General features: G+C 33.0%; 1 protein-coding gene across 3 annotated transcripts; it reads right to left on the reverse strand.

Moving 5' to 3' along the window:
- Positions 1-47,992: 47,992 nt before the first annotated feature.
- On the reverse strand, positions 47,993-111,145 carry LOC118186854 (pancreatic triacylglycerol lipase-like). Of its 3 annotated transcripts, none has more exons than XM_035357018.2 (10): positions 110,783-111,145; positions 80,728-81,014; positions 77,508-77,648; positions 63,787-63,895; positions 63,054-63,170; positions 62,708-62,824; positions 59,074-59,316; positions 57,582-57,708; positions 53,471-53,656; positions 47,993-51,178 (listed from the first exon to the last, which is right to left on the reverse strand). In XM_035357018.2, exons 2-10 carry the CDS (start codon positions 80,857-80,859, stop codon positions 50,998-51,000), a joined length of 1,353 nt encoding a protein of 450 aa, XP_035212909.1. In that variant the 5' UTR covers positions 80,860-81,014; positions 110,783-111,145; the 3' UTR covers positions 47,993-50,997. The 3 variants fall into 3 exon arrangements, with proteins under 3 accessions (XP_035212909.1, XP_035212908.1, XP_035212906.2); XM_035357017.2 differs by having other exon boundaries at positions 108,764-111,145; XM_035357015.2 differs by lacking the exon at positions 110,783-111,145 and adding an exon at positions 104,279-104,517.
- Positions 111,146-144,179: the final 33,034 nt, after the last annotated feature.

Here is a 144,179-nt window from a genome sequence, read left to right on the forward strand (position 1 = left end):
ACCACAGTGACACTCTGGCGCTAATTCCCTTAATAGGGTTACATTTCGTTCATATTATAAATCAGAATGCATATTAATTTATATTATTTGAAGAATTATCTAATCGTTGCCACATGTTCTCTTCAAATACTATAATAAAGGTAGAATGATGTATAAAAGAAATTAAGCAAACAAAATAAAAAAGAAACAGTTTTGCACAGACGATTGAAAATTTCTCATTCAATTAATTCAGTTCTCACTTCACGAGAAGGCAAAAATACATAAAAACTCAAAATATCTGTATTAAAAATTACGAAGTAAATCTTAAACACATTTCTTCGAAAAAATTCCAGAAAGGATTAAGCATGATTTAATTGGCAATAATAAATGAAGGCGTTATCTTTGTTGTTGCGAAGCTAAGTTTCTCTACATTAGCAACAAATCCACTAGACTGCTGTTTCAAATGTAAACAATCAATGGCTGCCATCAGAAAAAGGCTTAGTGGCACTTAAACAACTTTAAAATTGTTGATAATTCTAAAAATATTGCATACAGATTTACTAAAGGTATAAAAACCTTAACATAAAAACAACATAATTCAGTCATTTTTAAAGCAAAAAATGTACAATTTACAAACATATAAGAGTAAAGAGACTGAGATCACTGAGCCGGATAACAGAGTGGATATTATATAAATATATTTATATATGTTTGGTGCGGCCGGTTGTAACCAAAATACGAGGTGCACGTCTAGATGTTATAGCAGTCCTATATACAAAATTTCAACGTTCTGAGGCTACTCGTTTTTGAGTTATGCGAGATACGTACGTACGTACGTACATACGTTCGTATAGACACCCCGAAAAATTCTCTTCAGAATTCATTTTAAAGCAGTTTTATTATTTTTTTGGAGGAAAAGAGTATTTTATTCTGTCCTTACGTAGAAATATCACGCAAAAACATCGTTAAATTGCATTTGATAGCGGTCAAAATAGATATTTTCGTTGAAATATGCTGCCTGAATCTTTTCGCGATTACAATACTTTTACTTCGTACAAGGAAGTAAAAAGAGATACCCGAATTACACTTGAGTCGTGAGTGCACTTTCTGTCCTACGGTTTTTTAAGCATCAAGTTAACAAGCAGTTTCCAGATTCAACTCTAGCTGGTGAAGTCAGTATTTTTAATTTTTATTTTATTTACTTATTCTTGGGGACGGGCAGGAAGAGAAGAATATACGGACTATACACCATATTATACAGGTGACTGATAATGTTTTGCTGTTTAACTATAACTCTTAACAAAGTTAAACATTTTAAATAATTTTGTGGGACAGAAAGTTTAAATTTGAAATTTAGAAAAGAAGATTAACCGTTCATAATTTGTTGTTTCATTTTAATATAAAAATACTTGGCATATTATCATCTTAAATAGTTTTTACTTTAAAATTCTTTAGAATATAATACTGAATGAATAGCTTGAAATACTATGAAAACAAGTTGATACTTTCTATTTGGATGCCCTAAACGTCACGTTTTTTGACATGAAAGTTATATTGGTCAACTAATTTAAATAGAATAATTTATTTAATTAATTTTAAATGATATAAACAGACACATTCTTCAGAGTAGTTAACGTAACATTAAATATGTAACTTATATCAAAAAAAAATTTTAAATACTGGTAAAACACTCAATGAAGTAATTATCTCAGAGGCAGTTTGATCCACACTGGTTGTTTGGACTAAAAAGGCAACGCTTATTCCTGGTTATTAATTTTCATGGACTTGACAAATCAATCTATGTTAACCATGCACATAAATATAATATTTGTCTTTTGCGTATGTGTGAGCGTAAAGTATAACATAAAGGGAGCACTCAAAGTTCATAGCAAGCCAAACGTCCTCTCAAAAGAGGATGGTGAGAGGAAGAGTGGCTGGGGAGCGTTAGAACGCCCCCGTGAGCATAATGGCAAACCGCACATTGAGTTGATCAGTGTTAACGAATTTCGCTTACTGCGCATGCTCAGTGGTGTACCTTTGGCGTGGGAGGAAATACTAGCGACTGAGCATAAGCAACCCTATACAAGCCTGTTAGTTATGTTGGTTTTACTGTTTTAAAAAATTGCAAATCTACCGAAATTTGTTGCGTGCTTATTGCATGTGCTTGTGTTTCATTTCATTTTGGTTTATTTTCTTCATAAGCATTACATTTAATATCAGTTACTTAAATTCAGTAATTCAAACTGGATTTATTCCTTAATTTGTGAAAGTATATACGAATGGCATATTTTGTATCATTTAGCTAATATATCTTGTAAAGCTTCCTGTTTTGTAATCCTTATTAAAGGAAAATTTGCGTAGTTTACAATCGACATTTGCACTCTAAGTAATGAAGCAACTTACAACCTAACAAGTTTTAAAACCCCTAACTGTATACGCCCAGATAACACAATGTCAACCATATACCGTATTTCTCTTCATTTAAAACTGCGCCAACGTTGTAATTGCCCAAAATTCTATTCTGGGCATGCGCAGTAAGCGAAATTCGTTTAACTCAATGTGCGGTTTGCCATTACGCCGCCCGTGACGTTCTTTCTCAAAACTGGAAAGAACTGTACAGTGTATTGCTGCACTGGTGTTATGCCCACTTTCAACAGAGACTAAAACTACTGAAATATTCAAAATAAAACTCGATTGTTTTAATTTTTATTTTTCTTTGTATTAGGTTAATGGTGTTATCTGTATCCAATCTGTATTTTGAAATGCCTGAAGTTCTAAGGTGGAGGTACACTGCGGGAAAAAAAAAAGAAAAAAGGGCAGTTCTGTATCTCCCGTTCTACTGGGCCGATTGACAAAATTCAACTTGCATTTTTCACGTCTCGAAAGCGCAACTTAGGATATGCATTACATTTATATAGCATTGTTCTAATATAGGTATTTAGACACAAAATAGGCCATTTTCTGAAATGACATCCCCATTTTTTTCCATATTTCGATTCTACGACTCAAATTATGCAAAAATGCCAAGTTTTGTAAAATCAGACAATATAAAACTACTAAGTTTTGTAGTTTTTTAAAAAATAAGCTCTGAAAATTTTAGCTCCTCAATGTTAATCTAGTTTGATACATATTTATTAATCTCTCTTTTTTTATTAAGCTTATTTAATTCTTCCTTCCACATTTTGAAATTCAGGTTCTTTCCAAATAAAATTCACCCATTTTTAATGATTTGTTTTTAAAATTTGTATTTTTAAATAATATTTATAAATTTTTCAAAAACAATTTTGAATTATAATTTGTAAACTTTTTACCATAATCTTAAAGTAGACGTATTTCTAAGCATAGTCACAAAAAATTATAATTTTTTATTCGGCAGTTCCATTCAGGTAAAAGTGGGCCTCGTCTCCCCATAAGATCATCCATCACGGCCAAGCATCACCCACCTCCATTCTGGCAAGAAAGGTGAGAGCAAAAGTCAATTGCTTATCATGGTCGCTGTACAGTAACTCCTGTAAACGGCTGATCTTGTACGAATAGAAGTTGATAATCTTTCGTAAGATTTTCCATACCGTACTGTAAGGCATATCCATATTCCATAAGTCATATCTATAATAAAAGGTAATTTTATTCCGTATTAATTTGAACTTGTTAACACTCTATTTTCTATTACACAGCGCCAAATATTCCCCTAGTGGTGAATTTTGGAACTAATTTTTTTTTTTTTTTTTTTTTTTTTTTTTTTTTTTTCGTGGAATCCTTTATCCCCCGTCTTGTTTAATCTTCCTACAAAATGTGGCGTCATTCTCGCAAATAGATCGCGCTACAGAACACTGTGAGCACTGCCAGTTTAATTATGGCCACCCGGTATTTAGTAATTCACTTGATACAGTAATGATTTCATTTTTCATTTATCTTTCAAGTTACACGTTAATGCAGTGATTTAATATTTGAAGAACAGATATGTAATATTATGTTATTGAAATTCTCCACTTCAATTACAGTATTTCAGATGACAAAATGATTTCATTTACGTTTGAATTAAAGCTATGAATAGGCAACCATTATCCAGTTTGAACTGGCAGTAATGATATACATATTTCGATGAGTGTAAATATTTCATCATGTTTATTTTTAAAGTCACATTCAGGATGATTGCGTGCAATTGTTTAATTAATATTAGAAAGAGCAAATGGCTGAACTTCAAGCCGTTTATTGATTATTGGAACGTCTAGCAGTTTAAAGGCTACGTACTATTATTGTGGCTACTACTATCACTAAATAAGTTTTGCATTCATTAATAGCATTCTTAATATTAATCCCATCAATATTTCCAAATTAATGACTTCAGAGACTAAGACAAAGAAATAAAGTTACTAATAAAGCATTTTAACAACGTGGCCTGTATGCTGTCGGAATCTCCTGTGCTTTTGAAGAAAATTTATTCCGCCCCCTCTGTGTTTCAAGTGTCCTTTTACAAATATCCATTATTCAGATACCGTGAAAGGTTTTCCAAAGAACTTCCAATATATTTCCTAAGCTTCTCACATTTCAAAAAAGTTTGCTTCCAAGAGTGGGATAATATTATCAGATAAAAAGATTTTTTTTCTTCAGTTATCATTTTGCGCATACAATTTTAATAAAATCTGGAAATTTTTAAATATGTATTTTTAATATCTGCTGTTTAATTTTTATCTTCTCGCTTTATAACTTTATTTAATCTGATGGTTTTGAGTGTTAGATTAGATTCTGGGAGTCATGTGTCGCTGTTGTTTACAAATTCGCCAGCTCTGCTTAAAGTTGTATTCCGAATTTGGGGCCTTGCAAGCCTATGCTTTAAAATATGCACGATAATTTGAGGCATTTTAATCAAATCGGTTTTATGTATAGTTGGTTTCGTCTTTAGCACACGTTTTGGCTGTTCTGTTTTGACTGTTCAATTCAAAACTAAGTAAAAGATTATAACCATCTTAAGTATTTTGTGACTTGTTTCAGACTTTGTGATAACTCGCTATCAGTCTAGTAGGATCTGCTGGATTTATAAGCGCTTTCGGTTACGATAAATCCCTGCAAAGTGTTTAAAAATTAAGAATATTGGTAGAGTTTCATCCTGCAGGTTTTAAAGATCATTTAGGCTTGAAGAGCATTGTTTCTCGAAGTGGTCAGAAATTGTTGAATTTTTCTTTCCAAAAACAGAAATATGCTCAAATGGCTTAGAAAATACTTTTCAAGAAAATTCCTTTTGGAACAGCATTAGTATGCCGATGAAATATTGACTATGCTACAAAAATAGAGTTTGCTACAAAAATAGATTCACTACCAAATGAATGGTGCTTGGGCAGCGAAGCAAGATCGTATATACTGCCTAAAGTCTTTCATATATCAAAGTAATGTTGCCTGTTTTCTTTAACCACTGTAGTGTCGTGGGTCAGGAAATTTTACCATCTCGCCATTTATAAGGGAAAGTGTTGAGATTTTTACGGTATTTCTGTGAAACAATTCATAACCGGTGAACTGAATTGCGGAATTGGTCGTGAAATTTCATACATTTAGTTGCTTCTTCTCCCAATGTTCTTGCTATTTGTCAAAATATAGCTATGCAAAATTCGTATTAACATGATGTAGCGTAGTGAGACGTTTTCTTATTTCTACAGTTACAATTTCACATTCTTAGTCTGCTGATACAATAAAAAAATCTGATGTTTACTCCCCATGACTTCGTTGTACGGAATATTAAATTATACGCATTTTTTCTTGCATTTCATTTAAACTTATTGGATTTAATTAAATTTATTTCGTCAATACCGCATAAACCACAGTAGAAAAAAAAGCACTCTTTAAAATTCTCTATATTTGTTTCCCATACCGACACTTCACTTAACAGTTTTACATTTCATTCATTTTTACTTCCTTGTACGAAGTAACATGGAAGCATTGTAATCGCGAAAACTTTCTGCCATAATATTTCAACGAAAATAACCATTTGACCGGTACCGAATGCTATTTAACGATTTATTTAACGATGTAACGTTTGACGAATATATAACGTTATCGATGTAACGTTTGACGATGATGTAACGTTAACGATTTACGTACGTACGAATCTCGCATAACTCAAAAACAAGTAGCCTCAGAACATTGAAATTTTGTATAAAGGACTGCTATAAAATGTCGATGTGCACCTCGACTTGTAAGGATCTTAAGTTTTACTAACGTTTATTTTATTTTAAATCTTTACTATCACTTCTTATTTTCTACTTCCGGCCAGAATTATAAGCGTTAATGTATTTATGCAAAGTTTGTCTGGCGAACGCCAAGTATTTAAGTTGTGGCTTTTTGCCAAGCGAGAGAGAGGAAGCAGTGAGTCGAAGCAGGCCGCTTACCTTAGAAGTTTTACTCAGTTGCTGGTTGCCTTCCAGGCTAGAGGTTTTAATCCTCTTGATAATTTTTAAACGTATTGTAGTGTTCACAGTTCTCTGTACTACATACGGCTTCCTGTTAATATAAGGCCAATCTTCCACGTTTATTATTTTAAAGTTAAATTAGAGTTTAGTTTTATTTTTATATTTTTACGTTTAGACCACAAGTAGTGGGTCTGTGTATTCTGAAGTACGGAAGTTATTGTAAATAGAGAAAAATAAAGGGTTTTGTATACCCTTCTTGTGTATCCTGTCTACTTCCCACAGTGATTGAACATAGCTTTAGTAAGCTCTCTGTTCCGAGTCAGGTCCTTGCATGTTCCCGAAGAAAGTAAGACGGAACATTGAACCTGATAGTGGCGCTCAACGAAGAAGAATAACCATGGCCGAGTTTCAAGAAGAACCTGTGCTGCCTGCAGAAGCGGCTCAGAATCCAGAAATGCCAGTTGCCGCTTTGGAAGGATTTGGTTACATCGTCCAGACCATGCGTGCTTCGATGAAACCAGAAGCAACATTTAATGGAAACTCACCGGTAACCAGTTTTTTGGAAAAATTGGATGACCACTTCATGCTCTACCCCGTGCATGAATTTCAAAAAGTTACCTTAGCTACCAGCGCTTTGAGGGGCCAAGCGCTTAATTGGTTCAAATGCATAGGCAGAAGTCTCTTGGGTCAAGCAGGAAGTCCCACCTATACTTACGAGAATTTCAAGACTGCCCTACTAAAAGCCTTCCCTGTCGTAAGGGATCGTGCGAAATTAGAAACGGAATTTTTAGTATATATCAACAAAGAATCGAAAACCTCTCAAGCTTTATATTAAGAAAAATTCACGTCTTCAAACTCTTGTATGGAAACCGTCCGGATCCTGAGATAATTCAAGTGATTTTGCCGAGGTTACTGCCCCAAGTGCAAGACATTATTGAATTAAGAAATCCGACTACACTGGAAAAGTTATTTGAGCTAGCAATTCAGTTTGAAAGTAGAAGAACGGCGGACGTTGAAAGAAGACGCCAATATCAACAGCGAAACCAATTTGGTGCGCCAAGACTACAGCAAGTCAAGCACACAGCTACGGAAGCAAAGCGAATCAGTGGACAAGGAAACCCGAGCATTCAAAAACAGCCGGCGAACGTCGACAGTTCAATAGCAATCCAGGAAAAAAGTCTCAAGGCCAGTGGAAAAAGAAGGAAAGCACGGAAATAAGTTAAACTAAAACGAATTTCTGCTGACAGGAGGGTGCGAAAATCCGAAGGCCAAGAAAACCCCTCTTCCTTTAAGTTAAATACAGTAATGGTGAAAAATTTCACTCTTCCGAAGATTGAAGTGTTGGTGAATAATATCCCAGCCACCGCACTCCTGGATACAGGCGCGCAGTGTTCCTGTGTGGCAGAAGATTTTTTTAGGAAATATTTTCGGAAATACCGCATATATAATTCGGATAATACGACAGTGTTAGCGGCGCAAGGAGAAAAATGTAAGTGTATAGGTAAATTACCGCTGTATGTCCGTATCAAGGACGAACAAGTAAAGGTGATGTTTTTCATAGTAAAGAATCTGCAAGCACATATTATTTTAGGAATAGATTTTCTTTCAGAGGCACAAGCAACGCTGGATTTTAATGAAGCGTCCCTTAAGCTGACGATGAAACCAGTTCGTGCAGAAAAGGCTGAACCGCCGACGTTAAATCTTGACCACCTGCCTAATGACGAGCAAGGAAGAATCCGACAAGTGGTAAGTGAATTTGCTTCGTTATTTAGTGATATTCCAGGATTTACTCAGGTTACTAACCATAGTACTGACACCGGAGATTCAATGCCAGTTCGCCACAAAGCATACTGGTATGATAAGAATAAGGAAAAAATATAGAATGGCATATCACCGATATGCTACGTAAAAAGATCATAACGCCCATCTCAAGTAGTTATGTTAGCCCGGTGATTTTATGTAAGAAAAATAATGACTATCCTTTGACACATCCAAAAAGGTGGAGATTCGCAATTGACTACAGTAAATTAAACTCCATAACTAAATATCCGGTATATCCGTTACCTATTATTGAAGAAATTCTAAGGAACATAACATCCACCAAATATATGACGACTTTAGACTTAACGACTGGTTATTTTCAAATACGGGTTAGGCCTGAGGACGTGCCTAAGACTGCTTTTATAACCAAGTCTGGCACTTATGCATTTTTGCGTATGCCGTTTGGCCTTTCAGGGGCGCCGGCAACATTTCAGCGATGTATGGGCATTGTGTTAAGACCTGTTCTTGGAAAGTCCACATTTATCTATTTAGACGATATCATTATTACTAGTGATAATCTCGACCAACATGTACAGGATTTAAGACAGGTGTTTTCTTTATTAAATGAGGCCAGTCTAAAAGTTAATGTCGAAAAGTGCAAATTTGCAGCCCCTGAATTAAAATATTTAAGTTACAAGATATCTCAGAAAGGAATAGAGACAGACGAATCAAAAATAATCGCTGTACAAAAGTATCCGACTCCAAACACGGCGAAAAAGCTCTCTTCTTTTCTAGGACTTTGTTCATATTATAGGTCCTTTATAAAAGATTTTGCAGCTATTGCTGAACCATTGTTAAAATTAAAAAGGAAAAAGGCAAGATTCTCGTGGACGGCCGAAGCCAATAGTGCTTTCGAAAAATTAAAACAAGCATTAACGCAAGCCTCTGTGTTGAAATTTCCTGAAAAGGATGAGAATTTAGAAATTTCAGCGGATGCTTCGGATTATGCGGTAGGAGCGGTACTTTCGCAAAATCAGCAGCCCGTGGCATTTTTTAGCCGAACTTTAAATCAAACACAAAGAAACTATTCCGCGACCGATAGAGAGGCACTTGCAGTTCTGTTAGCAGTGCAAAAGTTCCGAGTCTATTTTGGAAAGGAGCCAATAACAGTGTACTCTGATCATGCGGCGGTAACTAGATTGTACTCTGGGAAAAACTTATCCCCAAGGTTAATAAGATGGGCACTCAAGCTACAAGAATATAATCTGGTAATCAAGCATACCCCCGGAAAGGAAAATATCGTAGCAGATGCCCTATCCAGAATTAAAATAGATGAAGAAGGTAATACCGTAAAGGTGGCAATGCTCACAGCATGTACAATAAATTCCCGAGAAACTGTAATAACCGAACTGGGTAAGGATCCTGAGTTTGGAAGCATTTATGAGTATTTAAAGGATCCTGAAAATTTTAGCCACCAAGATATTGTGGCGATAAGAAATAGGGCGGCCCATTACGAACTAATAGATGGTCTATTATTCTATACAAAAACTACGAATTCCAACAACGAATTTCGACCTGTTATCCCAGCTAGCCTTAGATTAAATATCCTGCAGGAGCTCCATGACAGCCCTTTAGCTTCTCATGCTGGTATTCGAAAAACTATCCAACGCGTACGCGAGGCAGTCTATTTTCCTGAACTGCAAAAGTTAACAAGGGCGTATGTCCAGTCCTTCCCAACATGTCAGGCAGTTAATTATATTAATTTCCGCCCGGCCGGGTTTCTAAATAGTATTAAATCCGAATTTCCAAATGAAATAATTGGCATCGATTTATTGGGCCCTTTCCCAAAAAGTCAGTTAAATAAAAGTCGCTATCTCCTTGTTATGGTTGATCATTTTAGTAAGTGGACCGAAATTGTTCCCTTAAAACGAGCCTCCACGAAATTAGTTACTGATTCTATTTTAAATAAATATATTTTAAAATACAGGGCGCCCCTAAAAGTTATATCGGATAATGGTCCTCAATTTGTAAGTAATATATTTGAAGACATGTGCCAAAAACTGGGCATACGTCATTTAAAAATGGTCCCGTATCGGCCGCAATCAAATATAGCGGAACGGGTCAATAGAAATATAGTGAAAATTATCCGTAGTTATGTTAAAAATTTTCATAAAAGCTGGGATAACTATGTCAATGAATTTGCTTTCGCCCTTAGGACCGCAAAACATGATACAACGGGCAAAACTCCTGCTGAGTTATTTTTAGGCAGAAAGATTATAACGCCGTTAGATAAATTATTTTATGTGCAACAAAGAGCCCAAGAATTTAAAATGGGTGATATAGGAAAACTAATTAAAGAAGCAAAAAAGAATAATGAAGTAGCACAGAGAAAACAAAAACTATATTATGACTTGAAACGACGGGGAGTAACTTATAAAGTAGGGGATGAAGTTTTAAAAGTTAAGCATTCACTTTCTTCAGCACCAGAAGATAAAACTGCCAAATTTTTTCCACGATTTGAAGGACCATATGTCATAGAAAAAATAACTCACGCTGTAGTAGTGTTAAAAGCTAGAAATGGTGAAACCTGCTCCGCAAACATTGATCAAATCAAACCCTACTATGATCGTAATAAAATGAAAATTTTCAAAGACCTTCTGCAGGACCCGGCACGGCAGACACCTCAGGCACAAGCTCCAGAGGTGGAAAAACGACAAGTACAAGGGCAAGCCATTAAGAGGCAGGAGCAAGTGAAAAGAAAGTTTCCCCGCGGAAAAATTGAAGGTAGCAAGAAAAAGAAGCCGTTCCACCGTCCAGAAAAGAGAGCTCACGAACGCCCCCAGAATGAAGAAGGGAGAAGGATGACGTATGCAAAGAGAACCAGGAGAAATAACGGCAACTATAACCCGGCTCTAAAACGGAAGATCTACTCATCCGACAGGACTCTCCGCAGCAAATGTCGCCGAACTGCGGAAGGGCCACCAGCGACAGAGAAAAAGATACAAGGAAAATTTGAACGGCCAGCAACGAGGTCCAAGCAGGAACGAGAGAGAAGTGTCCCGGTTCCGCCAAGACCAGCTGCCATCAAACGACCAGGACCACAGGCAGAGACGAAAAAGAAGGTATTCAAGGGTGACCGAACTGGAGGGAAACGAAAGCTCCTAGAGGAAGGCTCTGAAGGGCGAGCCCGCACAAGAAGGAGGATAAATCAAACACGAATCTGCGCTACCTTCCAGGACTGGGCAGAGAAAAGAATGTCCGAATATCACAAAGATAAGTAAAACTTTATGTTACTTTGCAAACTTAAGTTAATCTTTCATTCTTACTGCAAGTGGCAGATTTCAAGACGTTTTACCTCATGTGAGGTCTACCTTTATCGTCAAAAGGGCGAGAAATGAGTTGTTACCGATTTTGGTATTATGTTTTTCAATTACTCGCGAGTAAAACTAAAGTTGATGTATAATAGGAATGTGTAAAGACTTAAATATTGTAAAAAGTTATTGTATAAATTTTATTTAAAACATTCTGGCAAGAAAGAAGTTTTAGTCTGCAAGACTTTTGAAATGTAGTATTTCAATGTAGAAGAATTGGCACTTGCTTGGAAAAGAATAGAATTTAACAATGTACTACTAATGTATGTTTTAAAATGCGTAAAATTAACGGCATGTTAATATGTTCTTATATACAATGTGAACTGTTATTTTAAATGTTAAGAAATACTGTGATATGGTAAAAGTGAAAGTAATGCCAAAAATTTTAAACTTATTCGTGTGACTAAAAAAAAAAAGAGAAAAGTATTGTGAATATGTGTTAAAGGTTGAATGAATGTAGTTAGGCTTTCTGACGCTACACTTCAGAGTTAGCCACTTTCAGAATAGTACCTCAGGGTTTAGAGTTGAAGATAGGGTGTGTTACGAGGTCTTGTTATGTTGAATTTTAACACGTTAGTGTTTTGATTGTAGGCGGCAGTGTTGAACACGTATACATAAACACATTCGTGTTTGGTGTTTTCTTTTACAACACATGTCAGAGAGCACGGGGAGAGATAATTTAAATAAAGTCATGAATGAAATAAGAATGTTAAGAGAAATATAAATATTCATGTTACTTGCCATTTCATTGTGTAACATTTCATTAAACTAGTTTTCCTTCCAGATCTCTGGAAGGAACCAGATTTGAATAAAAGCTCCTGTTTAGATGCAGTACAGATGAAACAAAATTGTGTGTCCTGGGAGCTGCTATTGTAAAAACAAATTTCTTTCTTTTAAATTTCTAGTTTCTAGCGAAAAATGTTTGTAAAAGATTGGCCTCGCGTTAGATTCTAGAGCTAAAAGTTTTCAACAAGGTCGTTTTAGACCTCAGTTTCAAACTAATTAACTCTGGCGGGAAGTATGTAAGGATCTTAAGTTTTACTAACGTTTATTTTATTTTAAATCTTTACTATCACTTCTTATTTTCTACTTCCGGCCAGAATTATAAGCGTTAATGTATTTATGCAAAGTTTGTCTGCCGAACGCCAAGTATTTAAGTTGTGGCTTTTTGCCAAGCGAGAGAGAGGAAGCAGTGAGTGGAAGCAGGCCGCTTACCTTAGAAGTTTTACTCAGTTGCTGGTTGCCTTCCAGGCTAGAGGTTTTAATCCTCTTGATAATTTTTAAACGTATTGTAGTGTTCACAGTTCTCTGTACTACATACGGCTTCCTGTTAATATAAGGCCAATCTTCCACGTTTATTATTTTAAAGTTAAATTAGAGTTTAGTTTTATTTTTATATTTTTACGTTTAGACCACAAGTAGTGGGTCTGTGTATTCCGAAGTACGGAAGTTATTGTAAATAGAGAAAAATAAAGGGTTTTGTATACCCTTCTTGTGTATCCTGTCTACTTCTCACAGTGATTGAACATAGCTTTAGTAAGCTCTCTGTTCCGAGTCAGGTCCTTGCATGTTCCCGAAGAAAGTAAGACGGAACATTGAACCTGATAGACTTTTGCTTGAAATCGGGCCCACCAAACATATATACGTAAATATATGTATATAACCACTTTGTTAATCGGCTCAGTGATCTCAGTTTCTTTAGTCTTATATGTTTGTAAATTGTGCATTCTTTGTTGTAAAAGTGATTCAATTATGTTGTTCTTATCTTCTGGTTAAGGCTGCATTCAATATTTGTGGAGTTAATCAACAGTTTAAAAGTTGTTTAAGTGCAGCTAGCCTAATGTATTTTGCGATGGTGAACATGTTTGTTTACATTTAAATGTTTGTTAAATGTTTGTTTACCTCGTATTTTGGTTTGAAATCGGCCGCACCAAATATATATAAATATATGTATATATCCACTTAGTTAACCGGGTCAGTAATCTCAGTTTTTTTAGACTTATATGTTTGTAAGTTGTGCATTTTTTGCTGTAAAAAAGTGATTGAATTATGTTGTTCTTATCTTCTGGTTAAGGCTGCATTCAATATTTGTAGAGTTAATCAACAGTTTAAAAATTGTTTAAGTGCAGCTAGGCCTAATGTATTTTGCGTTGGCGACATGTTTGCTTACATTTCAAACTTGGCAAAATAGCGGATTTGTTGCCAATCTAGAGAAACTAAGCTTCACAACAACAAAAATAACGCCTTCTTTTATTATTGCGAATTATATCATGTTTAATCCATTCTGGAATTTAATCGATGAAATAAGTGTTTAAGATTTACTTCGTAAATTTTAATATAGATATTTTGAGATTTTATGTATTTTTGCCTTGTAAGTGAGAACTGAATTAGTTGAATGAGAAATACTGAATAGTCTGTAAAAAACTGTTTCTTTTTTTGTTTTGTTTCCTTAATTTCTTTTATACATCGTTTTTTATTTATTATAGTATTTGAATAAAACATGTGGCAAAGATTAGATAATTCTTCAAATATTATAAATTTATATGCATTCTGATTTATAATATGAACGAAATGTAACGCTATTAAGGGAAGCTAGCGCCAGAGTATCGCTGGGGTATACAAATATAGTGAACATTAAAGAGTGCATTTATTCTATTGGTGGTTTATGCGCTATCGACAAAGTAGATTTCATTCCATCCAATACGTTTAAATGAAATGCAAGAAAAAGTGCATATAATTTAATATTCCATGCAATGAAGTCATGTGGTGTACACATCAAATTTTTAACTCAGAATGCAAAAAATTTATATGATCTTAAGAATTATGTAATCGTAGCCACATGTTCTATTAAAATTCTATAACAAATCTAAAACGGTGTATAAAATAAATTAAACAAACAACAACAACAAAAATCTGATGTCTACACCACATGACTTCCTTGTACGGAATATTAAATTATACGCGTTTTTTCTTGCATTTCATTTAAACTTATTGGATTGAATTAAATCTACTTTGCCGACAGCGCATAAACCACAATAGAATAAATGCATTCTTTAAAATTCCCTCTAGTATTTTTTTAATCTAGCGACATTCTGGCGCTAGATTTACTTAACAGTATTATATTTCGTTCATATTATAACTCATAATACACAAAATTTATATCATTAAAGAATAGAATTATCTATCGTTCCCACATGTTCTATTCAAATACTATAATAAAGCTATAATGATGTATAAAAAAAATTAAACAAAACAAAAAAGAAACAGTTTTTCACAGACGATTGAGTATTTCTCATTCAATTAATTCAGTTCTCACTTCGCAAGGCAAAAATACATAAAACCTCAAAATATCTATATTAAAAATTACGAAGTAAATCTTAAACACTTATTTAATCGAAAAAATCCTAGAAAGGATTAAGCATGATTTAATTGGCAATAATAAAAAAAGGCGTTAGCTTTGTTGTTCCGAAGCTATGTTTCTCTAGATTGGAAACAAATCCACTAGTCTGCTGTTTCAAATGTAAACAATCAATGGCCGCCATAAAAAAGGCTTAGTGGCACTTTAAAATTGTTGCTAATTCTCTAAATATTACATACAGATTTACTAAAGGCATAAAAACCTTAACCGGAAGATAAAAACAACATAATTTAATCAATTTTAAAGCCAAAAACAGTACAGATTACAAATATATAAGAGTAATGAAACTGAGATCATTGAGCCGGGTAACAGAGTGGATATATATATATAAATATATTTATATACGTTTGGTGCGGCCAATTGCAACCAAAATACGAGTTGCACATTTACATGTTATAGCAGTCATATATACAAAATTTCAACGTTCTGAGGCTACACCTTTTTGAGTTATGCGAGATACGTACGCACGTATGTACATACGCTCGTGCAGACGCCACGAAAAATTCTCTTCAGAATTCATTTTAAAGCAGTTTTATATTTTTTTGGAGGAAAAGAGTATTTTATTCTGTCCTTACGTAGAAATATCACGCAAAAACATCGTTAAATTGCATTCGATAGCGGTCAAAATGGATATTTTCGTTGAAATATGCTGCCTGAAACTTTTCGCGATTACAATACTTCCTTTTTACTTGATACAAGGAAGTAAAAAGAAACAATTTTTCACAGATGATTCAGTATTTCTCATTCAATTAACTCAATTTTCACTTCGCGACAAGGCAAAAATACAAAAAGACTCAAAATTATTGAAAATTACGAAGTAAATCATAAACACTTATTTCCTGGAACAAATTCTAGAATGGATTAAGCATGATCTAATTCTCAATAATAAATGAAGGCGTTATCTTTGTTATTGCGAAACTTATTCTCTCTAGATTGGCAGCAAATCCGTTATTTTGCCAAGTTTGAAATGTAAACAAACATGTGCACCATCGCAATATTCATTAGGCTTAGCTGCACTTAAATAACTTTTAAATTGTTGTTAACTCCACAAACATTGCATGCAGATTTACTAAAGGCATAAAAACCTTAATCGGAAGATAAGAACAATATAATTTAATCAATTTTAAAGCAAAAAATGCACAATTAAAAAACATACAAGAATAAAGAAAGTGAGATGACTGAGCTGAGTAACAGAGTGGATATATATATATATATATATATATATATATATATATATTTATATACTTTTGGTGTAGCCGATTGCAACCAAAATAGGAGGTGCTCTAAATCAGTTTTATAATTTTTTTGGGAGAAAAGAATCCTTTATTCTGTCTTTACATACAGATGTCACACAAAAACATTGTTAAATTGCATTCGATAGCGGTCAAAATGGATATTTTAGTTGAAATATGATACCTGAAACTTTTCGCGATTACAATACTTCCTTTTTACTTCGTACAAGTAAGTAAAATGTATACTGCAAGTAATGAAAGGATTTCACTGAAAGGGCTTCGAGAATTTAAAGAGATCTATAGCATGAGATTATTGCAGCCAGAGGAATATACTTTTAGAATAATATTCATGACAATTTATGAATAACTTGAAATCTTCTGTTACGTTGAACCATTCCTTGTATTTCTTATGACAGCAATTATTGATATAAACTTTAAATTAATCAAAGATCAGTTACTCATTTACATTATATGAATTTCGAATGAGACTGACATATTTCATATTCTTCAAGCAGCACATATATTCTGTTCCACTTAACCACAGATCCTGAGTAAAATGTAATATAATTTATAAAATAGAACCGAATGTCTATTCTTCTCCAAGAAACAAGACAGTATCTCACTGCTAAAATTATCAGCGATTTTCTCTAATATCAACGCGAGGTTAAAGTTGAATTTTATTAAGTTTTATATTATTACCAATGATTAATATAATTTATTTGTGTGCTAAAAATCTTTCAGAACACCCTTTCTGAAATAAAAAAGGAAACAAGAAGGCAAGTTTAAAATACTCTGTTGGATAATATAAAAATATTTAGGATAACTCCGATTCATTCCTAGCGCATTACAAATTTTACAAAAATAAAAACAATTACTCTTCATGAAACAACTCCTTAAAACTTTTTCGTACATTAGAATGAGGTAAAATATGCTCCATTCTGACGAAGAATATACTTTTCTACATATATTAATGTGTCATATATATAATTTTTAAATGTTAATGAGGCGAATGAATACTCTTCAGCGAAGTGAAATCTAAAGTAAAAAGTCAACTTCAGTCTTTTTCTTTTGTCTCAATTTTTCATCTCTTTAAAATTATTTTCGTTATTATTTTCTTCCATATTCGTTTCACTTTCTCACAGCTTTCTATTGCAAAAAAAAGTTTCCTGCGTGGAAGGTAAATTTGAAATTCTACTTTAGTCCTCAATTTTACTGGGTTTACTAGGAAATACTTTTGTATGATTTTACTTACGCACAGGAAGCATTCAAAGAGGATCCTAAAGCGCTTACGAAGAGATCCAAACTTTTATACCTCTCTTTCTTTCGACGTGAATAGAATTTATGGGAAGAAAAGTAGTTTTTCTACGAAGAACTTAGCTTCAGGTAGAAATCTAAACACACTATTTTCTGAGTGATCGTTTTACTAGTTTCCTCAACTGAGGGTGCAAGAGCAGAAGTACAGAGGATTATCCATGCCATAAAGTTGCAGAAAATAATAATTTTCTGACAGTTACTTTAACACATAAATGTACTAAGGATATTTCACAAGCAATTTGGCTTTCACGAACAATTTGGCTTTCACAATCACATATATTTTAAATATAACTGTTTTGGATCCCAAACTAAAAAAATACCAAAACTACTGTAATATATTGGTACAAAACTTTATATATTACGTATGTGCTCTTAAAAAGTGCTGCAAATAGTAGCTTGCTCTTCTTTCAGTATTCTTGAATCATATATAGGAAACAGTACACTAAATCGCTTTCAAACTTACATTCGACAATAATAAACTGAAAATGAAGCATTAGGCAAAAAACAAAGAAACCCCAAATCAGTAATAAGAATTAAATTTACTTTTCTTAATCATTAATCATACAGATGGTTAAAAAAGTCCTCTTACATCAAAAGTATTAGCTTTTTCTCTTAACTTACATACAAACACTTTAAATTAAAGATTTTCAAATAATTGAGCTGAATCAAATTGGAAATGTGTAGCTAAGGAATGAAAGGGTATTAAGTAAATTAAATAACGTAGAAAATTGTATATGAAAGCTATTTAAGATAAGAGTTATCCTTTTCTGTAGTGTTCAAATTAATCAACTCATATTCGCAGGCAGTTGAAATTCAATATAACTTAAAGGATAATAAATTACCTAAAAATTCTTGATATTTGCTGTTTTATAAACTGGTCTCAACACGTATGTTGGTACAGCTAATAAACATAGACTTAAAAATACAATAAACAACATGAAATATTTCTTAATTTACAAATACTTGTAAAGTTGCGCGCCTCCAACCTGCACGCAACAAAGTGGTGACTGCTGAAACTGGAAATTAGACAGAGTCTTGAGAAGGGTTTAATTCCCTTTTTATTCAACTTTAGAAATTACAAATGCGTGCTTTTGACGCTCACAAACTACGCCGACCCGGCGGTAAAATAAAGATAAGAAACTAAAAAGAGATACTAACAAGTAACTAACTACGAGGCTCTCTAAACGTAACTAACCTCACCGCGTTCTAAAATACCGCTGATAATTCAGCAAACTCTGAATATTACGTTGAAAGATTAAGAATTTGCCAAGGCAAGCACGCAGGCCGAAACGCGCGGTTCTTCAATTTCTAACTAGCCACTTCCACACTCTTAAAGCAAGAAAGCGCACCTTCGAACTCGTTTCCTTTCTATTTAACTCAGAATACTTCCGCTGATAATTTGAATCCTTGCGCGTTCTACTAAAATTTACATACTCTGGCATTGGCAATTCCAGGAGAAAGTAAGGCTTGACAGGAAAGATAGTTTAAACTTAAAATAAATGTTAGTTAAAATAAATATAAACCCTACATACTCAAGATACAAAATAATTATACAATGCTTCATCATATTCTAAAACATTTAAGCAGTTATTTGCCCTTATTTCAAACAAACTGATTTTGTCTAGTTATTAAGCTTTAGCATTTAATAAAATAATTTGTAAAGTCTTACATTATTACGTATTTGCATTGCTACGCTATCAACAAAATACCAATAAGAAATGTAGAGAAACTTTGTGCGTAAAATATTCATGCTTGAAGATGCATGCGCTTAAAAATGTTTTTCAGTTATTCTTAAGTTTGACTAATAAAAGTTGGTTGTTTGATTAAAAATGGCGAGATTTCTTTGAAACTTCATTACTGACGTATAAAAATATATATATTTGGTGGCAGTTACTGGGATCGAAAAGTGAAACCCGTGTTTATTTAATAACCAAAGGGGAAAAATTCCGTTAGAGCGGCGTCAGTTAAAAAGGCGCCGCTTTAGCGGAACAGTTCAAACGCTTAGCGTGTTATGCAGACGACACTGCATTAGCAGTAAAATCCGCTAATGTGAATCATGCCGTCCGTAAACTTCAAGAAATCCGCTCATCGAAGAATGGTGTAAGAACTGGAAAGTGCAAATTAATGCCTCTAAATCCCAGCTTCTTATCATCCACAGAAGGAAAAAAAAAATAAATATCAACTGGTACTATTCGGTTTCGAGGGCCGTAAAAAATCGCCAAGCTATTGTTGATGCCAGTGCTACCAAAAATAATTGCGGCAACCTTAATGCAAGAAAGGAAGTATAATAGTAATAACTAACATCAATCTTAAGATTGATGTTTTAATTTAGATGAAAGGTTAATTTCATATAATACTTTTATTATTATAATTTATATAAAAAAGACAAAACATGGCTGGATGGAAGCATAAGAGTAAATAACTATTTCAGATTATTATTATAATTTATATAAAAATTCCTAAATATAACTGAATGGATGCCTACATCGCTATTTGGCTACCGAGTTATCGCTAAAGCATAATTTCATCTCGCTGGTTTTCAAACATAATTTTCTATAATGAATGATGTTTTTTCTTTGAAAAAATTCTCGGTAAAGTGCAGAATCGCCCACTTATTTATTTGCCGCTTTTTACAAGGGTAAAAACAATTGGATTTTTGTCAATTTTCTTTCACTTTTTAAGTGAAAATAGGTCGATGTGTACATAAATAAAGTCAAGGGTAATAATAATTTATAATAAATAAAATAAGTGCTTTTTTTGTGCTATTCTGGGATTTTTTGTAAAGTGAAAATAGGTCGATGTGTACATGGATACCGAGTATGTGCAATTCTTAAAAACGCGTCAAGCAGCGGGTGATTCTGGACTTTATCCAAAATTCTATTGCAGACTTTTCGTCATGGGCAATTTCCAAATTGTTAAATACATAGGATATCAAAAAAGGATTTAAAATAACAAACGGATTAAAAAATTCGACTAGTATTTCAATGGCGTCTGAAGAAATATAGAACTATATAAACTTACGCAATCTGAAATCAGCGCGTACGCTAGATTTGGCGCGTTGTTAAATGGGGGAGTTTGCTAGATTTGGCGCTTTTGCGCATACATTTTCGCTGCAATTTTTTTACGTTCCTCAAAACTGAATAGTACCAATCAACTCAATCTTTTCAACAAATCTATCCCTGTTGTGACTCATGCAAAATACCTTGGTGTGATTTTAAATAGTAAAATGAGTTGGACAAATCATATCAATCATGTAAGACAAAAAAATGATCTATTACGTCATGAAAAGTTTATATCTCATGTTAGGCCGTTTCTCCAAACTTAGTTTAGAGAAAAAGAGACTTATCTACCTCTCGATCTTACGACCAATAATGACCTATGCTTCACCAGCCTGGGCCACTGCGTCTGCGTCTGATTTAAAGAAGCTTCAAGTAATTCAAAATCGCTTCTTAAGACTCATAACCAAAGCACATTACTTTGTACGCAATGAAGTTTTACGTAAGGACCTCCAAATTTAGACTATGGACAATTTCCTTCGTAAAACTAATAAGAATTTCTTCAGGAAAGCTAAAGACTGTGAGATCTAGACAAATTTAATTTGTTTCAGTATGAAATACTGGATGAAGATAGACATCTCCGTGCCTTCGCTGCTTTCATGCTAGACAGCAACCAGAACTTTCCTAAATAATTGCTTATTATTTTCAAAGTCTGACTGCACAAATTCTAACTTAAAAAATGAAGCAGCATTCACCAGAGCCAGGACTTGGGAGGGTGGTCTCCCACGTGACCTGTGCCTTATGACTTGCTACTAATTTCTCCAGCTTATAATGCTTTCCTGAGACTTGTACATATGTAAATAGCGATTATCTAATCAAGAACTTTATGTTTTATTATTTTGCATTTAATCTTACATTCTCTCATGTATTTTGTATTTTATCGTATTTACAACATAATGAACTGCACCATTCAGATGTCGTCTCGTGCTCACGTGACGTTGGTCACACACCCTTCTGCACTTTAGCTATGCACCTCCCAGCTCATACATTTATTTACTTTCAGCGCTCCTCGTAGCAACTAAATAATGACTGCTAGAACATAGCACGTAATTCTACGTGCTAATCGCGGCATAAAGTGGAACAGGGAACATGGAACAGTTAAAAAGGCACCAACAACCACCCCAATACCTTGACTCGAGAATTTAGCGTTTGAAATATCGCGGCTCGAGAGTTCTAGTCTTCGTTTGAAATACCGTCGCTCGGTATTTTAAATATTTTTTATTTACGTTTAAAATATCGTGGCTCGAGATTTCTAGTTTTCGTTTGAAATATCGTCACTGGTTATTTTTTTACCATATTTCGCCATTTTATTCTAGCCACGATATTTCTAGTTTTCATTTGAAATATCGTCACTGGTTATTTTTTTACCATATTTCGCCATTTTTAGTACAATGAATTACAGAATTTAGCAGTTACCTAATGACGGAGATAAGGATAATTAAGATTAGGATAACCATAAGATTCTTTCAGGATAAAGGAATAATTCCTAGCAACAGACTGTGTTCTCAAAATCATCCGATGAAGTTAATTTTCGAGTCAAAAAAAGCTGCTATATGTCGTTGTCATGTACGTTCTTTCTGTGAAAAAAAAAAGAGGCTTGAGAACAAATAGACGAAATTCTTTTTACAAGAAGAAAAAATTACGTTGGACGTATTCGTCTGAAAAAAATGGGTATTCGGGGATTTATGCCTGGAAAGCAAAGAATGTTTCCTGGTCGCCATCCCTGATCGTTGTGCTACGACATTGTTGCCTTCCATTCAAGAAAACATCGCGGATGGCAGTATTATATTTTCAGAATGCTGGAAAGGATATTATGCAAGAAGATCTAAGAAATTCTGGGAATGATCATTTCACTGTGAATCACAGCTATAATTCTGTAGACCCCGAAACTGGATGCCATATCCAAACTGTAGGGCTATTGTGGTGCTGTGCTTTTTTTTTAAATGGAGAAATAAACGTGAGCGAGGCACTGCTCGCCACCATTTAGAATCGTATTTAATAGAATTTATGTGGTGTCGACTATATTCAAAAACTCAAAATTTTCCCCCAATATTGAATGGTATTCGTAATTTTATGCCACTTATTTAGATTGTATTTCGTTTTGTTTTGATATTTTTTATTTATGTGTAGAATAATCTAAGTTACAAAATTAAAAGGAAATATTTACTTTCTTTAAGAATTAAGACATTTAAAAACAAATTTACCTTTTACAAAATTAATTATTTTTATTCTTTTGAACTTTTTTATTATTTTATAATTTAATACTTTGAATTGGCGGAAAAAAAAAAGTGGCGCAGTTTTTTAACTGTCAACCGCTCTGGCAGAACAGACCACAAGGCGGATACAGGACACGTGCGTATCAGTTTTTATGAATACAGTGCCATTTTATATGAAAATGTTTCGTCTTATTATTGAATTAAACTAATAAAACGATATACTAAGCTTAGGCTTTTGGATTAAAGCATTAAATAATTAGCCTGATTAGGATGTGCTTTCAAAATGTGAGCTCTTGTATTAGAGTGTCAAATTTATTACGTTAATATTAGAATTTCTATTTTAAAATTTAAGCTCTTGTATTAGACAGGCAAATTTACTACGTTAATTTTAGAATATCTGCATTATAAAATTTGAGCTCTTGTATTAGAGTCCCAAATTACAAAAGTATTTTGTTGTGTGGATAAATTTGAGCTCTTGTACGTATTAGAGTGGCAGATTTATTGCATAGTATTAGAAGATTTTTGTTTGAAAATTGAGCTCTTGTATTAGAGTCCCAAATCAAGAATTTTGCTATGTGAATCAAGTTAAAGGCTTGATTTTTTGTTATTTACTTCAGCATAAATTTATTAAGAGCAAGTTTAAAGCACATATTTTTATTTGTATTGAATATATTTTTTTTAAAAATGTACTTTGTGTCATATTTGAATTTCTAATTAAAAAAAGGCTAGATTAAGCATTTGATTGGAATTTTTCAATATTGGCTAAAACGCCTTTCAAAATTAATTTGTCCTAGAGTTTTCTGTTTAAAATATCTATTTTATTGCAGAAGAGTAGAAAACAAGATTTAATAGAAGTAGCCGAAGAATTAGGTGAGGAAGTTCCGCTTACTTGTAAGGTCCCAGAAATTAAAAAAGTAATCACTAAAAGTCAATTTAAACCAAGTAATTGCTGATCGAGAAAGTCTATCTCAAAAAGCAAGAGGAGAACGCCTGCCTCAGGAAGCGAGAAAACGCCTGATTCTCAGTAAGCGAGAGAAGAACGCCTGTCTAAGGAAACGAAAGAAAAACCCCTGGCTCGGGAAGCAAGCGCATATGAATCAGAAATAAAGTGGCTTGAATTAGAAAATCAAGTAATACGAACTAGGCAATCAACAGCGAATACAGTAGAATCGAGCAATAAAATCCAGTTTCACAAATTACTCCAAAGTTTGATAATAAAAAGGATGAAATGGGAACATATTTGATAACTTTTGAGAGAAAGGTTGAAATGGCTCAGGTCGCTAAAGATGATTGAGTGGCTTATCTTTTGGGTGTTTTACCTACAGAGTTCTCCAATATGTTAGCCAGAAAACCATCCAGATGCCAGATGCAACTAAGTACGGATATGTGAAAAATCTAATCTTAAAAAGATATAAACTTAATAGTGAAAAGCTGAAACGGTGTTTTTATCGACATCAAAAGATTCCTGAAAAGTATATTCCTCATTAATTTTATAGTTATATTTCGTACTGTATTGCGGATTTGGAAATTAAGACATTTAAAAATCTGAAATATTTAACAGTTACCGGGCAAATTAAATGTTGGTTTCCAAAGGAAGCAAAGGGTCATTTCCTTCACCAGTGGATGAAATTAAAAACTCCATATGAGATAGCAGAAATTTAGACAAGTATGAATGTATTAAACAAAATTTTAAGAAGGAAAATCCTAGAAACCCGGGTTTAAAACTTCAAGAAAGTCATCAAAATGGGAACAGAATCCAAGGTAATTATCACCATAGACATAATCCTAAATAAATCTCGAAATATTTTAACATTAATGCTATAATTAAGACAGAAAGTACTAATGCAATTCTGGAAAGGGAATTCAAGAAACGGAGACAACCTCGTTGTTATGAATGCGGATCTACTCGCATACTCGACCTTAAATTTATGAATTCGAGATGGATTTGGAAACTGTAGCATCAAATGTAACTGAATCCTCAAATTAATTTTCCGAAAATAGTTTTAAGGATATCATAGCTCCGTATATCAACCTAAGTAAAGTAAATAGCTATAAAATGCCAGTGCTTACAGATACTGGGGCAACTTTGGATTTAATTTGCCAAAAGTATGCACAGCGTTCCATGTACATGGGGTGAAACCGTGGAGATACGAACAGCCCTGAAAGGACATACAGTGTGCTTATCTTTGGCTGAGGTAGAGCTTGAATGTGATCTTGGTCATATAATAACAAAGGCTGCAATCTTAAAAAATTCGTTAGATCAAGAAAGGTATCTTCTGTAACAAAACCTCTGCATTATTTGAAGAAGCAAAACGCGATGAAGAAGTTCAAATTCATATTATTGTGTGCTTACGTGTTTGTTATGGGTTGAATGCACAAGTCGATAAAAAGTTAATAAAATTTATTCTTATTCCAAGAAATAAAACAAATTTCTGAAATTTCCTCAGAGATATTAGTACAATATCGCAATATCTCACAGTAGTTATATTTTGAACTACTAAAACGTTGAATAAAGCTCAAATCAAAACGCAGTGAAAGCTAATCCGATCTCACCGCGAATTCACTACATCAATAACAAGAACTAAGTAAACAACTAATGAACAACTGGACTGAGATGTTTTGATCCGGCTTTTATAAGCTTTTCAGTCATGCTCGAGAACATTCTGGTATTTTCTCGAAATTTCTTGATAATAAAAGAGTAACAAATTAATTCGTATTCAAAAATCAAGAAAGTTATTCCTCGAGCGATTTAAAACAGAAAGTTTTGCTTGACATCTCTAATGAAATATATGGATTGTTATTCAAAGGCAAAGGCTACAAGCTTTATTGCCTTAAACACGGCTGCAAAATAAATGAATTTTTTGAATGAAGAGAAAATATGAAAGAAGTGTGGTGTAAATATACGCCGTTTTTCTTTAAAAGTTTCGAAAACTAGGGGAAAATATGTCAATAAACGTGTACGCAACTGACAGAAGCACATATTCTTAGAACTGCCTAAAAATGTAAAACGTCAAAGCAATAGTAATTATAAAATTCTCTGGTTTTCATTTCTCATTGTTTTGTTTATAGTTTTCAAATAAGTCGATGACGTTGTTTATCAGTTTTTATTCGATACTGGTTTGAGAATAATACCGAAGAAGAATTGATCAGTTTACACCGCTATCAACAGCAGCAAAATAATTCGATATTTTAACGCAAATGTAAATGCTGTCGTTGGAAGAGGCGTTTTCCACCTCAAAACGGCATCAATAACTACGGGTGGCATAAATAGCAAGGTAAAATAGTTTAATCAATGTATTTACATTATATATTGGAAATTCGATTTTAGATTTACATTGAATCATTCATAAGAAGTTTTTATGATCAAGGAGTGATTTCTGAGTCAGTGAATAATAGGACTCTTGTAATAAAAACGGCAAATTTTAAATCGAAATAAGATTTAAGAAAGAGAAAGCTTCTGGCATTCTTTGTGGAAGTAAATTCCATTATCAGTGGTTTACTTATATAAAAATGTCAGTGGTTAAACAAGTTAATATACATCAACAATTCATACGCTATCTTAGGTGCAGATTGAAGAGGATGCAGAATAAAGAAAACTATGTTTAATTGTGAGAATGTACATCAACGATAGATCCAACTCTAGCTTAGATGCAGCTACTTTTCGCGTACCGGGAAACCTTAGAAATCATAACCAACTAATGTACATTGAATGTTCCAAATTAATAGTTTTAATTAAGTTGTGATCATATTTAAATTACTTACGAGTTAGGTTGCATGGTGTTAACAAAACGTGTTCTGTTCTATTTGATTTATCCAAGCATTCGTAATTATATTAAAAACTTTGACTCTCAAAAATATTTTTAGCAATGTTACTGATTTCACAAATAAGGAAACAAATACTTCGTATATCGGGATTTCAAGAAATATGTGATCATATTCAAATGATTTAAGAATTTTAAATAGTTAGTCAGTCGATAATAGCCACTTTCCTTTCCATTTGTACATGTTAGCAGACTTTTATGGATGCAAATATTTATTTTACTTCCATCGGTAAGCAAGTGTTATTTGGAGGTGTTCTCAGTTGTTTGAAATTGGAATGCAGAGTAATGTGGTTAATGTTTTATACGTTTAATATATAGAAACAGAATTTTTTTTAAAGAAAATTGGGAATACATTATTCAGCTGAAACAAATATAGACTTGTCTTAATAATCTCGTTAAATCTGGGTGAAACTCATTAAACATCCCCAGCATGCTGTAAAAATCATGGTTGAAAACTCATAGGAGAGCGCATGGAAAACGTGCTTTAAAGAAAAAAAATCAAAACTCGATCGCAAAGGCAATTGAGACAGCTTCTTGAGTCTCTGTGGACAAGGTTTGTTTACTTTTTGATCTAAATGCATATTAACTGATGATCAAAGTCTATAGTGGCTGTCTCATTAGTCTGAGGCAACTTGGAAAACTTGGTCTAATGTCCAGCACGTGAGTCAGAATAGTGTGTAATCAAAGAATAGACTGCCAGACTTACTAGTCTGTAAACTTACAGACTTACTAGTCTGTAAATTTCCATCGCAGAATGTTTCTGAAATCTCTTATGGACTCTTAGGGATAATTTTGTGACAGTAATTTTGTTTGAATAGAAGTTAAACCCTCTCCTGTATTCTATTTCATTCAAATTTTATATATTTCATCAGATCAGAAAGTTATGAAAATGTATAGCATACGCTAGAGAGCTTTAGCTAGTTAATACTGGGTGAAACTCTTACCTTCTAGCTCGAAAAGCATTTTGGTGCTGCTAACTGCTACCGCCAACCATCTCTTCCCACTGGAAATAAAGCGGCACTAAGCCGCCGGCCGCATCAGACCCCGTTGTTTTCCTAGATTTTCCTAGATCTCCTAGATCTCTTCTATATATCATTAGTTAAGAATGAATGTCAAGAAGTTTGTTTTAAGAATTTGATTTTGATATTTTTATATTTACAAGAATCACCTGATAAGCTCTAATGTTGAAAGTATCGATCCATTAATTTTTCTATTTTTTAGTTTGTAAGACTACAAATGACGGCGAAATAAAAGTATGTTGAAATTAATCTGTATGATTCTTACTCAGAGCGATAATTAGCTGATTTGTTGACGTCACGTTAGATTAATAGAACTTAAGTCCTAAAGTTACAACTTTGCTTTTCATCACCTGTACATATAAATGTCGTCTACATACACAAATGTCATCATCTAAACTATTATGAGAACATCTAAATTATACCAAACACTATATTCTACGGTGCTATTTTCTCGTCCATCAACAACCAATGAGTGTCATCGCTGCTCTTTGCATTGATGTCTCTCTCCTATAGCTTTTCTGCTTAACGCCTTGCTAAAAATGTGACCCTCAGAGTCATTTCGCATAGGACATCAATGATCCACAGACATTTAGTTGAACCCAAAAGCTGTGTGAAATTGTATTTGTTTTGGAATGGCATGAGTGCCATGCTCCTTGAATAACTCTCTGAGAACAATATACATAATTTCCGTTATTGCGATAGTATAATATATCGATTACGTTTCGACACCAATAGCTCTTAACTGATTGAGAACTAGCAATGAACTGATTTCTTTCGTTTTGCGAAACTGTTTCAGTTTTACTGAACAGCTGTTCATACGTGTAATAACATACGAGTTTTCATCATATGTTCATACGTTATTTATATCAGTTTGATGCAAACCTAAAAATATCTTTCACTCTTTCGTTGTCTCCGAAATCGAATGGCTGATTAACTTTATGGGGTTTAACTTGATCTGGAACAGGTAATTAATCCAATAACTCCAACAGATGCAAATATAATTATCGCTATGTCTGGAAAAGCTACAACAATTTTATTTAAACAGAATTCAGAACATAAATCCACCTTGTTGTGCTAACAATATAAACCACAACTCGTTGTGATGTAACTAAACAGAAAGGCCAAATTCAAGTTAAAACGGGGACTAGTAGTCAAAGACTGCACAATTTGAATATACTAGAGTTTGGCTCAGTAATCGTAGTAGGAACGGAATGTTAAAATCAAGATTTCGGCAACGATATAACGCAAAGCTGAATAATTGCAACTATTAGAGCTGGTAGGAAGTAACACATGGTGTGCGCGCACAAGACCAGAAACATTGCCTTAAAATCCAAAAACCTTAGTTTAAATACCAGTTATCTCATTTACAGTCTGGTGGGAAAAACGGAAAGGAGAAATTATAGTAAAGATCCAAATCGCAATAAATAGTTAATTTATATAATAACCTTACAACCTAATTCGATATCTTTAGAACCAAAAGTAGCGAAATATAAATCTGATCTAAAATATTTCGCTTCATGGCTGGTGAGAAACACTTGCATTAATAAGTAAATGGAGTAACTTTGAAAAACTTTCTCTTTCATCTCTGAAAAATTGTATATTAATTTTCTAACTCATGTGAATAAAGTTTTGAAATCATTAAATTTGTTGTTATTTTTCCCGATTGCAAATCAGCGAGTCATTAAAAATACTTCTGCTTGTGGAAACTGTAATACCATGGCGGAATCATGAGATTAAATTGAAACATGGAAATGCAAAACTGGTTATTAAATACAACTGAATGCAAAATGCAAAAAATGTAATAAAAGTTAAACCCTCACCTATATTCTATTTTATTTAAATTTTATATATTTTCTCAGATTAGAAATTTATGAAAATGTATAGCATACGCAAGAGAGCTTTAGCTAGTTGATACTGAGTGCAACTCTTACCTTCTAACTCGAAAAGCTACTTCGGTACTGCTAACTACTACCGCCAACCATCTTCACACTGGAAAGAAAGCGACACTAAGCCGACGGCCGCATCAGATCCCGCTGTTCTCGTAGATTAGTATCTTATCTCTTCTATATATCATTAGTTAAGAGTGAAAACCAAGAAATTTGTTTTAAAGAATTTGATTTCGATATTTGTATATTTGCAAGAATCACCTGGTTGTTAAGTTCTAATGTTGAAAGTATCGATCCTTTCATTTTTCTATTGTTCTTTTTAGTTTGTAAGACTACAAAGGATGGCGAAATAAAAGTAGGTTGAAATTAATCTAATTAATTAAATTAAATACAATGCTCTAAATAATTAAATGCAAGAATTTCAGAATGATATCGAATGTGCGTGCTGAGCTATTTCCTCTGGAATATTGTGTTAGCCGCATAGAGTCACAGTGGAATGTTAAAAATAGTTTTTAATTATCTGCCAGAGATAAACGATTCATGAGAAATCACTACTCTTTGTCGACGACAAAGGTCGAATAAAAGCCCTTTGAACAGTTGCACCCTTTGAACAAAAGTGAATGATGTGATCGGCTTCCTGGTGAGTGATGTGGAATTTTCTTTAGTCAAATCGTAGCTCGTATGGAACATAATGTCTTAACGGTGACACGTGTATAGAAATAGAGAGCTCAAGGGTACTGGATAACTCACAAATCTCGCAATGGACCACAAAATGTTACATTAGCAGGCGAGGAATGACACCTCATCTGCATGACAGTGAAACTTCATCTCGAGAACTTTCATAACATATTTGCAACACTGCTACAGTTATTCATATTGTCAACATTAACAGTTCTCTGGCATCTGCTGCGTCGCGTACTGCATTTCCTTGCATAGGATTCTCCAGTTTGAAATTCACCGATACTTCCAGTTACAATGGGCTGATCAACATAACCACTACCATGTTGAATGGCAACAAATCGTCTTTTCTGATGAATTGTGCTTAAGTCTCAACTACAATGATGATCGAGTGTATATCAGATGCTGCAAAGTGAATATGATCTTCCAGAGGCTATTATCGAGCGTCATACTTGGATGATCGCCAAGTGTGGTCTGGAGCAGAGTTTCATAAACTGTGGGTCGCGACCCCCATGGTCGCGGACCTGCAGCAGGGGGTCGCCAAAAAGTTTAGCAGTTTTGATATTTCTTTAACTTATTACAATAATTTTACAATTACCAAATATTTTTACACAATGCATCTGAAAACAGATAAAGATAAGACAATGCATAGAAAGAAAAAACGAAAACGTTTCGACGCATTCTTTTTATAATATAAACGTTTAGTTTACTTGTTTTGTATGTGATGTTGTCATTTCATCTGTTACTTATTTAAAATTTTCACTTTGTTCTATGTCTTAAAATTAGAAATTAATGTCCTAAAACTGCAACTGTACATTACATTATAAGTGAAAAAATTGACAGTTTCGGGTTGGTTTTGGTTTATTAGATTACGGCAAAGCACTCGAGGGCTATCTGCCTTAAGGGAGGAATGCCTTCGTGGAGGACCTTTTAAGGGAAACTGGCTCGTATACACGTTACACATGGGGAAAACCACGAAAACACCCATGCAGCCAGCCCGTTCGCAAATTGACAGTTTCACTCACGCGTGTGTCGGATTCGCGCAATGCTTACGGGTGGATCTGCGCAATTCTCCACAAAATTTTCATAAATATTATGGGGTCCTGAGGTCACGAAAAAAATCTAAGTGATGAAAAGGGGTCGCGACTGAAAAACGCGTGCCCTGGTCTAAAGTATCGTTTACTATGATCTAGTTTGCTGTTGCGAAAGTTGTTTCAGACTTCTTCACGATAGGTCAGATATTCTTACTTCCTTAGTCTACGAATTCACCAGACATGTCGTCTACTGTATACGTCTAAAATTTCGTGCATGGGCAACTCACTAGTGACTCTTCTTCCGCAGCCAACATAAATCATTTGCATAGATAAAATACGAACCGACTTAATATATGTAGGTGCTTTTGTTTTATCGTATGCTGTCTTCATTAAATACTAAAAGTATGCATATAATATTCTAACTATGTAAATTTAGTCATTTCTTTCCATTACTACAAGTAGACTGTGAAATAAAATTTTAATCATTTCTGAGGATTCTTTCACACATTTAAACATAATATACTCATATTTGCTTGGAAATTTTCACAAATATGAGTATATTATGTTTAAATTTTTAGCAGGGGCACATTAGAAGATACAATACCACTACTGTAGATTTACTAAATTTAATGGAATACTAAAAAGGGATTTATTTCAGCAAGTCCAAAAATAACTTCTGGAAAGCCAAACTGCTACTTGTTAAATTAATATCGTGAAGAGCTAGAAGTATGCCATCTGATTTTTCATGTTTCTATGTCAACAATTCTGCATTACAATGAGCGTTCAAAATCCTTCAATTTTTTTGCTACTATTTTTTACAGACATTTTTTAATGCAGGTTTGCAAAATATTTTAAAATATATTCTTTAATCTGTTTTCAAGTTACTTAATATTCCACAAGATAACAAAGAAAGATTTTCTGTAAACAAGTAAACAGATAATTAAGCATAAGAATAAGAAATTGAGAAACTAAAAAAAAAAAAAAAAAAAAAAAACATAATTATAAGTTTAATTCTAAAAAAGAATATTAAGCCATCCTTTTATTATGCTTTAGTATTTTTCATATGAATTGTCCATTGCTCTAATTTTAGTTTAATTTTCCCTCAGTCCAAAATCAATGAGCAGATTTATAAGACTCCAACAATACTTGATAGATTTTTGCTGGAGAAATTATTTATGCCAGTTCAGCACGTCATATGTATATTATATGATAAGGTTTGTTCTTATTTGTCACTGTTCTGGAATATTTTCATTCTGATCATAATGCAGCGGAAGAAAAATAAACGTCATGAATAGGAATAGAAGGTTAACTTTTGCAATCATTTGCTCCTATTTTTCTAAAGAGACATAAATATTTCGCCCTTTTCATCACTTTTGCTGCGAAAGGAAATAATGATGAGAAAGAAGCATATTTCTCACACGAGGGTTGCATGACAAGTCTTTTATAGTTCAGAATACATTCAAGATTTTATTCGTCATTATTTATGAGCTTTAATTTTATATGTGTATCGTATTTTAGTAGATCCTAGGTTGATCATAAAAGGAATTTAAAAGAGAAAACGTTAATAAATAAAAATTAAAAACTTAATTAAACCTTATCATTACCTTTGTCAAATTATCTCTCTTCTGCATTCATTCCTAGCGGTTGTAAGGCATTTGAGTTTAAATAAACAACGTTTATGATTTAAATCTGTACTATAATTTCTTTTTTTCTTTAGTCCCCACCAGGATGCAAGGGAATTAGGACTACTTTAGGCAAGGAATTTTAAAGTTTCAGAGAGAGAGAGCTTTTGGCAACGACGTTCGCAGTTTTAATTCCTCTCGTCCGGTCTAATAAGTTAGTGTTCCGGCATTAGCCGTTTTGCTAGCCGAAGTAAAATCGCGTCATTTAAAGTTCCGAGCGAATGTTTATTAGACAAATTTGTATAGTTTCAAAGCCTGTTCGATTCAGTGTCGCTTTGGGTAGGAGCTTTTGTTTCATCAAATACTGATAGTATTTAATCAGAAACGTCGTTCCTTCTGTTAACTCCAGCTTTCATAAAAACGTTAATTAAAAGCTTAAGAGCGACAACATGCTTGGCTGTTCAGTAGGGTCTGAAAACCTTTTAAGTCAGTGTTACGCAAATTAGGACCCTATATATGGCTTAACGTTGACTAGAATGTTCCCTACAAAACTTTCAATCAAAGTGTGTTAAGCACCCTTTTTGATTCAGGCTCATGCACAAAATAGAATGAACTTGAAAATAGAATGAACTAAAATGAAAGGGAAGTAATACTTTATTACTATTAGTATTTTGTACCTGAGAATCGAACATTATATTATCTGAACTTGCAACATACCTAACAGCTAAGGGAATATAACTGATACTAATATCTAATGAAAGTAGCAGTCGTACTTACCCTTCTAGAAATAGTTATTTGCATTTTCATATTTAATGAATTTATTTATAAGAATTAAATTGAGAATCTCTGTGAGTACTGGAAAATATAGACCATAACATTATTTAAGAAGTTTCGCAAATTTTCTTAACATAACATAATTTATATTTATTTCTTAAATCTAGCATTAGTTCTTGAATATACCAAATTCTTCATAATAGCTTACGGTATTTACTATTTAATGTGAAAGACATCTATTTCCATGCATATATGGTACAATTTCGGATAGAAGCGATTTTAGTTCTGCATAAATATCTAACACGTCGTACCCAAACTCTAAACGTAGACTGCTACAGCACTTCACCAGGAGGCCAGCTGGGAATTTGTAAAGTATATCTTTCCAGTTTATTTCCGAATTCTTCTGCCTGCCTCGATTTAAAATTTTCATTAAAGATATCAGCAATTCTAAAATAGTTATGAAGTAGAGATTGAGTGATGTATAAAAGGTAGAACAGTTATTCTCATTCTGCCTAACAAATCTTTCAGTTTATTTACCATGTTTCATCATATGAAACAACTCATTTAATATTATCGTGTTGTATTTAAACCTTAATAGATTTAAGTTGCTTTTGTTATTTACAATAGTTGTTTATTATAAGTGACGAAAGTTATTATAGTGTGGTTGACTATTTAAAGAGGTAGATTTAATGGCAGGTTTGAGAATCCTAAAAAATAGTACAATTTTTGAAACTCAGACATTTCAGGATAAACTATTAAGCGGCAGATCTGATTGTCTCAGCCTTCTCATCAAAAGGTAGTCATTATGCAATCTGCGCGTATCCATGGTTTGCCCATTGTTCAAAATTTGGCTTTAACCACCGTAAACCATTAGGACAGTAAACAGTATAGTAGACTTACCTTTACACGTCCTCCTAATAACGCACGCTGGGATTTTATGTTGGAATGTAATGGAATATAATATGGCTGCTACATTGCTACTTAAAACTTTATCGGAAATTCTAAGGATACTAGTACGTTCTAGATTCTTAACGAATCAAAAGCATGGAACTCGTTACGATGCGCTAATACCGTCATAACTATTTTTCAGACTATAAGTCATAACTATTTTTATAAGTTATTTTTAGTTTTACATTTCTGTCCGAGATGAAAATAATCTGCAAATTTTCTCTTACTTCTATTTTCAAGCTTTTATTCTATGACATTGTCATGAACACCTTGAACATTCACAAATGTCCTTGCAGTTGTGTTGAATTAATACAGATAATTGGGAACATGTACAAATGTCAAATGAAGAACACTTTATGCTTTATATGAACGTAGTGCTGGAAAAAAGTGGCTCCAGACTTTATACCTGTAAATATTGATAATGAACAAGTTCTCAAAATTAAAATATTTTTCAAAAATAAGTTATAGGTTTTTATGTAAACTATTTCAGCGAAATATAAACGAGAATTTGGTAAATATAAAATGTACCTCTTTATGTAATTTCCGTAGAGCGGATTATCCAATTTTTTCTGCTTTAATAAAGAAGATATAAATTCAGGATCGTTTGGGAAAAATTAAGGAAAGACTACAAAGCAAATATACTAGTTTTAGCAATTAATATTCAAATATTGTGTATAAATGGAACAATTATTAAATATGTAGTTGACTTCAGAAAAACGTATATTATGTATTTATCTGCCAATCAAGAAAACAGAGAAATATGCCAAAGTAAAACATCCAATTGAGCAAAGCAACAATCCCGTGTTAAGCGTGCAGTCTAACAAAGACTCGGTTTTTATTGAAGTCTTAAAAGTTACAGATCCCTGTTCATCAGGAACAGAATTTCCTTGAGATATTTCCTTGAGATAAAGAGAGATTTGTACTTGTTCACCCTCGAAATCGACAGAGTCTTGGTTAAACTGAATGGCCGCACGGAATTGCTGCTTTGTCTGAATGGATGTTATCTGTGAATGCTTATAGATGCCTGAAATCTCGTGCATATGACGTCTTGATCATAATTATTACTTTAACTATTAGTATTCTAGATTTAAAGGGATTATATATGTTACACTTTATTTTCATAAAATTGTTCACACATTGTTGAAATTCTTTTCATAAAATTTTTACTTTATTTTGAGAATTTTCGTAACTGCATTTATCAGGTTTTAATAAATGATTTTACATGAACTAATTTCAAATCCTTCAAAACATTTTATAGGACTGAAAATTTTCTTTTTAACAAAAAATTACACAGCAACTTAAATGCGGTACCTTAAATATCAAATTCTAAAATTAGTATTACGTAAGAACATGCCTACTTAAATATTTAACTTAAATTTAAACTACATTTAAAATTCCCACTTCGACTTACAATCATGCATTACAACTCAACGTTATTTTTATCGTTATTCTGTTGTCATTATTTGTTGTTATTTCTGTTGCATTTAAACAGTAGCTAAAATTTATATCAAAACGTTCACTGAATAATTTACAATGCAAAATACAAAGCCGATCTTCGAAGCATATGATACATTCAATCAATGCGATTAAAATATTTAACTTTTTGATATAGGTACGATAACACAATAAACGAAACATACATCTCAAATTTTCTTATTTTATGAATAAAAATCGATACACTATTTATCAAAAGTTTCATTTACCACTTTTAGATGCTCCAAATAAACTCTCTACGCATGGTATTTATTTCCTAAGCCACTCTGTACTCAGAAGGGCTCATCAAAGGCTGAGCGGTAAGGTTGCTAATCACTGGCAGTTCGACCTGGGTTCTATTATATGCGGACGGGATGACTATACGAATATTTTCACGGTTTCTCTCATATGTAAAGTGGCTACTAGCCAGTTCCCCTTCGAAACTCCGCCACGAAGGCTTCCTTTTCTTTAGGAAGATAGCCCTAACGTTCTTTGCCATAATCAAATAAATTAAACCTGCGCTCAGACGCGAATTGATTGGTAACTTAGTTAATGAAAACCAATGAGGTTCATTTGCAAATATACACGGAAAGGGAGTTTCTTTCTATTTACTTATTTCCTTATAAATGGCAAGCAGTTAGAATCACTTTTAAACACCCACGCAAAGGACGTTTATATTTATTTGTTTATTTGTTTATTTCTTCATAAATTTGTTTATTTCATTACATTTTTTTCCTTCTGACCTGAAAATATTTCGTAAAACGTAATAAGAATTTCCGGTTTGTATAATATTAACAACTTTACAGAGTTTTATCAGACAGTATAACTATAAATAGGATAAGGAATTGAAGAATTTCCACATACTTATTTTATACTTGAATAATGCTATGAAATTCGATAATAAACTTCAACATAGGAAGCAGTTTGAAATAAATTTTGCAAAACTACCACGTAGCTTTCCTGATGTGAATCTCGTCTTTCTGTAAACAACATGAAAGCCTTTCGCTGTCAATTTATTTGGAGAAAAGTGGTTCGCGTACCACCTCGGAGGTTAAGGCTTCCGGAGCGTGTGAGAAATTGCAGCTATAAAGAGGCATCTTATATCATTGAGGATGAAGGTCCAACGATAATGGAATGATCTCTTTGCACCGAACGAAGCAAGGAAAGGAAAATTCTATTTTTGGATCAAATCGTTTAATGTGAACTTATGGTGATTTATAACTAGGTGATGAGAAACAAGTTATATATTATTTATTCCATTTTAAGTGACTGTATTAAATTTACTGAGCAACAATACAAAATAACTTACAGATTTTCAAAACAAATTTTGGTATGTAAATGTGGAATTTAAAAAGGAAATTTTTCCTTGTTGATTTAATGATACCTTAAAAATTTTACTCAAGAATTCTACATTTTCTTAAAGAACTTTACTTTTTTAATTCTTTTTAGCCCTCAAAAGCGTTAGCCCGACGATTTTGCGTTATCCGCTAGAAACGGCAAATCACTTTTCAAATTATTGCCAAAGAATATTATCGCTCTGCATTACATTAAAAAAAATAAATAATAAAGAATCTGCATTAATGTATGTATACTCCTCACACTATGAGTTTAACCATCAAACATCAAATTCACTATAAGCAATAAAACATTTTTATCCCCAGCAAGTGAGATTCTGTATCGGAAATTCTAAAGATGTGCTATTTTTAAATATTTTGTGATTTCGCTGTTGAATTGAATTTAATGTGGCATTAATTATTAGTGAGAAGAACGTGGATATTTCATTTAATAAATTTAACACACAAAACGTTATTAATAAAAAGAAATGTTTTGCCAGCCATCTTACTGCGAAAACTGAATATTGATGTGATGAACTGAGAAAAGACTGGAAAAAAATAGAAAAATTTATGGGAGCATTTAACACAGCATCGGGAATTCTCAACTGTGCTTCTGTGTTGCTTTTAAAATCTGTGCAATTTTGCTGTTGAATTTTTAAAGCTAAAAAGACAAAAAGAAATGGGTTAACAGGAGTGAGTTTATCAGCAGCCTAGTAGACTGGGAGCTTCATGAGAGCGTAAAAAGCCTTAACAAAACTCTTTTAAGTCACCCTTCTTTTCCTTTTATTTATTATTTATTTTACTTACTGATATTTAAAGACTGCATATTTGAAAAGAGCAAATTAGGTAAACTGATATTTTTTTCACTAATTTTCTCAAAAAAAAACTGATGTATATGTAGTTGAACAAAATAATATAATTTATTTACTTATCAGCATTAGCTACCGGTTGGTATCCGTTTTTAAAATTTTATAATCACTTCAAAGGAAATGATTCCCAACTGAAGCTGAAGTAGCTCTTTGATGCTAGGCAAAAGCTTTATACACAAACTTTCACTTCAGGGTCTAATTTTCCTTTATTTGCTTTGAGCGAATTTACTCAAGGCTGTGCAGTTTATTTTCAAATATTTGCAAGGAAAAAAATAAAAGATCAAACAAATTCCGTATTAGATTAATTTTATTTATTTAATTTTATTGAATTTTTTGTATTTATTTCCTGCAGTACAGCTAATCAGCAGGGTTTTAGAAGTAAATTTACTATTCAAATAACTCTTCTCCTCGTCTTTTGAATAGTGAAATACACATTTTGATACTATTATGCTTATTAGAGAAAAAATACGGTCTAAATAAGAAATTTTAATTTTGATTACCTTATGCTTGGAATATTTATGAAGGCTTCAGCTGTTAACAAAAATTTAAATATCACCAAATTCAAAAAGTTCTGACATAAAATTTTCTCCCATAACAAGAAGGAAAAGTAACAGAAGGTGGAGACCTGTTATTGGGGTAAAAGAGGAATAGGTAATAACACGATATACATACTGATATAATATAGTATTTATATACTGTTTTATAATCTCTAGAGAACATTTTGATTATTTCGAATCCCTTTTCTCTCTGGGCTTTTCTAACAATGTAGTTTAAGCAAATGAGCTCAAGATAATTGAGGAAGTAAAATTACAAGCTCTTAATATGAATTTTCGGTTTTATACGCCATTATGTAGCACTTTTTTTATGAAAAAAAGACTAGATTAAAACAATGAGATAATGGAAAAGCATTTTAAGCTGATGCCTTAATTCCATTATGTTGCTTTACCTTTAGTAGCTTTTTATCTGACTGTTTGGACCTAAATACGCTTTTCGCAAACGTTTCAAAGAAGTGAATAAATTACAGTGAACATGAAATAGTTTTTTTTTTCCCAGCCTTACCTCTCAAAGCACTGGTAAAGTCGCGTTGAGAACAAGAAAAGTTTGGATTCGATCAGATTACCGTGCAATTAATGAAATATAATATGCATCGTAACAATTCATTATTTTCCACATGCATCAAACTATATAAAGTTCCGTTTCAAAATCAAATCGAGATAATGTATATCCATAAAACTTCCTCAATTGAAAATTTTCAGCATTATTTTGAAATACAACTGTGATTTTTCAATGCCCTTTTATTAACTGAGTATATTCACAACATAAAGATAAAAGAATTACGCTATAAAATTAATTTTATTATAACATCTAGAACATTCGGAGGCATAAAAAATATATTAATAGACTCCGAACATATGATTAACCTGCTCTAAAAGTGAAAGAATCTGTGTTAGTTTTGAAATAAAACATAATATTTTATCAACAGACAGACATAACAACACCTCGCAAAATCAGTGGTCAGGTGGTTAAGACCGCTGAATGAAGTTTGACCTGGGTTCAATCCCAGGAGAATGGACTGGCTGCATGTTTGGTTTTCGCTATGTGTAACGTGAATTCAAGCTTCCTCTTACAAAATCTTACAAATCCCCTTGCAAAATCTTCTGTAAAGATTTCCCTTCCGTTAGAGGGATAGCTCTCATATGCTTCATCATATTCAAATTACCTAACCAAATGTAAGCTTATATAACACCTGACCTTAGAATACTTATTCATAAAACTCCATCCTTACATTTTTTTAGATTACACTTTAGTAAATTACTTTGTAAGAGAAAATTAACAACAAAATAGACTTCCGCATTACGTAAATGATCCTTTATTATGCTATACAAGATCAAGTTTTTGAAATTAGTTTGTTTACCTTTGGTTTAAACTGTAAATTTGACTGATATTCTGAAACTACCTACCACCCCTTGGTCCAGTGGTGAATTGTGATTTAAGAGGAATTAATAAATTAGCATTCAATATTTTAAATATATACAGCAGCATTACAATCAACCAAAGAAAATTTTTTATTATACAAATTTACAAATTTAACTGCTCCAATTCACTGTCTCGCAGTATATTGGTTATTCAGCTAGACTAGCACCTGGGAATACATGCAGTTACTATAGGCTAAACAGTAAATAACTGCAGTCCGCCACAGTTCAAGAAACAGTTTCACAGACACAATATTAATTTGCTTACAATCAGTAAATTCTGTTCGCGTCTTAATTTTCCTTATTTTTAGTTTCATGAATACATGCTACTCATGATTATAGGATATCTAGTTCCTACCCCTCTCAACCACTCTCACCAAACTCTCAACTCTCTCTGACGAAAACTTTTAATTAGCTACACATTCGATTTCAATTAGCTACACATACTACATTTAATTAGCAGGGCCCTCTATCTCTTTTTTCTACAACTCATGCAAATCGCGAGTTGCAAGACGAAGAATGGACATGCAAAATATCAAATGGCTAATTGTTTTATTAGAAACAAAATGAGTGATTGTATTACTGATTATTTGAAATCCATCGCAGTTAGCCAGGGCTCCTTGGCTAAGGTAAGAGTGCCTTTAAAGAAGCCTTTTATAGGTAATGTGACTCGTAATCACAATGCATATGAGGGAGACCCCCAAACATCCTGTTCTGCCGAACCAGTTGGCAAAGATCTGAGCTCGGTTCTAAACGACCTTAACGTTCGCCACTAGTAGGCCCATTAAATGACAAAAATTGATTTTCTAATTCCCATGTGGTTATATATATGCATCGCAAAGGAAGATATTCTTCCTCTCATTGCCATACCGCACTTTTCTGACTGTACTCAATGCAAATTAACACGTTTAATAAATACAGCATAATGTAATAAAAAATTAAGAATATAACCAAGAAGAAGAATAAAATAATATCAAATTATTTTTCAAACTACGAAGTCATTTTGTAAAGTATTTGTAATATTAACTTTTCGGTTAATCTTTTATTATATGCTAAAAATATTTATTTATGCTGTCATGTGCAGCCAAATATATATCATGATCCCGCATTAGAAAGCTGAAACCTAAAAGCAGCTTTGTTAACATTGGTTTTAACATAAGGAGTTGTACAGAGTATGAATGGAATACATTTCCCTTATTACACTGTTTGGTGTGTTACATTTTGTGATAAAATTTCCTAAGGCACTTACTGTTCTTTTTTGTTTCTGTAAATTTCTCAGTACTTTATATTGGCAGACGTATTAATTTTTCTTTTCGCGTTAAAAAACGGTCGACAGTTTTCAACGCCTATACCACATTTTCCAAGTAATCGAAATTGTAGTTTTCAGGTTCGAATAAAACCCATAGATTCATTGTTAAGAAATAGGGTGAGTCAAAAACTAAAACTTCTATATACGGGCAATCCATCATTCAGTTTGGCATCGTGTTACACTTCAAAAACCACTCTTTTACGTGAAGCCGAGCCCTAGGATATGAAGCCTTTAAATGGCAACGCAGGATGGTTTGTCAGTGGCATCGTGATGAATGACTTTGTGCCGTCAGCTAATAGATCGGAGTAAATGCTTTCCTATATATTTTCATTTTCTTGCATGAAACATGAAGTACTTTTTAATGGTCTGGTCTGCTAGATTATTACTTGGACAGCCATCATCTTCCGTAACTAATTTATTCCTGCATATTTTGATATTATAGAAAAAATTATATACGTGTTCGTCTTACGTAGTGTCTTGTGAATTTAGATATTACAGAAGAGGAAGATTAAATTACAATTATTCACTTTTATGCGAAAAGAAAGTTAGCTTACATAATTTATTTCTTAAGTTTCGTTTTAAGAACGTTAACAAATATTATAAATTTGTGTAAACATTTACATTGTGATGAACACGAATAAATATTTATTTATATTTATTCCGAAAGCCTGGGAATTTTTTATTATTCTGTGTATTAAATATATAGAATAGAATACATATATTTATTATATAATTTTGAATGTTGTATATTTTGTAATATTGAAAAATGTAGCTTGTATTTATTTTCCATTAGTGTACATAAATACAGCATTTTATTTCCGTTTTGAAATTTATATATAGAACCGTGCATATTTATATAAAACCGTTTGTAGCTCGTATAAAAATTTGAGAGATTTGAAGATAATTAGAATTTGTCAAACTTCGTGATAAACATGGCTGTCGATTTTTGAACGACTTTCTTAATTTCGATTTTGAGACCCTACAGTGATTAATAAAAAAGAGGCAGAAAATTCTGATAAGCATTTTTTCCCTGATTGTCCCTGATTTCCCTGATTAATAAATGTTTTTTGCTGTTGGTGAAAAATTAAAAATCTGCTCATTTTATCTATAGTTCAGTAAAAGAACATCTTAATTTAATATTTTATCATCCACAAATGATTAATTTCGATGCCAACTGTATACTATTTTTACCTCTTAAGCCACTCACTTTAAAAAAAAATTATGAATTTTCGTCCCTAAAACGGCTTATAATTTGTAAATAGTTATGCTAAAACTCGGGTAGTTTTATTGGATAATTAGGGTATTGATAAAAACTTTCTTAACAGGAGGATCTGCTGTATTGTATTTGATCATAGAAACAAAGTTTCTGGGAAATTCTTTGAGTCCTTTCTTTAAAAAATGTTCTGTAAATATGAGTTTCTGCGTGTTCAACAAGACATCATCGAATTGAAATATTTGATCCTTAGCTCATTGAAAAGAAGTGAAATCTTAGTGAGACGTTTATCGCCCGACTTGGAATATTTTCAATTCTAGCATTTCAAGATGTTTGCTGTTTGTGCTCTTAACCGTATTTTAAATACAATTCATAAAATGTGTTCCTGCTTCGCGTAGAAAACTCCTGTGTTGTCTTCAACGACCATGTGAGTTCTCATATTTCTTTCTGATGACTGCATAACATATAATCTTTAAGTTTTTCCTGCTATCGAATGGTATTTTCTGCCAACGAATAAATTCAGATTGCTCATCCGAACGAATTAGTTTATATAATAAAAATTTGAGCATATTTCACATGAACGTTATCACTCTTCCCAAAAATATGCATTCTATCTACCATTATGAAATATTTATTATTATATAATAGTTATAATATATTAAATATAATATAATATAATTATTATATAATAGTTATATTATATTAAATATAATATCAGTATTATATAATAGTTATATTATATTAAATATAATATAATTATTATATAATAATAAATCTTTGCTAATCGCATAAGAGATAATAACTATATCATTGAATAAATTACTCAAAATGTAAACATCAGTGGAAACTGTACATTCACCAGTCAATATTTCACAGGCAAATAAAAGAGCTGGAAAAGAAATCTTTATCCATCAGTACCCACTTTACATTATTAAAATTTAGTAAAAAAGATTCCATTTCAGTGCACAATTTACAACCTATCATAAAGTGTATCACTTTTAGTATTTAATACTGCATTTATTCGTTTTCATATTTCAATATTCTTAAAAATTTCTGTGGATACTTTGGTGAGCTTTGGATAAAATATTCTATTTACTTTTCAGAACGTGTATATTCGCTTCATGACCAAAACATTTGCATTTCAACCAAACGCGAGTACAAGGTCTGGACCCTGGAAGATTACCATAGCGGCAGACGATCGCTTGCTGTTGCTATGTGCAAGAGGCTATAGATCACTGACAACACGCCAGCTAGCGTCGCATCTCTACTACTGCAGGACGGCCCATATTCTGCAAACTTTGTCTCGTCGACTGTGTGAAGGTGGATTGTATGCCGTAAGACCTATGGTTTATATTCCTTTGCCCCATCGCATATTAGAGCGCGGTTGAATTGGATCCGTGAACATCGCAGTTGGACGCCAGAGCAGTGGAACCGCATACTGTTTGAGGATGAGTCTCAATTTAACATCCAGAACGATTCCCGAATTGCAATGATATGGCGTGGGCTAGGGACACGCTAGCGGATGCCGCACATCATCGAAAGAGACCATTACAGAGGAGGCGGCGGCTTACTTATATGGGCTGGGATAGAAATGGACGGCCGCACTGACTTATGCGTGATTCCTGGTGGTTCCGTCACAGCCGTACGATATGCGATGAAATTCTACACCCTCTTGTACTCCTTTTATCGCTGCAATAGGTACCAACGCGATATTTATGAAAGATAACATCGGCCCTAATAGAGCTCGAGTAGTGCAGAGTTACCTGGATTGTGAGACATTCCACATCTCTTGTGCCCTGCTAGATCACCGGACCTGAATCCCATAGAGCATGTGGGGGACTTGTTGCATTGCCAGGCACCCTCCACGAGCTGGACATGCATTACTACAAGAAAGGGTGGTACTGTCACAACAAGCGATCAACGACACTATTGCCAGCTTCCCTCCGTCGTTGTCAAGCATGCACTGTAGCTTGACAGTACCGTACCCGTTATTAGCGAGATGTTTCCATTGCAGATTTATCTGATCCATTTGATTTTTCCAGTTGTGACGGTCGTAATACACGTGTTTTTGTATGGCTTTGTTTTATTGTTTGCTATGTAATCTACTAATGCTCTATCAACCTCTTGGATCGGTTTTACGCATATCCATTAAATAGTTTTTGTTTTATTCCATGCTTTGCTTTTGATTTAGCAGAAGTGTATTTATACTTGCACCTTTACTATACCGTATATCCTCGCGTATTTTTCACCATTTGTTTACTAAATTTATGGTCAGAAAATGGGAAGGGGAATAATTTAATTTCCTATGGTCGCGGTTACAGTAAAAACAAAACAATTAAAAAAATCATGGATAATCTACAAATAATAATATGACAATATTATTTCTTTAAAAGGAACTTGTATTGTAATAAAAATTCATAGTAATATTAGCATCAGGATATCTTATAAGACATCTTCATTTGCTCTTCTTTTTAACTTAAATCTCGCCCATTCCTATTGTTGTCTCTGCTATTCCTCAGGCCTCAAAATCTATGCAGGTGACTTAGCGAAATCGTAGAGTATATATTGGTTCGTGTTTGCTTCGCTGTGATGGGTCGATTCTTGTATCAGGCTGCCATAAAGTTCGATATTCAGAAAGGAAAGGTCCGAACTTCAAATTCATAGGTAATTTTTAAGGGTTTGTTAACAAGAGGAAAAGAATCACTAGTTAGGCGAATTTATTAGGGAAGCTCATTCTATGAATTTGGAATAATAAAGAGTAAAAGAACATTATACTGTAAGATTTATGTTAATTTTCTGACAGTTAATCTTTAGTTAAAAGTTATTTTCCTATCTTCCTGAATTTCAGCTTACAACTTCCGGCCAGAATGCATTTTCAGAATTGCGTTTGAATACAAATCAGGAGAAGTATTTAACTGTGAAGTTCTACTGACTTCGTTAGAGAGTCAGAGATTCTGACTAGCGCGCGTTCGCCTTTTTAGGTCACTCTCTTTCTTAAACTATTATTACGCTTAGCTGTACTTTAGGCCCTTGATAACTTCGACGTTAGTTAGGATTAAGGGGCCAACTCTGTTAGAATCTTGATAGCTTCGGCTATATCTTTTTAGTTAGATTAGTTGAGTTTAAATTCTTAGTTCCCTGAGTTCAAGCCCGAGTGGAGGCTTGTAAATCCAAGAAAGAGTATTCTGTGAATTTATAATAAAGGGTATTTAACCCTTCTCCCGTTTTGTTCTCTGTCTCACGAACTCAAGCGATTATTCGCTTATCAGTTCTTAAGGTTCCTCAACTTTAAGTGCAACTTAAAGGTACATAGGTTGGAATCTTACAATACAAATATTTTAAATCTTTCAGAAACCGGTTTTAAAAGGCTAAGAGAAAACTAAGGGAGAAAATATGGTATTACCAATTTTTATTCATAGTATAATGATATATAATGTAAATATAATTATTTTACTGTAACTATAAGCCTAATTAATATGGATTGAAAATTTGTAATACAGTTTTTCATTACAAAACATAAACTGCACTATATTACTTTAATGAAAAAAAATTATGATTGAGTCTCCTTATCATTAGGACGACTAGTAAAGCTAGTAGAATCAAAGAAAAGTATGAACAAAACTTCATTTGAGGAATGATTCAAGCAAAATGTGCTTTCGGTAATAGCACTGAAATCCCTATTTTACAAAATAGGCTCTGCTTCAGTTGATTTCTAACGAATGTTTTGCAGATTTCTTTTCTTAATTCAGGAAATCAAAGGAGGCATTGAATATATTTATAAATGATTCAATTAATTTCTAACGCCAAATTTATTGATTCATTTCATTTATTCTACGTAGCATAATGTTAAGCTGTCATTTCGTACCATTTGCTAGCTTTTATTTATGAGGAACCTCTGTGCTGAAGGAAGTCTTCTTGGCAAAATTCTTCTTTAGTATAGAACATAATGAAGTGTCAAAATAATATTCGTTTTAATACATAACCCAACATATTTTGTTGTGAAGATTTGAATTTTCTGTTCAAAATTTTATATGGAATTCCAGATACAAAATTTCTATAATACTAAATCATGATATTTGTAATGCAGACATGAGTTAAGAAGCACATGTAGGTTATGTAGGAAGACTGCATATAGAAATTGTATGATGATAGGTTTGGTAGGAATGATAGATTTTCCGCTTCCTTAAAGAGAATAAAATGAGATGAAAAAAGCAGAAATCTAATAAATATTAATAAGTTAAGCAATACTTTTTAATGTTGCTTTTGAAGTAAAATAATACTTTTTAATGAAGTAGATAGAGCTATTTTCTTCTAAAATAATATTTTAATGCTTTTAAATGGCAAAAAGTGTTTTAATGACCATATAGATACTATAACAGCGATTATTTACTATCTAAAAATGCTGGTATTTTAGTTACATTTTACAAATATATCAGCGTAAAATAAATTAAGAAATGAAATCATATAACTGATCGTGACTAAGTTTTTATAAATGTACGTTTACGTAACTGATGAGGGAAATAAAAAGCCACTAAAAATGTGAAAACTGGCTAAACATCTTGGAATGCAAATACTGCAGTTTAATTTGTTTTTAATATTAAACTGTCTTCAGTGCTCAGTCATTAAAATGTTTTCCGATTGTCTAAGTCCATTTAAAGTTCCTAGTTGTCACTGATCATCAAAATTAAAGCATAATGAGAAAAAATATGCTCCTTAAGTTAATGTTGCAACCACTGCCCAATGTTGTAATTATTTATATTAATTAAATATAAAACACAAAATTGTACTTTCGTGCATACATTAGCTCTAGAAATATTCTAATTCGGTGATTGACAATGTGCTCAATTGAACGCATTTGGAAATCCGGTCTATAGTGTTTAAAGTGAATGTGGTTTCTGAAAGTGATCAGTATTCAGTAGTTATCGCTCAAAGGTAATGAAGGTCAAAAGTTGCGAATAATTAGTAGAATTGAACGAGATCAGACACAAATGGAGGTCTCCAAAATGTGAATATCCCTCAGTGTCATATGAAGAGTTTGGAGCCACTTTTTAAGCACTGGATTAGTTGATAGACAGCCTGGCCAAGAGCAACAACTGCATCAGGATACCGTTTCCTGCCGTTGTCGACTCAAAGAAACCGCGAAGCTACTATAAGATATTTGATCTTAACACTAGAACAGCCGAATTTCAGACTAACCGAAAACCGCCATTGGGGGTCAATTTGACCGTCATAAGAAATGTAAGTAGAAACACAGTAAATGATTGAAATGATGCTGAAATGACCACATAAAAGAGTTTTTAGAGGTTTTTATTTATTTTTTATACTTTAGAATTTTTTTTTCGTGCAATTAGCGCAAATTAGCACATATCAATGAAAGATTACAAAAACAAAAACAAAATCTTTAAAAAACAAACAAAAGATACAAATGCAAAAAGAGGAAAATAGAACATATGCAAAAAATTACAAAAAACATAAATTGGGAATAAACACGCAATGTTTTCCAAAGTTTGTTATACATTACCGCTGGTGATACAATATGAACGCTTGATAGTGACAGCAACACATTTACCACAAATTGGTTTCTGGCATCCCTCACAGCTGACAGTCTTGTTTTGTCCCTTGCAACTTTAAAATGCACATTTCTTTCCTTTAAGTGTCTGTTATTTGAGCAATTGGGGGCATCTGTTGCGTAGTGCACCAACTCGTAGTTCTTCCATGAGTGCAAGAATAAATTCTCGACGGGAAATAGAGGTGCCCAAGGATTCTTTGAATATAATCCAAGCATTGAGTTCAGCAATGTCAAGGACGTTGTAAAAAACATGTACAGGCCACCTGCGACTTCCACTTGTACTCTATTTCCTCAGCATCTGATCTGCGACATCAATGCCACATTTTGTACTGTTGTAGTAAGTCACAGTGTTCGGTTTTTTCTTTATGCTTTCGTCAACAAACACATTACTGTGCATCGTGCTCAGAATCACGACATTCTTTCTGCTCTTGCACCTATATATTGTGAGTGTTTTGTCTCCATTTTTCAGTGCCAAAGATGAATATCGTGCCAAAGAAGTGTCACGAGCAATGGGGGTAATTCTCGCTTATTCAGAAGCATCGTGCCCACAATTGTGGTTTATTTCGCAGAAAGTTCATCTGCAAGTTTAACAGAAGTAAAAAAATTGTCAGTTGTGACATTGAGTCCAGAGTTTAGATGTGGTTGCAGTAATTTGAGAACTACACTTTCCCCAAGTTGTAAATTAGTTGGTCGTTCTTCATCCTTGCCCAGATAAGGATAACCATTCAAAACATATTTGGATTTTACATCAGTTGCTAGCCAGAATTTGATGCCAAACTTGTCCGGTTTATTCGCCATATACTGAATAAATCTACATCTTGATTTACAAGGCAACAATTGTTCATCAACGGTTATTTCTGGTCCAGGATTATAGCATAAATAACAGTTTTCCATTAGCTTGTACCAGGTTACAGAAGCGAGAGCAAATTTGTTAGTGGCGAGACGATCAGCTCTGGTGCTTCGGACATCGAATCTGAGATACAGGCATTATTTCACGGAACTGATTACGTGACATTGTTTCTTTGAACACAGGTGGTTCTCAATTCTTGTTCCCCAAATCATCTGCACAAAGTTTTGAATGGCCTAGTGCTCCTAGTGTCGTTTTTATTATGAGGGTCAAAATGACCCCAGTTGGCTGTTTTAGGTATATCTGCGATTACTTGTTTAAATAATTAACGTAGAAATATGAAAAATTGGCATAGTATACTTGGAAACATTTTAGAAAAAGTAAAAAAATATCAGCTTCGAAGCTCAGCTGTATGTTAAAAAAAAAAACGCGTAAAATTGGAAAAAAAGGTCAAAATGACCCCAACGGCGCTTCTAGTGTTAAACCTTCAGGCTGCCACAGGAACATGAATTAGCCCTTCTAGTGCTGCACGAAAGCTTAGCAAGGTTAGACAGTGTGCGAGAAATTCAACGGTTTTAATCCCACTCACTCCAACTTACAGAAGAGTCCGTTTAAACTGGTGCGTTATCATGTTCAGTGGAGCCATGACGATTGGGCCCGAGTATTGTTTATTGACAAAGCCAGATATAGTTTGATCATTCTAGAATCTAGTGTTTTGATCTAGAGAGCGGAATGAACATGCAGCTTGCCTTTTCTTGCACTTGAAATATCCTGTTTCCACGATCGCTGTTTAATGGTTTGGGGAGGAATCATGACAAATGGCCGCACCAAGCTGCATATATTTCAAGGAAGTTCCATAACCGCTCGAAGATATGTGGACGAGGTATTGGAACCCCAATTTAGAATGTTTAGGGGTTCTGTTGGCCTGCATTTTTTGCTAATGAATAGCAATGTTCGATTTCATCGAGCATATGTGGTATGAGAATAGTTGCAAACAGGAGATATCACTCGAATAATTGGCCACCTTACCCACCCGACTTGAATCCGATTGATCATGTGTGGGATGCCTTACGATGTCGAATTAAAGCTTGCCAAATTCCTCCCTGAACCCTTCAGGAGCTGAAAAGTGCACTTTTAGAAGAGTGGCATACAATTCCACAAGACCTGAACAACAGTTTGGTAAAGTCTAAGAAATCAAGATATGAGGTATGCATATCCGTTTGAGGTGATCTTAACCGATGTTAATTTTTTTCTCTCAAGAGGTGACTTAATTTTCCAATTTCTATAATTTAATTTTAGTTTCAATATTTTGCGAATAATCAGCCGCCAACATTGTAATTTATGTTGCCTAATGTTTTTGTACAAATTTCTATTAATATTTTTTATTAATTATCAGTTACGTTTTATTTCTTGCATTATCTTTTAATTTTGATACTTAGTGTGTTCGCGACTGGTTCATAATTACCTGTTTCTCAAGTTGACTCCCACAAAAATTACAAAGAACAGTAAAATTGAAGTGTGAAATAAAAATGTCTGACATTCTGTACTTCTAAATTGTTTTCAATTAAACATTCCTTTTCATCTACTAACAATGGCATTTCTTTGAATAATCTGTCAAATTTGTGCAGATAACTTTGAGTAATCTGTCAAATTTATTCAGATAACTCAGATACGCTTACAAGCATTTCAAGATTAAAAGTAGCATTCCATTTAATATCCGTACTTTCCGTTATATTTCAAATTTTATTTAATATATACGCAAAAGTAATGGATTTTTTCCAGTTCCATTTGCGTGTATCAAATATTATATAATAAAAATCTACAAAATAGGGTTCAAAAATAACTTTATAATATCTTGGAATGCTTCATGTGATCAAATATCATTTAACTGCTATCTTCTGTGTACCTGCAGCTTTCCATGTAGCAAAATTTAAAGTACTATTCTTCCATTCTTGTTTAAAATGATAATTGCATGCATCAGCAGAAAACGTCGTCAATTTTTTCTCAGTTTGAGGTAAATCTTCCTTCTTACACAGAAGTGTCGATATATGTTTCTTTGGCCTGTTGAGTAAAAAAAGACATTTATGTTACAGTTCTAGTAAAGAAATTAAATTATTTATTAACAGTATTTCAATATGCATATTTTACTCAATTTTATCATTAGTTAAACCTGTGAAATTGAGCCATTGTTTTTTATTCATACGCTATTTGGCGTATTCACTCACTTCTGCATTAAATTCCATGTTTATATATATTAAATTAATATGTAATGTCTAAGGAAATCATACTAAAAAATATACAGTGGTGCCTCGGTATACGTCCGCTTTGAAATAAGTGCAACTTGGAACCAACATACGTTCTAGTATTTAGAATAGGAAACTTCCATTCGGTGTACGGCATTTGTTTGAAATACAACTCGAGTTCAATACATCACAGTTAGGAGCACTGAATTTGTTTACCTCTTTCAAGGGAAAGCAATCTGTTGCTGCTTCAGTAAACGACCAAGCCAACAAACAACGAAAACTGATTTATCACATGAATTTTTAGCTTATTTATTTATTTTTTTAAATACTTCAACAGGGAATTTTAAGAACGTTAATGAGGAGAGTAGTGAAGAAACTCAAAAAATGGCTGGAATCATCATGGTAGTAGAAAATAAATTAATTAATTAAAATAATAAAGATTTTTGAAGCGTATGAAAATAACATGCGTATCCGGGAGCTCGACTCATGCATACTATATGCCGAGAACGGCGATATCTGCAGTTGTGAAAAACGAGGACGCTATTACATCGGTAAATGTTGCGAAAGGGAGAAATCGATTACTAAACAAAGATCAGATACCCTCTAGTATGTCGAAACATTTTTAAATTATTTTCGAGCTGAATAACAGACAGACATTTATCTACAGTATTTTCTAAACGTACAGTATTTCGTTTATGTGCCGTATATATTCTAACCATTGCATTTATGTTTTCTATGAAACATTTTTATAATAGTAACAGTAGAATTTTTATAAGAACGAATTAATTATTTTCCCTTTATTTCTTATTGGAAAATTTTTTATCACGCATACCGAAGTACAAATATATTTAAATAATTTTTTAATTCCATTGTTTTGGTTATTTTCGTCTTTGTAACATTTTTTACATAGATAATCAGATATATTAGACTAATTTCCCTAATTAGAAAGCATCAAAATAAGATAAATTCTTTCTTAAACCAGTGTTGAATTAAGCCGAAGATATATATTATATTGATGTCACGAAAGACAAAGTTTCAAATAATTAAATGCAAAATTATAATTGCTCATTTTATTCAATTTCAAATATCTTCAGAATTCAATTTTTGCATCACAGTTTTCGAATAAAATAAATCTGAAAGCGAAACCACCTACATATTTTGTAAACAAATTTTATTCTTTATTCCAAAAGTAAATACCATTCTTTTAAAATAATTTCTTTGTTCAAGTAAAACTATTAGCCATAAAGATGAAAAAATAGATTTCCTTATTATATTTTCGAAACAAATAACCTACCTGTCTGAATTATGACAACCTGTTTCTAATCAATAGGATACGTATCTCAATCTTAATATTTTAGGCTGTTATATTAATTTTCATTGAAATCTATATATGCCAGTATAAAAAATATAAGATCACACGTTTTCTTAGATAAAAAATGCACTACTTATGTTACTAATGCACCACTTACTAATGCGTAATTAACCATATTTTTTCTTAGATAAAAATATGGTTAATTGCACATTAAAGTAGCACAATTGATACGTAGCTGCAATTTAGCACGACACATAATCATTCACTTGCTCTTGGGAGGTAGAGGGAGGTAGTAAATAATGTAATAAGTCTAAAATAGTAAGTATGCATATGCTTACTAAAATTTAGATAAGGAAAAAAGTACATAAAGCAAATAAATCATGATGCAACACAATGAAATTAAAAATATTAGGCGACCTGTCAAAATTTCGCTTCAAGACTAGGAACCACTATAACTGAAGGAAAGGCTCCCTTTTGAACAAAGTAGAAGAACTGCATTATTTGCAATTCGATTTCTTCTGCTTTAGGAAGGCCTCATTGTTTGTTACAGAAACTTTCCAATGACACTATTGCTTCAGCCGTGTTACTTTAAGAAACAAAGACTCGCTCTTTAGACAGAAACAGGCTCTTATGATGGTGTTCCATTGCAGGAATGAAAATATTTTTCTTTTTTTGTTGTTCGGTCCTGTGCGACATACAAAAGAGGTATGAAGCGACATGCATCTGGTATTTAACAGTACAAGGCTATTTCCTGCTTTGCTAGTTTCGACAATTTAATAATATTTTATTCATACTTACAAAGGATACAAATAGTTAATCTCTATAGCTCTTATAACAGCTCCGAAGTCAGCACCTGGACTCTGCTTATTGACTGCCTGATTGACAGAGCGATAAAATGCAGCAAAGCCGCTTTTTGGTTTTCCAAGGGGTACTTTAGATGTGATAAGAATGCTCTGGAATTGCCTCGTTTTGATTAGATTGACACTGAAAATTTGAACAAATGCATTATATATACTTTTCAACACAACGAAAGAACGACACAAAAAGTGCAATTTCATATGAACTATTATAAATGCAGTGCAACTTAAACTGGATTGACATTAACCGATACACAAGTTTTTTCATGTTTACATGATAAATCTCAATATATATACATAGAATAAAAAATAATTCGCAAGGCAATGAAAATTAAGAACGGTAATTTATGTAACATGTAAAATTTTGCAATCAATTCGAGCTATTAATTTTCCTTCTCTTTCGATTTTAAATTCATTCACTTCCTTCATTTTTTACATAAAAACGAATACATTCATGCTCTGAAAGCTCAAGTGAATTTTGGTACTGGAGAACGAAAAATGTAAATAAGATTAAAAAAATAAAAGATTTGAATACAATGAAGTTTGAAGAGGAAATGTAATTAATTCTCTGTTTAGATTTCGGTTTTTCTTAAAAGAAAATACTCTTTTTCTTTTTAGTGGAAATTGATAACATGGTGATTTGCAACACAAATGAATTCAATTTATTACTGCTGTTGTTGTCATCAATATTATCTCTCTACCGAATGCAAGACATGCTTTTCTATCCTCTTGTTGCTGTTATTATTATTATTATTATCATTATTATTATTATTATTATTATCACGACTAATAACTCTCACATGTTTAATTTATCATAACAGTTCGCCGCTGTGAGAGATTAGGTTAAAGTTATGAAAAAAAAAATTCGAAAAAACGTAAGATGTGAAATTGATAGATAATTTACTGTAATCACTTAGAAACAGCAAATTTAATTCATCAGAAAACCATTAAAAATATTGTAAAGATGTTATTTGGCCTTATTTTATTTATGATTAATAAGTAGAAATTAAAATTAGTCGTAGAAGTACTACTGAAGATACTTTTTCTATCAAAGTGGAAATTTAAAATCCAAACAAAATGGTTTCAAGTAAACATTAACCGGAAATTTAAAAAGAAAGTAAAAAAAGAAAAAATAATTAAAATTAACAGAAATTTTACTTTTAACCATAGATATTCGATTTTAATTTGTAATTAATTTTCTCCTTTCTTACCATGTATCTTCATCCAGCTGGCAATCGGAAGGCTTGTAATTTAAATCCCAGTGAGACCACTGCTGTTTTACTATTATCAGGTTGATTCTTTTCAAATCTACAGAGGTTTTCCTAAATAAAATGTTGTGGACGATAATATACTCCCACCTGAATTTGGAAATTATGTCTCCTGCTTTCTACTCGCTCTAGGAAGAAGAATTTGAGTATTTTTTTTCTTCCTTACTATAGGAGTTTTTGGTGTAACTGGACACACATCCGACTTACAATCAGAAAGCTTCAGGTTGGAAATCCGGTGAGACCTTTGATGATTCTCTATGTTTCCCTGCTTCAAAAATTTCCAGTTGACTTTACAGTTGGCTGCTGACCTAAAATATGGATGACAATATGAAGACGATAATTCGTCACCCCCTGGATTATGCGACTGGGTCCAGCAGTCACTTTAACATGGGAGTATATAAGATATCTTCACCCTCCTTTCCGCGTACCTTACTGATATATACTCCCTGACACTAAAAATACAACACCAAGGAGGAATGGCCAGAAAGTGATGAAACACGGCAAACAGAGAGCGACTCTTGTTCTGCCTGATTGTTCTAATTGTTCTGCCTGGTTTACGTTTGGAAAAAAGACGCCCGATTTTTTCCTTCCTCTCGAAAAAAATTGCAAGTTGTTAGTTCTCAACCAATCCGCTATCACTTTCGAATGGTATCAGTTTGTTTGTAATGGAGAACCAGTATACTCTTCGCATGTTAACCCCAAAGTGATCTGTGTGATTGGATGTTGTGACAAAGCAGAAAAATTGCTCCAAACAGTTGTTCTTGCGAAACAAACGGATGTGTAGCAGCCTAAGAGATCTTTATTCCGAATGATATGCATAATACAGAGCGAGAACAGCGTCGGCTCAATAGATTGTAGGACCACATTCGACGGCGATACACGAAGCAATTCGTCTAGATACAGTGTCAGTGAGGCTATGGATGGTGTCCTGAGGAATGGCTCTCCATTTCCTGTAAACCATTTGCCACAGTTCTTCTTCTGAACGCGGTAATGGCAGGGTCTGCAAATGGCGTCCAATCACATCCCAAATTTGTTCGATTGGCGAGAGATGAGAGAACGGTGGCTAGGAAAGCATCTGTACATCTTCCAGAACACATAGGCTGATGACAGCAGTATGTGGTCGGGCGTTATCTTATTGATAAGGAGCATTGAGGACTGCTTGATGTAGGAAAGTGTCATCGGCCGCATACACGGGAGAGTGCCTCATCTGAGAACACAACCCTGTGCCATTGCGTCGTCCACATAGCAATAATCTGGCACTATTGCAGACTTTGGCGTCTATGATATTGGGTCAATGGCAATCTTCTTAACAGACGTCCCGACTGCAAATCACTAGCCATCAATCGACGGCAAATGGTTCTGATCCATAGGGGAACATCCAGGGTATCTTAAACATGCTGCAAAATTGAGGTAGAAGTGGTTTGCTGGTAAGCCACCGCTTTGTCGGCGGATGTGTCGATCCATGCCTGCTGACGCCACTCTGGCTGCTGCCATATTCCGTTCTTCCAGCCATCGTCGCCACAGCCGGTGTACTGTGGACGCGTCCAGGTGTGTGTCAGCTGAGATTTGCCGTATGGACTGACCTGCCCTTCTCAGTCCGATCACCATGTTGCTAGTAAAAATGTCTGTCTGCTGGAACTGCCTCCGTTGAGGACGGCCTAGCATTCCGCGTTATTACACTCGTCCTCTGAGACAAAAATACATTTTCTACAAAGATATCCCTAGCAGAAATAGCGGCAAGAAAACTGAACATTCTGCAAGTTCTTTCCCTTATATCTTCTTAAACATGCGCTAGAAAGCTGCGCATTTCACATTGTTCCCATCTTCATCATTTTAAGCTGACGTACGTCTACCTTAAAATTTGCATAATTGGTACAATCGGGTTTTAATTGGTTATAAATAAGTTTTAATTTATAATAAGTTTTTATTTCATCTTCATCATTTTAAGCTGACGTACGTCTACCTTAAAATTAACATAATTGGTACAATCGGCTTAAAATTTGCATAATTGGTACAATTTGTTTTTTGGCGAATCTTTTTTGATGCCAAGATCGGCTACAGGAAGGCACAATTTCAAGATGGCCACTACACAAAAAAAAAAAAAAAAAAATAAGAGATCAAAGAATTGTACAAAATCTCTATCCATGTACACATCGATCTGTTTTCACTTAAAAAAATCCTAGAATTGCACAAACCAGGCATTGCCACTGCCTTAAATTTTTCCATGTACACATCAATCTATTATCATTTAAATAAAATCAGGAAGCTAAAACAAAGTTAAAACTATCATGGCAACCGGAAGCGAGGTTTCATCGCCAAAATTTAAAACAAAATTGTCGCTAATCGAAGGGGTGCCCAATTCTACACTGGAGCCGCATAATTTTCGAACCACTCGATCTTGGTATTGCATTTTCAGTGCCGGGCAGTAAAATTGGAAACACATTGTAGTAGCAATTAGGAGCTCCAGAATTCGATTCCAAATGAGGGCACTGCTGAATTTATATATTTCATTTTCCGAAATAAACCTAATGTCTTTTTACAATTAAAAGTTCCTGTTCGCGGAATGAAAGTTATTGGAATAGTTCTCAGTAGTGAAATGCAGAAAATGCAATGGAAATTAAGAAAAAAGTTAGGAACGAAATAAAAGCTTCCATCAAAAGGTTACCAAGTATTAGGAAGGGAGATTAATTAGAAAATTATTTCAGTAACTCCTAATAATAATAGTACAACTCATCTTTTCAACTGTGAGCTAATTTTCTACATTAATATTGGTAATGAACTTACTAGAACTTTCTGCTCTCTTGAATGTTGATGTCTCCTTTCAGTGTTAAGTCCAGATTTACTTCTGCTGATTCGTAAGTTATCTGTCCAGGAACCAGCTCAAAATATACAATGACTTGGTACTGAAACACTGAAGAAAGAAACTTTCATGTGTAGAGAAATAAATTGTTGCAGAAAACTTTTAATTATTTTTCAAAAATGTTAGATTTCTGTACTAAAATTTCAGTTCTTGTATAATATAGGAAATACAAACTTAGGATAACATAAAAATTGTAAGAACAGCATATGCTAAAAAAACTAAACGTTAAATGTAACTAACAAAAATTTTCAGAGTCATGTATCTAAGGTTAAATATAACCTTTTTTCTCAGCTACGGAGTTAAAATAGAGGGAAAATACGGAGTTAAAATAGATGGATAAAGAACGCTTCCTAGCATTCTAATTCGCTAATGGGAGAAGTTTCTTGAATTTTGGTCTGTAGAGAATTTTTTTTTTTTATTTATTTATTATTATTATTAGCAGTAAATCGTAATAGAGGATTCACGAGTTTGTTAAAGTAGCTAAACATTTGTTTCTTAGCTGGTTCCCTTTCACAATTTGTTAGAGATTCTTTTTGGTTAACTCATTCTCACACTTATATCTATTGTTCTCATGTAACGCATGTTTCATTTTCATTCTTCGCTTCCGCGGTGCTGAAGAAAAAGGCTTTATTTAACCTTCAAAACTATGCCCTTGTAAATTTATTCACCTTATTCCGATTTCTATTTCTCACCATATGCTGCTTTTAGCATAAAAATAGTTTTCGTATTTTTTGGTCAAAAATATTAAAAGAAAATATGAATGCAGCATTCATGTTTATAGAGAAAGGAAGCCATCTTAGCATACTGAATACAAAATAATTTTGAATGATTATGCAAAAGTTAAATGTATTAAAATTTAAAACTTTTTGTAGAAGAGATGTATTTCACATAAAATACTCATCACATAAAATACTCATAAATAATATACTTTAATATGTAAGTAAAAATTTTCTTTTGAAATTTAATAAAGTATCTGAAGTCACTCGCGCCACAGTCAAGGTTAAAGGAACTTCTGCTCTTAGTCCCGTGTGTTGAAGGAACGCATTTTAGTAGCCCAGTCTACTTAGAGATGTTGAAAATTTCCAGCCCGATAGTGAAATTGAAATTTCTGTCAAAGTTGGCTTTGATTTGAAAACGTCTGCATAGTGTTGAATGAACGCATTTTAGTTGCGCCATCTATTAGAGATACTGATAACTTCCAGGCCGATAGTGAAAGTGAAGATTCAATCACAGTTGGCTTTAATTTGGAAACGTTTGCATAGTGGCGAAAGAAAAAGTAATTTCAAAAGGTCATCCTTTTCAGAAAATTGTAAATTATGGATATATTTGTGTTTTCCCTACACTTCGAGTAAAAGTCTAATATGGTAAAGTGAAAAAATGCTCAATGCTTATTTGAAACTCATGAAATTAACTTACAACAATAATAAGGTCTTTCATATCCAATCTGCAGATAGTATCTTGATTTTTGTGGAGCTGGAGTACTGAACTGGCCCATGAAACGACATCTCTCACCATTCTTTCCACAATTACATTCTCCTTTCAGAAATGCTTCATAACTGAGACATTCCACTCCGACCATCAGACATCCATTCTGGCCAAATGAAAACAGCATGAGCTCTATAGACCTTCTATGTTGGCAACCGAATAGGTCATGTACAACTGTAAAAGACATATAATAAAAGTATTAAGGGAAAATGCACTTATAGTAGTTCAGGATTTTATCTCCTATACTGCAGGTTACTGTATTTCAAAGTTGAAGATTTGTAGCAATATTGCAACAAGCTAGTCAACCGCATCATACTGTCAGACGGATATGCTCATTTCATATGCTTATATTACATTCTAAAAATTTTCTTAGCGTTTCAGATATATTTCTTGCTGTTTTGCTAAGCTTACACAAATAAATAATCGCAGTATTCCCTGCATTAAGGAAACAGTCACTAATACTTCATTTGCTATGTAAGTCTCTGAAATACGGCAATTAATTTTTTTCTATGTTTCAATATTTCTTCGTCCGAATTTCCTTTTTTTTTTTTTTTTTTTTTTTTTTTTCTTTTTATTAATGTGCTTTTTACTAACTTTGTGCATTGAATGGATATTATTTTAGCTCTCGTAATATTTAAAATATTTTTAAATTGTTATAGTACTCAACTAAGAATGATCTTTCCCTTTATATTAAAAATGGAATTTACTATCTCAGCTAGATATATCAAACATCGACGGAAGCAGAAAACTACGACGTTTATGTCCACCGCTTGGTCTTGCTAACAAAGTGAAGGATACTGAGATATGTTACTCCATGTAACACAAAACGAATAGGAAAATGAAGAAGCCTTTTTGTTTTCTAGAATGCGTCATGCATAATATAGGCTTAATCTTTATATTTAATTTTTAATTATAAGCATAAATATAAATTTTAATTGAGAGCTAGAGAAAAGATTTTATGTCACATCGGATGGAATCCCCGCTAAGAACACGCAATTCTGTAGCGTACCTTGGTGATAAATTGCATCTTCAAAATTAAGCAAATTTTCACATTTGGTCAGGAAGGCTATTTGGAATATAGTCCGTTTTATCAATTCTATAGATCTAACAACATGACTTCGTTTTTGAAATAAATCAGTTTCTCTTTCTAGATCCTGGAAGGCTGTGCGAGGGGTAAAGCAAGTTTCATGTGCTCTCCCAAGAAAACCCCGTGCGTGTTCTCTTATATTTAGAAATCTGGTTATCAAATCGACCTGGTTAATAAACTTGGTTTCCGAAAAACCATCTTTAAGATTAGCTGTATGTGTATGAGCGTTGTTATTCATAAATATTGTTACGCGTGTGCGGGTTCGTAATGTTTTGAACGGGCAAAGAAGTCATAAATGATTTATGAACGTTATTTTCCAAAAAACACTTCCCAGATCTAGAAATTTTCACACAAAATTATTTGTACAAGGTCTTCTCAGCTATACTACTCCTACGGCTCAGCAGTTATCGCTTCAGACTCTAAGAATGTTGAACAAAAGGCAATATAAAGATCTTATAAAAGCGAACCTCGCTCTAAGTGATCGCCCAGGGCCGGATCCACTTAGTGTTACTTAGGAATCGGACCAACTATCCACGGCGTTTAGCGATCTCTAGCTGAATTAGGCTACAAAAATAGTCACTGAAACCAGACCAAGACCAAGAAGACCTGCTCTTTACGTCCGCTTAGTTTTATGAAAAAAGAACCCGTTTAATACCGCATACAGAATATCGACCTTGACAATATGACAGCGAATATTTGATAGACCTAATTTTGGTCAGACGCATAAATCTTAAACAAAGGCTGTGTAATACTACGAGGTGTAGAAAAGAGATCTTACGGACCTATGGTCAGATTTTCAGGGTTGCAGTTCGCTATCAATTTATTTTTATAGACGGAAACGCTCTTTCATACAGTATTGATCTGGAGGATATTTCTCCGGGAGGTAAAGCTATTGTTACTAGGAAAATTGTTTGTCCAGTAAGATCTCTAAACCTAAACCATGTAGAATATATCTGGAACTTTCTTGGAATGGTAATTACAACTCTCCTTCCCCCTTTTAATGTTCCTGCGGTAATGGAATTGACTTCCGCAGGGACATAATAACTGCCTTATTTCAAGTGTGAAGTGTGAGTTTTGACGCTACTAGAGTTTAATGACTTTAGGGTCATATTCTCTGTTACCTTTCATTCGATCTTCTCTTTAAATTCGATCTTGCAATCTCAGTTTTGATAAGTCTTGGAACACGATTATGCGTGTGTTCCATAACTACTGTGTGACACATGCTTTTGTATTATATTGATCTACAGCTATACCAAATTTCATTAAAGTCTGCCCTTCAGTTCTGGAATAAATCAATCTATAAAAATTCTCTATTTGCATATGAGAGATGGAATTTGCCAAAATTGTGTAGTAGATTAATATCTCAGTAATCTGCTTAGTTTCTTAAGCTCAAAGTTTGAAGAAAGAAGTCAACCCTGAATCTGACTTTGAAGAATTGCAGAAGGAATTAATGGTTAAATGTTCCTCGATTTCGCCATTATCTTTAAAAAATAAGTCTTAAAATGCTAGATTTAGCACTTAATGATAGAAGCATTATATCCGTTAAATATGTATGGGTTTAGTCCATAGTACATCGAAAAATATCTTCGAATTCATTAAACTGTAAAAGCTCATGATAGTGGAATAAACAAAAAACTGTAGCGAGAGAGAACGAGATAGTGACATGCATGTCAACTCCGGCTCCCACGCTCTTACCTAAGTCACACTTCTCGATACAGTACTTATTAGTGGGATTAAAAAGAGCTCGGTGAATTAATGTATAGCATCGGAATGAGAGACTTGTCCTCACAATATTTAAAGACTAAACTTAATCTTACAGCTATATTCTGTACCCCTACTAGACATAAACCTTTCTGAACGTTTCTTTTTAAAACAAATTATATAAAAATACATACGAAGCGATTATTAGCCTGAGAAGTGAGATGCATTAGTGGAGAAGTTCCTGAGGAAAACTAGCTTGTTGCAAAAGTGTACACAAGGCAATAAGTTCAAAAAAGCCAAAGCAACGAGCTCATTTGTCTGACGAACGAATCTCAGACTAGCATAATTAGTGGTTTCATCCTCTCGGCCATTGATATTACAGGACAGTCTAATATTTCATACGTTTCGTCTCTGCTGCATCCGTAGTCCGAAACAAAATCTTGTTGTCATAATACCAGCTTGCCTGCAAATATAAACTTCAAAAAAATCACAATAACATATATCCTACATTTCGCTTTGATAACATAAACTATTCGAATGCCACACTTAAAGGCTGCAAACTACTGATATATTAGTTATAACAATATATTTACTTATGCAGAATATGCATTTTATAAGAATTTATTGAAATTACAAACTTCTGACAATTATATTTCCTTGTTACCAATTTTAACTACAGCTTTGAAAATTCAGAAACAGAATGAAATACTAGTAGTCAAATATTTAATAGATATATGTGTATTTCATTACTGATTGTGTCAGAAAAGACACACTTACAGTCTGAGATACGAGAACCAGTGACAATATGTCTTAGCAAAGTGAGGGCGCAGCCCCTTGGTCTACCTCCGCCTGGCCAGAAATTGACATGCCCTACGTCTTTTGGATTTCCCAAACCTGCAAAAAAGGAATCCAAGTATTTCATAAAATTATAATTAACATTCATCTGAAAATTTCGTTCTAAGTGAAAAAAAAAATTAGAAAACTGCTACAAACTAAAATTTGTATATATAGAAACTTAAACAAGAGAATTATAACTCCCATCCCAGCAAAAATGAAAATCATAAACCTACTGTCATGAATTCATCAATACAAATACGTTTAATATTAATAAATGCAAATATACCATCGATAATTATTCTTCCCGGATTTGAATGAATTACATCAACAAGGAGTGCGTCTGAAGGGTCAAGGGCAGCAACACTGGGAAGATCAAGAAAACCGGGACCAGCAGGATCAAGAGCTTACAATATAAAATGAATAAATAAAAATTAATTAAAATACATTACAAATAACATAAATTTTACATTTCCCTTATTCCCTTATGCTATACAGGTTTTGATACAAAAAACACTAATATTAATTATTTAACTATCGGAAAATATAACATATGTACTAAAACATAAAAACGTTCAAAGCCAATCAAATTTAGAGATTAAACAAGTAAAATCTCACACTGTTTTTTGTAGAATAAATTATACTTACAAATTACGTAAAGGGTTATTATAATTTTCATTCATATATAAAACCCTGTATTCAATATATACAGGTACACAGATAAATAAACAAATATTAGGATACGCTAAGAAGAAACTGAATTTAAATTAGTTATTAAAATCTCTTTTCGAAGTTAAAGTGTTTTTTTTTTCGGAGCTCTTTGCATAACATTTGCATAACAATTGTTGCACTATGTTACCTTTCCATCTCTTGAAAATCAAATCATAGTTGATTTTCATCTCACGTTATCCATTCAGACAGCCTGTTATTTCTTCTATTATTTTTGTCTGCTTTCAGCTTCATGCATAAATTTTAAAATTACTCTACATATGATCATATAGTGCTTACAACAGGAGGTTTACCTGTGATTCGTCCAAGTCTAGGTATCCTTTGGCCAATATAACCAGCTATTTGGGCTCCTAAACTGTGTCCAACAATATGAAACTTTTCCGCAGGGTATTTGTAAGATTTCTATGAAAGAAATTTCAAGTCATGAAAATATGGTAGCATATCAATCAGCTGTAAAAAATACGAACTTAACTATTTTAATATTTATACGAATATATATGACTGCCTTACTAAACACAAAAATGTTGAAATTAAAATTGATAATTCAATTTTATTGCCCAAAAATGCATTTTGAGACTTTTTATTCGAGAGTACTCTCCGAATATTCTTCTCCCAAAATCTATCCACCAATGTCAGATTTATCAATCATGGATCCTCATCCATACGTACTGTCAAGAATTTTATTTTGAATAAATAATATAATTTAGAACCAAAAAGAGATTTAAAAAAGTATTTAACAATTTTTCTATACTGTATTATGTAATTAATGCTAAAGGAAAACAATGAGATGAAATAAGGAAGGGAATGCCGATGATTAAAATAACCGGGAGTTCATAACCGGCATTCCAGGATCGCGGAGGTCAATAACCCCTATAACAAAGTAATGGCTACTAAGAGTCTTTGCGAGAACAAATTAGTTCTAGATTTGAGGTATTCAGGTGTGGAACATTATCAGAATTTTAATCTATGATGTAAGAATTCAAGCTTAGGGCAGAACAATGATATTAAAACAGCTTTGGCCAGTGTAGCACAAGAACCTCCCACGAATACTATTAAGGACAAAAGACATGAAAAATAGATTCGCTGGGAAGGCTCCGCAACCGGCACTGAACAGCATCGAACAGTGTCCTCAAAGACAAATGATTCATCAATTCTATTGTCGCAGCCGTTACAAACAGTTGTCAAAACAGAAGATTATTTAGTAATATAAGGATCAAAAAACATGAAAAAACTATATGCATTAAGAGACAAAAGTAATTGCTGTTTTCTCTGCAAGCTTATTTACAAGAGTTCTGAAAATCTGCGAGGATTTACGCCGCTAATCGTAAGTGTATTCGAGTTTCTGATGAGCTGTTTTCTTATTCTCATTAAAATTATTTGGAAGAGATAACTGATGTCTCACGAATACTAGAAATCTTTCCGGTAAAACATACAGCAAGCTCTAAAATCAACATTAAATAACAGTTCACCATATCAAATACCAGCGTAAGTATATAACCAATAAATGAGTATGGAAATAAAATTTAAAAAGAACGACGGCGTTGATTTCAATATAAGGGGAAACAACAGTGGATAAAGAAGTTACTGAATGCAAGTTATGAAGGTAAAGCAGGCAATCGTTTAATATCTTGCCAATACTGTTTCGACTTAAACACCGCTAAAGTTATTTGAAGAAGATTATAAAGCTTTTCTTCATTTTATTCCACTTACCTGAAGAATTTGAGCCTCGGGAAGCACATCCCGCAAGCACATAACAAATAAAACAGGCTCATTATTTAGGAAAGACTGTTAGTTAAAATTAAATTTTTATTTTAATGGGAGCAAACATTAAAGATCGTATCATATGTGTAGTAGCTATGGGAAAAACTTATTTGATCTCTTGAACTGAACGACAAACGTGAGTTATAAGGAACACATGACTACAATGTGTTGAAACAAGCGGAAACACTTTCAAATTTGTAAACGCCTTATGGGCTTTCTGGAAGTCAAACATTATGTTGGAAGTGGATATCAGTTTCGCAGATTTAGAACTCAATGATGATGTTAAATTATCTGTTCGCATAATATGTATATATTTTTAATAATATCCGGCTGGCTCTTTATTTAATAGTCATTAACTTTTACTTAATAGTTTCTTTATTTAATAGTCATTAACCTTGCGCCACTACAAGAGCCAAAAATGGTGGCCATTTCATTATGGAAGCACCTAATAGGTGGGACGGACAGTTACAACCATGCTTTCTCCGGTATTCGAACCCGAGTTCATAGCTGCGACAGTCAGGTTCATTAGCCACTATAATGGCTAGGTGACTTAATCGCATAATATTAAATCATATATTCGGAGTCGTAAAAGGTATCTGTAGTGTTTTCTCTTGACCAGTAAACAGAAGGGAAAATCCTTTTCTGTGGTTTAAATTATTAATGCTAGGCCGTTCTCCATCACAAGATGGAAAACTAGATTTGAATCTGGGAACATACCTAGATTACAGTTAGACGCTGCTCTAGAAACTCTATTTAAGCTTTCAGAACATAATTTTAAACATGATGTAACGAAAAGGAGCTATTAACCTTATAAGGTATTTCTCCTACCTTCTTCACATGCCTTTGAGCTGTGTTGGTCTGCACGCTGGGCGCATATTCCAGAGGTCAAAAGTCTACGGAGCTTAGCTACTTAAATGACAGACTTTTGAGTTTACGGAGCTACCGTGACTAGCACTTGGGAGCTAGTAGATACGTTAGCTGTTGAACTCGTATTCAAAACCGTTAGAATTCAACATAAGAAAATAATATCGAATAATGTACATTCTGGCGAAGCTCCCACAAATAGAAAAAAGTCTGATGTGGACACCACATGACTTGTTTTGCCTTTTAAATTATACACATTTTTTTCTACATTTCATTTAAACTTATTTCCTCGAATTTCATATATTTCTCATTCACCTAATTCAGTTCTCACTTTGTGGCAAAGCAAAAGTCTGTAAAACCTCTTAGCATCTTTATTAAAAATTGTAAAATACAGAAAATCGTAAAACATCAAATACATTTCAAGCAGTTTAAAAAAATTTGCAATTAAAATTAGAGTTTCTACGCAAAAACAAACAATTCGGCCAACGCGCGAGAAAGCAGAATGTTTCGGTACACAAAACTAAAAATTTACTTTTGTAGATGAGGATTCCAGGAGAATTTCTTCTCGATTGCTAACCCAAGTTACTTGATTCTAGTCACAGACTTGATCTTTTGAATATTAATTTTAGAGCTAATGCTTAGTTATATTTTGTCCTGAATTATGGATTACTAGGACTTGAGATTTACTATGTGAGATTTGCAGTTTTTGAATTAAGCAAAATTGGCTAAATATCTGAAGTGTTTTATTACAGTTATCCTGTAAAATGTCTCTGGTACGACCGGTTGCAATAAAAACAATATCGCCTGGAAAAGCAACAGCTTTTGAGTGGTTTTGACACTGATAGGCAGTAATATTGTTGAAACTGATCTTCCAGAGATCTGCACTCACGCAAGATCCCTAGGGACATCTGCTGACTTGATTACGCACAGCTTCAGTGCTATTGTAAAGAATCATACGTTTCCTGTTTCTGAAATAATATGAATAATTAGAAATAAGTTTTAAGGACGCTTAAAGGAACGCAGAGATTTTAAAACTATTCGCCACCATAAACAATCGAAAATTAATTTTAAGTCAAGGCATATTATTGCAGAATGAAATTAGTTGATTTTATTGTTTCTGTCTTGTTGAAGAGCTCAATAAATTTCATTATTTGTTGAAAATAAGCTTCGAAATCCAAACTGCTTATTACTCATTAAGTGTTTGCTGTAAATATGAAATTTTAGGCAGGAGGTTTCAAACGTCAGCTCAAGGATCAGACATCCGAAATAAGACAACTGCAGGCTACCGACGGACTGACCGAATACCGAGTTAACGGCTTACATCCCTATCTCAAAATCTGTATAATCTCTGAAGGGAACAAGTTCGTGACTAAGTTTGAAGTGATAGAACCATATGAAAATAGTCACATACACTTCATGGCTATCAGGTGGTTTTAGCGATACTCCCCTTTGAGATGGTAAAGAAAATTAAACATTTAGGTATTTTACTGAACAGCAAATTTAATTGGGAAACGAATATTACCTACATTTCTAATTAATATCAGAGACTTAATTGAATCGAACTGTATGTAATAATTTTCGCGTTAAATTGATTATTACTGCAGTTAACAAGGTATTGTTTCGTTCATTTCATATGGCTGTAGAGTTTGGTGATTATCTCTGAAAAAGAGGATTAACTCCAATACTTTATTTCGAGTTCGGAGGCGAAATCTGCTGAGGGGGTTACCGAACTATTAGTCAGAATACTGCCTTCTCTCTTGCCGGATTTCCACCGCTGGGTATATTTATTCTGCAATATATAGGTTACAAGGACTGCCTTTTCAATTACTCCAGTTCTCATTTTTGATAGTTTATTGCCCTTGTCTGCTATTCTTTATGCAGCTCTAAAACGACCAGTAAAAATTTAGTAAAATAGTCAATCAGTAAAACAGTATGGATACTGATGAAATATCATTCTCAAGTGTGTGCTATACGAACAGTAGTAAAATTGTATTAAACAATAGTAGTTTCGCTTCTTTAGATGAAGATGGTGTTCAGATTGAGTACCACCAGTTTGTATTAGAAATAAATGAACTTTTTTATAATTCTGAACTTCTCTGTATTAGTTTTACGGTTAAGTGGATATTAGCCAGGATAGACATTTACCTTTCTAGGTTCTTAATTTGCACGGATTCTCTCTCTTCCCTGGAGTCCCTAAAAATTATCTGATCATGTAATGATATTTTTATTAATATACAGCAGTCTCTCGGGGACTCACTGGAGGTGGGTATTTCAGTGATTTTAACATTTCTTAGTGGACACTCTGGGATACATGGAAACGAGACAGCTGATCAGCTGATTGTCTTACTAATCAGGCAACTAGAAAAAACATTATAATGATGCAAATATTACAAAACCGTTCTTTAAAAAAGGATTCAAAGTTAAAATCATTTAACAATGGAATTATGATTATATCATTTATGATAATGGGCATACTGCAAAAACGATCTTTCCGACTATCTTTGAAAGACTCTAAAATATGGACTTATTGCTCAACTTTACGCAATTTTTGTCACGGCATGAAAAGTTTATTGTTTAACTTGAACGGTTTAAGCTGCATTCTTCAATTTGTGTTATTGTGATCTCTCAAAGTGTGTTCAGCAAAGTCCACTTAATTTGTGATTGCCCTTTGCTTAATCATGCAAGAAATTCATTAAAATGTATACTGAATTCCATTGGAGTTAATTGGCCACCGAAATATCATCTTGCTTTAAATGACTTTGCTGACTTTTATTTTAAATACTGTAACAGATTTTCTTTTTGTTTGCTTTTTGGCATTCATTCTAGCTTTTTTTCTAAATCATATAAATTGTTTGCATTATTTAAAATTAATGTCTTGTACTTTCCTTACATTTCGTAAGCCATGTGAGATATTTTGCGGTGCACAAAGACAATTATTTTAAATAAATATATATTAAAAATTGGTAATATATATTTGAAATCAAATATATGAAATCCCTATTCAATATCATGTTTAAGTGAAGCAAATTTGCCTTTTCATTAATAAAAAGTGATACTGCTTTTAATAGATGGCTTTGCCGACAATAGAGCGTTTACTAATAATACGATGACATCATTGACGACTTTGTCTTGTAAAGCTTCGTATAGTTTATTATTGATATGCTGCAAATATTTAAAATGCTATCTTCTTAATTAATTAAAGTAGTGTGTGATTTGATTAGATACGTTAGTATGTTTAATGTTGGTTGTACAAATAAGTTTTGAGCGTTTTTTTTTTTGGTAGCTTTGAAGCTTTATTCAAAGAAATTGGATTTACTCAAATCATTTTCCATCGTTAGCTGCTACTTTACCCCATCTTTCAGGTAGCATATGAATTTCGCCTTTAAAAATTTCCTTTCCTCGTGTTTTGAGGCGATCCAAGAACCGACCCAATTTTTCGCTTCTTCGTATGAAGTGAAGTGCTGCTAGGCCAAGATGTCATGAGTCATCGATCCGAACAAGTGGAATTTGGAAGGAGCAATGTCTGATGAATACGGCGGGTAGGGTAGGTCATCTCACTGAAGCGCCTTCAAAGTTTTTCTTGACGACTTTTGCAGCATGTGGGCAAGCGTTGTCTTGCTGAAAGATCACTTTGTCATGTCTTTTGACTTATTGTGGACGTTTCAGCTTCAATGCTCAGCTCAGTTGCATCAGTTGTTTTTTGTAGCGTTCCCCAACGATGGTTTCGTAAGGTTAGAGAGCTCATAATAGATCACACCGAGCTGACCCCACCCAAATGCACAGCATTAGCTTTTTGCCATGAATATTAGGTTTGGCTACTCAAGTTGATGCATGCACGGGCTTATCCCACAATTTTCTGCTCTATAGCTTGTCGTAGTAGATTCATATTTCGTCCCCCGTTACGATTCGATGCACCACCCCTTCCGATTTTGCCTTTGGAGCAGCTGTTCACATGAAAGAATAGCGTTCGACGTCTCTTGGCTTGACTTCATACGGAACCCAGTTTCCTCGTTTTTGCAGCATACCCATAGCCTTGAGACGCTTTAATATTGCTTGTTGATTCACTCTCAAGGTTTTGAAGAACTCTTGGGTTTGGCATGAATCTGAGTTCAATAACCCCTCCAACTCAGCCTTTTCGGCCACATGTTTTTATTTGATGGAGCATGTTCCCCATATGCTTCACACAGCAATCGATGTCCATCAGCTGCACTTTTCTTCAAATCAAAACAAAAATTGCGCTTCCCTCAAATTTTGTTTTGTTGCTATAAAGGTTTCTTTGTGTTCATTAGGCACAAAGAAAGTTTGTTTCTTACACTTCATCGAAATGAAACAGATTGATTTTTAGAGGGAAATGCTGGAGCTTTAACACGAATACAGTTACAAAATTGTTCGAAAGGTTTATACTAGTAACGCCATCTTATGTAAATCTCCAAAAACTTATTTTTACACCTAATAATACAGAGTGCCAAGTGCTTTTTTTGATTAGGCTCCCGAAAATGCTAGAGCCGGCCATGCCCCTCTCATGTAATATTTTATTCTTGCTTCTTATAATTCGCGGGGTTTTGGAAGACAAAACTGAGTGCGGTATGATAATTTCAATCTTCGAGGAGTTATTATAGATTTTTTATGACAGAAACCAGACAAATAAGAAAATGTTTGATTATTCGGTGTACTAAAAGAACTTTCTTTAAATTCAGTATAAGTACAACATTTACTACAGCATCAGAATTAGCAGTTTAAAGATAAATATTTCTAAATAATATTTATTTTGATACTTTTCATTAGAAAGCATATTAATAACAGCGACTGACTGATAGGTTCAGTATGATTAAAATGTTGAATGTTCCAACATTTTAAATTAAGCTTTCTTTAATTTCTTAGCTTAATATCCCAAATAATATAACTATTACCTCAGTATAAAAGATATTTCTAATCCTACTGAGCAACTTGGCTGTAAAATCCTCTACACTGGTACTGACAGATGTGTGTTAAATATTAAATATAGTAATACTGATTATAATAGTAGGGACAAAAATAATAAAATTAGATTAAAAAGATACAGTGCGGGGATGTATATATATCATTTAATACCTAAATTATGCATTAAAATTAGTCTGCGTCAGATGACAAAATCTGTATTATAATTTTAAAAACGGTAAACAAAGTTTCTGTAAGACTTCTCACTTGTTTTCATTTCAAGAAATTTTAATTCTTAGAGTTAAAAATTGTCTTATTAAAATATCATATTAAGACGAGAATAAATGTTGCATTGAACAGATTTAACTCATAGGATTTTATCACATAATGACTTTGATTACAATGAACAACTCGAAAGGCCAACCTTCTATCAAATGTTTGTTTCAGTCAATAATGGTCTAAAGTTGACCGAAAAGTCATTTCAACATGTTAATCCATTAACATTTTGAAATACTAAAGGAACTAATTTTTTGTTGTTATGTAACAGAAGTATTTGGATGTAACCGAGCTATATTATCGAACGCCATCTAGTGGCGACTAGAACAACTTACAGTTGCCGACATCCAGCTGCGATGAGGATAGACTCTCTAATATTATGTCTTCGCGACTCGAAAGTTAATTCTAAATGTTAGGTGTTCCGTTTTACTGTATGTTTCGTTCTGGTATGTATTTTCTTTGTAACTGATCCTGTTAATAAATATTTTTAGAGCTAGCCGACGTTTCAGTTTATTGAAGAAAGGCTACATTATTTATTTGTCCATAATTGTAATAATTTGCAATAAATTATCAAATAATTTAAAATTTTATTAATTATTAAGTAAAATCCTTCTTAAATTTTTCTTGACTACAGAACGTAAGAATGAATTAAATATTTACTTAAGAAGAAATCTTTTTTTTAATAAAATAATTCCTGCGAAATTAAAACTGGAATACTCTGGAATATTCAAATATTTACACTTTTTCTAAAACCTTTTCGTATTTCTCATCTGTGTCTGGAGAAATATTTTGTGATGTTTCACAAATGTTAGGAAAATAGTCCGTAACGAATTACGTTAGGAGCCGCAATTTTATAAAGGTGTTCTTCCTGGCTTTCCAATAAAATATAAAGTTTCCTATGATTCTGTAGCAGAAGATGTCAAGTCTGCTGTTATTATTCGTAACCAGAATTTTTTTCCTTTCCTTGACTTAAATCATGCAGCTTATAATACTGGTGTTTTAGATATAAAATTAATGCATCTGACCTGACTATTTATTCCGCTTATTTTGAGCCCCAAACTAATACTGATACAGAGTTATTAAAAACTTCCCATATTTTCACGGTTAAGAAACCATGCAATTTTTTATGTGCTATGGATTCGAATAGCAAATCAGAGATTTGGCATAATCCTATTATTGATGCTAGAGGAACGAAATTTGGCGATTTTATTAATGCGAATCATTTGTTTCTCATTAATGAAAATCGCTGACCTAATTTCTGTTCCACGCATGCCTCGAGTTATATTGACCTTACGCTTTGTAGCTTGGGATCGCTACCATACGTTCAATGCTGGAATATCTCTGAGGAAGTATCTTTTTCTGACAATAAAATGATTATCTTTGAACTCCTTTTATGTCGTCCTATTATTTCTTCTAATTTCTGTACTTTTAATTTAAAAAGAGCAAACTGGTATTTATTTAGAGAACTTTATAAGAGAGAACTGTGTGACTTGAATATCACTTTTAATAGTTACTCTGATTGTATTGCATAAGAAAATGTTGTAAATACACTTTCTACCGTAATTTTTAATTGTGCTTCATTTTCAATTCCGATGAAGAAAAGCATGAAGAACGGTGTTCCTTGGTAGTGTAAAGAAATTGATAGTTATAGAATGCATGTAAATGCTGTAAATTTCAGAGAGAAAGAAACAGTACTCTTAAAGATATATATATATAATTAAGTATTTTGAGTTGTGACATAATTATAAGGCTAAATTAACTAATGTCAAGTTTGAATCGCGAAACAAATTTCTCTCAGCAAATGTTCACAATGTCTGGAAATATATATATATATATATATGAGGTCAAGACCAATTTTGCGAAAAGGATTGAGATTTACGGAATTAAACTCCCGGATGGCAAGATTACTTCGAGTTTAAGTGATACAATTGTGGCTATAATGACTAAATATTTCCTAAACATAATTCGAATGATGATAGAAATTCTCATAATACTATGCGTACTCAGTCTGAGAGACTATATATTTCATTTATGGACTATCAGTTCTCTACTTCAGAAGTTAACAGTGTTATTGAAATCAAGAAGAACAAATCGCATGGGCTAGACTCTTTTTCCAATGAAATTGTACATGAGTGACGTGCCAGGGCAATCGAAGACAAAAAAAAAAAAAAAAAACTCTACCACTTGAACAACAAATGGAAGTACGAACTATTATTTCCAAACGATGGTGAAAAAAAATCAGTTTGCTTATTACGCAATACTTCAGTAGCGGTACCAAAGCGATCGAATGTTGAACGCCATTATAAATTGGGTTTTAAAGATTTAAACGGTAAATATTCACTCAGGTCTGCTTTACCTAGATATAAAGTTAAGTCTTTGAAATCTTTTCTAAACACTTATCAAATCGTTCTATTTATCCTCAAAAATGATGCAAAGAATCACACAAAAACATCCTTCAAGTAAGTTTATTCCTTCATCACATTAAAAGCCATATTCAGACAGGGGCCATTGTAAAGGAAGCTGGGCTCTCAATGTCAAACTCTTTATTTCATAAATTTAAAAACAAAAATCAAATAATCTCAGCAACGAAAGATGTGCTTCTTTCAAGAAATACGGTGGAACCACAAGTGGAAGATATGGCAAGTGTCATCTCTAAGTACAAATGATATCTTCTTTTGCAAAATATGCGTATTTTTCTCTGCAGTTTGATAAATCCACTGATGTTACTGACTCACTGCAGCTTCTGATGTTTACGAGAATGGTGTTTCCTAACCTTTCTGCGAAGGAAGCATTGTTGAGCACGTTGACGTTGGCAAAACACAAGCGAGAGCAAGACATATATGACGCAATTAAAAACTATATTACTAAAGAGAACGTACCAGTAAAAATGCTGGTAGCAATCCCAACCGACGGTGCGCCGGCTATAATTTTGATTAACACTAAATTTATTGGGCTCTGTAAGCAGGATGACGCATTTTCCAAATCCATACCACTAATTTATAATTAATTAATTAATATTTATAATTAATTAATTCATCTATAAAATCTACACAAAAACATACGTTACAGACAGCACATAATGAATCGTCAAAATTGAGCTGCTAAAGTCTCAGCACAACTTCACAACAGTACTTAAATGTAAGCTTTGTAAACAATATTTCAGCTTTTACTTAATTCTGATAGTAAACACTGACGTAAACAGATCATGTTTACAAAAATGATTTGTAAGAGCGTGGGAACATCATACCTGTTTCTACTGCAATAGATATAACGTCCTGAAACAAGTTGTCTCAACCCACTACAATAGATAACATCTTGAAAATATGCAAATGCACAACAATGTATATCGCAATGTATATCATGTAATTTAATCCATTTTACTTGAGCTAATAAATTAGCTGAAAGGTAGGAGTGCCGTTGATGCCGCCGGCAGTGGCAGTACTTGTAGTGGTCACTGGAGTCACAATTTCCATCGCGACTTGAGGAATGATGCCAGAATGTTGTTAGTTTTCTAGTTAGTGTGAGGGGCTAATACCTACTTACCTAGGGTAAATATGAGGCGGCCCCCTCACTTCTACATAACATAACACCTATAAAATCTAACTGCTAAAAACATTATCCTCAATCACATAATGACTATTGTACGCATTGTAAATTTTATCTGAGGAAGGGCCTTTGTCATCATCGCCCTTTTTTAGAGCTCCGCTTGATGGGCTAAATAGCAAGTACGGTGATATGATTCGCCATACAGAAGAATGGTGAGTGAATCGAGAAACGTTTTAACAAGATTTTTTGGAATACTATCGTAGATTAAATTTTTCTCATATTCAAGGACAATTTTGACCAAAAATTTGGGGGCATGGAATGGCCTGCTGACTTGGCCTTTTTAACCGTTATCATTGCAACACTCAGCAACATAGATACTATGTTGCAAAGAAAAGGAAACAAACATCGGAAATTATGTGCTCATTATCTGCTTTTATGACTAGAGTCTATTTGTCGAAGAGCAATTTACTGGAGAAAGACTACCAACATTTATCGTCATTTACCCTCATTCTGTTCCTAGAATTAATTATGGATAAGGATCTGAACATGTTCAAAACCTTTTGTTATTTAGTTCAGACTTTAAAACAAGACCCCAAGATATATTTTCTATGGAGCCCATTTTATTTTTCACAAAAAATCCTTTCTTGTAATTAAACATAACAGAAGTGACAGTCAGAGGGCAAAATTTTTTATAACAAATCGTACAACACTAACGAATTAGAGATCGTTACTCTTCGTACTGCTATAACAATTACATTTTCTTGTATTAACAATTAGTTTATTGGTTTGTGACTTTTATTTATTTTCTAATTTGAAATAAACGCACAGAAAATAAACGTAATGATGTTTATAAACTAGTGAACACTATTAAATATTAAAAAATACTTAGGTTTGCACTACTAGTGCAATAACTTTTGTGGTCAGAAAATAAACGTAATGATGTTTATAAACTAGTGAACACTATTAAATGTTAAAAAATACTTAGGTTTGCACTTCTAGTGCAATAACTTTTGTGGTCAACATTGTAAAGTGAGAGGATGGGAGAGTTTTTGTGGTCAGCATTGTAAAGTGAGAGGCTGTGAGAGGTGAGCTGTTAGATGTTCCATAGCAAATTAAAATAACAAAAAGCAAGTACAAAAATATGTAGACTCCGCAGCATGTGAAAACCAACACAAGGTCAGGCCAGAGGATATTTATAATTAAATATTTCATTTATATCAAGCTAATGACTTAATACACGACTGACTGATCGAGATATTTGACAATTTAATAATTTAACAGCTACATTTTCTGGTATTAGTAATTAATTAATTAGTGCGTGCTTTTTTGTTATTTTCTAATTTGAAATTATGTAGTTTGAGCCTACTCTACATTTGTGTTTAGTAGTGGATTTCAATTTTTGTAAATTGTTTTAACTTGTCTTATTATTTGGAAACATAAAATCGTCCAGTAAAATCACATAGTATCGTGAGACTATTATTTTCCAATTTTTCAAGCATCCACCGGGTGCCAGTGAGGCACTGCAGAAATTTAAAAGTAGTTCTTCAGGCAAACCCGGTTGAGCTCCACTGCTCTAGAATATCATTTAAACCTTTAGGCTTTTCTGTATCTTTCAGGCTGTAAAATCGAGGAAATATTTGGCGAAAGAAATCCGATTCCTATAAACTTAAAATTATCTCCAATATTTCTGTAATGTCAAGTGTTGTTGTTAAAGAGTTACTGAAGGTCTATTCCCTTAGTATCATTTTTGTTCCAAACTTACGCTGATTCTTGGAAGATATCACCTTTTCTAGGACTTTGTTTGCTTTATAGACAAAGAAAAAGATTAAAGGCCTTTAAAACAGTATGGTTTATGAGATTTGATTTTCCTAATACGAGAGGAATTTTTTTTCTCTTTCGTTCTATTGAAAAACGGTTGAGTGTAACTGCATTTAAATTTGCTGGATGATACAAACAGAGGAGTTTCCTTATCTGTCTGCTAGAAAAAACTCTAAACATCTAGCATTAAGTAAGGTCTTTGTAACGTGATTTTTGCCGATTGGTGTGCTGTTGTAATGATAGAAAATTTACATTAGGCTCAAAGAAGATCGGTTGAAACTTTCTAAATAGATGATTTTATCGAACATCGTACTAAGATTTGTCTACTGCGTAAATACGCAAAGTTTCGACACCTTAATATAATATAATAAAGGAAAATTCTGAGCATCATAATATACAATCCCTTACTGCGAATGCATAGGAAATGTGCGTGAATGAAGAATTGGTCTTTTTTCAAAGCCACTGAGAAAGAGAAATCAAGGTTGTCTGAAAGGTTACTGTTACTGTTCTTGTTATGCATTAAAATAATGAACTAAGAATGCATGACATACATACTCTTCATATAATTAATAAATCGCCATGAGGTTAATAAATATTGGCATCACAGCATTTCATCCTTAAACCAGGGTATTTTTATAATATAGAATTTCAAATGGAGTAGTTCTTATATTCAAAAATCTCAAGCACCCGAATTTTAGGACTTGATGTGTTTATTTATTATTTAAGGCTAATTTATAGAATACACTCGTTCAATAAATTTGAAAATTTATGTAACTATTTTGTTTGATTGTATGCTTATCTAAATTAAATTTACAACTCGAAATATACTCACTTGTATAAACCTTAAAAGTAAAGAGACTTGTGCTCCTTCTCCTCGTGTATTCACAGAGGCCTGGCTGTAAGGAATAGTTGGACCGAAATCTGCTATGATAACATTATTATCCATCCAAGAAAGGTACGCATCTTTGAGTTCCTAAAAAAGATGAAAGTGCTTAATTATAAGAAGAAAAATTTTCAAACGATATGAATGCGTATCTTTCGAAAATGATACTTTTAGGGTTAGAAACAAAATTTACTTTTAGCAGCTTAACGTAACGCCAAAAAATAAGAAAATAACATTTCAATGTTTCTAATAACATGCTTCCTTTATAGTATTCTTCACTTAGTATTTCAAGAATATAATTCAAGGCAAGTGCAATCATTTCAAGAATATCAAGGATTTAATCTGTTATATAGGATCTTTCAGAAAACTTGCACCATTAAACCCTTGAATGGTTGTCGAACACCCAATGATTCCAATATGGAAAATGAATCAAAAGATTATATTCGAGACTACACGATTTTCAACTAATTAAAATTCTTGTAGTTTTGAATCTACTTTTCAATTTAAAAATATCAAAAATTTTTCCCCAAACACTTTCGAATTAGTACATTGATTCTTATCCTATTAAGCCCCTTAAAGAGAGAGGCAGCTCCATAATATGCAAAATGCCTGTGAACAAACTGTGAAAATTAAAAAAATTTTCTTACCTGATGAAAAGAAAAGTTAGACCATTTTGGACAATGAAAATAAATAATTAAATACTAAATTTAGTAGTTTCATACAGTTTAATCTCGAGAAGTAAAACGTTTTGAACTTAACAGGGAAAAACAATTCGAACTTCTACTAACTTTTTTAGACGTAAAGGATATCTTTCAGAATCTTAAGCTCAAATAATTAACATACTTAAATGCTCATATCTGGTCGCAAGTATTTTAGTTAAGGATTTGAAATACAATGTTCAGCAATAATGGTTTTCTGTTTGAATATGGATAATACAATATTTTTTTCCAAGAACCTATTTTCTTGCTGAAATTTATAAGATACTGTATAAACATTTTAATTTAATGTTTTTTTTATATATTAAAAGCGTCATGTAGGTGTCAAAGCTCAAAATCTACATTATTGGCTACAAACTTGTAAGAGTGGAGGTTGTATCGAGACAATTTGAAAACACATAGCATACATTCCCGATCACAGGGTCAGGAATGACAAATGTAAGCAGAAAAAAAAGGAAATGAAATGACATTTCTAAGTAAGCAAGCATTCTGATAATAAAATGTCACTAAAAAATGCAATGGAGGTCTCGAAAAAGTGGCTGAAGTGTCCTCTATGAAATTCCATGGAAATTCGAATATTGTGGAAGATTTTCAGCGTGTCTCAGAATCCCTAGCTGCTACGGGGATGTTTGCAACCAGCTCCTTGGCGTTATTAACCAGCTTTTTTGTATGTCTTCAAAAATAGTAATCAGAGTCTGGCAGATCCTGCAGCTGAACAAGCTAATGCGTCGGACCATCACGCTTTATACACTATTGGCCAAATGTAATGTGCAAGTGGCCCGTTTACCAAATACATATCGGCTAACTCCAGATCCGTTACTGGTTATAGTTGTTAACCGATAATGTTTATCAAATGCCAATATTCTATTTCTAATTATTTACACTTGGTAAAAGACAATTTCATTCATTCAAAATCTATAAAACTCCAGGCATAATATTCGCATAATATTAAGTAAGTGTCAATACCAATCATTCGCATAATATTTTATGGTGCTCCTGGATAATTATCGACCTTCAGGTAGCATCATAATGCTCCTGGATAATTATCGACCTTCAGGTAGCAACATATACCTTTATAGACCTTTACATATCATGCCAATCTATACACTACATAGGTAAGAAATGTAAAGTTTTCTACTTGAAAATTCGATAGTGAGTTTTCACAAAAAAGCAGGATTTCGAGTCCCCACAACACGCTTTTAGAATTTTTCTAATGGCGTTTGTCTGTATATGTGTTACCACCTAAACAAAAGCATGAAACCCGACGCAACCAATCTATTTACTCGACCGAAATCAAGCACTGGTTAGCGTTCAAATCTACAATAGTTCAGCATTTGGTTTTTAACTTGATTTCCGGGTGATTAAGTTTCACCAGTTGATTAGTAGAACGTGCTAGATAGGGTCTTTGTTAAAGTGAGATGATGTAATCCGGAAGGGCGTTCTAAATGAAACTGATTCACAGTCAACTTCCACATTGAGAAATCTATGAAAATACTCATATTTTCAGCCCCTTAATCCTCTTTCTCTTCTTTCCGCAAGATAAATTTATTTAAGATCAGGACTGATATTTCATAACTCTTGAAAATGTATGCATCCTCGTCTCCCTGTACATTTCAGAAATAAATTACAAGCTTTATTAATACGTAAACTGCCAAGGAAAGATCACCAACGACTGTATTGCGCGTAAAAAATAAGTGAGGTTGGATGCCAAGTGAAATAAAGTAACGGCAGGACATTAGGGCATAACAACAAAGATAATTTATTGCGTTCTGAAATTAAAAAGGCTTCAAAAAGCGTTCGAGGGACAAAATGGTCATTTGTGCTGAATACGTAAAAATGAAAAAAAGTGCAATGATTGTCCGAAGGCGTTTTGGGCGTAAGTTGTCAATACGGGATATGGCCACCATGGAGGGAGGTGCAAGATTCCACACGTCTTGTCATGCTTACAATGTGAGGCCGCATGTGGCTCAGGAGGCCAGGGACACCATCCAGCGACTGGGCTGGGACGCACTCCTCATCCACCATACTTTCCAGACCTCGCGTCAAAAGACTACCACCTTCTCCATTCCCTGGACAACTATCTTCGTGGGAAATCCTTCAACTACCGTCTAGACCTCGAAACAGAGCTCACCTACTTCTTTGTATCCAAGACTTCTGAGTTTTACCGCGATGGCATCGCACAATAAGCCACTTGTTGGCAAAAGGCACTGGATGCCGATAGTGGTTACTTTGATGATTAGTGGTCATTATTATTTGTTTTATGACTTTTCTTTCTGATAGTCCAAAATGTTTAGAACGTTTTGGTTACCTTGTATAAATGCTCAGTAGTTTTGATGCACGTAACCATTGATGGACACGAAACATTAAAGAATTCAAGTACAAAGAAAAATAAAAATTATTTTCACGTACTAAAATTAGGGCATTTTATAGCAAAATAGATACAAATTACTTACTTGCAGCCAATTAATCGAATAGTCGCCTTCTAAAAATCCAGCTATTAGGATTCTAGTCTGCAAACTGCTGTTGAAAGGTGAACTAAGAAGTGCTTCTGAATTATAAGGTGTGAACAGAAAAGGCTCATTCATGTTCCGTCTGCTGTAGAAATAGTACCTGGTGAGATACAACACTGGTGGAAGGGGAAGTAATTTTAGAGGAAGTATATTACTTCTAGGATTGTAAAATGGTGGTCCGTTGTGGAAGCAGCCCAGTTTACCGTAACAGGCAGTTTTAAAGTGTGGTACTAAATAAAGAGAAAAACATGTTATTACAACATTAATGCAAATATTTCCAAATTATGCATAATTCACGCTTTTATTGTCAAAGTTCATGCTACTTTGCGAATTTGTTTACTCCATTTTTAACAATTTCGAGAATTATATCATGAATTCTACATTGTAATTAGTTAACGTGCTCTAGAATTAAGTACTTTGTAAAATTTCCATTTCAAGCATATGTTGATGAAAGTTTTTGTTAAGTTGTTTTACAAGTTGGAAACGTTTAAATTTTTTTTTTAATTTATAAATGAATTAAATAAAAAAAATATCACGTGAGGATTTTTCAAAAAGAAAATACCGAATTTTTTTAATTGAGCACCAACGCTGCAGACGGAGTGCTGTGGAAACCGAGCGCACCTGGCGGAATATTTTGACAATTTATCTCCGTTCACTGTTACTAAATTACGCATTTGTTGTAGAATTTACCAGATGTGTGAAGTAGTGCATAAGTTTCACATTGAATTAGAGAAAATGCAAAATTGGAGAATTTGAAAGAAAAACGCAGCTGTGTGAAACTTAGCGTAAAAGAGGGGAAACATTTCGTGGAGTCATTCCAAATGCTTAACCAAATAATATACAAAGATGACTGCGTGAGCTAAACACAGTCCTTTGTCTGGTTTCAAGGTTTTAAGGAGGGTGAAAGATCGGTTGCCAAAGATCCAAAGACTGGACGATCTTCCACTTCAGTAGATGATCAACATGTTCAGACTGCTCCATGGATTTATACCACGTGGTAAGGAAGTCTACCAGAGAATTTTAAGACGACTGAGATGTATTGTGAGTAGGAAGAGACCTGAACTGTTGGGTGGGGGAATCAGCCGTGTACGTTGCATGATATTAACTCTCCATCTCACGCATCTCTCCTTTTTGCAAATTATCTGACAAAAAATTTAGCTTTTTTTATGCCCCACTCATTCTATTCTTCAGAGTTGGTTCGGGAAGACTTTGTTTTCTCTTTCGCTAAACTTAAAATCATTTGGAATGGAGATTGTTTCAATTCAAAGAGAAAAATACAAAAAAATGCGTTTTAGAAAAATGCGACGAGAGCACTGTACGCTCTCAAAAATAGTGATTTTCAACAGATATTCCAAAAGCAGAAGAAAAGATGGGAAAGGTGTATTGAAACTACAGGGAAGCATTTTGAAGAAACTATTAGACAGGACACGCATACATGTCGAAGCGAGTTTTCAAAACTTGGTTTACATTTTTTTATTATTTTATGTTGAAACGAATTTTTTAACATTTTACACGGATACTTTAGCTTAAATAAGGCCCGGTGACGCAGTGGCTAGCACACTGCGCAGCAGCACCACAGGTCCGGGGTTCGATTCCCGGGCTGGGCAAAATCCATTCAGCCTTTCATTCCTTGATTTCCATCACTTGGGTCGATAAGATGAGCACCAAGTTCGCTTGGGGACTAAACACTGGGGGTTCTGCGACAAGCTGACCACTTGTTCAGGGCATATGCTTACGCAACCCGGAGCCCACGATCAAGAAAGCAGATTTCGGGCACTGCAGGCCTTGGCGCATTAGGGCTGTTACGCCACTGAGTTTTGCTTGCTTAAATACCAAATTAATAATCTCAGAATTTCCTGTTTGAACAAGGTGTAAATTAATCCTGATATTTATGCCGAATCTGAGGGCTCACTTCTGGAGATTTTTGACCCGACTATTTTATGTCTATTATTTTTTAATTTCGATATCCCAATCTGCATTGTTCGTAAAATTTTGAAATTTTTACAGATTTTCAAATCCTTCGCCTTCTTTTAAGAGACGAAAAGTAAAAATTATTCATTCTTAGAGTTCGGCGATTCGTTTAAAGGACTTATTTAATTAGAAACAAAGAACCTATTACAAAGCAAAGGAAAAGTGATTCAACAATATGATATAGTAGTTCTTTCACAGTTAACTGGGAGCTCTTGTTGGAAACGTGCTAGGAATAGAGATGTACTATTCGTTAACGGACTGATTCACTCTCTTGAGCGAGCGAACGCCTAATTCGCGAAAAAAAAAAGGACTGCTCTTAGAGTTCACCTATCGAGAGTTCTTATCGGAAGCTTGCGAGGAAATTTTGATCTGCATTTAAGGGTAGAAAGCACATTTATCCTGGCATTTTAAACATTAGTATAATTTCTATCATTTCCCAACATTCTGAAAGCGTTCTTATTCTAGAATTTTACTATTAGTTCTATGAAGAAAGGAGGTTTTAGAGGATCCTAAATTTACATTTGAAAGAAATCAGTTCTGGAAAATAGCGTTTGATTCAGTCGAATCTTCCCATCCCACTGCTCATTTGATTCTTTTAGCATTTCGCTTCATCGTCCTTAACTGCTTTTGATTCACTCTTTATTCCCAATCTTTTCCATCAGGTCATTGTTCCCTCAATGTTGAATCGTAATAGAAAGCCCCTTATTTCAGTAAGCGAATGGTTCTGATCCGATCGCATAAAAGAGGAGTTTTTGCAGTTTGTATTCTTTAAGCGATTTTGTCCGATCCCCTTCTTCAATAGGAAGGGGGTTATAAACAGAGGAAATTTAATTTTTCATAATCAAACTTTTAACTTAGAAACCAAGCTATTAATGATTTTAAACTCTTTCTAAGCGTGAGCACGTGACGAAGACATTGTCTTAAGTGACAAGTCACATCGTCATGCCGGACAATGATTGGTGTCTCAATGCAAAAGTTATTACGAATCTCCTACGACGGCAGCAATGGTAGCAAGAGGAAGCACTTCATATTCATTAGATATGAATGCATGTGAATATGATCTCTTCACCAAAATAAAGAAACAGCTATTAAAAGGAAGAACTATACAGTAGTCGAGTAGAGGATATATGTGGTCTAGGGTGATAGCTGAGAAGATATCAGCTAAAGTAGACATGCTGATCACAGACGGCATCTTCAGTAGCTTGGCTGAATGTAATAAATTTAGAAGTTAATTGTGAGATAATAAATGTTTTTATCTATGGTAATAGAGTCTTTTGAAACTATCAATGTCTTGTCTCATTAATTGTCATCTTCTGCATTATTGCGCCAGTTGCGTCAGTGTTTCATTTTTTTAATGTATAAGTGTTTATTGTTTGCCTATCTCATTAACCACTTAGACCAATATACATATGTATCCAATGTACCTGTGTATGAAACTTTTTATTAATTGTATACTGAAGCAAATATATGCACACGCCCTTGTTTGGCCACGTCAATACCACATATTCGCCCTTAATATATTCCCGATGCAGCCCTCTCAGGAAGTCGCCAGGGTTGTGTTGTTCTAAATAGGTGCGGGTACCGGACGACACCCGATTTGTCATATTAAGCCGTCCGGGTGACGTAATGGCAAACCGCACATTGAGTTGAACAGTGTTAAACGAATGTCGCTACTGCGTATGCCCAGAAACAAATTTGGCGTAATTATTATGTTGGCGCGATTTGAAAAGAGGATAAATACGGTATGTGGTAGATGTACCGCCATCTGATTGGAAACAAATCCGGCGTTTAAGTCTTCGTAGAGTATATGTGCAATGTCAAGTAATTACTGTGTAAAATTAGATTTTTTTCCTGTACTGCTCCAACAACTGGAAAGTTGAACGATACGATGAAGTTTAAATTCGATTGAAGAGTGCAAAAAATGGGTAAAGGAACTCAGCGTAAATGCAGATGCTCCAGTGGATAGCGCGAGCTTCAAACCAAATGCTATTGCAAGATTGCTTTTAGGTATGTATATATTTTCCCATTTCAGTAAATTTGATATGTTATATGTGCAATATGTGATATATTGTATTTTAACACATATACAGTTCATTAACATTTTTTAACATTTCCTAAATTTCTATATAATGTAGCATTAAGAAAGATGTTTTAAGAAATTTGTTTCCTTACTGTTTTAATTTTTTCGAAAAGAAACATCATTTTCGAGAAACTTCAAGAAGAAAGTTATTAGCGTAATTTTATTACAGCTAAAACTAATGCAAGGTACTTGAGTCTTTTATCTCAAAATGTGCTGAAATGTTTTGGTTGAAGTTAATATAAAATAATGTAATGAATTGTGGTATAACTAAAGAATCGGTAAAAATAAAATATAATTAGCTCAAATTTACTTAACTCCTTATATTATCAAATATCTATTGAATAGAAAAACCTGTTGAAATATTAAATGTAACAAGTTCTATTTTTAAAAGGCAGATGATTGTACAGCATGTAGGAATTGATGATGATTTTTAATAATTAAAGTAATAGTAAAGTCAACAATAAAGAATATTTTGATGTATGTAATTTTCATCAATGATTACATAAAATTGCACTTTAATATAAAGTATGCTTGGATTGTTTTCATGTATGCTATATATTATTGCAAATTAGTTCTTCATAAAATTGTATATTTCTGCTGTGAAAAAGTATGTATGCAATCATGCAAGTTGTAGGAAAACATGTACATGTACCAGGACGACAAGATAACAATTATGACTGTCAATCATCATTTGCTGACTGTATCTGTCAAGCTGACTACACAGACTATAGTAGCCAAAGATAAGTTGTAGAAAGTGTGTTTCAGAGTTGAATATATGAATTAAAGTTAGTAGGATAATTATTCTTAACTAAATAATAAAATTTAAATGAAAGCCCTTATTTCATTTTTTATAAATTTTCTTATTATTATGATGTGATTTCACAACCATTGACCCTCTCCTATTGTTAAATAATTCATTCAGCACTGAACAACATATTATTTTATTGGTATAAAAAATAATATATTTTGTGTGTATGACCAAGTTATGATCTAAGATTTTTCAATACTTGAATCATCCTTTTAAAGATTTTTATAAAATGATTTTTTTAATTTCAGGCATTGGCACAGTGAATGGCAGCTGAAAAATTTTGACCCTTGTTTCTGGAAGTGAAATGTTAGATGTAAGTAATGTCTGAGACCCTTATCACACGGCGTTTGTTTCACATGAACAACTTGTTTCGGACAATTTTTCTGCCTGGTTTACTATTGAAAGAAAGACATGCAATGTTTTCCTTCCTTTCTAAAAAAATTGCAAATTGCTCGTTTTCAATCAATCAACTATCAGCTTGTTTGTAATGGGGAACCAGTTTCCCATGTTAACCCCAAAGTGATCTATGATAATTGGCTGTTGTGACAAAGCAGAAAAATTGTGCCAAACAGTTATTCTTCCGAAACAAACTGACGTGTGATAGCATCCTTACTGTCAATAATATTGTGAAGCACTTAATTGTATGCTTTGCTAATGAATATGTACTAGGCAATTGTGGCTATTATGAAAGAGGTGAAATTTCAAATACAATTGTTTCAGTTACAATTATTACAGATATTATTTAATTTTGTAATAATGCTAATTAAAAATATGAATTAAGAAAATGCAAAAATTAGTGTATAAGCATACTAAATAGTTCAGAGTAAGACTTGTACTTAATTTATAGTACGCACTCATTCACACATATGATGACTCGTACACTGATATAAATTTGATATGCTTTTATACTGTTTACATGTCTTCTATATTCAGATTTGAATCATCATCTGCCAACAAATTCAGTTAATCAGGCATTGTTGACCTTATTAGTTTCTTGCAGATGTGTGAACTTTGGAAACATTTTTAGATTTAGTGTAGTTTTTGTTTGCTTTTCAGGTTTTCACATAATATCAACTAGAAACATTACCTCTTCATTTTAAAGGTCAAAGAGATAAAATAAAAAAAAACAATTAATTAGTTAATATCAAACCTAAAATGTTCTTTTATTACACAACTATTATTTAAGCCATCCAAATGGGCGCAATATTTTTATAATACTTTTATTTAATTTTCCAGTATATGTTATTGAAGCCATTCAAATCCCACTTGGGCATTTTCAAGCATATTAGTTGTTGAATATTATGTCTGACTCTAAACACACAGGCAAAGTATGTATAATTATTATGTAATTTAACCTATCTTTCCTTCAAATATCTTAAATATTTCAATCTTCTTTAAAATTACACGAGACAGGCATACATTTGAGCTTTGATTAACAGACTTAGTGTAGTCGCCATGATGGATAAGAAAACAGATGAATAATAGACCATCCATAATCACCAACATATAATGCAAGGATTTGAGAATAAAGATTGCTTATTAGCATAATAGTGCACTGAATATTAGATATAAAAATTATAGAACTGAAAGATTTGTCACGTATCATCTTTGCTTATTATTATATATATTGAAAATAAACAGTTTGCTTCTGCAACAGAATAAATATCGAGTGTCTTGAAATGTTTTGTATACCTGGAGCTTTACACTTCAGTACATTATACAAAGAGCAGTATATATAATGATTATCAGGTCTGTACAGAAATTTTTAATGGAAAATTCTTGTGTATAGATTTCGTTGATATTTCTTATCTTGTGTACAGATTTAGTTGATATTTTGCAAGACATGGGAATATTTCAGACTTTTATTGTAATTACTGTGACAAAACAATCATTAGAAAATTATACACGTATGAAAATTATTAATATTACATTATGTAGCTTATATTAATAATTTTCATACGTGTATATGTAATATTTTGGCAGGCACAGGAATGACCAAAGCTTGACAATCATTAGAAAATTATACACGTATGAAAATTATTAATATTACATTATGTAGCTTATATTAATAATTTTCATACGTGTATATGTAATATTTTGGCAGGCACAGGAATGACCAAAGCTTGACAATATAACTACATCATTGTATGGCCAGGCATTGTTATGGCTGGATAGAAGGTTGCAAAATGACGACAAAGAAGGATTTCGCTTTTTAGATCACACATCTTTATTCAATTCTCTCAGCAGATCATTTTGCCTTTATATGAAATTCTCAAAATTATATATTCAATATTGATTTAAACTAAGTAAGATTAAATTTAGACTTTACGTCATATCTGCTTTAACAAAGGAAAGAACAAGATGGGAGGAGCAGCTGCAAGGTCTTGTAGCAGCGGTAGAAGAAAGCAGTCTGACGAAAAATGGTCATGTGTACTAGCAGTTATATAACATGCCAGAATGTTCTCGAAAACACTGGTCTAGGGTAAGATCCTGAAACTGCAGTAAGTTAATTATAGGTTGCATGCTCGCGCAGAGCAAAACCACTGTATTTTCTATATTTTACATGTATATAATACATATTCTTTGTGTCTTGGTGAATACATTCTACCTCGCTGGCAGGTAACAGAAACTGACGATCAAAAGATTGATGAATATTTAATAATTTTGATGAGATTATCTAGGAAAGTAAAATAGTTTAAAATGTATTAAATGTGGTTTTCCAGAATGTTTCCTAGCATAGTTTTTAATCTCAGATTAAATGATACACATTATCTGGAAGTTCATAATCTTGTGTCATAAAGTATGCTTTATTGTAATTAGTCTTAGATTGTAAAGTTAAATTTATGAAAATATGATGAGTTAAAATTGTATTGCAGATATTAAACTAGATTTTTATATGCAATTTTGAAATTTTAGAGATCTTGCTTCATGTAATTATTTTTAATGTTTTTATTAAATTCTTAATTAATGCTATTATGCATGCATTAGAAAGTGAAATGAAATAATACTTAGGGATATCATTTGGCTGCGTTCTGTTGTTTCTCAGTTAAACTATTCTGCATTCAAAAAATTACTCAAGGATTCTCACGAATACCAGCTCAAACAGTTCCAAAGTATTTCTGCAAAATATACATAATTACTTAAGAATTGTATCTTTTTGATAATATTATTTAGCCTTTACAAGTTACTGCCAAAATTATTTTGTAAATCAGAAATCTTCGAGGGGATTAGTGTGTCTCGCATAGTTACCCTGGTGCCACACTATAACACTGAAATTGATAGATGTATAATTGAATGTTTAATCAAAAATGTGTAATTCCTCTTTTATGATATTTCAATAATTGATACTACTGAAACAAGAAATATTGGTACATTAACATTTTCTTAATATTCATTGTGTATTTGTTATGATGCATGTATTAATGTCATTACAAGTTAGCATTTGATAATGTTTGTTTCAACAATTTAGGGTTTGATGAAGTGCCACAGAGATTATCGCTTAAAGAATGCGTGCAGGCCAACCACCAACGCAAGATATTAAAGGAGCAATGAAAATGAAAATTTAACTACAGTCAAAAGACGTTAATCCGGACTCGTCGGGACTTCGGCGATTCCGGATTATCGATTTTTCCGGATTATAGATCATCAGTTTAAATCTGGTAAGATGGCATGCAGAAATTACAAAATTAAAAATATGAAACCGTAATTTATGAAATAAAGAGCAATTGTGATCTAAAGGGTATCAAAATTTACAAAAAGAAAAAGCTTAATATTTATTTGTTTACTTTATTAAACATTTCTTTCAATGTAAGTTGCTTCGTTTTATGTGATAATACTTTCTCTTTAATTCTATTAAACAGACATAATTTCTTGTTTAGTTACAAAGTTCCGCTGTTCAAGTCCGATAATTGCTGTGTTGAGAATACCGACTAATTTGTCAATCGAAATGTTTTCGTTTTCAATAACCTCTGGGTCACTTTCTTCACTCTCGGAAGCGAATTATAATGACGAGGAACTTGATTTAAATCATTTCAAAGACGGAGTACATCGAAATGAAATACTACACTTAGTACGGAATTATAAACTATATAAAATAAAAACATCTGCCCTGAAGATAAGGATAGTGCTGACAGATCAACTTCCAATCCGCCGCGTGAAATTGATAAACAGATTTCGGATTTCAAAACATACTTTCGCTTTGTAGATACAAATTACATATTAGTAAATATATATCGTAAATTCTATTTGACATAATCTTTCTAATCTATCATAATCTAATAATGACGTTTCTGCCCCCCCCCTCTGCCGCAGAGCAGCGTGAAATTGATAAACAGATTTCGGATTTCAAAACATACTTTCGCTTTGTAGTAAATATATATCGGAAATTCTATTTGACATAATCGAAAGTTCAAGCTTACTTTTATAAAATTGCTCTAACAGTCTGCAAAAAATAATAAGCCGGATCCATTTCGAAGATTAAGGAACAACGCAATCTGCAACATTAACTGAATTAGATAACTTTAGCTTAGCGTATAACTCCGTTACACATTAAACGCGCATGCGCACAAACATATTCGCAGCCGTAAGGGTCTTACGCGCTCTCGTAAACGCCTGTGCGAATGCGTGAACGCGAAGCATGCGCAGAAAGTTTGTAGCTTTGAGGTCCGGATTATAGATCATTCCGGATTATGGGTGTCCGAATTAATGACTTTTGACTGTATAAAGAAAAATCTGACTAATATTATTACTCATAACACTTAATTGATTCGTATTATTGTAAATTTATGCGAGTTTTCCTGTATTCTGTTTATTTTGCAACTTATGTTATTGTAAATTCATGTATGTTTTCATTCTTGCTCTGTCATGCATTTCATACTAATTGTTTGTTGTGCATATTAATTATATGTGTATATTACTTCATTGAATTACTGTATTTGAATTTTAATAAACCTTTTTACCATTCAGTAGTACTTTTCCATAAAACCCTGAACATTCTAAACATCCCATATCACTAATCCTCAATTCTAAATAATACTTGAGTTTACTTAATTCATGTATTAATAGCGAATTTGAAAAATAATACAAGAGTGACATATGTTGAGGTAAAATAAATACTGCTCAATTAGACATTTTAAAATGTTTTTCCTTTTAATAGAGGAACATTTTTTAAGGATTTAATTATTAGTATTTGAATATTGTTTTAATATATGATTAATTAGTATATGAATATACTGTGTGTAATGAATAAGTAAGGCAGTGAATAAATTTTGAACAATAATTTCATATGAAGAAATATGATCTGCCTGGGTTAAAAAATTAATCTTTAAATCCTATTTATGAGATTGTATGGCTGGAATCTGTAGCTCAAAAGCAGTTAAAGCAACCCACCTCCAAAAAAGAAGACATTTTAAATAGTTTCTTCCAAAACTTGAAATATTTAAACATTACACGACCCTAAATTTCTAGTGAATTTAAAATACTCATTTCATTCAGTTCAGCTACTAGCCATTATATGAAATTTTCCTATATTATTAAAATGTTCCTCGTGATTTTGCAAGGTGAAGACCACAAATGTTCTGCCCTCATAACTAATGATGATATAATCAGCATGAAGTAGACTTCAGCGTAAGGAATATGGAACTATATATTTTGCTCTTTGTTTATTAATTAGCTCACTTTTAAAAAATTCATATCATATAGTAAGTAGTATTCATAATTTTTCTCATTTTCTTAATATTTCATTGAAGTATTTAAATGTTAATTTAATTAGCAATACCTAATAATGTCAAATGCATATATTATCATACAGAATGGGATTCTGACCATAACATTCAGGCAAAGTGATATACATGTTAATTTTTCAACAAGTTTCTGCGTTATGCTTTTTACTCTCTACACAATGTTTAATTTTTAATTATTATTTTTTATTATTTGTAGGACCTTAGGTCCTACAAATAATAAAAAATAATAGTAATACCAGAAAGTGTGACTTTCTTATATTATCCAACAGGAGACCTATGTTCACATCTTATATTTTGAATTTACAGTTTTCTTTTGTAGATGACAGACACCATATATTCAATAGAAATTAACATGCTGCTGGATATATGCATGTGTTTTTCATATTTACAGCTGTTGCATGTGATGCTTTGTAATCGGATAAAAAATGAAAGAATTAAGTTTATTGACACCAAAACAAATGCATACTTCGATGTAAAGGCTGCATAAAAATGAAAATGGCTAAATTAAAATAGTGAATTGAGGTTGTAGAGTTCTCATTTATTTTTATTAACCAGCTATTTTATGATAATTAGCTTTTCTTTCTTCCTTTCCATTTTCCTGCCAGGATGCTAATTTTGAGTGTATTCAAATGAGGTGAATTCATTTCGTTACTTTTTATTTACGCCATAAATGCTAGCTGATTCTGTATGAACAAGCTGTGCACTTTGTTAATTTGTCCGAGTCTATAAAAGGTTTTTTTACACCTATTCCAAACCTCTGTTGTAATTTCCAAAACATAACGAGAAGTCGCTTAAGTTTTCCAGAGTTCTCACACAGTATATATTACCAAAGTGGGTGAAACTCGTATAAGGTGTAAGAAAGACCAAAAGGAGATTTATTAAATCAAGAAAAGTAATCGATGGAAAAGGCATTTAATCTTAATAATGAAAAATCGAATTTTACACCAAATATTCAGACTTTTGTAACTGTTTTATATTTAATTAGCGAGAGTTTAAAATAAAAATTACCTTTATATTCATAACATAGGTTACATTCTGTTAATTTCCCATAAATAAACATAAAGAATACATTGACAAAATCATTGTACTAAGCTATTTTCATTGTACTTCAAATTTAGTACTTCATGTATCTTCAAATTTTCAATTATGTTTCATGAAATTCTTTTATTAAACATTAACTTATACTTGATAATCAATCTTCAAGTTCGAAAATAAGTTAACTGTAATTGCATTTGTTTTATGATCAAATATTTTAATTTGGCATTTGAGCATTTCTAATGGCATTTTTTTTTTTTTTTTTTTTTTTTTTCTGTTTGACATCTCTGCTCTGTTAAGGTTATAACCAGTTAAATTGTTACTGTGTCTCTGAAAAATCAACAGCATTCTTAAACACCATTTTAAAAATATTTCTGTGTGTAGTATTTTATCAGTAGAATTTTTCCTAAATAAATACAGAAGTTGTTATGAAAACATTTGAGAGCACATGTCTTGAAAGAGAAACAGTATTCGTAGTGTTTAGTCAATTATGATATACTAACAGCTATCATAATTGCATGTATTTTGTATGCATTATACATATATATATGCATAAAGACCCAATTTTGGCTATAAGTAGAGCTGTTACAAAATAATCATGAAGTCTAATGGAACGTACTCGTCACACATACTAGGGAGGAATCAAATTTATGTACGTATTTGCCACTCTTAAAGAATTTTTGGGGGGAATTACAAATGTACCAATTTCTTATTAATATATAATTTGTTAATATTAAAGGAAAAATTTATTTCTTAACTTAACTAAGCCAGCTAAGTCATAGACCGAAATATGTGTTTCTGCAGATATTCAGAACTTCCGGAACTACGAATACATTCACAGTTACAAAATATGAAAAATATATTTCTTTTAAATGCTTGGAATATTCGGAAAAATATCTAAATTCAAAGAAATGGTAAAATACGTTTCACTTGCAGATTCTTTGTTATTTATTTGATTATATCACCATTAATAACAATGTTCACCCCCCAGAATAAAAAATATAGTGTTTATGTACTGAAGTCTTGGTTTGTTTCCCTTGACAAGTCAATTAATCTATCATCAATGATAATAGCTACCTTTTAAATACTTTTAATTTTGGCACTTAAAATGTTTGCATTTTAAAATAATATTTCTATGCAGCTTTTAAATAATTTTTAATGCAACAGAAATCTAAATAACTTCAAATGCTGGCTAAAATTCATTCCAATAATTCATTGCTTTAAATTTCTGTTCCTTGCAGATGATACAGGAAAAACCTTTTCTAATAATATATTCCTAATTCTACCAGGAATTATTGATAAATAACCCGATGAAAAAATTGATACAGGCATAGATGGAGAAGATGTAAATAATTATTACGAAATAATGTGAAGCAGTGTTTGCATTCAAAATGTAAGATGTTATACTTATGAAATTCTGCACTTCACTTTGGAACTGTACGAATTTTCGCTCAGAAAAAGACTGAAATTCAGGATATATTAGTTACACTTTTAAGGAATAAAAACAATTCAGAATTTACCATACGTTACATTCGTACATACGCAAAGAAACACGGACAAACGTAAAAAATATAGCAAGTGTTTGCAAATAACATTGAAGAAATTTTACAATTCCTTAATGCTGTTTATTTAATTCTTTTAAATAAGAAATAAAAGCGCGAATATACGTTAACAAACTAAGCGGGAAAATTCAGTTTACATTACTGAGAATTACAACATGTAAACAAATTACATCTAAATAACGAATTATTAAGCACAATATATGGTAACAATTATTAAATGCACTGTTAGACAAATTAAAATGAAACATATATTAGAAAAATAAGCAAGTGCAATCGGTATGAACGATAAAATAACTAATAAACAAAGTTCCACAACATTGCAGTTGTACACATCACTCGACAGCCATGGAGATCACGAATGAACTAGCGTAGGGTTGCTTTTAGTCGTCAATATTTCTTCCCGCGCCAAAGGTACACCATCAAGCATGCGCAGTAAGCGAAATTCGCTTAACACTGTTCAACTCAATGTGCGGTCTGCCATTACGCGTCCGGGTGTCCTGGCCCTGCATTCACCTGTCACCTGAGTAGCGGATGGTAAATAGTTTCCATCAACAGAGCACAAAAGCTGAAAGTCGTAATGATGGTGCAGCTGCTCTCTTGATGGCCTCCTGTCTCCTGTCTTGTAACGACATTTTATCCAATCATTGCATTAAGAAGAAAATCATCAAATTGCACATCATGTTAAAAAGACTGATGAGCAATTTTTATGAATGAAGAGATCTATTTAATCTTACAAAGAAGATAAATTCTGCATACGTAAAAATTTGAGAATGTATAAATATATCTCACTCTGATAGCTATTTTACTAACAAATGGACATATTTATTTTCAAACGCTGTAAGATGAAGCCTTCTGGCTTTTTAGCAATTTACTCCATTTCCTATGGTTGATTTATTCCGTTTGCAAAATAATTCAAATTCACTTTTCATTCATTACTTTTAAATTTAAATATATATATATATATATAACTACACTGTAATCTAAAAATTTTCCAGAACTAATTTAAGATTTGCACTACAATTTAATTTGAATTATTATTTATTTAAAAAACCTGAATTTTATTAACTATTTTAATCTTTAAATAATTTTACTTCAACTGTTAAAAAAAGATTCCATACTTCTTCCTCAATTCTATTTGTAAATTGTTGCGCTTTATCTCACTTGTCTGAACTTATCAGAAATAATCTACGAATTTTACGCGGCAAAAAACTTAATATGGCGCCAGTCTTTGGTATGAACGTTGAGCGCAGTATAGGTGATAGTCTGACTTTACCCATCTCCATTCCAGTTTCGATGGAAAGTTCCCAAGGGGGACAGGTCCGATGGTCTCCAACTCCTCTTCTCCTAACGCCAAGCTGCTAGAAAGGACTTTCTGCTGGCCGAATATTGTGAGTGCTCCCTTGTCGCACAGATATTGCACGCTCACAAGCATGCATGCCTTCTCCAGCACCCGAACCTGAATGAACGATAGTGCTGCTAGGTGCATTAAATATTATACTAAACAAGGCGAGCTAGCTTTATGGAAAACAAGTTGTAAGTTTATTTATTTTTACTAATAGCTAAATTTTTAATCAAAGCTACTTTCCTTTCACTCTCCTTCACTCACGATTTCTATGCTATAAGATAAACTAGATAGCGCTAGCTTACTTAGATTAAGGAAGAGAGAAGTGCTATTTAAGCGAAGGTTTCGCAATTTGATTTTAGAGCATTTTCTGCCTGCCTGAGACCATTTTACTACCGTCACTTAATAGCTATTGAATTCTGTGGCGTTGAATGCTTCTAGCCATTGAGCTCTTCTCGCCGGCTTCTACGAACCAGAGCCTGCCTAAGAGTTTACTTTATCCTGCTAGCCGTTAGTTTAGTCTAAATTACATTTCATTTTAAGTTCAAAATTACTTGTTTTAAGTTAAACCAGAATCGTTGTCTTACCCAAATGAGGTCGACTGCCAATTCTTTGTGATCGAATAAAAGGGCTACTTGCACCCTTCTTTTGACTTTGTCTGCCTACTGTTCAAAAGCTGAGGCTAATTCCTCTATAGTCGTTTCTAGATCTCGTGAGTTTTTGTTACCAAAGCATCCGAGACTCTTTAAGATATTAAAAGATTATGTCTCTTTATTCAGTAACAGTTATTTAAATAAAAAATTTCACAGGCACCAAGCATTTTACTGCATTTAAAATTCAACTTAAATACGCATTTCACTTTTGCGATTTGGAAACCTGTTATTTCTTCTATTTGGAAATACTTCTCTAACTTCAATAAGAAGAAAAAATCTTTTTCTTTCTGCTTCATTCTTGTATGTATTAAAGGCATTTTGGTTTGAATGTTAAATTTTACGCAACTTATTATAAAGTTTACACTTGCAGAGTAATCAAAAGCGTTCTTGCGCTACATGATCATCAGAAGCAGACAGGCATACAGCGAATGGTCCTCATAGTTATGTCTCAAAGTAGTTTCTATCAGCATCCAGGACCTTTCGTCAACGTTCCTGCAGCTCTAAAATCTCTACCCATAACACTCAGGCTGCCCATAAACTCAGGCCCGTAAAAGTCCGTCAGTGAGTGGATTGTCAAAACCATTAACCTGCTCCATTGTCAAAGGATTTCCAGTGGAGATGGCTGTCTAAGGAATAGAGCAGATGGTAATTTATGATTGCTAGATCCGGCTAGTATCTTATCTCCCATCTAAATCGCTTAATAATCTCCCTGGTCGTCCTTGCAATCAAGGACCTTGCAATCAGCTTGAATACTTTCTCTACACAGTACAGTTGAAGTCTGACTTCAGCCTCCGAAACTTGAATGTGTTCAGCAAGTTCACCACACATTTCACTGCTTTCTTCCTCTGTGGTTGTCTTCAGGGCTTCGGCATCCAAAGCCTGTGGTCACTTATTACGAGGTTTTGTTACAAAAGCTCATATCTTCTGATTTGAACTTTTGAAACAAATGCCTGGCGGGAATCCCACTCAAGAGCATGATATGTTCGATGATTTGTTGCGGCTGCTGACAGGCTCGCCTTAGGCTGCTATCACATACGATATTTGTTTCCGAAACATAACGTCAGAAGGAACAATTCTGGAAAGTGAGCACCCGTGAAATCGGGTTACCATCTTCACTTGGTAAACAGGCTGAAAGCCAAACAAGAATCATTTGTCGCTCAGCTTGGCGAAAGTGACGATTCCTTTCATGTGACGATTGCTTTAATTATTTTTCAACTGTGTATTCCATATCCATGATCATGTGCAAAGAACGGATAACTACAGTTGATGACAATTACATAATCGTTATATTATTTACCTACATATAGCGAGAGAGATACGATGGTTTAAAAGTTGTTGATATATGTTTATTAGTATTAATGTAATGAATAAGACTTTTATTAATGAAAATATATACAAATATATATTTCATCATTCATAATAATAAATTCATAAATTTCTAATGTTTCAATAGGTAGCATTTATAATAAAAATATAGTTCTTAATGTGTTCATAATCTAAAAAGCATTTCATTAATAACATGAAGATAATAACATACAAATTTAATGTGTATCCTCATTATTAAATAATGTATGTTTTAATAAATACACTTAATCGCTTACTATGCAATTTCAATTTAAAAGTAATGAAAGTAATTAGCAGAAAAGTAAAGTCGCGCATATACAAACATATTTTTAAAAAATTATTCCCCTTAATAAAAAAAAATTCTCTTTATAAAAATAACATTCTTTTCATACGATTTTCCCGAAATACGACGAATTTGGAGAACTTTTGGCGACGAATAATTTGTAAACAAATCATCATAAATAGCACGTCATAAAATATTGTCTACTCTGAAATTTACACGATTATAAATTTAATGAATATATAAATATTTAAAAATGACTTAGTTAGTTATACTACAACAAAATAGCAATATATATACGGCTTTTTCTGTATTTCTTCAATTAAATCAGCATCTATTTCCGCCGTCCAGGATTTCACAAGAGCCATCGCCATATTGAAAATTACCCGTCATCCTTCAAAAGCAAAACTTTCGTCTGATTGGTTGAAAGTGCGCGGAACACATCTCCAGACGGAACATTTTCGGGAAGGTTTCAAAATGTTGCTCATAGGCGGGACATGTTGCGCCTGGCTAGACGACACATTTCTCGGAAGCCTCCCGTATAAACCAGTGTTACTAAAACTTCGTTTCTCAAAAATGTTTCGCTTAGCCGTGCGCGTCGATAGAAATGATAATAGTTTTAAAGGCACGTGGCAAACATAGAAATCGTCCTGAAACTAGCGGCAGGCAGAATGCAGCCAGCTTATGTTATTTGCATCAATTAAAAATGAAAATATTTGTAGTTTCAAAAATTTTTCGTACGATTTTCATATTATGATTCTAAATGAATAAATCTTTATAAGAATACTAATAAACTATTCTTAAACTTTGAAAATTTATAAATTACTTGCATGAAAATTTATGTGATTATTACATGTCAAACGTAATAAATTTATAAGTTATACAAAGACGTTAATAAGGCATAAAAAAGGAATTTTGAATAAAGTAACAAATATCAATTTTGAATTTTTTGAAATTTTTGCTAATCCACCCTTTAAAGCAAATAAAATATTACGTCAAAAATCGCAGATTTTGAAATAAAACATCTCTGTCAGTTATTATCTTAGGGTAGTCAAATTTTTGTGTTTTATTTTTTATAACCGATACAAAATTTTCTTTAATACAAGTGCACGCCCTTTAAGAATAGATAAAAAGTAAGATTTCGTAATTTATACGAAACTAAATTCTTTAAAGTTAAAAATGCCAAAACACGAATCTGCGTCATTTACATTTTCCGTAAGAGGAAAACCAACTTCTGTGAAAACAAACGCCAGGTAAGTAATTCTGTGTACACCGTGTATATGTGAAACATACACTTTTATATAAGACATATTTTGGATCAAAAAGGGAAATTTACAATCTATTTTATTATTTCTTCCAAAACATTTATACATTTATTATCACAATTTATGTGCAATAAATATGATAGTAACAATGATTGTGAATAATCAATTTATGTGTATCATTGATCTATTTCTACAAACTTGCGTTCTCTCTAAATTTGGATGTCTTTTAATCCATCTGCACCAAATTTCACTTTACTGTAGAATCTTGCTAAAGAAATGAATGTGAGGAGAACTGGCGCTCCGTCGTTCTTCAGAGTTTTTGTTCTTAACTCAATTTTAAAACGCAATATCATATCAGACAGTTACTTAATATATATTTCGTTTCATTTATTCGTATCTTTACGTAGGACAAAGCCTTCGAGAGCTTTCTGCCTAAGGGAACGGATGCCTTTGTGGAGAACTTTCCAAGAGAAATTTGCTCGTATATATGTTAAATATAGGAAAAACCACGAAATATTCATGCAGCGAGCCCGTTAGCCGACATTCGAAGCCTAGACCGAACTGTCAGTGTTCAGCAACTGTACCGCTCCCCCGTAAGCACTGCAGTTTTAACATATGTGATAATGTGCTGCATTCTTAACATACTTCAGTGCGTTTATTCTCATTAAATAGCATACTTTAATGTAAATCCTCTAAGAACTTAAATATTCGATCATGACTTTTTTTTCAATCAGAGCAATTTTTATGCAATTATTCTCCTCCGCCCAGCCTTCGCTGAAAAATAAACTAATCGAAGCATTAATTAAGTGAATGAAATCAGAAGAGATGGAGCGAACCTCTTTGCTGAATTATGCAGCACAACCTAGAATAATATAACAAAGCTATTACTTAAAACATAGTATGCAAGCAGACCTGGAGCTGCCCTCAATAGGATGTAAGTGCGAAAGGCACCAACTGTAAAAACACCAATGTATATTTAAGGGAAAAAGAAAGGCACTGCCCGCAGTCTGGTAAAATACAAAGCACTGCAAGCAACGCCTGGCAGGATCCTGTGGGGTGTAATTTATCTGGATATTTAGTGTGGCTGGACAATACCCACATTGCCAATGGTTAAACAATGGGTATCCACCACATTTCTCCATATCCATATCCATATGGGTGGATGGCAAACACTTTCGCTGAATAAAGCCCTTTTACACTTTCATTATTTACACGTGTTTTTCATGAAACCAATGGTTTTATTTTAATTATGTGCCTAAGTTTTAGGTTTAATTTATGCCAGAACTAACTTGGGAAAATGATCATTTATTTGTCCATTGTCTTTTATGTGTCCATTGTTTTTTAAATGCCAGTAGTCTTTAGAAATCAGTAAACTTAATTTTTTTAACTGCAATCCGTTTTATTGAATTCAACTTCATTTTAAATCACAAGAATTTGTAAATCTTAGTAATTAATTTCATTGATTAATTCAAACAAGTGGTGCTCTTGATTTAATGAGCTATACAAGGGATAAATTTTATTGCCATACTAGTAGAAAAATTGCAAATCATCGAGTTATGAAACTACGACATTGTAAATGCACAATTATTTGGGGAAAGAGTAGAAGTATTTTTTAACCCAAAAGAACTATTCGGTTCGAAACGCGATTTTGCTTTATTTTATTTTTCAGTCAAGTATTTTACCCGTCAGCAAGGTTTAAGATTTAATCTGTGTACTATTGATGAACTCTCGAATTTAATCTGTGTATTACTGATGAACTTCCAATTTTAATCTGTGTGTTATTGATGAACAAACTGACATGTTTAAAAGCAATACATGCAGCTCTTAGGAAATACAGTTTTTTGTTTTTAATCCGATTCAGTTAAGTAAAAAAGCATTTATTCCATGATGTTGCTGTTGTTTCTAATGCTCACTTGTCGTACCTACAGTCAGCCCAAGCCCACGAAAATCCTCCTCGCAAGGAGCGCAAGTTTTACTCCTCTCGTTGCAACAGCCTTGAGCACCTTACAGGTGACAGTGCGGTTTAGCTCAGTTTTGCCCCCAATTCTCATGGAGAGTACCCCGGGGGAGACAAGTCCGAGGTTCTCCCACCCCTCTTTCCCTACCCTCAGCCTCTCGAGAGGACTTTCGGCTCGCCGCATATTAAGAGTATCCCCATGTCGCACGGGCACTGTACATTTAGAAACACCCTTGCCTTCTCCGCGAGTCGAGCCCGGGCCCTTCGGAAAGTGACGCTAACCATTATACCGGTTGGGCGGCATTATATGTCTACTTAAGAACATTAAATATTTTAATGAATTAAGTTTCATATTTTTTAATATTTTCAAATATATTTTTCCACGTTGCACTCGAGCCGATTGCCATTTGGAAAAACGTAATATACTATTGTTTCATATTGAAACGCTGTTATTAATTAATAAACTAAACTATTTAAAAATTTAGATGAAGTTTTTAAAAATGATATTATTTAACTCATATATATATTTATATATATATAATTAAAAATCATTAAATATTTTTATGGATTTACATGCTTTTCCCTTTTTAAGTACACAGAAGATATCTAATTTTCTGATATTAGTCTAAACTCACATTCATCTAATATTGAATAAAAGGTTTCGCTCTTTCCCCTGCGCATGTTATTGATAATCTCAAATGAACTTTAAAAGAGCCCTTTTAGGCTATCGTTAAAATTTGAAAACTTTCCAGTTTTTATTTTATTTTACTTTTAGTTAACCAACAGAAGACACACGTTCTGTGGCTATACAAACGAAATCTTACTTGTCGGCATAATTTAGCACAGAACATGGGGAATTATTTCACGTTTTACGGTCTAACTTATTTTAAAGGTTTTTTAGTGGGCAGTATCTAGGTAATTCTATAGAATCCTAAAGATGTAAAATTAATTGAATTGTTTTTCAGATCTTAGTAGACTGACAAACATTTTAACGCTTCATCCAATGTAAATACAGCACAAGTTCTATGAAGGGGTTTTAAAAAATTCCTTTTATTTAACTTAAATTTAAACGAAAACCGCCACTTGTGCATACAAACCAAACTCCGCCACTTGCGGTAGTAAAGTAACCCATACAAACCAAACTTCACCGGTTGCGGTAGTAAAGCTGAATTTACAGTTTTAAAGTATTTCAGTAGGGCCGCCCAGTCGGTATGCTGGTCAGGGAAGCCGACTGCGATGCCAAAAGGCCTATGTTTGAATCCCGGAGAAGGCATGGTTGTAACTGTCCGTTCCTTCATAGGAAAGGCGATGGTGGCCCACCTATTAGGTGCCTTCATAATAAAGAAACCACCACATTCGGCCTTGTATATATTAATGGACTGGGTTAAATTTGTAATTGTTCACAATCTGCCATTGGAAAAAAAAAAGTACTGCATTAGGATTCACCAACGGTCGAGCGGTAAAATTGCTGAACAGTGGTAGTTCGCACTCGTAATTCTGACCTGAGTTCGATTCTGGGCGAACGGGTTGGCTGCATGGGCGTTTTCGTGGTTTTCCCCATGTGTAAAGTGTATAGAAGCCAATTTTTGTTAGACATTCCTCCACGAAGATATCCCTCCCTTTAGGTAGAAGGCCTTCGAATGCTTTGCCATAATTAAATAAACTAAACGTAGTCGGAGACTTGACATATTTGGTCTAACCTCAATTTTCTTAAAACTTTAACAGCGCAGCGCTTAACGTCAGCTAGTAAATTGCTAATTCTGGAATATTAATCAGCCGAGTTAAACCGATGCAAGAGCTCTAGCGCTAAAATATTCTAAACTTATGGTTTAAATACTCTATAATTTTGTTTGCATCCTGTTGAGGAAAGGAAACATTGTAATAAGGATTCAAATTTTAAAATTGCCCCCAGTTAATACAATATCCTTTACAATCCTAATTTTCAGTTACATCTTACTCTGGTACCAGTATCCTCTTACAAGATTACCTCTTTAAGCAATCATTTAGCCTTTGCCTTAAGTTTCTTTGACCTGTCTCTCTGTAATGCTAGGTTCTTCTCTTACACCAGGAAAAAAAATCTTGCAACATTTCGACAGATAAAGGAGAATTTTAGAAGTCTAATATTTTAGAGATATTTTAGACTAATACAGAAGATATTTAAGAAGACCTGACTCACGTTTTCATACTGAAATTATGTAACATATGAAATATGTATTGAAATTAAATTCATCTAATCATATGTACTCATATAAAGCAAAGATTAATTTTAACTGTTTTTCTACGAAATATTTTTACCAACATAGGCATATTGAATACGAACTGCCCTTAAAAAAACAACTTAATTAAGTCTTACATTTGGATACATTACAAACATATTTTTTTAGTTTATAAGAATAAAGGAAGATGAAAATAATAAACTTAATAAATTTTTAATTAATTTTACATTTAACTCGATGTGAAATTATTTTATAAAAATTTACAGCTTTAAAAAAAAAAGGTTCAAATCTTTTAATTATTTATTTTATCTCGACTCTTATTTCAGTGAATGTTTGACATCTGTAAGTTTTTTCTATATTTAGCATTTAAAATGCAACATTTCACTCTTTAGCATTTAAACATAAGTTTGGTTTTAGAAGCTCTTTATATCAACTATAAAATGCGATATTGAAAGAAGAAACCTGCATACTTCAGTAACACTGGTTTTATGAATGCTTTATTCATACTTAGATTATTTCAAGTTTAATGATTCTGGCCTCTTTTCACCTTAGTGAATTCCATACTAAAACTGAAAGGAAAAAATTTAAGTAGCATCAGAAAACATCTATGCTTTTATGAAATGATTTCACAAGCAAGGCTAGTCAGACTGTTATGTTAACTCTATTGAATTTTAATCTTTGGACTTATTATGCTCTATTTTACTTAATTGTTCTTTTAGGTATTAATAAGATGTCTTTCCACAGAGGATGTTTGCTCTAATAATGTAATTTTTTTTGACAAAATGTCTACTATAATCAAACATTCCTTTCAGAAATTCTGCTCTTTAGCTAAATGCTATTATTCTAACAAGTAGCTAAGTTCAAGAACTGGACATTTTATTTGCAATCAGCAGCAGCTGTAGAATAAATAATTTCTAAACTTTCTATACATAAAAACAACTCAGAGAAGTTTAGGTTAAATATTTCTAATAGTGAATTACGCAAAGCAAATAAAAATCTTACAAAAATTTAAGAAATAAACAGCACCGTATTAGTAAGAATGGAAAACAAATTCGGAACTTTCAGTTTGTTAATTAAAAAAAAATGTTTAGGTCATTTATTCAATCAAACATTCCTTTCAGAAATTCTGCTCTTTAGCTAAATGCTATTATTCTAACAAGTAGCTAAGTTCAAGAACTGGACATTTTATTTGCAATCAGCAGCAGCTGTAGAATAATATATATGAACAATATGTACTCACCGATTCTTCTTTTATTTCTGACATGGCGTGTTACATTGTTTCCCGACACGCAAGTAAACAAACACAAGAAGAATACAAAGTGACAAACTTTATCCACATCCATGCCAGTGGATTAATTTCTTCTGAGTAGCACTTCGACTTAAATTTTGTAAGTTAAAGGAAACAATATTTCCTCGTAAGCGGATTACATAATTATCATTTCCTCAAGTCGTAATATTTACACAATATGAGAGAGCAACTTTTAACATGGTTCTTTCATTAATGTATCACAGCGAACATAAAAATGAGAACTGTGGCGAGATTAAAGCAGTTTTGCTTTTATACTGAATTCCATGTCTGTTTTTAAACAGCACATATTTCCTTTTCCAATTACGCTTTAATAACTGCAATATATCTAGTGCAGTTAATCCTGTAAAAAATGGCTTATTTTATACCTTGAGATATGTCGTCTCCATTTTACGGCTTTCTTAAAAAATTATAAAAAACATTAAATCTGTTGCATCTAAAATTTAGAATCGTTGGTCTAGAATTCTAAAACGATTGATTAAACTTGTATAGTAACAAAATCACACCTTTAATTTTTGTTTAAATAGAAATTGTTCTAGCTAATTAACCCAATTAAATGACACTAGCTAGTCTCATTAACATCGTTTCACATTTAAGTGCATTCATACATTATAATAGGAGAATTTTAGAAGACTTGACTCATTTTTTCATCATACTGAAATTATGCAACCTATTGAAATGTACATCGAATTATATATTGAAATTATATTCAACTAACCATATACATTTATTTATATGATTAGTTGAATAATCACTAATTCATTTAATTTTAAATAAATATAAGAGGTAACAGTAATTACATTTTATTTAATAATTTAATTTAATTTAATTAAAAAAGAAGCAAACAAAGAGAATCTGAAAGGGTTCAGATATCAGGTTTATTTATGCTCTCTTTGACCAGTGTAATTTACGAATCTGCTCTTGAACTCACTCTTGTTAATACAATTTTGTCTGGTTTAACATTACTACTTTAAGCACCATTTTCTTCGCACTAACGCCTCATAAAATTCAAGAACGAATTCACAGAATATTTAAATGTAGCATATTTTAGAATTCGCAATAGTATGTTTAGGTATTACATACATCATTTTTAATAAAGCGACTATAAAAGAAGTAATAATTTCTTTGAAAACTAACCGCCCGAGCAGTCTGCCGCATAAAAGAGATACGAGAAAAAAATATGCATAAGAATTTTTAATGTATCTAGCTAGTGCCATCTGAAAAAAATATTCAATATTTCTAATTAGACATTCCGTGATTTAAATGTGTTTAAATCACGTTGAAATCAATGAAATGATTTAAATCAATCAAATTAAAAAGTAGAAAAAATATCTTTAAGAACTGCATATATTACTTTTCAATCAATAAGTTTGCTACTGCGAAAGATGAAATTTGAAAATTAAATGACATATGCTTTACTGAATGGCAGCATGCTGGTAAGTACGTATAGCAAGTATGCAATTTGAGGCAGTGGTTACACGTGGCTTTCAAACAGCCGAATTTTGGATCAAAATTGAATGCCTTACATTTTGCCAAATGGCAATAGTCTGGCCCGCTGGATCCTTTATAAAAATGTCTTGTTTATTGCAGTGTTGCCACTTCCCGCTTTCAAATCCCTGAGTTTGTTAATCTAAAATTTATTAAATTTCTACAAAAAATGAAACAACACCATAAACAAATTGTATATCTAATAAGCTTAAATAAAATTCGAGCACTTAAATAAAATTCGAGCTTCGAGTACTCACGTTCAAGTTGAAGACTGTGCATTAAATGTTCGATGCCTTTATACGTGGCGCCGCGTTTATCCCCAATGCAGGGAACATGTAAACATGCATACAGGGTTTTATTTCATTTTTTTAAATAATAACTTTCGATGACATTTAGTGCAACAATTTGGAAAGTGATTCGTATGAAAACGTGATACTAATAAAAAGCGAGTTTCGAGACTAATAGCGCCTCTGGTGATGAAAACGATGATATATCTGAATGTTGAATTCACGAATATTTGAATAGCTAGAAGAAATTTACTTTAAGAGAGTGTTTTCTCACTAAAACGATGCTTCAATTCCTAGAGACTCATCCAGTTCAGCTAAGCAATGTCATGTACTTCGCAAGCTACACTTACAATGTATATTCAGACGATATTACTTTACAATGTATATTCAGACATTTTTCATTTCTCAGAAAATTAAGAATCATAACGCAGCGTAGCATTTCACTTTCATGCCGAGGAAATGAGACATTACTTCCCATTATTTTTCTTCTACAAACTGCATATTTAATTGAATAATTAATGATTCTGTTTTGGGTTGCAGTAATTTGTTTTTTAATTATTACTATTATTTTCTTATTCTTATTACTTAAATTTCTTCTAGCTATTAAATTTCTTCTAGCTTCTAGCTTAAAGTAAATTTCTTCTAGCTTCACGAATATTCGTGAATTCAACATTGTTACTATAAATATTAAAATAACAAGTTCTTCTCATGGAGCGGTCCATGATGATTCTAGAGACATAATATTATAAAAACAAACATTCAGGCAAATTGTAGGCAAAATTATTTGTCTTAGATTTCATTATTTTTTCCCACAGAAGGATGATTCGCATTAAGCTTACATTGGAAAATGAAGCAAAATTCTTAAAAGTGTGTTTAATTTCAAGTATCTTACAGCGCTTCATGACACACCAGTTCGAAAATGCTGTAATACTGGAATAACATGCAAAACGTTAATTTGCTGAAACTTGAGTTCATCATATCTGTGATTCCTAAATATCAGCTAAGCATCTCAATCATTTGATCATTTTCTAGTGAAATCTACAAAAATTATTCAAATAGCTAAATGGTGTTGCTGGGAATCTAAACTGAATAAAGTTATACTAATTGTTTCGGAAAGAGTATAAGACTACATTTCTCTTGACCAATGGAACACGTATTTATTGTTCCGTGATTCCAGTTTAAAGAAGGAATCAAACGATCTATGCTTTTGGTGTGAAAAATAAGTTTTGAAACGGTGTCGTCTACAAAGAGGGTTTTAATCGATGTATTAGTCTTTAGTCTAAAACCTTTCAGGGAGAAAATTATTCTTTAATATGTAAAAATTTAACTAAATGTTTTTTTTTAAACGAGAGCCAGCCGAAAAACAGAAGATTAAATAACTTCATTTGAGCAATCTTTCAACAGTTTAATTTAAATAGCCTTTGAATATGAAATATACAGCTATACTTGTATTTTAAAAATTTTTATTCAAAAATGTAATAAGCTTAATTATTATTAATCTTCTAAATATTTCAATTAATATTATTTTAATCATATTTCATCGTACGATTTTGAATTATTTGTAAGGTTCCTTTATGTTAATTAACCAGTTATTTATGTTTTGAAGTTTTACAGTTACTTCATTTTCCAGCCAGAATGCAAAGTAGTTTGCACGCATTTGAGGTTTTTAGATTATAAGACAGCGCGCGCGTTCTGCCTTCCGACCCCAAGTTATCAGGTTGTTACATCAGGTAAAATTTGTAGTCTTCGACTTTGCATTATAACTGCCGATAGCTAATTATCAATACCAGTTTTGAGCCAACGTCACGTTAATTTATCTGTGTAGTATTTGGTAACTAGTTTATATAAATTAATTTTTACATTTGACTCACTGTTTCTTTAAGTTATCTGGCCACAAGCGGTTGGCTGAGTTGTAAGCACCAAGTGTGTCTCTTCTCTTCTTACTGAGTTTTAAATAAAGAATTTTTTATACACTTTTCAAGTTTTATTTGCTACTTACGATAATTCGGTGCCAGTCTATCTAAAGTTTGGTTACACTTTATGATGCCAAAGAAAATTGCTAAGCTTTATATATTTTCTAATAATTTGACTATGTAAAATATTATTTTCATTAGAATTTTTTCTACCATGCCTTTATAAAATTTAACTTACTTTATTAAATTTAATTATGATTCGTATGGTTTTTAGAAAGGGTATTAATTGATGAAATATCGACATTTAGGAAACAACAAAGACAATAGCTTCACAAGCATACTAATACAATAACCGAAAATTTACAGTTTATCCACTAAAATCTTTATGTGTTCCAGTTTTAATATTTTCCGGCACAAAGCTGCTATTTGGCAGCAAATGACACATAGAGATTACGTAACATATATTAAAACGTTTGATAATCTGAAAATATTTCTCATGTTTTTTACTACATTTATTTTCAGATTTCTGGAAGATAATAAACCAAGTTCATGTGATACTGAAATTTCTAAAGGCTTAAATATATATGTGATTATATAGAACATCGTAATGAAGGATTTATTCATGTTGAAGCCATCAGTTTCTTTACTTGCCAGAACCATCAGTAACTAATGCTTGAACACAGTAGTGAAAGGAAGCTGAAGAATTGAAAAGAAGAAACTAACCGCCTTACCTCCTTCAAAGTATTTTCTTCGTTTTTATTCCACTTCCTCTTCACTCATCTCTTTTTAGAAAGTACTTTAAAAAGCTCTTTTTTGTAGACTTGTTATATCGTCTTTTCCTTTAATTCCCTTTCCTTTATATCGCCTTTTCCTTTATTTTATATTCTGCTTAAAACAAAAGTTATCTTAAGATGGATAGCAATTTTAAGAGCAACAGATTTTGTGGAAGCAACAAACATGAAAAATTAGTAATACCCTCGTCAGGACCTAAATTCCAGAATTTTCGCTTGCTAGCCCGGACGTACTTTCCAATTACATAAGGAAGGTAACGCGGCAAAGAGAATGAAAAGGACTTATAAACTGTATACAGGGTTCTGAAATAATGTCCACCTTAAAAGGTCTTCTATTTTAACCAGAATATATGTTTGAGAAGAGAAGGAGTTGAGGAATCTGAAAATAAAAATTTTTAAGAAATTACGAGGAGATGTCACGCTGCAATAGATCTGTATTCCTAAAATTTTCGATTTTCTTCTTACGGCCTTTCTGAAACTTATCATAATATCCAAGTAAAACAGTGCGTCGACGGTTCCACCTCGTGAAACAAATTTATAATAACTAGTTGTTCCGATGAATGATAACAGTAAGAATAACTATAGTGTCTGACTGGTTTTATAGAGCAATTTTTTCTGCTATTGTGATATTAACTTCAGGTTAGTTTTGATTCCATATAATATTTTTGCCTTCATGCTTAATCACCTTTTACATCACTTTGCAAGAAATTTTAATTATTTTTATAGTGTTATTTATAGCATCTAACAAACTGGCTATATTATTCCTATCCTTTCTCTCTTATCAAGATACCATTCTCCTTTATTAGATACTACTCGTATTTTCATTGCATTCATTAATGATCAACCCACATGGCATTATTTTCCTGTAAGCAACGTTACACTTCTTTAACATTAGGATTATAACTCTGCAACGCGAACTTTAATGATGTCTCTCTCAGCAACTTCAAGAATATTAAACACGCCTCTTTTGTTATATTAGTATATCACAGACAGACGTAATTGTATTAGTATTTACATTTCATGTTATCTATAATTACAATTTCAATGTAATCATAGTTTTGAAATATGAGTAGCGTTCCTTTCCAAAAAGTTTTGTGTACTTAAAAAATCAATTCCATCATTTCAATTCCTCTCTCTCTCAAAATCTTGGTGTATAGTGCTATCACAAATTATTTCATAGAAAAACGTTGTTCTGCAAGTTGCCTCCAACTTTAATTTGTAAAACATTGGCGAAAGGAGAAGAAAATAACTTCAGTTAGTTCACTGCATGGCCAACTGACAGGATGTGATTGGATAAGTAAGACTGAAGTCTCAAGCTTACCACTACTTACAAATAAACTAACTATATAGCGAGTATATTCTTTTAGGCTGCTGATGTTGTAGTTTCTGGGAAAACAACGAAGCTTCTCACAGGTAAACACCAATAGCTCAGACTGACATTACGTTCTTGAGCTGATTCGGTTATTAAAATTAATATTGTTGTACAAGAGCTGGTTAGACTTAGCTCACTTAGCTCAAGTCCAAAAATGTTTACGTTCTATATTAGAAGTGTGCTATTAACCTACTGAATGAAATACAAGGTAGTAAAAATGAGTCAGTTTTCTATCGCCTGGGAATATGACAATAATAATATGGGTCTAATAATAAAAAGCCTTTTTTCTTGTATCTCTCCATAAACATGAAAAATAATTATTTCACATAAATCTAGAAATTTTTGAGATATTTGAACATTTTATACACTTTAACATATCATTGTGATCTATGGCTTCTTTAAAATTGCTTTGATAATTACGCTAAACTAACAGGAAGAAATTTAAACTTGAATAAAGAAACTTGAGTTGAGGTAAATAACTTGTTATTAAAAACTTGACGTTGAAGTGAATAACAGGTCACACAATTATAAGTAGTTCAAAAAAATTAGAAATGAATTCTTCTATAATTGTTTAAATGCTCACTTACAGTTATAATACTTCTATCAGCTTACAGGCCATCACTTCATTGGTTGATTATACCAGACCAATTCCTTATCACACTTTCACAATCCTAAAATTTATCTATCGGTTTATTCTTGGCTTATTACTCTCTTTTCCGCGAACAAAATGTATTCAAAACAAGGTTCCGTTCAATTATTCTTTAAATATTCACTCAATTTCAACTAACTCAGTTTTCCATAACTAGAAGTTTTTCTTGAAACTGTAATTTATTTTCTTGTTATAACAAGACTTCTTGGGACAATAGTTAAGGAAATGATATAATGCCAAACACCTTGTACTAACGAAACTATTCACCCAAATATAAAAGAGATGAATTTGATGTTGCATTGCTAGCGCGAGTAATTTAAATCTAATAGAATATTCACCTGGCCACATTACCTGGAAAAGGAATGAAAGTTTACATTTGGGTGAATCACGCATCACGTGACCTAAGGCAGATGCTCTGGTTTGTATGTATAAATAACGCATGGCATTTCTTCCACTCCTTTCCTCAAGCTGTATAAGATGTCACTTTACGGCTTCCTGTTGTGGCAACCTTCTAGTACAGACAGCATGTCCATCAGCTTCACGAGCTTTTCTTGATCACTCTCTTCCTCGAATTGGGAGCAGAGGCGTAGTCATATCCTTCATATGATCGCAGAGTAGATATATGGAAGTCACATGGGGGAAAAAAAGGATTATTTGTAGCAGAGGTTAATTCGAATTATTCCACACACTTGGTGGCAAACACAAATGGTGGCTTGTGGTGAGAAAAACAGAAGTAACCTAAGTGCACGATAGGTTTTAATCCTGAACGAAAGACTGCTATAAGCAATTTAAAATAAGTAAACTTTACTTGGAATAAAAAATAATATTCCTAATATTATCCTTGAAATATTCTTTCACGGGCATCCCTCCATCCCGTCCCAGCTATTGCTTAGTATTATAAATAAATCTAAATATAATGAATCACATTCTCAGAAATAAATAAATATTTTTAGCATCCCAATTACTATACACAAACTTTCAACACAAGACAGTAATGGTTAAGAAGGCGTTATTAATATATGCTATCTATGATATTACTTTATCAGAAAGTTCTATTCTAATGCATATATCAATATTATAATTATAAAACCAAATCCACGGATTACAGGAACTAATATTCTTAACAATTCTAGTAGTCTTAACAATCTTTATAAAAATAACAATGACGCGAATACTTCTATACTTCTATACGATCATATAAAAAATTTGTAAGTTTTACAAAATATGAAAAATAAATTTCAAAGCTTTCAGGTTTTATATTACGCCGAATTTCTAACGCTTCGTGTTACCTTTATTTATTAAATATCATGTTGTTCGCACTTAAACCATAAAATTCAATTCAACAGCAATATCGCAAAATAATTTAAAAACAGCATCATATCTTTAGAATTTCTAATACACAGTCTCGCGCACTGAAGATAAAAATATTTTTTTCCTTACTGTGTTGTCATTGCTCGCTTTGAAATCGTTGAGTCTCTTAATCTAAAACTCATAAACGCTTTACAAAATATGAAATAGGTAATAAAACAAATTCCAAATTTGGGCTTCCAGATGCCCATATTTGAGTGGAGACGTATGTTATTCAAAATTTGATTACTCTGGGTACCGTTGTTTTATCACAATGCGAGAAACATGTATACATTTATCCAAATTCTTCATTATTTTATTTCTTTAAATATAATGCAGGGCGATAATATTTTGTGGCAGCAATTTGAAATGTGAATCGATGCAAAATTCCGTTTTGAAATTTAATAGACCTTTGGGCTAATAAAAATAGCATTCCCAAACGTTAAATATATTATAATTATATATGGTCATATTCTGACGTTGAAGAAAGTATGTGATTGTTTGTTGAGTTTTTCGTTAATATCAGCATTTTAAACTGTTGGGAACTTTTTTGTTTCAGGTTAACCCGAAGTGTGAAACGTTTTTGTTTCCTGGTTTGGCAACAAAAAAATTATTTAAGAATTGGATGCTGCTTGGGAAGCATGAATTGATTTCATTTGTATTAAAGTGTTCTTTATACATTTTTTTTCACCGAACATGTAAGTTTTGCTTTGGCCGCAGCCGCTATTATAGTAATTATTTTATAAGCTGACGCTGTAACACCAAAATAAATAAATAGAACAGTTATGTTTCTAACAACTGAATACATATTAATTACACAAATGTATATGTCCATCGGCAATTTGAATAACATCCTCATTAGACATCTTATTGATTTCACTAAAAAATGGCTCTTCACAGGCTGTGATATTCCTCTCTTACTGTAAAATATTTAATAGGAAAATAAATTTATTAGAACCATGATAATAATTTGATTACAATTCTAAATACAATGTTGGATCGAATACAGAAAACATATTGTCATCATCAGTTTTATTAAAACATATTTGTACTTTTTTACGTTCAAATTTCACTTCATTCTACAAAAACTTCTTACTAAAGCAATAAACTAAACCGTAAAAACTAAAATATATGAACTGAATGGTATTAACTGAGGAGTTCTTTTCAACTATGGCCGGAAAACTTAGTACTATCACTTAATTACTATGTATAGTCCAAAATTCATTATTAAGTTAGGATCCTAACGCTGTAATTTTTGCCATGTATTCAACTTATTGAAAATCCATTTCAAGGAGTGACAGAAATTACAACCGGTGTAAATCTAATTAGCTCCACAATTCTCAGATCACTACTTCATAAATACTATATCCGACTAAACGGCAATCGATTTAATTGTCCAGGAATCGTGTCCGTCTTTATACCTAACGGAGGCGCATTCCAAAAATTTATTTAATGAATTCTTTAAGCAACTACTCGAATATTAGTGTGATAAGAATTAACCAATAATAATAACTAAATTGTTTTATACAAAAAGGTATCCATATTCTAAAACCGAAACTTAAGGTTATGTTCTCTTGACAGTATATACGAATCAAAATTTTAAATTACAATTCTCTATATTCATAAAAGAAATATCATTATTCAAACTTTTCTGTTAATAAAATGGTTATTATGAAGAAAATGCTGCGCTAATAAAAACACTACAAGAAGATCAGTTCAAATTCTCTTTATTTTCTGATCCTTAAATAAGCCTAAATCATAATTTTTGTTTAAGTAACAATTAATTTAACTTCTGAAATGGACAATATGCTTTAGGATAATACGTATCACTCTTCAGGTAAATCGATGTCAACAAATAAAGATATCTGATAGGGAAGTAAAAGTAGTTTACTGACAAATAAGAAATAGAACGTATCAAAACTCGCATTTCGAATACATAATGATCAATAAAATACTGTAATTACTCTAAACATAAGCGGAAAATAATATGTATCTTATAATCTCTTTTTTTAAGAGTTGCGATTTGGACAAATTAGCAAATCTAATGAAAAGAAATTATTGCAGACTCGTTATTTCTAATTTTTTCTTTAACGGACGAATGGCATTTATAAAATTTAAATTTTTTGTTTTGCTTTATCAATATGTTAGCAAATTGTATTTTTCATAATATTAAAGCTTCTAGAAGCGTTATTTTAAGCGCTGGGGAGAGTATTTACAAGAAGATGTTACTAAAAGTTAAAGTTAATGGAAGTGTTTTACGTTAACATTTGATTGCGTATTTTAAGTCGATAAATTTAATTAACGTTTCAGATGCCTGTTGTATAATACAATTTCTTACAGTTTAATACTGCATACAAAACTGCTGAACATAGTTCTGTATTATTTATTTTGTTTTATCGAATGTTCAAACATGCACTCACCTGAAGCAAACACATTTTAGTGCATTTCAATTATATCCAGTTCTATTTAATTTTTGAAAGTACTGACGTTATGGAATGTCGGTTATGTAACCTTTTTATTGCCTAAAATCTGGTGTCATAAGCAAATGAAAGAAAAGTAACTTTTGATGTGAAATAATAATATAATCGAGAAGATGCAGCTAAAAGTTTTTGTTAAAATATAAACCTTGGATATAGGGAAAAAAAATAGTTACATCACGCAAGTCCTTCGCTTATTACATGATCTAAAATGCTAATGTAATTTCAATGATAGACAATCAGTGCTATGAGCAATCGATACATTGTTAATAAGTAGCGACAAATGCTATTGATTATAAATAGGTAGCGACAAATGCTATGTTGTGATCAATGCATTGTAGTAAGTCTTTATTCAAAGGATTAAATAATGTTTAACTGAGAAAACTTGTACTGCAACTAATAAATTAAATTAAATTTCAGCTCCAACTGTGGTCTGACTTTCAGAGTTCTACTGATTGCTGAGTTAATTAAAATGTGGATATGTTCTATAGAATACTGAGGTATTTTATAAAATCCTGATAACTGGCTGGCAATGTACATAAACTATTTTTATTTCACACATTTTCTAGACATTCTACAGAATGCTAAATAATAAACCGCTAAAATAGGAAATACATCCCTGTATTACCTGTATATACAGTATCTAAGGAAAGTACGTAATAATTTGAGTTATTGGCAGTTGTAATGCCTGTGCAATAAGGCGTTTTCTATCAACTTGAAACTTCTGAAAGAATTTTAAAACAACTATAAGCGGGATCAGTATTCATTTTATGCCCACGAAATTCCCCTGCAATCAGCTGCAGTTGCTCATTCGACTGAAAACGGCCAAGGATTCCTCAGGTATATATGTGAATTAAATATGAAATCTTTTTGCGGGAAAAAGATAATGAAGTGTAATTCAGAATATCATTTCAAGCATACCATGTTGCAACGAGTAAGTTAATTTCAATATTTTATTTTTATATGAAAATTTTATTTTCTTTAGTCAGAAAGGCATAAATTTTGTTTTGTTCAATGTCCTTTCTTTCAACATAATCTAGCCCACCAGCGGCCGAGCGGTAAAGTCGCTGAACACTGGTAGTTCGGTCCGAACGGGCTGGCTGCATGGGCGTTTTCGTGGTTTTCCCCATGTGTAACGTGTATACGAGCCAGTTTCCCTTAGAAAGTCCTCCATGAAGGCATCCCTCCCCTTAGGCAGATAGCCCTCGAGGCTTTGCCGTAATCACACACACACACACTCAACATAATCTAATAAGAGTTTTTAATGCCCGTCTTTTATTAAGTTTTTTAAAATAACATTTGTATTTTTGACAAATGCACTTTTTAGAAATTAGCCTTGACATGACCTGTTTTCATTATTTGCCTGAATAGCATTTATCATTCTATATAATGCCTAGTTATTATATACAATGCACAGGGAAAGCATATGATAATTCCTATGTTTCATGCTTTGCCTGAAAACGCCAGGCATTCTATAAAGCCCCTAAGTGTTCTACAAAATACCAGCGTTTCATACATTGCCGGTATGAAATACAAGTCAAACTGATAAATACACTATCTTCAAAAGTAGCGACCGTGTAGTTATTATATTTACTAGCTTTTATATTTTAACTCATACTGCCTTCTCAAAAACGCTTATTCATATATTTCTGTATTGCGTAGAAATAACTTTTATGTTGTAAAGAAGCACCTAGTTTAAAACTAACCAATTTTGTTCAGTTACTCATCTTTTTCTTTTTTCTTTTTTTTTTTTTTTTTTTTTTTTATCTTCCCCCGTTTCCATTTCCTGCTAGAATGATATTTTAGTTTCGCATGATACGCAAAGTAGGGTACAAAGATACCATTTATGCTGGTGTCTGAGTTACTTCAGACACAGCGCGTTCTGCCGTTCGGCCATGTTGTTTCGCTGATTTAAGCTTGATATTTTGCTGCCATTCATATTAATTGCCAATTTGTCTACGTCGCAGGTAGGGCTGATAGCCAACTCGCGTTGTTTATCTCTTTGCAACTTCGGATGATTATTCAACTTAGTTTTAATTTTTTATTTAATTTGTTTTTCTTTGCAGCCAAACGTATTGGCTCAGTTTGTAAGCACCAGGAGTGTTGCCTGTAAATTCCTTCTTGAGTTCAATAAAAGTGTCTTTCCACCCTTCCTAGGTCTTGTCATTGATACAGTTTGATCTTAACGAATAGTCGCTTCACAGTTCAAGTAAAACAAAGTATTCATTTCTCTTGCATCGAAATTGATGAGCTAATTTCTCTCACTCAACTCTGTTTGAAACAAACACATTTTGTTTTCCAAAATAAATATTACAAGCAAACTGAGGGATTAGCCACGGGAAGCCCCCTCAGTCCCATCCTGGCTGATATCTACATGCATTATTATGAATCAAAATTGTTTGAAACTTCAAACTTCCTAGCATGGTTCCACTACGTAGACGATACTTTTACCCTGTTTGAAGGTAATAAAGATGGTTTAAATAAAGTTTTTTCAACAATGAATTCTATTGATCCTGCTATTCAGTTCACTTTTGAACTTGAGACTTGCAATTCTCTTCCGTTTCTCGACATTCTGGTCACACGTAACACATCCAACTTCAGTACTACAGTTTACCGTAAACCTTCATCGGTTTGCCTTCCACCACACTTTAAATCATGTCATCCGACTAAACAAAAGTTAGCTTCATTTTATTCCTATGTTTTCCGTGCTCTTCAAGTTTGCTCCTCCAAACTAGCCCTTGATGAAGAACTAAATTATTTAAAAGCAATAGCTATTGACAGGGGCTTTTCACCCAACATTATTAATCAAGCAGTTAAAATATTCTCATCTCATCACACTAAAAGGCACACTCTTGTTTTAGTAGATTATAAAAATTCTGTTGTCATTCCCTTCTTTCCATCAATTAGCTATAAAGTTGCACATATTTTGCAGAAATTTAACTTTCGGGTTGTTTATTCTCCCATCAATAAAATTCCGAGTTCCATACTTAAGGACCCCATTCCGGATATGAATTCTTGGGGTATTTATAGGATTCCTTGCCAGTGTGGTTTAATTTACATTGGCCAAACTAAGAGAGCCTTAAAATTTCGCGTCAAGGAACATGAGGCATATGTTAGAAAAAAGGAAACACAGAAGTCTTCTGTTGCGCAACATTGTTGGTCCGAAAATCACACTTTCAATTTTTCTGCTGCCAAAATTATTCAAAAAACATCTTCCATTGGAGAACTGGATTTTCTAGAGGCATTTCACATTCATAAAAATCTTTCTGTTCTAGTTAACGATCCTAATTCCAATCCAAATTTGCCTTCGGCCTTTAAAGAAATTATGTTTTAGTTCTGGTTTCACCAACAGATGGCGCCACTTGCTTATTCTTGTCCAGGCTTTCTTATCTTATCTAATCATTTTTTCCTATCTTGTTCATTTGCGGTTTTGCAGCTGAGGATGGTGGTTCGGTAAAACCATCGAAACTAGTCCTGTGGAAATTTTGTAAATATAACGCTGATTTTTGTTGTTTGTCTTCTGAATTAGTATTTATTCGGCGTGTGATTGTGTCTTAAAACAAAGTAATTTAGCCGGAATCTTACAATACTCAGTTTACAAACACCACAACTGAACAATGCACTTAATTTTCATATTTTTAAGTATTAAAGTTCAAAGTTTAATTCTTTAATAAAATTATTGTCACCTTCTTTATTTAAATTAGAAATTATTTATTACTTTTCCTGTATAAAAGAAAATAATTCGTGAATTAATGAATTCTCTCTGCGCAACAGAAAAGTCAAAACGCATTATCAAGTGGAAAATATGAAGATATTATCATTGATTATCAAATAGTTAATATAATGAAATATCTGGAAGTCTTTAAATTTCGAAACATCATATAAAAAAATCAATTAGCATTTCATTACTTTTTATTAGGCACATTTACTAATAAAAAAAACAAGAAAAAACTTAATTGTAAGTTTCTTCTTGTGCAACCTGTTTTTAATTAAAATACAACTTGTTCTCAAATTGAACGCAGAAATGTAATATCATTCTTCCTCTCAAGCTAAAATTAGAGATGTTTACTTTTAAAAGTAGAAAATGGTCTACAACAGCGCTGTCCAACTTATCATAGACCACGGGCCATATTTTCTTCACCAAACATTTCGGAGGCCAAGAAAGTTGATGAATGAAAAGTCAGTTTATGTTAATTAAAAAAAAATATTTTATTTATACTAAAAAGAAAACTTTAAAATATTCGTAATATATTAATGAGAACATTGTGATCGTAATTGTTTAGCAACAATATCTTTCATGTCCACATCAATATTTGTTCTGGCAAATCTAATTATATCTTCAAGAGTGGAATCTTTCAAACTGTTTCTGTATTTTGACTTTATATATTTCATATCAGTTACCCCACGAGATGTAAAAAATGGGTCAGCCTGCAGGTCGCATAATTCCATTTGATATTTAAGATCAACGGAGTTGATATCAATATTAATTGGATCACAAAATAAATCAATAGACGGTTTAAGATCATCAAATTGAGAAAATCTTTTTTTGAAATCTGTAATTAGCATATCCAATTTTGGTAGAAATATTTTAAAATTCGCTTCTATATTACATTCCTTCATTTCTTCATAGATCTCTTTGCAAGATTCAAAATGAAATAAATTTTTTTGCTCCAAATTAAACCTTAACAATTTTAATTTCTTTCTAAATCCAGTAACATATTTATAAATGCCACACACATTTTGATCTTGTACTTGCAAGGATTTATTCAAAATAATTAAATAATCTGTAATGTCCGTTAGGAAAGCAAGAGAATAAATAAAATTTTTATCAACTAAATTTGCTGTCAAATTTTCATCGACGGCAATTTCTGTGAGAAAAAGATGAACTTCTTTTCGAAGTGTAAAAAATCTCCTCAAGCACTTTCCAGCACTTAACCAACGAACGTTACTATGTAAAAAGCAGATCTCCATACTCAGTTTCCAATTCATCCAAAAATGTTTTAAATGTTCGGTGCGTAAGAGAACGATTTCCGCCGAGAATTAAATTAGTAATTTTGCAAACCTTGTCCATTACGTCTTTTAGTTGTAGGGATAAATCACATAATGCCTCCTGATGGATAATACAGTGTAACATACGACATTTTATTCCTTCGTTTCTCAAAAGTCTATCACGTGCGCCAACCATAGATAAACAACAATTAACCACAAATATACGTGGCGCCAACGTTGAGCCAAAAATCATCAGACGTTAAACGGATTGCTGCTGTATTCAGCCAGGTTAAGTGAAGTTACGCAAACTAAATAGTACCTACTTTAAATTCCAATTAGATTTAAATTTTCACATAGTAAAATAATTTTAATATTAATAATAATAATTTAGTAATATAAATTTATTTATAGTAAAATGTAGTCGCGGGCCGTAAAAATAATTTGGCGAGCCGCCAGTTGGACAACCCTGGTCTACAAGAAATTAGCATTCCTATTTATAATAAGCATTATTAATATTAAAATCTTTCCATGAGATTATGTAATTTTTAATAAATTCACAGTATGTAGCATGCTTTATATTTTTCATATAATTCTGTTTCTCTTTAATAAAAGCAATTTAAGTTTTACAGATCTGTAATTTTATTAATTAAATGAACAACGCTCTGAAATATCCGAATTAATATTTTCTGTATCTGATAATCCGTTTCTTCGAATTTTATCATTTAAAACAGAACTCATATATTTCAGCTCTTTCATTCAAAATATTCAAAGTTTTAACGTGAGCCTTTACTCATTCTAATTCACTTTTGTATACTACTTCACGTATACAGTAAATATCCGAAAATGTTGTTGTCGGAACTTGGGATAATCCGAGCTTCTGGAACCTTCAAAAATTTAAGTATTTTTTAATTTGTAAGGCATTTACGCATGTAAAGCAAGTTTTTACAGATGTCGAACGACAGAAAGCAAAGTCACTTGTCACTTTGAGGCTGGCAAACAAGTATAGACAAATCTGGAGTTTTTGAATAAATCGTATAACTCACCATGTGCACTAAAATGACCCAAATTCTCTGCAGTTAACATCAATATATTTTTTGTTTCTTACATCTATAGGAACTAAGAAAAATATTAATGTAATGTTTTCACTAGAAATCCTTCGCAATACCCTTAAAGATTAAGCTTTTTCAAGACAAATTCTTATATAAATTTTCGAAAAAGAGTAATTTTTAAATAGGTAGTAAATTAGTAAAGGAACTGAGTTCGACTTCAATGATGTCATATACTAGTTACGCATCAGATATTTAACTCTTTAATTCTTTTGGATATTATAATTTCTTCATAATATCCAGAAGAGTTATCCTCATCACTTAATCAGTTATTATTACTGAATTATTCTCATCATCTAAATTTTCTGGATATTATGAATTTCTCCAAATATCCAGAAGAGGAAGATCTAGGAATGCGAAATATTTCTAGATGAAAACTAAAATTCTTAATATTTAAATTTGGGATTCGTAACCTTTTTCCTAGCATCGACCCCTTTTAAAGAATGGTTTCATTATTTTACCCAGTCCTTTTACTTTATAATATTCAGCGTACAACCCAATCATAATAAAACAATTGCGTGTAAACAATATGATAATAACAACTAGACTAACAGTATGAACAAAACTTTTAAATAAAACAAATTCAGATCAAAATAATACTTTTTTTAGGTGACATGAACAAGTGTTAACTTCCTTTTGTAGTTAAATTAATCACTCGTAAAATGGTTGTAAAAGACAAACATTTATTTAAAGATACATCTTAATAACCTACACGTAACGTATTCGTAAACGTACATAACATTGTAGCGTTGCGCGCCTCCAACTTGCACGCAACCAAGAGGTGACTGTTGACACTGGATAAATGACAGAGTCTTGTTAAGGGTTTAAGTCCCTTTTTATTCAACGTAATAAATTACAAGTGCGTGCTCTAGACGCTCACAAACTACGCCAACTCGGCGGTAAAATAAAAAATAAGAACTTGAAACTAATGACAAGACTCTAACTACGAGGCTCTCTAAAAGTAACTAACCTCATCGCGTTTTACAATACCGCTGCTAATTCAGCAAACTTGAAGATCACTTTGAACGCTTAACATTTCTTCCAGGCAAGCACACAGGCCGAAACGCGGGGTTCTTCAATTTCTGGCTAACTACCTCCGCGCTCGTCAAGTAAGAACAGCACAGCTCGAACTCGTTTCCTTTCTATTTAACTCAGAATACTTCCGCTGATACTTTGAATCCTTGCGCGTTCTACTAAAATTTACATACTCTGGCATTGGCAGTTCCAGGGGAAAGTAAGGCTTGACAGGAAAGATAGTTTAAACTTAAAATAAATATTAGTTAAAATAAATATAAACCCTACATTTGCCGCTGCCAGAATTTGGAAAACTTGTAAGCAGGTCCTACAAACGACCTGTTGTAAGTTTCTATAATTCTGAACTAACTCTCGAGAACCTCGTTTACACAAAAAAAATCTTATGTAACAAATTGTATACTAAATTTCTGTGGATACTTATAACTCTCTCTTCTTACAGCAACTTTTCCTGGACTTCATCAATCAATCTTGTTCTTTTCCTTCCAGCATCTGGAAGGAATAAGTATCAGTATCTTTCTAAATACATTATAATTTGCACTTTCTTGACACAATAAATTTTTGTTTTTAAACGATTCGTTTTCCTTAGTTATTGCTTAATTCACATTCATTCAATTTTTCAAGCATTAATTTAACTTTACCCTGGCTCTCCACCATGTGTGGTGTCAAACGGGAATATTCGTGTTTTAGTCTTACAACACTTCCCCTAACCACCATGATTTGTTAGAATTCAACGACCAAATATACACACCTTACTCGACATTCTACAACTCGATGAGCTACTTTAACATTCTTAAAAATTCAAGTGTAGGTGGAGAACCCTACAAAACACATTCATTCTAACTTCCCCCTCATTCATCTTTAAACATGCAGACTTTCGCTCTAAAGCATGACTTTATCTACAGTTTAATACTTAAATTTTAAATTCATTGCTTTTGAGCATTTTACTTTTAGCATCTAAAATTTTATGCTTCTAGACTAAATTCTACTTTTACATAACATTCAAGTATTTACGTACATTTACAAAATTTTAATACATATGATTTTTACAATTTACCATAAAATGAATAAGAGAAAATAAATTTTTACTTTACTCATTCTTCGCCAAGCTGGCGGCACTGAAACTAAAATTCTTATTAATACAAGAATACGAAGTTATTTTTATCTTCGGCCAAATTTCGGCTTTAACATAACAGAATTAGTCTTTCGACCAACAGAAAATGCTTGTTCTTAGCTTTTATACTTAAAGAATATAATACTTTTGCCTTAGCTAAATAAAGTAAAACAAAACTAAGTCTCAACCGAGACATATTGACTTTCGTCAAAACATAGAACTTCGTACTTATGCATAACATTTCGGAACAAAAGAGAAAAAAAAATTTTTATAGAAGATTTTAACTTATCTTTGAATTTTCGATGATTGAAACTCCGTCATTCTTTTCTGGCAATATTGTTCCCAAGTTATAGGTTTCATGGACGTCAATCTTCTCCTTTCTGACCTCCGAGTGTCGTCCACATTAGTTTTTCTTTTGCGTCGTCTGCATGCTGGCCTCTTGGCGGAGTAATCGTCGGGTTGTTGTCGTTTCCGTTTTTCCATGGGACGGCTGGTCTTGATGTCCTCCGGTCTGGAGTCCTTCTTGAATTTCTTCTGTTGTTCCTGGTATTTTTGTTCCTCCTGCTGCCGTTTCAGTTTCCGGAACGGCGGCCTTGCTGGCACCTGACTCTCTGGCCCTGGGCGCGTTCTCCTTGATGTGTAATTTCTCCTGCGATACGTTGTAGGTGATGTTTTTCTCTTTACCACGGTTTCTTTACGCGGTGCATCTGCCTTCTTGTTTTTCTTAAATGCTGGAGTTTGAAAGTTTTTATTTTTTCTTTTTGGTACCGTCGTCCGGGTTGTAGAAGGGCTAGGTCTCTCTTCAGTTCATAGCTTCTTGGGTGGTGGAACGGGTGACGTTACTTCTGGACCTTCTACATCTTTTACGCCTGAGTCCTGCAAGAAACTTTTAAGGATTTCAAAATCATTTGGATTATAGTATTTTTTCACCTGGTCGGGACTTGCTTTACTGATCTCCCCTCTCTCGTTTTTAAGGTATAATACGACTCCTTTGATTTCCTGAATTACATAGGGACCTTCAAATTTTGGAGCTAGCTTTGCCGTAAAATTGTCTGGGGCACTTGATAAAGAAAATTTCCGCTTCAATACTTTCTCCCCAACTTTAAAATCTGCTTCACGGCGTTTTCTATCATAATATGCTTTTTGCTTATTTCTTGCCGTATCCGAGCTTTTAAGCGCCTGATCAATAAGTTTTTGCACATCTTTCTGGTTAAACTCTTGCTCTCTTTGTTGCACAAAGAATAATTTATCTAAAGGCGTAATTAACTTTCGGCCTAAAAATAATTCTGCTGGGGGTTTTTCCCGTAGTATCGTGATTTGCCGTTCTTAAAGCATAAGCTAATTCATTTATGTAGCCATCCCAGTGCTTGTGATGTGTGCTCACGTAACTGCGAATTATTTTTACTATGTTTTTATTCACTCTTTCTGCTATGTTTGCCTGTGGTCTATACGGAACCATTTTGATATGGCGTATGCCAAGTCCATTGCGTATGTTTTCAAATATTTGACTAATGAATTGTTTTCCGTTATCGCTAATGACTTTTATCGGTGCACCGTATTTTAAAATGTATCTGTGTAAGAATGCATCTGCGACTGTTTTGGCTGACTCGCGTTTAAGTGGAACAATTTCTGTCCATTTTGAAAAATGATCTACTATTACTAAAAGAAAACGATTTTTATTTAACTCGCTCTGGGGGAAGGGACCAAGAAGATCTATACCTAAATTTTCATTCTGAAATGTAGCGCGAATGCTATTTAACTACCCGGCCGGGCTGTAATTAATATCATTTATTAACTGACATTGATTGCAGGACCTGACATACGCAGTTACTATTTTGTATAATTGCGGGAAATATACCGTTTCGCGTACCCTTTTTAAAGTCTTTCTGACCCCTAAATGACCCGCTGTTTTCGCGTCGTGTAATTCCTTCAAAATGCTTAATCGAAGCGAGGCTGGGATGACTGGTTTGTACTCAAGATTTTCGTTTGTTGTTTTCGTATAAAATAATAAATTATCTATTATTTCATAGTTTCCTGCACTATTTCTTATCGCATCGATATCTGTGTGCTCAAAGCTTTCGGGGTCTTTCAAATATGCATAGATATTTCCAAATTCAGGATCAGCTTTCAGTTCAGTGATAATCGTATCTCTAGAATCTAAAATCTTTGAAGTCAACACAACGCATTTAAGTTCATTTCGTTCATCGTCCAGTTTTATACGAGAAAGTGCGTCAGCTACATTGTTTTCCTTACCCGGTTTATATTTTATTCTGATATTATATTCTTGGAGTTTTAAAGCCCATCTTATTAACCTGGGCGTTAGGTTTTTCCCCCAGTAAAGTTTACCAACAGCCGCATGATCCGAAAACACTGTTACTGGCGCTTTGCCGAAATAAACTCGAAATTTGTGTACAGCCATTAATACGGCTAATGTTTCTCTTTCTGTAGCTGTATAATTCCTTTGTGTCTGATTCAACGTTTTACTAAAAAATGCCAGAGGATGGCTATTTTGCATAAGAACCGCCCCCACCGCATAGTCTGACGCATCTGCTGCAATTTCCAGGTTTTCGTCCCCCTCCGGGAATTTTAAAACAGGGCATTGATGAGCGCTTCTTTTAATCTTTCAAATGCTGTATTTGCTTCCGCTGTCCACGTAAATTTACCTCTCTTTCTTTTGATTACTAAGAGTGGTTCAACAATATTAGCGAAATCTTTTATGAAAGACCGATAGTAAGAACATAACCCAAAGAAAGGAGAAAGTTTATTTGCGGTGTTGGGCTGTGGGAAATTCTTGATGGCTTTTATTTTTGAATCTTGCGTTTCTATACCCTTTTGCGAAATTTTATAACCGAGATATTTAAGTTCTTTAGTTGCGAACTTGCATTTTGAGGCGTTAATTGTAAGACCGGCCTCTTTTAATAATTTAAAAACTTGTTCTAGATCATTAATGTGTTGTTCCAACGTACTACTCGTTATAATTATATCATCTAGATAAATTAAAGTTGATTTTCCTAGAACCGGCTTTATAACAATGTCCATAGCTCTCTGGAATGTTGATGGGGCCCCACACAACCCAAAGGGCATGCGTAAAAATGCATAAGTGCCCGATTTTGTTATAAACGCGGTTTTATGTATGTCTTCGGGTCTCATAGCTATTTGATAGTAGCCAGACGTTAAGTCCAAAGTAGACATGTATCTTGTCGATTTGATCTTTCTAATAATTTCCTTTATAACCGGCAAAGGGTAAACTGGGAATTTAGTAATACTATTTAGTTTTCTGTAATCGATAGCAAACCTCCAAGCCCTTTTATCTGAAGGAGGAAACTCGTTCTTTTTCCTACATAGTACGACTGGACTCGCGTACTCACTATTTATGGGCGTTATTATTTTATTCTTTAACATCTCCTGAATATGTTCTTCGATGTTTACGTCTTTTTGTTTGTCATAACGGTAAGGTTTAGTCCTACAAGGTTTTTCGGCAGTTAATTGTATCTTATGCGTAACTATTTGACAATTTCCCGGCTTTTCTGAAAACAAGTTAGAAAAATTACTCACCACTTGCTGGATGGCTTGCCTTTCATGGTCATTCAGATGGCTAAGGTCCACTTGCGGTTTCTCCACAGGTTCCACCACCCTCTGGTCCATCTCCAGCACCACGGAACTGTCTTGAAAATTCAGCTTGGCCCTCGCGGCCCTTAAAAAGTCCATACCTAAAATAAGAGGATTTTGCAGATTCTTCACTACAAAAATTAATACTTTGAGGCTTTCCTCTTTTACCTGTATGTTTAATGATAATTTCCCGATGCAATGACATGTTTTTCCTTGCGCCGCTATAATTTCCGTATTTTTGGTTTTAAATAATCGTACCCTATAAAAATTCTTTTTGAAGAAATTTTCGCTCATAAAATTTCCTTCTGCTCCTGTATCGATGAGGGCTTCTACTGGTACATCGCCAACTAGGACTTGTATAATTGGTAGATGTGAGTTTTTTACGATGACAGTATTTAAACGTATTTTTGAGGGTTTTTTCAAAACCAACTACCTCCGCGCTCGTGAAGTAAGAACAGCACACCTCGAACTCGTTTCCTTTCTATTTAACTCAGAATACTTCCGCTGATAATTTGAATCCTTGCGCGTTCTATTAAAATTTACATACTCTGGCATTGGCAGTTCCAGGGGAAAGTAAGGCTTGACAGGAAAGATAGTTTAAACTTAAAATAAATGTTAGTTAAAATAATATAATCCCTACAACATAACAAACGTACTTACTGCATCGTACCATTAACATTTCAAGCGTACATCATCTCAATGTATATTTTTTTTAATTATAAATAGAACGACATCCAGAAATTAGCTGTTGCCATTTCCTCAATAGATATTTTGTCTAATAACAATTAAATAATTTACAATCGTGCTTACATTCGACCATCCTGACTTTTCAATTGTCCTTAATTGAATCAAATCTTGTCATACATTAAAGCAACAAATAAACAACAACAAAATATAATAAGTAGGTAGGAAAAAAATAAAATTAAATATAATTTTTAAAAGTTCCATAAGTCCTACACAAAGTCTCTATAGCGCAATGGTTTGCGCACTATTCGCTTGGGCCTTTTAAGTTTGTCGTCAATCTCGTCATTATCATCATCTTCTGTATTTCTGGAAATGATGGCCTCCGAAGATCTGTTTTTAGCATGTGAATCAGTTTGGTGGGGCTTTCGTCAACCCATTTTTGATCTGTAAAGTGGACAAGATCTAGATCCTTAACCGCGTGGCTGCCGTTCTTCGTCATTTGCTTCAGTATCTTTACTCGTTGCTTCTCCTTCCAGTCTACTTTGACTGCATTCAGTGTCATTCCTATGATAGAGGGTTTTGCTTTTAAAGCACTTTTGATAAAATCGTCTAGGATTCCAGTGATTGTCTCTTCTACCTCCTGAAATTCTTTCTTCGTTTTTTTCTTTCATTTTGTTCATCTTCACTTCCATCACGTCCAACGTTTCGTGGAGGTCCTATGGATAGATAACTACAATATTGCCTGAAGTAAGGATGACGTAATTCCCTCTTCGTTGCTGCTTATCATCCACATTCTCTTGGCTCTGACTACCATCACTTTCGTCATTCTGTCTTTGCCTTGGCATGAAGTGGTGTTTAGAGAACAGTTGGCCACAGTGTCGATTTCTATTTGCAGCATAAGGACTATTTTTCACCGAAGTGCGATTCAGTCCAATCAGATTTGCAGCTTCATTCCTCTTCTCTCGAACAACTTCAAATGTACCTAATACACCATATCCTACACTTCAAATGGCACTTTTTGTATTGTTTTTCTTTACTGCAGTTTGGTGAACGAATATATCTTCTTTAGTGTCTATTTTTATCAGATCAGTGCACCCGAATTCTGAAATATTCAGTGCGAAGCAATCTCTGTATTCATTCGAAAAACGCAATAACTCTTGCTGGTGATCAATGTCGAGATCCGAGCCAATTTTAACTTGGCTTCTATCGCCAGCGTTAATCACTGGTATACAAGTTTCGCCATTTTTAATTTCTAATAAACAGCCTATACCTTCGGAAGGATTTTCTATCATAATTAATCCATTATCTACAGAATCTATTTGAGAACTTACAAGACTGATCGTATTTTTCTCTAATTCATTTTCCTCAAGCGCTTTAAGGCAAACTCGATTTATTTTTTCATCCATTTGGAGGTTACTAAATAGTTCATCTTCCCTATACCCAAAGTGAAATCTTTTTCCTATTCTGACATAAGCAATGTGAGGTAGATCAAGCCATGTCCGTCCGATGATTAGATCAACTGGCTTTGCATCATCAGGTACAAGGTATATATTAATGCCTTGGACTTTTACATTATCAACTTCAATATCGGCTTTAATCATTCCTATAGAGGTCACTGCAGGCACCCTTTGATTTCCAAAACCGTACAATTCATTCATAGCAGGTTCTGGTTTCACTTTAACTTTCTGAGCAACTGAAGTCCTTAAGAGACAACAAGAACTCCCCGTATCAATTAAAACCTGTACTTCTTCAGAATTATTCAGTTTTGCTTTATTCAAATATGAATTGCTCTGTCCTAAATTTTCGCCAACTTGCTCAACAGAATAATTTTGATCATTTGAATGATTATTTTCAGCTTTAGTAACACAATTTTTAGCTTTATGACCTGTTTTATTACATTTTCGGCCTGTTACTACTGGTTTGGGCAGGGGACAGTCCCTTGAGATGTGTCCAAAATTATTACAGCTGAAGCATTTTGGTTCACCTTTTTCATTATGTGTGATAGCGTAGAGTTTTTTCTTTTCGTTGATTGTAGCAACTGGACCATCTTTAAAGGAGTTTCGTTTGTCGTAAGATCCTTCTTTACGCGGTTGTTTATTGTTGAAAGTTGACTTCAAGGTATCATAATCATCTAGTTTTTCAACTAAATCAATTGGTGAAATCAACTCAGACCATATGTCAATAAAATGATCTTTTACTTCTGAAGACATTTTACGTTTTATCTGATCCGCTACAAAAAGGTCGCTAAGTTTCTCAAAAGTATCTACTTTAATTCCGCTTATCCATTCATTAAAAAAATTTCTTAACTCATACGCAAAATTCTTCCATGTGTTTCCTACACTCTTATTGTGCGTAAAAAATTTTTGGCGAAATTTTTCAGGTGTCATCTTGTACCGTTTTAATAAGATCCTTTTAACTTCTTTATAATCGTTTGCAATCTCATCGGTTTCTCTGGAGATTAACTGAGCAATATCATACGGCAATAAGCCAAACAAATGAGTAACCCATGTATTTTCTGATATTTCAACTTGTTTAGCCAAACGTTCAAACATGATTAAATATAAACTGATATCATTCTCGTGAGGTTTAAATTTTTGCATCAAACGATGAAGCTCTAACTTTGGATTCATGCGCGCACCACTAGCATTTTCATTGGTGCCAGAATTTGTAGATCTACTTTCTGCTTCAATACGTAGTTTTTACAGTTCAAATTCCATTTCATACTTTTGTTTTCGTTTCTCATATACTTCTTTTCGCCTACGTTTTTCATCTTGACGTTTTCGTTCTTCAATTTCTTCTTTTTCTTTTCTTTCATTTATTATAATGTTTAACCATTCTTTGGAGCATTCTTCATCGTACTCTTTGCTAGCCAAAATTATCTTTTTCAAATCGCTCATTTTATTTTTATAACTCTCATTTACATCTTCTCCCAATTCTTCAGCTAATATTCTTAAATCGCATTTCTTTGCCTTACCGAAAATAGACATTTTCGTACTTATTAAAATGCAAATTATATATATATATATATATATGCTATTATTATTAACTTCGAATTAGACAACTTAGTAGAACACAGTTATTGGTATTTTATAAGTTTGTTTGGCGTTCTAAATATATTTCAAAGTTTAAAGATGTGAAAAAATAAGCTCTCTTTCCAAAAATGATAAAAAATAACAAAATTAAATTCTATAATAAATATTTTACATTAATTAATGCACATACCTTGAAATTCAAATTCTTTTCAATTTATTTAAGTATAGCAAATTCTTGTAGCTTTAGGCTTAGGTTTCAGAATAGTCCCACTTCTGATTTATGTTAACTTCCTTTTGTAGTTAAATTAATCACTCATAAAATGGTTGTAAAAGACAAACATTTATTTAAAGATAAATCTTAATAACTTACACGTAACGTATTCGTAAACGTACATAACATAACAAACGTACTTACTGCATCGTACCATTAACATTTCAAGTGTACATCATCTCAATGTATATTTTTTTTAAATTATAAATGGAACGATATCCAGAAATTAGCTGTTGCCATTTTCTCAATAGATATTTTGTCTAATAACAATTAAATAATTTACAATCGTGCTTACACAAGATAACATCATAAAATACATTCCTAGTTCAGAATTATTCAATCAGTTTCTTTCTTGTCATAGTAAGTTATTGATTTGACTGAAGTCTATTTAATTTAGGTAAAAGGAGAGATAATGCAATGAAAATAGTTTGGTAACAATGTTTATTTGGGCATATTTTTCTGACATGACATTTAAAATCCAAAACTTAACCTACCCAGGTGCTTTTGGAATCAAAGAGACCTTGACTATGCTGATTAACATATTTGACTATCGACCCTCAGTCAAAACCTTCATCATCATAGACCCCCAATAAAATATCAACGAACTCCATAGGCACAATACCGACTCCGTTGGAAACCCTTGATTTAAGTTACACGTTGCATCTCGTTTACAATTTGTGATGGATTCAGATTTTGAAAACAGGGAGGTCTCCTTTTTAGTTATTCTTGTTTCACGATTATATTTTCACAGCACGGATTATCAATAATTTAGTATATTTAGTAGCTTTTTAACACTTTATTTTGAATATATGAATGTAAAATGTTTTTTTAATTTTTTCCCCTTTCGTAACAAAGCCAGGGAGAAAAACAAGTTGTCTAAAATTTTTAAAAATTAAGCCCTGTTATTTCCACCCCCCCCAAAAAAAGTGTAATTAATTATAAGCCATTAACATATAATAATGGCTCTTACAGGGAAAAATACGAAGTGATGAGAAAAATAATAATGCTTAAAATAAATTGCATCCTAAAATACATTAGAAATTAGAGCATGTTGTCAACAATGGAGATCTAAGATAGATATACGATAACGATATGCCTACAATTTATGCAAAAGGCAAAGTATAAAATTTTAGAATGCGCAGGATCACCAGACCTTTAAAATGCAATCTCAAAAGAAAATTTTTCATCGTTCAAAATTAGAATTTCGATAGAGTGTTGTAGGGATAGTTTTCATTTAAATTGATCGGATAGTATGACAGTTTGAAAGTACTTCTCTTTCCTTACAACGTATCTTTTCTTTTGCCCGTCGCATCTTTCCTTGACATTTTTCATTTTAAACACGATTTCAGACACTATACGCTTATCTCTTTGAGAAAAGGTTTGATTTTTTCTTTTGTTATATTTTTTTAATCTTCCTTTAAAATGAGCGCCGAGTTTCCGACGCAACAATAGTAATATAACATTTTCATTCAAAATATTTTCCTCTTTCAAATACATTTGCTTTATTATTCATAACTTTAATATTAGATTAATTATGACAAACTAAAAAACTTGATGAAATATTGATAAAGTGGAAGCATCAAACAGATATCATATGTTATGTCACTAATAGAAGTATGTGCCATTACCAACGGTTTTTAAGTGACAGAATAAAAAAGTGACCCGTTGTAAGTAAAAACGCAGATCTAGTAATGGAAAAAATTCTAAAATCCTATTATTTTAAACAGAAGCTTGGAATCTAAAGGATTATATTTTTCTTCCTCCCCACCTCAAATGAATTTAAAGATCACCATTTTAGAAGTTCAAAGATTTATTTTTACAATAAAATCTATTTTTGCTTGCGTACGGGTTCCTAATAGATTGAACGCACAAGTCTGATGGAAAGTTAATAAAATTTATTCTTATAACAAGAAATAAAAACAAAATACTGAAAATTTCCCTCACAGATATTCGTACAATATCACACAGTAGTTATATTTTAAACTACGAAAACGTTAATAGAACACAATTCAAAGCGCAGAGAAAGTTAATCCTTTCAGCAAAATTTACTGTATCTAAGTAAATAACAACTAATAAACAACTGAACTTAACTGGTTTTATAGCATTTTAAATCGGCTACGCCGGATAATTCTAGCAATTTTCTGGGAAGCAAAAGAGTAGAATTGCGAGATATGTATTTATTCAATGTTAAATGCGCGTGCTTCTGTATTTTTACTTTTCCGGCATAGCTTTCTCTTAAAATAAGTCTCGTGCCGCGTTGCCCGCGCATATAATAGTTTTAAATGTAATTCCACTAAAAACAGCAAACTAAATACAAAGTCCGTAACACTGTCCCCTTCCCAAGGACTGCACGTTCCGGGCAGTACAATCTCTGGAAGGGAAGCCAGACTTAAAACTAAAGCACCAATGCAATAATAAACATTATATTACAATAACGAACAACATAAACAATTATTGCAATAAGTAGCTTAAAACAAATCAAATACTAAAACAATTACTGTCAAATACTAAATACAAATCAATTACTAAAATACTACATACAAATCAAATACTATCGAATACTAAATACAAATCAGTTACTATCAAATACTAAATACAAATCATACACTAAATACAAATCAAATACAAATTTAGAAACAAAAAGGACCATGGTCTTAAACTATGTACATTATATATACAACGTAATACGCCCATAATAAGGAGCTAACCTGTCGTAATGAACAACTTTAGTCTTAGTGGGACTTACGGATCCGAACCATGACGTCGTTCAGCCTGTTTAGGACTGCGTACCGACTATCCCAAGATGACTGTAGTTTCGGACAAAGTCCTTTCCGTCGAGGCGGATTCCACAACCACACCTTGTCTCCTTCGTTGAGACGATGTCCAGTACCTCTGGTGTCGTATCGGGTCTTCATCTTCTCCGTCGCTCTTGAGTTGACTCGCTCTTGTGCAGAATTGTGCATCACTTCAAACAGGGCCTGGAGATCCTGAATGAAAGATCTTCAGCAGGCGATTAAAGCTCATTCAGAGGGCGACTAAAGAAGAGATCACAAGGAGGACGAAGGTTACAACCGAAAAGCATCTGAGATGGGGAATAGACAGTAGTCTCGTGTTTCTCTTCGACCCTAGTATGATTTCGGCAGCTTTCTGAACAGGGTCTTTTAGACAAGGTGTCGGCGTTTCCCGGTCAGGATATCTTCTAATGATGAATAGTTATGTTCCCTGAAGCTGAAAGCAGGCTTTTTTTTATTAAGTCCAAGGAAAAATTGTATTTCCTATCGTTCAAACTCCGCTCCGAGATATGATCATTAATTTACTTCCTCCGTCGTTGCTGGGAAATGGTCTTGGTTTTCGTGCCCTGGGGTGTTCTGCATTTCCTTCGTACGTGGCCTACAGCTGCAAAGTTCCAGCACTTTGATTTCTTGTCACTTCTTTTCCGTCTCATGACATTTAATTGTCTGTTTAAATCGTCTGTCTTATTTTCCTCGCTCTGGGGTGTTCCGTAGTTCCTTTGTACGTAGTCTTCAGCACTGCAGTTCCAGCACTTTAGGATTGGTATCTTTTCACTCCTATACCGTCTCAAGGCACTGACTGGTATTGTCAAATCATCTGATTTATTTTCAGTGCCTGGAGTGTTCTGCAATGCCGTCATATGTGGCCTTCATTACCACATTTCCAACACTTTAGAGCCAGTTTGTTCTCATTCTTAATCCGTATCAAAGCATTGAATTGTCTGGATAAATCATCTAAACGAGCCGTCAGTTGATCCACTGGCTCGTGGACTTGCACAACTCTGATTGGGTAGCGATCTCTACGAGTTGTTTGCTGGGCTGCCTCGAATTTCATGGCTTACACTAGAACGCTTTTTATGTCTTTCACATCCACCATTTGCAATGCTTTCTGTATTTCAGGTTCCCGGATTCCGTCGATGAACTATTGCAGCGACAGGATTTCTCTTGTTTCTGGCGGGCACTCTGAAAAAGCGAGATGAGACAGCCTTTCAACATCTGTGGCAAGTTCCTGGAGTGTTTTGGTCGGCTTCTGTTGACAGGATTTTAATGAAGCCTGCTGTAGCCTTTCAAACATTTATCCCCAAAGCACAGCTCCAACGGGCCAGACAGAGCTTCAAAATCTAGCCTTCGGTTTTCCAAAAGAGTCTGAAGAATATCTGCTGCGTCTTCTTTCAAAGAAGCGGCTAGATGACAGGCCTCAGGTTTGGAATCCCATCCATTCCCATCCGCCACTATAGAAAATGTATTTTTGCCACTATAAAATCTATTATCGCCACTAATATAATAATAATGTCTTATATACTTGCCAGGAGGTCTTCTCAATCATATGTGGATAGCTTCAGAGACGGATAAGCAGCCATTGGTAAAAATTTAAAACCATCCAACGTGCTTCCTGCCGTCGCTACAAATTTCTTTAAAATATCAACTTCTTTGGCAACCGCAGAAAACATGTCATCAATTTGTTGTTCGATTTTTGTGTTGGACGGAGAAAATGCTTCCTTCGATTCGTTGTTGCACAACAGGAATTCTATCTTCTATTTGTTCTTTGACAGAAAAAACTTTTTCTTTAAATTTTCAACTTTATTTTCAACAGCCTGTATTATTCCTCCGATAGCCTCAAATTTATTTTCTATTACGCAAGTAATTTCTCTTTTCATCACTTCTTCTCCTACTTCAATCTTTCCTTGACCAGCTTACATCTCTTCTTTAAAGGATGCTTGGCCAGCTTCTATCATTTTTTTTTTTTAATGCAGCAAAATTAGCGACGAGCTGTCTCAATTGTTCCTCCATTGCTCTTGTGATTGGCATTCAAACCTGGCACCAAAAACTGTTGCTTGCGTATGGGTTCGTAATAGATTGAATGCACAAGTCTGATGGAAAGTTAATAAAATTTATTCTTATCACAAGAAATAAAACTAAATGCTGAAATTTTTTCTGACAGATATTCGTACAATATCACACAGTAGTTATATTTTAAACTACTAAAACGTTAAGTAGAACACAATCCAAAGCTAATCCGTTCAACAAAATTTACTGCAGCTAAGTGAATAACAACTAATAAACAACTGAAGTGAGATTTTTTCCCTGGGTTTTATAGCTTCGGCCACGCGAGATAATTCTAGCAATTTCTGGAAAGCAAAAGAGTAGTTGTGATATATATATTTATTAAATGTTACTTTTCCGGCATAGCTTTCTCTTAAAATAAGTCTCGTGCTGCATTGCACTGGGATATAAAATATTTTAATAATAATTCCACTAAAAAAAGCAAACTAAATACAAAATCCGTAACACTATGATTGGTGTTTGATGATTAGCATGAAATAATTATTACCTTCAAAACCATTAAAAACTACTGAATTCGAAAAGTATTTTTCCCTGATTATGCACGTCTTCGAGGTGTAGCTTTGAGGAAGCACACCTGGCTAGCATCGGAGATTTCAGAGTTCAAGTCCCGGTGAGGGTACTGCAGACTTCCCTGCTTAGACTATCTTACTAACTCTATAACTTTAAATTCTCGAGATAACGTGAAATAACTAAGTAATCCAAAAATCAATAAAATAAGCACACAATTATTTCAAACATTGCAAGATTTTTAATTGCTTCAAAAAAAATTAAAATTAAAATTAACCGCTAACATGAAAGCTGAATAAAAAAAATAAGATTCTGAACTTAATCAACAGAAACAAAATTCTTAAAATTATAATTCGTTAAAGGAATTCCTTGCTAATGTTAAATAACACATTAAAACTCAGCATAAGCTGCTGTCTTCTAAGAGACTAAGATATTATATCCGCATAAATTTTAGTCTGATTTTAATCCCTAAACATTGCAATGTTTAAAATAATGTTAGCTCTCATCTGAGTTTAATATCCCATATTTACAAAGCGATCTTTCATTTCTAGCTTCAGTCTAACAAAAATTGCATAAACAGAAGTTGAAGGATTATATGGACCTTTTGCTTACTTAACCTCCGCCGACGAGAAATAAGCTTTCAATTATGAAAAATGCAACTGAAAGTTATCTCTTCTTCAATGCAGAATGAGGAGAGTAATGTCTTTAAATTCTGAAACGTAAACAATTGCGCAGACAAGTGCTTTGGCTCCTCAAGATAAGAAAGCGGTGAATAACCTAATTGTCAATATGATGCTTGGATTAAGACGTTAATAATGGCAAACAATACAATAGACAACGATATTGAGTTATTTGTTAACTAACCCGTGTTTTGAGGGAATATTACACATGTTTATTTTAAAAGGTCATCGCTTTATTTCTTAGACGAGAATATTTATGTTCTGCATTTTAATTTTTAGCTTTTGTTGTCTCTTTTCCATTCATTCATAATTTAATAATTCTACTGCTGATGTTATGCTGCAATAACACAGCTTAATTTGTTCTGACCGCAACTAAAATTTAATATAAAAATCAGATATTCTTAAGACTTTATTGAATTCAAATTTATATCCCAAGTAAAATATATCAATAATTTACATTATTTAGCAAATTGATATATACATATTAATAATTTGTTATATGATATACTATAATTTATATAAGAACAACAATTTTAAATATTTTTTTATTATGAAGGATTAGTTTATAATTAATTTGATAAGAATATAAAATTATGTAATGATCATGATGATTTTGAAGTATTTAATAAATGCTCGTATAAACAAATGATAAATAAGAATTCCAATATTAAGATTTTTCTCAGAATATATTCTTTATCTGAACACTTTTGACCGAAATATTAATATATCCATTTTTGAAAATTCTATGATGGGAAATATTCTAGAATTCTAAGTTCTTTCCTTGTCTGGCAAAATGATACTTCTACATTTTCAAAATAATAAATCTCTGGCAAATGTCCTTTTTGAAAAGTGAAACCATCTCTCTTTACTAGTTTTATGGAACTGAGATCGGCTGGGATCGGCTTTTCGCTCCATTTTTATCACTTGTGAAGGGATTATTGACTTATAAGGTATTTGGATTTAGCCAAGTTTCTCTCTCTTTGTAGCTTTGCATGTAGTAATGACTAACTAGAGATCATCCTTTGTTACGTTTTGGTCATTGCTTGAAACTTGGAGACTTCTTTTTAATCAAAATCGACCACTTACTCGAGGACTTCAGTCAGAAGAATGTGTTCCGGTATTGACAAGAAAACAAGCAAAAAAGTTCTTAAAAGTTCCTTTCCCAGCACCTTCCGGAAACCCTAAAAACTTGGGTCGAGACAGAGTCCTGAATGTGATCAGAGTAGTGGCCTAGAGCAGTAGGCTCAAATTACCGAACGCACGATCTGAAAACAATTGGGGGAACAATTTATTTATTTTTTTCAAAATGAATCGGGTTTTTTTTACAAAACGAATTAAATTTATTTTAGATTTTATTTACTAAATATTTATCAAAGCATACGCAAAAAAACGTAATAATGACGCAAAGGGAAAGCATTCCAAATTATATTTACTTTTCGTTTGAAATCTAAAAGTTGGTATTTGCAAAAAATTTCTATTGATTACACTTTGTAATTCAAGAGCATTAATAGATAAAAATTAAATTTTCAGACTGACATTTATTTATTATTTTGACATTTATTATTTGACATACATTTTTACTATTATGTTTCTTTTTAGTATATATCTTTATGAATTTTTCTTTGACGCATTGGGAAAAAATACATATATTCGTATGTAAATAATTACCTATGTCTTTATTCCTTATTATAACCTTCAGCTCTAGCACCTCATCGAATTTCGATGTTTAAAACGTTTGTAGCCTTGGAAGAAATGATAAGATACTATCTCTATCACGAACTGTAGATGCACATCAATCATTCCTTTTTTAGACGAACTAATTTCAACTGAGAGAAAAAAACCGGTTCGTATGTAAGTGTGTTAAAACAAAAAAGACTATTCTTATTTCAAAAATTCGAAACTGAGACCTCTCCCTCTCCGTTTTCCTGCCAGAATACACTATCACTATCAGATTCATTATCAGACTCTTAGGACTAAAGTATAACTTTCTTTTGTGTATACAGGTTGGAGAGCACAAGAGTCAAGAGAGCGTAAGTTAACAGTAATTTGCTAAATATTATGAATAAATATAACGAATACTTATTTTTTATACCAGTGCATGCCAAAATTCATATCACAAGAAATTACCAATCATGAAAAAACTCCTAAAAGTGTTTTCATGCATTAAATAAAACAAGTCAGGTATTCTATTGCTGAAGAAGCTAAACTAGTCTACCCGTAGGAATGTATCATATATTATGTTTAAATGTTAACGAGACGGATTCCTTTCAACGCGATGAAAACTTTCCAAGATTTTAAAGCAAACTAAAAGCAGAATACTGAATACAATTTTTCCGTTTTCTTTCCTCTCAATTTTTCATCTCTCTACAATCATTTTGGCTGTTATTTTCTCCCATATTCATTTTACTTTCTCTTCGCTTTATATGTACCGAAAATAACTTTCCTATCTATAAGGTAAAGATAAAATTTTTCTTTAGCCTTCAGTTTACCCGCTTTATTTGGGAATACTTTTATATGATCTTATTTAGGCAGAGGATGCATTCAAAGAAGATCTTAAAACGATTACCAAAAGATCCAAACTTTTATACTTCTCTTTCTTTCGACGTGATTAGAATCTTCTGAAAGAAAAATCGTTTTTCAAGGAGAAGCTTACCTTCAGGTTGAAATCTAAACGCAGGATTTTCTGAGCGATTGTTTCTGTAGCTTATTAAATTGCATGTAGAGAGTGCAAAAGCAAATGCGGTAAAGCACTATATTAAAGCAATAATTCTTTGATGGCTATTTAAACACTTCGATAAACTAAGAACTTCACAGGAATTTTGTCCTTAATTTTTAAATGAAAGTATTTTAAATCAAGTTTGAAAAATATGAAGAATACAGAGATAATAGTATGCGTTTTTATTACGTATTGCTGTAAATTTTAACAAATACATGTTTTTGTTTCTTTTAATTTAAATTTTTTACGTTTAATAGTTCTGCACAGATTCTATGTTTACTTATTTAGTTAGTTATTGCATTTCATTTAATGAATTTATTATGCATTTTTCTCTAATAGAACTTGTTGTCATTTAGTACTTTTATAAGGTTAGGTATTATATTAAATATCTGCTTTCATGCACTGTGTTGCATATGTTTTAATTCTAGCTCCGACATTAGAATTGAACAGAAAATATGATTAAAGCCAAAGAGGATATCCACGGAATCAACTGTAGGAATCTCCTGGTTTCATTTGGAAATTTCTTGCCAATTTAGATACATTTTAGAAGTGTCCATGAAACGAGGTTTTGAAGTTCTAGGAGCGATATTATCGAAGCTACCAGATGTGTCTGTACTTACCCCTACTAGTAGAGAGAGTATGCGACACACGAGCCGGTTCCCGGTTTCTACTAACTATAAGGGCAGCCTATGCTATTCACAGAGTAGTGGCTTCGGCCAATTAGGGGTTAGCTAGTCGCCATTTCATGCCGCATTCTATATTTCCAAATTTTGCATATTTTGTTCAGTGCCGTGTTCTTAATATCGGGTACAAGACACTGGCGTAGAGAGAAGGGGCTTTCTGTTTCGGGCCGCAATTTTTGCCTGAAAGATTATTTTATACGTGTTAGTCAGGTGAATTATCGAGGCAGGTAAAGAAAAATTATTATATACTCAAATGCCATACGGAATTAAATTCAGAAGAAAAGGAGGTTTTGCTCTAGATAAAGTAGTCAAAGAAATCATGTTGTGATTACAACAGCTATATACTTTCCTTATATCTTTTTCATTCCAACGAAAATTTTGAATGCAAATTACGGAAATTGAGTAATTTATGATAATGCTTGACATTCATAAGGAAGAATTCCTTGATAAGAAATAAGTATTTCAGAGTTTTATTTCCATTGTTGCTAGGAGAATCAAACATGAACGTGGGACGACAGTCCTTTTGAATCTTTGCAGTTTGTTCTAAAATGTATCCAGAACATTATTCCAAATATCGTAATAACAATGCGAACTTCTTTTTCAACTTTTGTAAGTATTGCTAATTTGTGAGAAACGTTTAATAAATAAAAGTCATTTAGGAATTACAAATGTATATTTTGAATGTAAGAAAGCTTGTTTACATGTCAGCAAGAACAATCAAGTAGACCTCAACAAAGTCAGCGATGATTTGGCGAACAAAAAAAACGAGCAAAATAATATTCTAATTTTAATATATATAGAAACTAAAGATTATCTTCGAAATGAAACATAGAGTTTTTTCATGACATGTCGTTTCAATATTTTTTGTAGTTATTTGTTTGTATATCATGAAGGGGAGGAAATTTATTGAACTCCCTAGACGACAGATTTGGAGAACACACCGTGCGCCAAAAGCTATCTTTAGTTATTTATGACTCTACAATAATTAAATAATTCTTTTACTCATACTCTAAAAATGAAAAAAAAACAGTTACACTAACTCTCTAAAAAAAGAAGAAAGAAAATAGTATATATTGCCATTCTCTGAAACATAAACTGTACAAAACATAGATAATAATATGAATAGATAACGAATAAAAAAAACCGCTATAGAGTAAAGAAAACGATTACATCTGCTTGAAGCTCGTGCAATATTACTCAGAAGCTGCAATTAGAAAAAAAATGCAAACAAAAATATTAGAGTAAAAATATTGTTCATCCTCCCACCTTGCAATATGAAATTTGAGATTGAGTATTGCAAAATAATAAAAAATTAAACATTGTTCTCCCAAGTCCAATCGATAAGGAACTCTAATTGTCCTTCCTGATTTGGTTATCGTGGGCGATTTTAAATGGGTATGGATTATTCTATTTGTTTCTACAGGTACACCATCAATTGGAGTTTGCTCTACCTAAATATTTTCGCATTGTTGACTTCTGCTGAATTTCAATAGAAATTCCTCGGCAGTCGATAATTCCAAAGAATAAAGATTTTGTACAGCTCTTATGACTTCTCCATTTTGCACTTTAATTCTGGCTCGTCGATTTTCACCGTCGGTACCTGGAAATAATTGTATGATTTTACCAAGAGACCAATTTAATCTCCTTTTGTCATCGCTTCCAATTAAGACAATGTCTCCTTCTTTTAATTTACAACTTCTAGCAAATTTTTTGCTTGTTGTTTTCAAAGTTCACAGATATTCCTGGCGAAAACTTTTCTTGGAAACCTGGTTAACATTTTGGATATAACGCAATCTACGTTTATAAAAGATAGAATTGAATTCATGTTTCATAACTAGCACTGAATGGTTTTGTATTTCCCGTAAAAAATTTCCAGGTGTTATGGAAGTGAGACTTGAATCAGCCGATACAACTGTTAAAGGTCTATCATTTAAGATATCTTCACAGTTATACACAACGGTACACATTTCCTCATAACTAAGGCAAGCTCTCCCAAGAACCTTTCTTAATATTCTTTACATCATTCCTATGAGGCGTTCCCACCAGCCACCACACCATGGAGCGCCTGGGGGAATGAACTTCCAAATAATACGTTAATTAGCTCCTTTTTTTTTGCAATTTCATTGAAATTGATTGAAGCAAGTGCATTGCATGCTCCAACAAAATTTGTTCCATTATCAGTATGAATTATGGATGGCTTCCCTCGTCTAGCAGCAAAAAGATGAAACGCTTGTAGAAATGTATCTGTCGTTAAGGATGTAACCAGTTCCGAATGAACACAACGGTACACTGCGCATGTGAATAGGCAAATCCATGCCTTCTCGTTTTTTCTTAAAAATATAGGTTCAGCACAATCTATGCTGGTTATTTGAAACACTGAGGCATCTTGTACCCGATCTCTAGGAAGTGGTGGCGCTGGTGGGTTAACATTTTTGTTTGAATAACGCTTACAGGTTATACAAGTTTTCAAAACGGATGACACAACTCTTCTTCCCGCTAATATCCAAAATCTTTCTCTTAAAGAATTTAGGTCGTGAGAAACTCCAATATGTCCTTTCAACTTACCGTATATACTCGCGTATAAGTCGACACCGCGTATAAGTCGACCTCCCCCCCCCCACTTTGACATAAAAATTCGTAGAAAATAAGAAACCCGCGTATAAGTCGAAACCCCACTTCCGAAATCGATCGAGAAACTTCGAAAGAATTTTTTTAAGTACAACATTTATTCAAAATCATCTGAGGAAAAAAAGTAAATATACGATTAAAAATACCTTGGTAAATAAACAAAATCAAAATCCTTCAACGTCCGATTCCTGGTCAGATTCGCCAAACATTTCATAGAACTCTTCTGTTGTCATTGGCTCGTCATCATACATATTTTCAGTCTCGAACTCTGTATTGTTACAATCACTACTAGAGCCTTCGTCGTCATTTTCACTTTCAAAAACAGCATCATCTTCAGTGCCGTCTAGTTCGTTGCTAATACAACATTTTTTAAATGATTTTATAATAATTTCAGAGGGTATTTCGTTCCAAGCATCTTTAACCCACTGAGCAATTAATGTAATATCGGGCTTTTTAATGTTTCCTCCCTTTGTAAATCTTGGTCGACCGGAACTAATCCACTCTGCCCAATATTTTCTAACATTTACTTTGAAGGGCTTATTGAGGCAGACAATCTAGGGGTTGAATGACGGATGTTAATCCTCCCGGAATTACGGCCACAGTCGGTTTTAGGTGTTTTGTCACTTTTGTCACTTCTTCAGAAAAGTGTCCACGAAAAGAATCGTATACTAAAAGCGAAGGTTTTTTGAAAGCTGCTCCCGGTCTTTTATTCCACACATTTTTAAGCCAATCGACTGTTCCGTCAGCATCCATTCATCCCTTTTCATGGGCGCGAACCAGCACACCTGATGGAAACACAACGTTTTTCGATAAAGTTTTTTTTTTTTTTTTTTTTTTTTTTTTTTTTTTTTAAATGATCAACGGACGATCTTTAAAATGACTATCTGCATTTCTCTTTTCTTGGCGTGTTGGCGAAACTTTTTTATTCCTCGATATTGATCGGTTGTTCGGGGCCGAAAATTCTTTGGTTTAATCGAAACGTACTCTAGTTAAAGTATGAAACTCTGTGATTAGTTCGTCACATAATTTAAGTCATGAAATTACTTCAAGTAAGTGGCTTATTTGATAAGTCGTCCAATTTGAGCGCGGGAAGAAAACAACTGCATTATATAAAGAAATTTGTGAACTTCCGATTCTTTTAATTTTTTATGGCCCCACGTATAAGTGGACCCCCCACTTTGAAGTCTTTTTTTTTTTTTTTTTTTTTTTTTTTTTTTTTTTTTTTTTGTCCAAAATATCTCGACTTATACGCGACAAGATATTCTCTGCTTCATTTAACTCAGATACAGTAAGTTCATAAGTTCATCCTTTTTTTTTTTTTTTTATGTTTATAGTTGTAAACAAAGCGACACATCCACGCTACCAGTCTGATTGTCTTACGATAACTTGAGAATCTAGTAGCAACTGTTTCACTAGCATTAAGATATATTAAGGACGAAATAATCCTTTTCTTTTTCTCAAGAGCTATTTTTTCTTCATCAGCACGAAATTCTTCTTTTGGCCATTTCTCTGGAGATAAATATAGCCATTCAGGACCTTCCCACCATCTAGATTTAATTCAATAAGAAGCAGAGCATCCTCTATCAAATTTGTGAACTTCCGAT

The sequence above is a fragment of the Stegodyphus dumicola genome, chromosome 4 (assembly GCF_044657685.1).
Source record: "Stegodyphus dumicola isolate Sdum_Otavi_A_Nest chromosome 4, ASM4465768v1".
Classification (NCBI taxonomy): domain Eukaryota; kingdom Metazoa; phylum Arthropoda; class Arachnida; order Araneae; family Eresidae; genus Stegodyphus; species Stegodyphus dumicola.

Coding starts and splice junctions, on each gene's coding strand:
- LOC118186854 (XM_035357015.2), bottom strand. CDS start 104,381: ATGGATGTGGATAAAGTTTGTCACTTTGTATTCTTCTTGTGTTTGTTT. Junction 77,649..80,727: donor ATTCGATTAATTGGCTGCAA/GTAAGTAATTTG, acceptor CATCTTTTTTAG/GAACTCAAAGATGCGTACCT. Junction 51,179..53,470: donor ATTAACTATTTGTATCCTTT/GTAAGTATGAAT, acceptor TTTACTCAACAG/GCCAAAGAAACATATATCGA.